Source organism: Acipenser ruthenus, chromosome 3, assembly GCF_902713425.1.
Source record: "Acipenser ruthenus chromosome 3, fAciRut3.2 maternal haplotype, whole genome shotgun sequence".
NCBI lineage: Eukaryota > Metazoa > Chordata > Actinopteri > Acipenseriformes > Acipenseridae > Acipenser > Acipenser ruthenus.
This window is the reverse complement of record NC_081191.1, coordinates 106,501,161-106,645,339: the sequence shown is the minus strand read 5'-3', so window position 1 is coordinate 106,645,339 and position 144,179 is coordinate 106,501,161. Positions and strand designations below refer to the sequence as shown.

Here is a 144,179-nt window from a genome sequence, read left to right as displayed (position 1 = left end):
TATTCAAAACACATACAACAGTTATAAAAACAGGTATGAATTAAAAAAATATATAGGAATATGAATATGCACCAATGTACAGCCACCTTTCTTTAAAAAGGTACCTTTGTGATATCCTGCTCTTTCATCCAGGATGGAAAGGGTATGCCATTGCTGAGCACCTGAAACAGTGTCGCTCTCAATGCACAGTAGTTGTCTCCACGAACTCTGCAAATGTACCTGATATTATGTACCCTGTAGATTTCTCCATAGGCCTGAAAACAGATCATGGAGACCACAATGATAAACAAATGACCATGCATCTAAAGCTGTATTAGAGGGGTTCAATACAACAACAAGAAGTTGAAGGAAATTCCCCAATGAAAATGTCATGAATTACATTAACATGCATACTAACTGCTATACTAAGATTACTTCCAAGCACATCTGAGAAAATGCTCAAATGTTTGGTGGGTTCTTGTATTTATCATCGACTCCCTCAGATACATTTATGGTAACAACACTGCACCCATTCGCCCATACTGACAACCTGATTCCAGTTTGGAATACAGGTGGTGGGTACCAAAGCCAGGTTGATATTGGGCTATTTTTTACTGTGGAAACTTAGGCTGACATCCCTGATTATTGACAAGAGACACGACTCATCTGAAGGATGTTCGTTACATTGTACTTGTTAAATAAACAAACTCCCGCATGAACGTTCATAGAGTGCTGTGTTTGTATTACTGAAGATGCCTGTAGACAACTAACTCACTCGGATAATTGGCCATCCACATTCATGGAATAACAACAGTGAACTTTTAGATAGTCATGTATTTAATGGGTTATAATTGAGTAGCATGGGGAGGATTCTGTAGGATTGTTTATACCTTCTTTATTTGATCAGCATGAGGTGTCATTCCTTTCCATTCCAGCTCACAGTATTCTAGTAGGTCCATTGCTGGGGTTACACTGAGATTTTCTGACACCAGAGGAGAGAAAAAAAACACTAAAGTGCTACACAGCATCAATGCAGACACAGATATACAATTCTGAATCATACATGAAAGAATTCTTACTTTTGGTCATCCCTGGGAAACATCCTTTGTAACTGAAATGAAAGAGGAAAGGCTAAGTCAGTATATCCCCATACTTTAAATTGTGGTGAGCAAAGATGTTCTGGGACTTGGGTGGTTCGGGATAACACATTTCCTGGAGGTTCAGGTCCCTGGCTTACTGTAAGATATGCTGTGAAGTGTCTTGTTTGGTTATAAATCATTGTGTGTTTCCTGCCCTTGGTGTCTATTGTTTGTAATGTTTTTTAATAGGATATGAACTATAGAAAGTACAGTGCCAACATGATAAAAGCAATCCCAGTAAATATTCCCAATTATGCACAAACAGCCATCAAAACCCAAAAGATCTATAAAAGGAATTCTGTTTTTTGAATGATGTCACTACAAGGTTTTGTTTTTATTCCTATATAATCCAGGATCTAAGAGGAATGGTCATGAAGTGGAATGTTGCAAGTAATAAAACACTGCTGTACATGTTCCGTTTTTAATTTACTGCACTGAAATACCAGTGTTGTCTGTGACACAGCTCCTGAGTGCCTTCTGACAGATCCTAGTAGCACACACATAAGACATGGAATTAAATCAAAAGGAAACTTGTTGTGTATTGATGATGTTGTCTGGCTATGCCTTAAGATAAGGATCTACTGTAAAATGGGGAATACATTATGAATATAAAATAAAGGTTTTAAATATTAATTAAATGGAATAAAGCGTTTCCTCATTTGCCCTTTGTCTACACAATTATCGAGTGCCAATAAATAACAAGTGGACAGTCTGATTTAATTTAGAAACTCAAACTAATCAAACTAACTAAAACCACTCATATGGTATTTTATACACGATCATTTTGATTTCATTTCCTGGTTTCCATAGAAATGTGTTATCTCTGCAGTGAATTGTGCGTTTGTGTCCTGGGCAAGATTTAACCTGTAACTAAACTCCACAAATAAATACCTCTCCCAGTATGCACAGCGGTAGATGATTCAGTAAAAGAGATATTCCAAAAACCAGGCAGGATATTCAAAAAACAGTGTTATTGCATTGAAATCGTGGTATAGTAACGAGAGCTTTAGTAGCAATGCTTTAGTGTTAATTAAATGAATCTGTTAATGCTTTGAAATTGAGTCGATGAGGTTGTTAGTTAACTTATTTCTCGTTAAAAAGCTTAATTGTCGCAGGCCAAATACATCACGTCCTGTCTCAACGACTAAATAAGGGGAACTCGTTAATCAAAATGCATGCTAACGAGATCAAGAAAAATGAATGGAAGCAGAATTTATGGAAACTACCAGCGAGACGGCTTTCTGACCAGCAGCAGCCAAATGGAAATGAAATAAAAAAATAATGTGAATATCTATTTTTTGTATAATTTGTAAACTTCATTTAAAATTGTGCATCGTGTCATGCAGAATGTACATTTATTTAGATAACTTCACATATAAAATGCTGATTTACGATTATCTGGCATGTGGGTAAAAATCGGAGGGCACGGATTTAAAAAAAAAAAAAAAACTTTTTGTATTTATTTTTTGTGGGGGGTGGGGGTAAGCCATCTATCTATATTGGTTGGAATTTATTTTCTTATGCTGACATCTACTTTTGTATGTATTTTAGTATGTACGATTGTAGGCTATAAATACATATATTTGAAGTGTCATTTGTGTTTGTAGTTGTTAGTTATTGTACATGTCTACCATGTGTGTAACACTTCATTATACATTTATTAAGCTTTTAAAATTAGGACCGAACACCCAAACCCAGTACATAATGTATTTACAGTTAATTGTTTGGTGAATTCCTCTAATCACGCATATTCTCATTACATTACAAATACGTTACGCAAAATCCATGTCAATGATCTCGATCACATTAGGTATTCCATGCATGTCCATGGCGATATCTTTTGAAAGCAAACCCCATATTGCACTTTTTAGCTATTAGCTGGGGGCAGTTCAAATCCTAACCAGAAGGGCGCTCTAACCCACTGTGGATCTTTGCATATCAGACAGTGAAATTCGGTCAAGCCCTTCAGATAACACCAAAAAAGTCTACACGAAACGATTCATTCTCTCCGAGGTGCATTTATTTATTTTACTAGTGTAATAAATGACGCAAACTTCGATTAATCGATTGCTATGACGTTTTGGAAAATGTGTGTGAAAATAACCTGTCTGAAGTCTAGACGCCCTGATAATAAGTGCAAATAACTATACCTTGTTTTCTTATTACATTTTTCATATTTAATTTATTTAAGTTTTCTTTTGTCGAACATTTCAACAACTGCTGGTGATTTGTTGACCAGTCGGGAGTTGGCAATTGGAACATACATTTAGTGATTTTTTTTTTTTTTTTTTTTTTTTTACTAGATACAACATTGGTATTTAAAACCCAAGCAATATTGAATCAAGAATTACAGCCTCTTGAACCACCATGAAAACAACCACGCAACCAGTTTTGACGCCAGCCATTGCTGAAAAGTCCAACAAGGATCCTACGTCGAATCAAATAAAATAAATGGAGGCTGTGTGGTCCAGTGGTTAAAGAAAAGGGCTTGTAACCAGGAGGTTCTCGATTCAAATCCCACCTCAGCCACCGACTCATTGTGTGACCCTAAGCAAGTCACTTAACCTCCTTGTGCTCCGTCTTTCGGATGAGACGTAATTGTAAGTGACTCTGCAGCTGATGCATAGTTCACACACCCTAGTCTCTATAAGTCGCCTTGGATAAAGGCATCTGCTAAATAAATATAGCCTAATATCACTACTAATTTCGGCGTTCTTTATAACTGTTAATCTATTTTAGTTAAAAATCTAGTATTATTTAAAATAGAACAAATGTACACCGAAACACAGATAGGTTTCTGATACGTATTGTTATATTTGAAAATAAATATTTTTAAATATGCACAATTGATTTTATTGGACTGTTTTCAGTAAAATATAAAATAAAATAACCCATATATATATAAACATCTGCATATTATTGAATAGACTTCAGGCGCCCCCTGTCCCCTAATTTGTGAACTGCAATATATTCTTTACCAATAGATTTATTGTACATCTTCCCACACCATTCAATTGTTATTGTGTTATGAATGTATTAAAATTGAATAGTTTTGCGTGCGAAACAATTATACTTACCTGTGTAAATGTGCTATAGTCCAAGTAACGGGAGAAGAATGCTGAGTCGACAAACAAACAAAAAAAAGTTGTTAAATGAAGACCCGGGAATGGATGTTTTTTTCATTGCCGACCTGATAGATTTTGTTTCTTGCTATTTCAGTTGTGATTTGAGGATAAAGCAGTTCAAAAATAATATCACAGTAACTGCTATTCAGAATACACAACAGCCGGAACAATTATCGGTACCTGTAGGCTACTCCTCAATACGAGCAAATAACAATACGCTGTGCTAGCTCTGCTGGCTGTGTTTCAGTGTGCAAGAGACTCTACACAGCTGAGAATATGTCAAATCGCTGGAAAGCATGCAAAGGTCATAAAAAGACGCTCTTATTCCGTTACAACCACCACGTATGTGCCAAGGCAGTCTTGTTTTCAAACCGTGTAAACAAACGTACAGCAGTTATTTCCAACTATATGGCGACCACGTGTTTGTGTCAAATTCACTATAAATGTATAGAAAAGGTAATAATGTATAGAAAAGGTAATATCGGTAATACTCTATCAATCGTATTGTGCCTGCCTCCTTTTCATTCCTTATGTAATTCTTTCACAGTCAGGGATGGGCAGTATTGAAAATACATGTAATTGAAACACGTATTTTCATTGCATTTGTATTTTTGTAATGTGTAATGCAAATGCTAATGTATAAGTCTTTTGTATTGAAAAATATACATGCCTGAGTATTTTGTAATTTCAAAATACTCAAAAATGACATTGCTGCTATGCCATCCGGAGCTAAGTTCAGTTCAGGATTTCCGATGCAAACAAACTTTTTGCTGTGAGAACACAACAACATAGAGTTTTGTAAACAACGTTTTCTATACAAAAATATGTATTTTTGTTTTTCTGAAAGGGAGTGTTTTGAACGTATGCTCGTTACACTCAGTGTGGTAGCAACATGTATTCAAAACACTAGTCTTTTATGCCGTGGAGTGTTTTGGGCGTCCTATGTTGTAGAGTTATTATGTAAACTACGCCACCTTGTGGCTTATTGTTCTACCACGTTACGCTATGCATGCTAGTTACTGTTTACCCGATCCGTATGAAGCCACTCCCTGGGGATAGGACTGGCCGCTGGAGGCTGGGTACCTGTGTACAGAGGGTTGGCCTCGCTCTTATCTGGTGGATGTAGAGGGTAACCTTTACCACCGTAATCGCGTGGATCTGCGAGTTGCAGAACAACCAGTTGCACAAGGCTATGGACTGCCTGCTCACGACCCAACGGAGGTGCTCACAAACCCCAGTATTGCTAGACCAAGTAAGGAAAGGGGAGAGTATGCAGCTGTTGTTCCAGAGGGCTACGAGGATGAGAACTTCAAGCAAGTTAGCACACCGGTTGGTGTTTCAGGGCCAAGCACACCAGCCAGAGGAGAGTGCAGCACCACACCTGGAGTGAAACAGCTCCCTGCGGACAAGATCCCTGTCTTCTCTCGCAGTGGAAGACAGTTAAAAACACCAGACAGACTCAATTTGTAACTGATCTAACAGCAAAATAATAGGTTACCTGTTTAGGACTTTACAGGAGGGTTCAGTTCAAGTTTGTTTGTGTTTTTTTTTCTCTCCTTCTTTCTTTTCCTTTTCTGCTCAGAAAGGCATGTTTTTAAAAAAAGTGTTTATGAATACTACTAATAGTAATCAAACCAAGTGTTATGTAATCGATTGGTCAATTCACTCTTGCTTGTGTCTCCCTTATAGGGTAATTAAGGAAAGTGGACCAATATAAAAAGGGAGATGTTGTAGAGTTATTATGTAAACTACGCCACCTTGTGGCTTATTGTTATACCACATTACGCTATGCATGCTAGTTACTGTTTTACCCTTGGCCTGTGCGTTGTCACGGGGTTCATCATGGTTCTATACACAAACAGCTTGTCGTGTCTTTATTACAACACGTGAAACATCCTACACCGGGGTTGTTACAATATTCATTTTACATTTTTAAATTACTACCAATGGATTACGAAGCACTCCAAGGAGATCAAGATGCCTTACCATTTAGTGAAACAACATTTGAGAAGATACAGTAACTGAGAGCATTCATAATTGCTTAATAATGTGTATCAAAAATATGTTACGGGTTATTGCCTTCGCTGTAAACTAATGGTGCAGTTGTCCACAATGTCGCTATTATTGATGGTTCGGTTGCATTTTGGTAATGCCTTAACTTTAAAGACATTGGGTTGTGCAGATCTACCATTAGGTGGCACTATAGTATGAAGCGCTGCGGGTGATTCGGATCAGTGAACCTGTTGGTGAAACACTGGTTCACGGCTGAAATAGTAAAACGGTATAAATTGCACGCTACTTAGCGCTACTGTATTATGTGTATTTATATTATTAAATACCGTTGTTGTAATCAAAACCCTCTGAAGATTAACCCAACACTCCTCGGCTTTGCCTCGGGAGGGGGCAAATGATAAACACGCTCCTATTTGTCAATAATTAAGATCATTCCAATAAACGGATTATTAAACTCAGGTGCTGCCGCCCCGATTGGTTGCAAGCTAATTCAGGCGGCTTTATAATCCTGTAACCAGTCCTACTCTAGCAAGCGAGTATATCGGTTTCTTTATTATAAATACACACGCTGCAGCTTGTGGGTTGGTGGCTGGCTTTGGCACGAAGGATGGGTATCATGGATTGTAAACTCCTTTTAGGGTGAGTTTGATGTGTTATAGTGTTTGGTTTGTTTATGTCTTTAATGGCTACGCGGTTTTAGATGCTTGCGTTACTGTATTTCATTTCGATATGTTTTGTTCTTGCGTTGCCGTGTAAAGGTATGCAGTGTCTTGAGTACACCCGAGTTTGTGTAGGATACAGCGTGTGTCTGAATAACACTTCTTGCATGTATTTTTTTTCATCCTCAGAGTTGTGCTGTGTATGCTGTTACCTTTGGATGCGAAGGCGCAAGCGCCACCAGGTAAGTGGCGTTTATTTAATTGTTCCGTGGTCTTTTGTAGCTGCCACTTGACCTGCTTAAACGGGAAGTTTGTCTGAAATGTTACAAGCTGTCTCTGCCCTAGCACGGTCTTGCTCTTAAAAGCGCACTGTATCTGCCGCATAACCAACGTTGTGTTCGTCATTAAAACCGGTTAGTTCTCTGAATAGTTATTGAACCACTGCAAGTGATAGTAAGTCTCTTGTCTCTTTGCCCGCAGGGACCTTTGTTAATGAGTGTCGGGACCGATACTTCTGGCTGACTACGAAAAGAAGCTTCCTAATTGGAGGGAACTTTCGTTTCGATATCATTGGTAAATATGATTTGATCGGTAACAGTAAATTGTATTTGCAGGATGCCTCAACATAAAATTAAGCCTTTTTTGTATTTAGGTAACGACGGCATTCACCCTCTGGACGATAGATACGCCGCATCCTGTGGCTTTGCCTACTCTGTTAATATCCCCGGCGACCTGATATTCAGGGCTTCTTTCTTTGCTTGTCACGTCTCCAGCAATGTGAGTCCTGTGCGGTCACACTTCACACGGCCAGCTCCGTATGTATGCCAGCATTATTACAAGCGACAGTGTCGCCTTGTAAACTAATGGCTTTTCTCTCTTTTTAGAGCGATTCGGAGTTTAGCTTGAGGTTCCGTTTCGTTCGCATCGACCAGTTCAGCAGAGAGACTTACTACCCGTTCTCTATGACGTGCAGTACTACCAAGCAGTGGTACCCCCGCGAAATCGTCTGTGAAGAGAACTACATGGAGGTAAGACCTCTCCAGTCCTGGGTTTGACCTGTACTCCCACTAGCTATAATACATTGCCCACAATAATGCCTCACCCTTTGGTCCATTATCCTTCTGCAGATTTATTTTCTCTTTTTAAACTACCTTTTTGTGGTACCAGTTTTAATAAAACAATACTCTAATTCAATCAATATTTCCCCATATTTTATTGTCAACATGTTGCAACTGAAACTGGTTTAGGACAGAATACCAAACACTAATTGAATTACAAGTATTGTAGAATTTATTTTGATTAGAAATCCAAATTGGTGTGCATTGCCTTTTTGCTTCCCATATTTGTGCATTTTATATTTACAGCATTAAACTGAAGGTGAATTATTGATTCTTTGTGCATTTGTTTGTTTCTCTAGTAACAATACACAATCTGGATGTGCAGTCCTCTACCAAACCCAGGCAACAACTGCAACCTGCCACTGTTGGTGTTGCTAAAATGCAGTGTCTGATTGTTTTACAGTTGTCCCTTGTACTCCTTCAGAAGCTTGTATCAAATTCTCAGTAGATTTCTTGCTGCATGGCTTAATTCTAGCTGGTTGTGACTTGAGCCCAGTACCTGTAACAGGGTTCCTCTTGGCTGATCTAGCCATCTACTTCTGTAAAGTGACGGGCTGCTAGATTGTCTTTAAGCTATAGGGAGGTCTGAACCTAAATGATTGTATAACGTTATCCCCTTGTCATCTTTAGATATCTGTAAGGAGAAATGTGCCAGTTATTGCTCAGGAGGGGATGGATACTGAAGACTGGCACGCTGCTCTCCCTGCAGTAAGTTTAAAAGCCACTCCTGTTTTGGTCTGAAGATGTTCATGCAGCATGGCAATTGTATAGGGTGCTTACAAGCTGCTATCCAGCTCGCAGTAGCATCTTGTTGGCTGCTGTGAGCAGGGCTATTGGCTTGTGTCTTTCTGCAACCTGTCCTATATTTCTAATTTAACAAAAGGTATAGCTCATCTTTTAATAACATGATGTCTGATGCTCATGCTGCCATATATATATATGAATGAGCATCAAATGTATCGCTCATATTGGGATAAAATGACATGTCTCTGTGCAGTGACTCTACTGTGCTGACCAACAATTGATATTTTACCATCTGAAGTTATGCTAGTCACAGGCTAGAATGTGTGGCCACTGTTGGAAGCAGTACGCATGCTTTGCACCAGGTTTCGGATGTTGTCTTGTGGAATCCTGGCCCATTCCTCTTGTCATGCCTGGATAAGCATCTGCCTGTTCAGTGGTCTCCCGAGCCCTAGAAGCCACATGCCGCCCAAGTTCATCGCACAAATGTTTAATTGGGCTTGGGTCTGGGGAATAAGGCATGACTCTCCCATTGTGCAAGAAAGCTGTTGTGACATAAGCAACATGTGGCCATTCCTGCAAGACCATGCACGTTGGCCTATTAGGATGGGCTTGCAAGAAGGGCACCAAGTGAGGCCTTGGGACTTGATCAACGTATTGCTGTGGAGTCCTGTTTCCATCAATCCCTCACTGGCAGCGGAGTTCTGTAGCAACTAGACCATCACACTTGGACCTCCCCACCGATTGGTCTCTCGTGCACAACCGTGTCCCTAATTAGGTGTATATTAAGTGCCTATGTTTCAGTCCTAGTTTGTCTTCTATGCAGGCTTGTGACTTGCTGCTACTCTATGCAAGTGTGAACTGTCTTAAGCTTCATAACTTGTCTAGCTAAAATCACTCCACACTTTCCCAGTCAACTTGGCTTCTTGCCTCCTACCCCAGTCCCATAAAACCAGACTAGCCCCTAGACCTTCTGACCAGCTGCTGTCTCTCCTGTGTTCCAGGCCCAGGAAGCTATCATGTCAGTGTGGCAGGTTGTGTTCCACAAGACCGGACAGCCAGCCAAATCCATGAATGCCTCCGTGGCCCAGTCTCGGGGCTACATGATCAACTCCACCTCCAGTAGGATCCTCTTCCGCTCGCCCTATAACATGCCGGAATCAGAAATGCTTACAGTAAGACCTCTCCAAAAGCACTATTAAAATATCGGGTTCTGTTTTTAGCAGAGTTCCATATTGCTCCATCGGTGTCTCCAAGCACACTTGTATTGCTTCTGTGCCTGAGTTCATGCTATGTTCTTCCAGGTTAATGGAATCCAAGTGGAAGCAATCCGGGCAACTGTCTTCTACAAGCAAAGGTGGATGCTGCTATTGGTGGACACTTCTGCTGCCTGTACCAAGAGTAAGATCTAAAGCTTGGCTATCTTGCCATGGTCCAGAGGCCATGTAAAACGACTGCCATGGTGTGGTCCTCTTTTTAACTGGACAATTACTAGTGCAGTTACTTCTACTAGGTTACAAAAGGAACATCTCTGCATGCTAGCACTACAGAATTCTACAAACAAGGGCCATGATCATGGCCATATTGATTGCCATCTGCTTGCACTTCCTTTTATACAGAAATTCCTAATGGATACAAGTTTTTAACTCCAACTGTCTTTTCCCTCCTAGATCTTGGCACTTTTGATGGTACACATTTGGCTTGGGTTGCACCCAGAGTCCTCACTCCACTGGTCCTGCATATAGAGAAGTTCCAGGACAAGGGTATTGCCATGGGTGTGGAGGGGAAGCTGCTTGACCTTGCCACTATCCGAAGACGGAACTATGAACTGAAAGTCAATGAGACTTTCATAGATATCTCTGTTCCTTATGGCGCGGAGGGTGGCTACCTGAAGGTAATGGGGGGGGGGGGGTTGGTTTAGCTCTGGCGTTCCTTCACTGACAACCAGGCAGGTTCTGGATGTGTTGCAGACTCTCTCTACCCCCTAGATTGCGTGCCCTTGGTGTTTCTCTAGATGAGCACTTTGACAGTACACCTGCTTCTGATATCCCAGACACCTGGGAAATGCTCCCGTGGCAGAGTGAAGTTTAGCTGACCCTGAGTAAATCCTGGTTTTAATCTACACGTTGGCCAATGACCCTTCCTTTCCAGCCTTGGTTCTGCATGCTTTTAATGGAGTCCACCTCCTGCTTTACTCTTGTGACCATGCCCTTCTGTCTCTTCAGAGTCGTGTTATAAATAACCAGTACAACCGGATCTACGCCATTGACCTGTACCTTGAGCACCAGTGGGCAGATGACCAGTGGGAAGCGACCCAGCACCGTTCTTTCAAGCCAGTCCGCACCCCCTCTATTGCTGAGACCCCCTTTGTTGTCAACAGTGAGTACGCTGCCTGCTTTCCAGCATGGCATTTAATGGCCTTGCTGTGGTGCCAATGTGTAATGCAGTGGGGGACGTCCTGGACTAAAACACTAGCCCTGGCTTTAAATCTGTAATGCAAACCCTCCTCCATCTTAACCTCCTAAATGCCTGCGTTTGTAGATACCATCCCAGCAGAAAAGGTCTTCACAGTGACCCTTGGCATCTTCAACCCTGATGTTGAGCTGAAGAACTTCACCATCAATGGGGTTCCTCTGACCCTTCCTGAGGCCATCAACCAAGGCATTGTGCTAACTGAGGTCCAGCACCCCAATGGCACAAAGTCTTTTGTCCTGAAGGTCCCCTTCACCCACCCACTCATCCCACAAAAGGTAGGGATGGAAGCATGCCTATATGTTGATGGAACTCAAAGCTTAAGACCCAAGCTGTACCGGTCTATTCTCCAGTACAGTTGCTGACTGTTACTGCTTCTTTACACCATTTGTTGTTCTCTGGCAGTATATTGGCAATGGTGTGAGGGAGTTCACCTTGAATATCAACTACACCTTGAACATCATCCCTGAGAATGCGCCTTATTTCCACCCTGCAACCATTGTGTGTCAGATTAAGGATGTCGGTAAGTATTGGGGCTGGGAAGTGTCCCTGAGCACTGATTGATTTAGACCACGGGTGTCAAACTCTGTTCCTGGCGGGCTACAGTGTTTTCTGGCTTTCGTTCCCCCTGAGCTCTCAATTATTTATTTCTTAGCAGATGCCCTTATCCAGGGCGACTTACAATCGTAAGCAAATACATTTCTTGTGTTACAGTACAAGTAATACAATAAGAGCAAATTACTTAATGGGTCTAATGATGATTAACCGGACACATTCAACACTTCTCTTCAGGCCTCAATGCTTCATAGGTAGTGTACCTTGACTCCAGTGCATTTCTAAAACCATCCACTGTAAAAGACCTTAATGTTTGATAATTCAACAAATTATCTCAATTGTTAATTGAGAGTTTTGGCATGAAAACCAGAAGACCCTGCGACCCTCGGGCTGGAGTTGACATCCCTGGACTAGACCAAGTCTCTCAACCAAAGGATTGGTGCACTGGTTGTGTGCCCACCCAGGGAATTCCATCATGAAGATGTCTCCCCTTTTTTCAATTGAGCTAGTTTGCAAGCTCTTGAAAGCCTCCTGAAAAATGTTTGCTGCTAGCATGCTGTCATCTTTCTTGGGATTTGCATACACCTCCCACACTAACAGACATGCACCCCTATTGGCACTTGCTGTTTGAGAGAAATGATGTTCATTAAAGCACTGCTGCCCAAAGAAGACTGCCAGCACTCTGCTGAAGCTTGAACTGTCGACGCCTGACCATTACTGAAGGTGTGGTTGGTAGTTTTTTTTATTGGCATACACTTCAGGCTCTTGACTCTTCTTTCCTCCCCAGTACTTCCTGTGATCAAGGGCTCTTGTACTGAAAAGAGCCTAGTCTTTGAAGTGACGCGTGGGAACATGGACCACCTCTGGGCCATGTACATTGAGAAACACCAGCTTACCTCTGAGCTGGCGGCTCAACGGGGCTACATCCTCACCAACCAGACCAAGTTTATTCTAGAGGTGCCGCTCTTCAGTATCGGCTGCATCTATGAGGTACACATTTCTGGGGGCCATTAGGAATGTACTTGGCAGAGTCTCCCTAGAGGCTGAACTGGGTGTTTTGTAGGATTACATTCTCGTTCTGGGTTTGAGACTTTTTCTTTTCCTTTGTTTAGGTGTGTGAGCAAACCTGAGCCTTGTTAAATCTGTAGTTCTCCCTGCATGACTAGGTTGGAAAGCCTGCCCCTCTGTTGGTGTGCCATCAAACTGGGATGTTTTTTTTCCCCTGTGTCGCTTGTCTCCCTCTTTTCCAGGATATCTCTCTCCGAGGCCTCTTTGTTCGAGTAGAACTGACCCTAATCGATATTGGGACACTCGTGGCAGTGCTGTCCGCTGTACAGCGCTGTCAATTTCCTACCAAGCAGCTGTTGGGTAAGTAGTTCCCCAAAGTGGGCTTGACTTTCTGTCTTGGTGCTCTGCACCTCCCTGCTTCCATGCCTTGCCATTTTCTACACGTGTTGACTAAGCAATCTCTAACATATGCTTTAGCCGTATACCTGACTCCTCCTTCTCCATTGCTATAGAGAGTATTCCACTGATCACATATTGCTTGCAACAATCCGTAGTGCCACTTGCCCAACTTCTAAATGGTCTACCTGGCCTCTTGGTCTGCGGTCAGGTCTCTATGCATATTGGTGAAGGCTTCTACCAGTACGTGCACCACAGTGTGATCCTTTAGTATTCGGCAGGCTTTGTTTGACCTGAAGCAAAATTAATTCTACAGGGTCCCGCAGCACTTTTGGCCATAGCTGTAGGTATCGTCTCGAGGCTACTTGGTACACGATTTGGTGTGGCAATCTTGAACTGGTTCATGCAGCAAGTTCTCATGGAATGCTTCAACTTCACCCCATTCTCTTCAGTGTGCATGCCTAATGGTGTGATGACGGTGGTGGCTGTCACCATGGAGCCCATACCAGTAGTGGAACCCAGCAAGACCACCCTGCTGGATAAGACCTGCAAACCCAAAGAGTTTGACTCAACCAGGGCTCTCTTCACCTTCACTGTCAACACGTGTGGGACCAGGAGCAAGGTGGGTTTCCCGCATGGTGCTGTAGACTCGTGCAATAGCCCTTCATACAGGTCTTGTATTGGTGGACTGTACTAGATGCAATACGTATCCCTAAAAGTGCTGTGGACTAGCCTTGCATGTCTGCCCTAGTAAAGACTACAAGATTGCTTCCCCTTGAACTGTTTTTAAAATTGCATGTTTGACAAGTGACAACTCCTGTTTGTGTGTCTTTTTTTTAAATGTGCTATTGGCATACAGATTTCTTTCAAATGGGGCTGCTATTCTAATTTCTAGTAGTGGGTGGGGGTGCTTTGTACTAATGGCTTGATCTGGCAATGTTTCAGATTGTGGAGAACTACCTGATCTATGAGAATGAGGTAGTGTATACCAGAGCTCTGTTCCCAGCCAATGCTCCAGTCATCACCAGGGACTCTGAATACAGGTGAGCATGAGGAGTCCTGCACTTCTAGAAGGCCTGAAATGGGCCTACACTGGCACCTCTCGATACTGACTTTTTAGACTTGGGGCATGCTGCCCAATAGATAATGGTATACTTCCTGTGAAGATTTGCCTCTGAAGGAACCATTTAACAAATTGCAAGTAGTGTACAGTAATGTGTTTCAACTGCATTTTAAAGACCTTGGTAGTCTTATCAAATACTACTGCAACGTGTCTCCCGTAGGCTGACCATCCGTTGCCGCTACCCCCTCAACGACACCATGAAATTGCTAGCTGAAAGGAAGGCTGTCCCTGCCCCCTACTCTAAAAAAAGTCTTGGATCCCTGGAGTTCTATCCTTACAGCTCTGAGCAGAGAGGTATGGCTTCTAGTGCCTAGTTTTAACTTGCCCAGTCCCGGGACAGTGTTGGTCAACTTTTATCCTGACTACCAGTATCCACCTACTACTATGACTCCATTTCTTGATTTCCCAGGCCCCAAAGCCAGAGATGTTCTGAATCTGAAGGCCCGTCTAGCAAGAGGTTGGTACCTGGTACACCCTTCATACCCACCTACCTTTAATGGCCAGGTTCTGTAGTCTTTCATCCATAACCCACCAGGAATGGTGGCTGTACACATAATGCGCTTTAAAAGCATAGCAGCGATGGGCGCTCAGTCAACCTTTCTCCTTCCTGCCAGATGTGACCTTCTCCCAGTTCTATCGGGAGTTCCCAGTGTCCAAGTCTGGGCTGGAGCCCTTGTTCCTGGAGGTTGTGCTCCTCCACCACCAGAACCTGGCTGACCACCTCATCCTGCGGGACTGCTGGGCCACAGAGACCCCTGAACTGGACGCCACCCCTCAATGGGACCTGGTCACTGACGGGTAAGGGGGTGGGGGTGACGAGAGTAAGCAGGCAGATGGTATTGAGCTGGAGTTTCATGGTCACTTATGCCAGCTTTTAGAATGTGTGCTTGGTAGAGGTCTAAACTTTACTTGCTACTCTTGCTATGCTGTAGACTTGCATTGCATGATAACCTGGATGCCTAGATAGACGTGACCTGGCAAAGGCCTTTTCAGCATTGCAATGGGCTTTGGCTTCATGTACTTCTGCAATGAGTTGCATTTGCCTTGATTGGTGTTCATCTATATATGGTAAACACACACACCATGGCAGTTTCCCTCTGGTGGGAAGTGCATGTAGAACACACTTGGAAGTCTTTTGGAGGCTTCCTAATGTGCTAGGATTCAGTCGTTTCCTAAAATGACTACCTTTGTCCTGTACTTCACCCCTCGAGCTCCATGCCACGAAACCCAGTGTGCGATTGCCTCCAATGTCGTCTCCTCCTTTTCTGCAGCTGCCTGGTCAGTGGCGACTCCTACAAGACCCGGTTCCACCCAGTGTCTGCCAGCGCTCTCACCAAGAGCCCCCACCACCTCAAGAGGCTTGAGGTCCAGGCTCAGTCTGTTGCAAACCATGCCCTGTGGCACCAGGTTGGTAACTTTTCAGTGAGCTCAACCCGAGCCTTTTGATCTGCATTCTCACCCTCGGGTTAATACACGGCCATCTACTCTAGGTTTGGGGTGGGGGAGGAAAGCTCCCATGTCAAACGATAGTTTAAACCTCCATCTAGACCCTGAAGTAGCTCCCTATTTGAACTGGTGTGGAATGACTCCAAGGTCAGAAATGGGCAGTCCTGCTCTAGAAATGGCTTTCTATAGGCTGACATATTGGTTGGCTGTGTATGAGGCTGAACTAGGGCTCTAACACTGTCGTCTGACCTTTTTTGTGTTTTGCAGATGTACTTCCACTGTCTAGCTGTGGTTTGTGCTTCTGAGAAGGCAGGTGTCTGCAATGAGACCTGTATCGCTGGAGACAAGAGATCAGGTAGGGAGTAGTGGTTAGGGCTCTGGACTTTTGACCGGAGGGTTGTGGGTTCAATCCCCAGTGGGGGACACTGTACCCTTGAGCAAGGTGCTTTACCTAGATTGCTCCAGTCAAAACCAACTGTAAAAAATGGGTAATTGTATGTGATATCTTGTAACAAGTGTAAGTTGCCCTGGATAAGGGCGTCTGCTAAGAAATAAATAGGCAGGGTGTATCTGACCTCTCCTGCAGTGGATATATGATACCCATTTGTATGTTCTATCGACTCCCAATTGCTCCTTTTTGGATCTAACTCTTTTGGGGTATGTCTTCCAGCCCGCAGTGTTGAGCTGGCTGACTCTGTCAAAGGCTATATTTCTGCTGGACCAGTCCAAATTGTACCCGAGGGGGAAGTTGCCAGTGTTCAAGCAGCCGGTAAGCAGTAAAGCACCAAGACACTAATCCCCTGCCTGCCCTGTAACTGTGTTCCTTTGCATGGTGATGAAGGTTAGGAAACTGCTGCCATTTTGGCTTTTGCATGGGAAGCTTTGTGTATTGCACCAAAGGGGAATCTGGCGCCAAAAGGGCACCTGCAGGGGCTGTAGTTTTTCTAGACCTCTTCTGTTGCAAGTTTTAGCCAAACAAATGCTTGTCCCAGGCACGCTACATAATGTAACCAGTAGCTGTGCTTTCAAATTAAGCCCTCCAGGCTAACTAGCTCTGCCTCTTCTACCCAACACTTGCATCTCTTCCCCCAGTGCACACATTGGGTATTGTGTAGCTTCCTCAGGGTCCTAATGCTTGCCATTGTCTACTTTTCAGGTGCGACTCCTCCTCTGGTCCCCTATATTCCAGTCTTGGGAGTTGCAGTGGGAGTCCTTCTACTTGCTGTTGTAGTGTTTGCTGCCAAAGCTATGAGATGTTGGGTTTCTATTTAATAAAAATCTTTGAATGTGAAATTGTCTCGTGTGTGTGGCTAGCTTTCACATTTGCATCGGTCAATGGATCTGAATTAACTGGGGTATTGGATGGCTAAAATGATGCCTGCAGTCTTCTTCAGCTAACCTTTGAATGTCCTTTTTCAATAACTCTTTCCCATGAGAGGATTCTGCTGTTGCCTCACTAAATGATGCTTTAAACCTTTTGGTTTTCAGCCATGAAGTGAAGAGGGTTTGCAGTAAAACTTGTGTGACCCAAGCATTGGTTGAGGGTGACGAGATCTCTATCGGTAACCTAGACCTTTTTTTACATGCCTGTACGCCTTTTGCCATTTCAAGGGAACGGTATCATAGTGTAATGATTTGGTCCAGTTTACCACAGTGTTCACAGGCAAGCCACGTTTTTGCAGTTTATAAATTGAATCAGTTTTTATTCCCCCCTCGCAATCCGTACTAACATGTACTCCTAGGAGGAAGCATTGCCTTCCTAGTTAGTGGAGAGGCAAGTTGTAACCTGTTTTTTAGAGCTAGCACTGACTGCTGTTGTGCAAATAAGATTCAATTCCATGACAATCCCCTAGAGCAGTGCTTCTCAACCCTGGTCCTGGTGTGTCTTGTTCCAACCGAGCTCTCAAGTACTTAATTGAACCCTTAAGAGCTCGGTTGGAACCAAAACGACCAGGGTTTAGAACCACTGCCCTAGAGAAAAGGAGGGGAGGAAAGCCAATGTGTCTTGGGAACCTGCTACTAGGACTGCTGTAATGGTTAATTATTAGTTCAAATCCAGGGAGGGGCTGTGTATTTTGTCTATCCATTCTACGAGGAACTACCGTTCCTCTCAAATGTACAAGTTAGAAAAACTTGTTTGAAACTACCAAGCATCTCTGTATAGCGCAAAGAGTTTAGCTGTTTTTGCCATGTAGCAGCGGCAAAACTAAATGATTTAGAATTCCCATCTGTACCAGTATCAAAAGTCTGAAACTTCCTTACAGCAAATGTGGGGGGAATAAAACCGTACATGCCTCTTGTACACAATGCGATAGAAGTCGTCAAACTAAGGTAACATTGTTATTCTTCCTCTTCTGTCTACTTCTTAAGGGTGTGTAGCGACTTTTTCAAACAGAAAAGCTAAATAACTGATTCCACATGTTGATCAACGTCAAAATAAACCACAGAATGCAAGCGCTTTGATATCCACACCATTTATATGAAACCATTTGTTTTAAAACGGCACATCGCAGAAAAAAATACGTGGTCTGAACTTGCAACATGACGTTCTTGACGAGCACACGACCTTGGCCCACTGCGCAGTTGTTGAAATGCGTTTTATTTTTTAAGCTTGCATCCGAGCCTGACCAGCTTTTGCTGAAAGTTCTGCGCGATTCTAGGAATGTTCGATTTCCTGTTTGAAAAATTCTAGTTTCCTGTTTGTTTGGTAGATACCACAGCATGGAATTGTACACGAGTGGTATGCAGCTTCCTTGTCTAAATCTCTGATAAATTGTAGTTCCTCGTTAAATTCAAGATAAAGGGATTTATTTGGTAGAAATAAACGATTTAAACAAATACATAGGAGGCATAAATACATTTAGAAATAATTTAAATAAATGTAGAAATGAATACATAAATGTATAAATAGCAAGCTAGAAAATTACGTCATATTAATTGATTTGGCTGATGCGTTTATCCATAGCAACTGACATTTATATACCTATATACAAAGTACATGTCTCATGTAAATATATATATATACAGTGTGTGTGTGTATATATATATATATATATATATATATATATATATATATATATATATATATAACATTTCTATTGTAAGTTGCCTAAAATTAATAGCGCATCAAAGAAAGTCACCAAGGTTGAAACATTTAATGGTAGCTACTGAGTCAACATTTACATTGTAACGTTTAAAACAGTCTTCTAAAATGTAACAAACAAGGGTCATTTAAATGTGTTGGCTGAAAAAAGTAACAAGCAGACAAAACTGATTAAAACAAAACAAGTTTGAATGACAAATTCGGCAACATTGTCGAGTTTTGTAAACATTTAAAACTTAGGCTGTGTTCATACAGTAATTATACGGACTGTGTTGCATAGCGTTACGCTGACTTTGAAAAACAAAATGGTAAAACCAGGGTTAAGTGCAAGTGACAAAACCGAAACTCTGTGTTTTTCTTTACACCCACTAAAGTACATATGACGTTTTAAACCACTTCGTGCTACTTAAAGTTTACAAACGAGAGGTGGTCATTTCAGCCCATCTTGCTCGTTTGGTTGTTAGTAGCTTAGTGAGCGAAACAACCTATACAAAATAATCTGAACAAGAAGAAAACATATGTGATATATATATTTTTTTTTAATCCGTCTAGCATGTTGTGCGCTCGCAAGCACGCTCACGCACAAAATGATCTGGCCCGTGAGCAGAAAAATTCCAGTTGAAACCAGTAGATCTTATCAATTGGTCTCAACTGGAATGAACTGGTCTGTACTACTCACCAGTAGACGTATCAATTGGTCTCAACTGGTATGAACTACTCACAAGTAGACATCAATGGGTCTCAACTGGTATGAACTGGTCTACACTACTCACCAGTAGATCTCTACTGGTCTATGGTATATTAGTCCATTTCATCAATGGGTCTCAACTGGTATGAACTGGTCTACACTACTCTCCAGTAGATCTCTACTGGTCTATGGTATATTAGTCCATTTCATCAATGGGTCCCAACTGGTATGAACTCTCCTGCACTACTCAGCAGTATCTCTACTGGTGAGTAGTGCAGCAGTAGATCTCTCAAATAAAGAGAACACTATGTAACACAATTTTTGTTCCTGGGTAGTAAGTGTTATTTCCTAATTGCTTATACCTCAAAAGTATAGAAAATGGCTATTATTCCCCACAAACTTTGCTTTTGTGACCAGGACAGTGATATTTTGAAATTTACCTATTTCCAATGAGAAAACGGGTGAATTTGTGTCTTTTCGTTCACATAAAGTCAGAAAAAAACAACATATGAATCCAAATTAACATGTATTTATACTAAAGTAATACAAAAATGACTACAAAAGATTTAGAAGTGAGTAGTTTTTCGAGATTTACGATTATACTGTAAATCACTTTCACGATTCAGCCCCCAAATATAGTCTCCCATCATGTTCTCGTTATACTGTCCTTCATTGACAGCTCATCCAGGAGCCTCAAAGCCGTGCTACTCCATAATGGTAACAAGTACCCGTCTCTTCCCCTGGCTCACTCGGTGCACCTCAAAGAGGATTACAACAGCATCAAGACCTTGCTGGACGCCTTGAAGTATCATGAGCATGGCTGGGACCCCCGGAAGGTGCTGATGCCACCACTGCACATCAAATTGGGCCTTATGAAACAATTTGTCAGAGCTCTAGATAAGGAGTTGGCAGCCTTCAAGTACCTTCAAGACTTCTTCCCTAAGCTGTCTGAGGCAAAGGTCAAAGCCGGTGTCTTCGTCAGACCACAGATAAAGAAGATCCTGGAGTGCAATGAATTCCCCAAGAAGCTCACTAGTAAGGAGAAAGCGGCTTGGAACAGCTTTGTCGCAGTGGTTCGGGGCTTCCTGGGCAATCACAAGGCCGAAAACTATGTGGAGCTGGTTGAGACTCTGGTGAAGAACTACGGCACAATGGGCTGTAGGATGTCCCTCAAAGTCCATATCCTTGATGCTCATCTTGATAAATTCAAGGAGAACATGGGAGCGTACTCGGAGGAGCAAGGCGAGCGCTTCCACCAGGATATACTGGACTTTGAACGCCGCTACCAAGGACAGTATAACGGGAACATGATGGGAGACTACATTTGGGGGCTGATTCGTGAAAGTGATTTACAGTATAATCGTAAATCTCGAAAAACTACTCACTTCTAAATCTTTTGTAGTCATTTTTGTATTACTTTAGTATAAATACATGTTAATTTGGATTCATATGTTGTTTTTTTCTGACTTTATGTGAACGAAAAGACACACATTCGCCCGTTTTCTCATTGGAAATAGGTAAGTTTCAGAATATCACTGTCCTGGTCACAAAAGCAAAGTTTGTGGGGAATAATAGCCGTTTTCTATACATTTGAGGCATCAGCTATTAGGAAATAACACTTACTACCCAGGAACCAAAAAAAAATAAATACATTTTGTTACACGGTGTAATTGCAAGCTACTGATAGTAGCTAATTATAGTAGTATGTGTCTGCATCCACAATAATAGGCTCCTATTTGAGTATATATATGTTACTCGTGTAAGCTTTTATTCAAAATTCTAAATTATAGCAAAATAATGTATTAGAAATGAATACAATGTCTTACCTTAGCTACCTCTTTTTCAATGGAAGTTTAAAAAGAAAAGGACACTTAATTTCTGATATTATATTTGTTTAATTATGTTAAGAACAATAAGAAAGTACAAAATCTAGTCATTCCATTAATATTTTATAAAAACTGGTCACAGTTATAAAATATGAAAAAACAAACAGTATATATTATTTTACAATTCATTTACAATGGACTGATGAACAGGTTGCAGAATTGCTGGGGTTTTTTTAACATATCACAATAACATTGCATAGAAAACATATTACAATTTAAAATGTACCTTTTCTCTTAGTCTATGAGAGGTTAAAATAACAAACAAGTAAAAAATATGTAAATAAAAAAATACCAAAACAAGGTTCTACCAAGGTTCTTTTTCTATCACAAAATGTAATGGTAACTAATGAAATCTTCAGTCTGGATACCTAAAGAAATAAATGACAGGGAGCGTCTTAATATATCAGGGTAAGTGTACCCCCACCAGCACTTATTATCAGAGCTGAGTGGTCCCATAACTTCACAGATATCTGTGAGCATCTAGTGGAATTGATTCCTTGACATTTCACAGCTGTATTCTCTAACACTGCACTATCTGTAAGTATTGAGACAGTGAAGTCAAAATTTGTATTTTTGCAGTATACTCAAGCAATTTGGATTTCAGATGAAAAGATGAATATGAGGCAAAAGTACAGAATGTCACCTTTTATTTCTGGGTATTTCTGTGCATATATGTTTTACCATTTTAGAATAATAACACTTAAAATAAAAGGTGACGTTCTGTACTTTTGCCTCATATTCATCTTTTCATTTCAAATCCAAATTGCTCCAGTATACAGAAAAAAATACCAATTCTGACTTCACTGTCCCAATACTTACGATGGGCACTGTATATATGGGCTTAATTGGAACACACATGGACGACATGTGTAAACTAGATTTGGTGGGCTTACAGAATACATTTACCCTACACTTTTTAGTCCCTCTCATATACATTTGGAAATTTGCAAATATATGCAGTCTGACCAAAACAAATGAAAATACATTTACATACAATATCCGTTGCACTCGGTACAAGAAGTCATGCTCGTTTGTATTCTGAACACATTGTAATATGATACCGGCAATGTCTTGTCTTTGCTCTATATCAAACATTTTTAAAAATATAATAATCTCGTTTTCAATGGTGGCATTGCTTCTAGCAATTTTTATTATTTCTCCCATTCTTTGCCCTGTTACTTTCATACTTTTGCCCATTTACAACCATTCTGCTGTAAACAACCAAAGTCGACGGTATCTCTTTACCAGCTTCTCTGAATAGTGTCTGCTCTTCCTGTCCTAAACTACTTTGTACATAGCCTGGACCCAGTAGTGTTATTCCATTGCTTGTATCAGAAGCCTGAAGTTCTGGATAATCTGTTAATTTTGTGCAGAACTCAGCAATGCTTGTTTTAATATTGTGGATCTCTTTAAATAATGGAATTGCTTTGTAAAGCAGAAATTTGTTAACGACTTGTTTAGCTACACCTTTTGTACCTTTCACTAATTGTAATAATTTACCATTACCAGACTCAAAAACAAATGCTGAATGTGCCCACAGTGGACCCCAGAGTTTCACACTTTTTGCCAAATGAAGCAAAAGATGGACATTTGATGTCATGTTAGCTTCACCACATAATGATTGCAGCTTTACTACAAATTCGAGCAGGAGAATATCAGCATTATTCACATCTTGAGGTAAAATCGGAGATTGTAACGGAAGATAAATTGCTTCAACAAGAAGTGCAAAGTGCTTCAGATACCTCTCTGGCAGTATTCCTTTCAGACAGGGCAAACTATAAAATAGTAACCAATTTCTCCATTCAGATGCTTTCCAGTACTTTCGGTCTTTTACTGATCTTGGTAATCGTGCCATATTCTGCGGTGGTTTAATGCTAAGTAGTCTTGAATCTATGACAGCTAGACATGATGGTGAGCCTATATAACATTCTTCATTTGCATACTGAAGCCACAGCTCTGTAAGTTGCCGTGTAACACCCAAGAGCACACAGTGCATGTAGTCTGGAGTAAAGCCCCAGACTATTCCAAAGTAGGGAAGATTAATTAAAGGAGAAGGACCTTTAACTCCGTTGTATATAATCCTTTCTCTTAATGCAGTTTTCATGTCATTCAGCATTCCCCTGTCTGTCCTATCTGCATACTCTACTTCTGAAACTGGGTATTTGACCTGCCCTGAAACCAACATACCAGGGTGATAGCACCAGCTGCAACCAAAGTATCCATTGTACTGTGTAGAATTTTGCATGGCAGGTCTTGCTACAGAATCTACACAGCAACAAATACCTACAATTTTACTTGTTACTATGGTCTTGTCCTTTTTCCTCCATTTTACACCTAATTCTGTAAGCATTTTGGCCTCTTCTACAAAATGCCCAAGAAATATATCCATATTTGGATGCCCCTTGCCAAACCACAAACCTGCTAAAATCAAATGTTTACCCCTTTCACTGGGAGGTAACATTCGCCATCATAAATGTCACATATAGACTCACGGTTAGTCATTTTTCTGGACATTCTATACGACAACACATCAGTACCCTCCAGCTTTTCTAGTAAACATTGAATCTGAGGAGCAAGTGGTACACTTATAAAGAAATTTCCTTCATCCAAGTTGTCTATGTTACAAACACTGTGACACTGGGGGCATTTTTTCTCTTTTTCATCAAAACCCTTACAGTAATTTCCTACATATGTTTGACAAAATGTACAATAAAAATGAAATTTTGTCAACTCACATGATTTACTAAAAACCTTACTGAAAAGATGTTTCGTATCTGGGACAACTTCTCTCTCAAACAATTTGTTAATTATTTGAAGGAGATCCACTACAGCAACACCAGTAAGGGAGTGCCTCATGGCAAATGTCATAACCATTAAAAGTGCCTCTGCTTTTGTTGTAGAAACAAAATCGCACAGATTGAAATTCAGGTCTGGATTTGACCCCAACATATGTAAGGGATCATTTGAGAAACCAGGACCAGGACTTTCCACATTACCGCTGTTCCAGATGACATGTGTTCTTGATCACTGTCTGGTTCATCAAACTCATCAGGAAGGTCTTGAATATTTACTTCATAAGCCAGTTCTCCACTGTTGTGGCTGTAAGTTATGTCTTCTGTTCCAGAGTGTATCTGTAAAATATGTATTTTAAAAGAGTAAAATTAAAGTGTTGGCTTTATAAAGAATAATTTTCACATAATAAGCGGCAGACCCAGACCCAGTTGCAGGTATGAGTCCCGGAGCAGCGGCAGCAGTTACCCCAGCTACACTATATTATGCATTACTGTTTGTTATATTCATGGTGTTTCTTACCGTAGAACAACTGCTGCCTGAGAGTCTGTCAGAATCTCCCACTAACTGTTCTATAGTTTCATCATTCTCAGTCTGTTAAATAAAGGCAGAATACATGTAATAACGTTATGTTTTGGGGTTTTTTTTGTTTTTTTTTGGGGGGGGGGGGGGAGAACAGGATGTTATCACTAGAAAACATTACAGACAACTTGCAATCAATTTTAAATGTGAAATAAACTGCTACTCCTGTTTTATAACTCATGCAAAACTAATGAATGGATACTTACCAAAGGCACCTCTGATAAAGCAATATGATGTTTTCTTTCATGCAGCCACTGTGTTGAGCGCGGCCTGTAATCTTCTACTCCAGGTTCTAAATATCTTTTATATTTTGAAGGCCTTTCCATTTTTTAATTCTGCTGAAACATATACAATATTTTTGTTTACTTTCACTTAACAATTATGAATAACAAGAGAAAAAAACCTATTAATTTATAATAAAAAATACTAAAAATATTACAAACAAAAGGGTATTAAGTTTTAATACACTATATACTTTGTTAAGTATTGTGATTCATTTTTGGTTTAACATACCTTTTGGAAGTTTCTCGAAACCGCTGGCTCCTCTTGTCTCTGTCGTCATTCCCCGTTGTCGGTTAATGGTTGTTACACGCGCGCTACTGATGCAGCTTTACAGTTGCAATAAAATTTGAACAGCTGCGCGAGAAGATTTGGAATTTTCAGACCGGTTCATCTTCGCTAAAGGCTAGAAGGTAAGTTATGTTACCTCTGTGTAATGGTATTTAAAAATAATGTAACTATTACTGTGAAAATTGTAATTTGACTTTTTTCTTGGTAATTTGGGGTGTTCGCTTTTGTCAGATACATTGAAGATGATGTACGTGCTGTCGTAGTCTTTTATTAGAGACTTCAATCCTGAAACGACTAAAGATTTTGACAGAAAGGAAATTTACCAGATTTACTGGACTGAAAGCCAACAAAAACTTCCAGAGGATAAGCATAAACTTAAGCAACATCTGGTTAGTTCTAATAACTATTATAAAGGACAAATTCTATTACTTGTCAGGTAAGGACGTTTTATCTTTTTTTATTTAGGGTGAATGGGACAACGAGGTTAAAAGTAAAAGTAGGCTAATAACATAATGACAAAATAAAAAATAACTAGGATACTTGTGAAAAGAAAACACGTTTGGACAATTATTTTGATAAAGGATATTAATACAATTTCGAATGAATAACTTTTTGCAAAGATGGCATTCTATGTAAGAACTAGGCCATATTGAATTGTCTCATAAACATTTCCAGATGACGAGAAGGATTTAAAGAAACACATTTCCAGTGGAAAACGAATCCATGTTCCCAAGGCTAACCATGATGAAGAAATCGAAGAAAATCAATGTTTTAAAAATCTGGATCTGGAAATCTCCGCAATGAAACATTCAATGGTAAGTATCTTAATATGTAAAAAAAATAAAAAATAAAAAAATAAAATAAAATAAATAATAATAGTAATTAGAAACCCATATATTTTTATTTGATCTGTAATGGTTTCTTGTATACTGTGCATTAGGTATTTATTATTTTATTTAATATGTATTTGATCTGTAATGGTTTCTTGTAGGCGACAGTGCGTTTGTAAAACGCTGTGGTCCACTATGAAAGGCGCTCTATAAAATAAAGATCGATTGATATATTTCTAAATACATTTTAGCAGGAACAAAAAAGAAAAACCTTTCAGGCACAGAAGCAAACAATGTCGAAAATATTAGAAATAAAAAAGAAGGCAAGGAAAAGAAATCCTCTATTCAGAGAAAAAGGATTATGTGGAGGAAATAGAATCCAGCAGCTCTGACGACTCGGACGTAGACCTTGTACCGTCCAAACTGTTTAAAGAAATGAAAGAAAAATATAATGCAACAGAAAAAAACTATGAAATCCTAAAAAAACAAAAGAGGAATATGGACGAAGAAATGTCAATGTTGAGAAAAGAAAATCAAACGCTAAATACTGAAAACAGAACCCTGAGGGACCTCAACATTAAGTTGCAGAGCAACTTGCTTAGCAGATTTCCAAGAGGTAAGAATTATATTTATGTTTACAGTTTAATTTATTTCATATAACCCTCCTATTTTGCTCAGAATTTAAGTACATCTGTTATGTTTTGGGTCATTGACATGATGTCATTGCAAAGTAGCTTATTTTATATAGTTGTTCAACATACTCTCTTCAGTTACCCACCAAAACGTTTTAATATGTACTCTTATTAGTCATACTTGAGCACATCAATAAAAAAAAATGTACTCTTTATACTGCTTGGCCTTCTTGTACTTATAAATGTGCTGGGGTGTATTTACATGTACTTGGCCCCAGGTTTGTTTTCTAGTAACATGTTTTGTTCATTGTTTTGTTTTTCCAGAGTCAGAGCCCACAACATCTGAAAAACCTATTGCTGTCCATGAATTTCCAGCTTCAAAGGAATCGCAATATATTCCTTTTGATTGCATTGATAGAAAAGTAAGCTAAGCTTTACACGATATCCAATTACATACAAGAAAGGACAAGCTTGTTTCTAAGATACTGAGGCAATACTATAATTCAAAATTAAACCCTGTACCAAGACTATTTGATGAAGTTGTTTATATTATGTAACAATCTATTAATATTTAAATGTTAAAACTGATGTTCTTTTACAAAATATTGTCCCTCTCTATAATTGTGTTGAAGGTGTGTATTGGAGAGGGCATTTGGTTGCCAGAAGAAAAATGGATATAGATTTCCAAGGCAAGCAAAGATTCCATTTTTTGCAAAGAGCTTGCTGTAGCAGTCTGGGGTTCAGAAGAGCTAAAGGACAGGAGCACAGAGGGCAAAATCTGCAACAGATTTAAACAAATGAGAGCAGTTGCAAAACGACAGCAAAACCTGTAGAGCTACTGGGAGAGCAGTACCAGTAGAGACCAGTAGAGCTTCTGGGAGACCAGTGCCACTACAGACCAGTAGAGGTACTGGGAGACCAGTACAGACCAGTAGAGGTACAGAAAAACCAGTAGAGCTACTGGGAGAGCAGAACAGACCAGTAGAGGTACAGAAAAACCAGTAGAGCTACTGGGAGACCAGTAGAGACCAGTAGAGCTACTGGGAGACCAGTGCAACTACAGACCAGTAGAGGTACTGGTAAACCAAAAGAGCTACTGGGAGACCAGTACCAGTACAGACCAGTAGTGGTACAGAAAAACCAGTAGAGCTACTGGGAGACCAGTATCAGTAGAAACCAGTAGAGCTACTGGGAGACCAGTGCAACTACAGACCAGTAGAGGTACTGGTAAACCAAAAGAGCTACTGGGAGACCAGTACCAGTACAGACCAGTAGAGCTACTGTTTCCAACCCAAACCAGTAGACCAGTTCAGTTGTCCAGAAACCCATTTGAAACCAGTTGCCACAGGTCACCAGTAGAAACCAGTTGAACATTTTCTGTTGGAATTTCCACTAGGGTTTGCTACTGAATCTCTGCTGGTAGTCTTACATTCTGTGTGTATGTTGTTACAGTAAAGTGAAATGACTGGCGTCGCTATATCTGAACTTAATTAATTTTTTTTAAGAATGACAGACGCAACACTCTGTGGAGCTTTTTATTGCCCTGCGTGACACGCTAACGGCCCCTGTTTGGGCCAGGACCACACCACCAAACAAGAAAGCCCACTATAAACCCTCGACCCTGTTCCGTATCCTTCTCTCGGTTCTTGTCTGTATCCTAATCCTTTTCACTAGCACCTTACTCTCAGGCAGTGTCCCTCAGCTACCCGATAGGTCTCCCACGATTGTCAGTCTCTCAGCACGTCTTTCTCCGTCACTCTCTTGCACAGCCCCCCCCTCCCCCACCCCAATCACTCCCTTCTCCCGATACAGACCACTATGCTGGCACCATCCCTGGTAATGGGCCAACCAATCCAGATGCAGTACCACGGTCTGGCCTCGGGGGAGGCGGTACACCACCTCACTCACTCGCTTGAGTACCTCGCAGGGCCCCACCCATTTGCTCTCCAACTTCGGACAGCGGACCCGAGTCCTCCGGGGGCAGTACACCCAGACCAGATGCCCCGCTGTGAAGTGTCGGCCTTTAGTGTGAGCGTGAATTCAAAGCGCAGCAGAGTGTTTTGAACGTATGCTCGTTACACTCAGTGTGTTAGCAATTTACATTCAAAACACTAGTCTTTTTGGAGTGTTTTGGGCGTCCTACACATTCATTTTACATTTTTAAATTACTACCAATGGATTACGAAGCACTCCAAAGAGATCAAGATGCCTTACCATTTAGTGAAACAACATTTCAAAAGATACAGTAACTGAGAGCATTAATAATTGCTTAATAATGTGTATCAAAAATATGTTACGGGTTATTGCCTTCGCTGTAAACTAATGGTGCAGTTGTCCACAATGTCGCTATTATTGATGGTTCGGTTGCATTTTGGTAATGCCTTAGCTTTAAAGACATTGGGTTGTGCAGATCTACCATTAGGTGGCACTATAGTATGAAGCGCTGCGGGTGATTCGGATCAATGAACCTTTTGGTGAAACACTGGTTCACGGCTGAAATAGTAAAACGGTATAAATTGCACGCTACTTAGCGCTACTGTATTATGTGTATTTATATTATTAAATACCGTTGTTGTAATCAAAACCCTCTGAAGATTAACCCAACACTCCTCGGCTTTGCCTCGGGAGGGGGCAAATGATAAACACGCTCCTATTTGTCAATAATTAAGATCATTCCAATAAACGGATTATTAAACTCAGGTGCTGCCGCCCCGATTGGTTGCAAGCTAATTCAGGCGGCTTTATAATCCTGTAACCAGTCCTACTCTAGCAAGCGAGTATATCGGTTTCTTTAGTATAAATATACACTGTGCAGCTTGTGGGTTGGTGGCTGGCTTTGGCACGAAGGATGGGTATCATGGATTGTAAACTCCTTTTAGGGTGAGTTTGATGTGTTCTAGTGTTTGGTTTGTTTATGTCTTTAATGGCTACGCGGTTTTAGATGCTTGCGTTATTACTATTATTTTATTATTATTATTATTATTATTATTATTATTATTTCTTACCAGACGCCCTTATCCATGGCGAATTACAATCATAAGCAAATACATTTCAAGTATCACAGTACAAGTAATAATACAATTAAGAGCAAGATAAATACAATGACTTTGCGTTGCTGTATTTCATTTCTATATGTTTTGTTCTTGCGTTGCCGTGTAAAGGTATGCAGTGTCTTGAGTACACCCGAGTTTGTGTAGGATACAGCGTGTGTCTGAATAACACTAGTTCTTGCATGTATTTTTTTCATCCTCAGAGTTGTATTGTGTATGCTGTTACCTTTGGATGCGAAGGCGCAAGCGCCACCAGGTAAGTGGCGTTTATTTAATTGTTCCGTGGTCTTTTGTAGCTGCCACTTGACCTGCTTAAACGGGAAGTTTTGTCTGAAATGTTACGAGTTGTCTCTGCCCTAGCACGGTCTTGCTCTTTTAAAAGCGCACTGTATCTGCCGCATAACCAACGTTGTGTTCGTCATTAAAACCGGTTAGTTCTCTGAATAGTTATTGAACCACTGCAAGTGAGAGTAAGTCTCTTGTCTCTTTGCCCGCAGGGACCTTTGTTAATGAGTGTCGGGACCGATACTTCTGGCTGACGACGAAAAGAAACTTCCTAATTGGAGGGAACTTTCGCTTCGATATCATTGGTAAATATGATTTGATCGGTAACAGGAACTTGTATTTGTAGGATGCCTCAACATACAATTAAGCCTTTTTTGTGTTTAGGTAACGACGGCATTCACCCTCTGGACGATAGATACGCCGCATCCTGTGGCTTTACCTACTCTGTTAATATCCCCGGCGACCTGATATTCAGGGCTTCTTTCTTTGCTTGTCACGTCTCCAGCAATGTGAGTCCTGTGCGGTCACACTTCACACGGCCAGCTCCGTATGTATGCCAGCATTATTACAAGCGACAGTGTCTCCTTGTAAACTAATGGCTTTTCTCTTTAGAGTGATTCGGAGTTTAGCTTGAGGTTCCGTTTCGTTCGCATCGACCAGTTCAGCAGAGAGACTTACTACCCGTTCTCTATGACGTGCAGTACTACCAAGCAGTGGTACCCCCGCGAAATCGTCTGTGAAGAGAACTACATGGAGGTAAGACCTCTCCAGTCCTGGGTTTGACCTGTACTCCCACTAGCTATAATACATTGCCCACAATAATGCCTCACCCTTTGGTCCATTATCCTTCTGCAGATTCTTTTCTTTTTAAACTACCTTTTTGTGCCACTGTGGTACCAGTTTTTAAAACAATACTCTAATTCAACCAATATTTCCCCATATCTTTTGTCAACATGTTGCAACTGAAACTGGTTTAGGACAGAATACCAAACACGAATTGAATTACAAGTATTGTAGAATTTATTTGGATTAGAAATCCAAATTGGTGTGCATTGCCTTTTTGCTTCCCATATTTGTGCATTTTATATTTACAGCATTAAACTGAAGGTGAATTATTGATTCTTTGTGCATTTGTTTGTTTCTCTAGTAACAATACACAATCTGGATGTGCAGTCCTCTACCAAACCCAGGCAACAACTGCAACCTGCCACTGTTGGTGTTGCTAAAATGCAGTGTCTGATTGTTTTACAGTTGTCCCTTGTACTCCTTCAGAAGCTTGTATCAAATTCTCAGTAGATTTCTTGCTGCATGGCTTAATTCTAGCTGGTTGTGACTTGAGCCCAGTACCTGTAACAGGGTTCCTCTTGGCTGATCTAGCCATCTACTTCTGTAAAGTGACGGGCTGCTAGATCGTCTTTAAGCTATAGGGAGGTCTGAACCTAAATGATTGTATAACGTTATCCCCTTGTCATCTTTAGATATCTGTAAGGAGAAATGTGCCAGTTATTGCTCAGGAGGGGATGGATACTGAAGACTGGCACGCTGCTCTCCCTGCAGTAAGTTTAAAAGCCACTCCTGTTTTGGTCTGAAGATGTTCATGCAGCATGGCAATTGTATAGGGTGCTTACAAGCTGCTATCCAGCTCGCAGTAGCATCTTGTTGGCTGCTGTGAGCAGGGCTATTGGCTTGTGTCTTTCTGCAACCTGTCCTATATTTCTAATTTAACAAAAGGTATAGCTCATCTTTTAATAACATGATGTCTGATGCTCATGCTGCCATATATATATATATATATATGAATGAGCATCAAATGTATCGCTCATATTGGGATAAAATGACATGTCTCTGTGCAGTGACTCTACTGTGCTGACCAACAATTGATATTTTACCATCTGAAGTTATGCTAGTCACAGGCTAGCGTGTGTGGCCACTGTTGGAAGCAGTACGCATGCTTTGCACCAGGTTTCGGATGTTGTCTTGTGGAATCCTGGCCCATTCCTCTTGTCATGCCTGGATAAGCATCTGCCTGTTCAGTGGTCTCCCGAGCCCTAGAAGCCACATGCCGCCCAAGTTCATCGCACAAATGTTTAATTGGGCTTGGGTCTGGGGAATAAGGCATGACTCTCCCATTGTGCAAGAAAGCTGTTGTGACATAAGCAACATGTGGCCATTCCTGCAAGACCATGCACGTTGGCCTATTAGGATGGGCTTGCAAGAAGGGCACCAAGTGAGGCCTTGGGACTTGATCAACGTATTGCTGTGGAGTCCTGTTTCCATCAATCCCTCACTAGCAGCGGAGTTCTGTAGCAACTAGACCATCACACTTGGACCTCCCCACCGATTGGTCTCTCGTGCACAACCGTGTCCCTAATTAGGTGTATATTAAGTGCCTATGTTTCAGTCCTAGTTTGTCTTCTATGCAGGCTTGTGACTTGCTGCTACTCTATGCAAGTGTGAACTGTCTTAAGCTTCATAACTTGTCTAGCTAAAATCACTCCACACTTTCCCAGTCAACTTGGCTTCTTGCCTCCTACCCCAGTCCCATAAAACCAGACTAGCCCCTAGACCTTCTGACCAGCTGCTGTCTCTCCTGTGTTCCAGGCCCAGGAAGCTATCATGTCAGTGTGGCAGGTTGTGTTCCACAAGACCGGACAGCCAGCCAAATCCATGAATGCCTCCGTGGCCCAGTCTCGGGGCTACATGATCAACTCCACCTCCAGTAGGATCCTCTTCCGCTCGCCCTATAACATGCCGGAATCAGAAATGCTTACAGTAAGACCTCTCCAAAAGCACTATTAAAATATCGGGTTCTGTTTTTAGCAGAGTTCCATATTGCTCCATCGGTGTCTCCAAGCACACTTGTATTGCTTCTGTGCCTGAGTTCATGCTATGTTCTTCCAGGTTAATGGAATCCAAGTGGAAGCAATCCGGGCAACTGTCTTCTACAAGCAAAGGTGGATGCTGCTATTGGTGGACACTTCTGCTGCCTGTACCAAGAGTAAGATCTAAAGCTTGGCTATCTTGCCATGGTCCAGAGGCCATGTAAAACGACTGCCATGGTGTGGTCCTCTTTTTAACTGGACAATTACTAGTGCAGTTACTTCTACTAGGTTACAAAAGGAACATCTCTGCATGCTAGCACTACAGAATTCTACAAACAAGGGCCATGATCATGGCCATATTGATTGCCATCTGCTTGCACTTCCTTTTATACAGAAATTCCTAATGGATACAAGTTTTTAAATCCAACTGTCTTTTCCCTCCTAGATCTTGGCACTTTTGATGGTACACATTTGGCTTGGGTTGCACCCAGAGTCCTCACTCCACTGGTCCTGCATATAGAGAAGTTCCAGGACAAGGGTATTGCCATGGGTGTGGAGGGGAAGCTGCTTGACCTTGCCACTATCCGAAGACGGAACTATGAACTGAAAGTCAATGAGACTTTCATAGATATCTCTGTTCCTTATGGCGCGGAGGGTGGCTACCTGAAGGTAATGGGGGGGGGGGGGGGGTTGGTTTAGCTCTGGCGTTCCTTCACTGACAACCAGGCAGGTTCTGGATGTGTTGCAGACTCTCTCTACCCCCTAGATTGCGTGCCCTTGGTGTTTCTCTAGATGAGCACTTTGACAGTACACCTGCTTCTGATATCCCAGACAAGTTTAGCTGACCCTGAGTAAATCCTGGTTTTAATCTACACGTTGGCCAATGACCCTTCCTTTCCAGCCTTGGTTCTGCATGCTTTTAATGGAGTCCACCTCCTGCTTTACTCTTGTGACCATGCCCTTCTGTCTCTTCAGAGTCGTGTTATAAATAACCAGTACAACCGGATCTACGCCATTGACCTGTACCTTGAGCACCAGTGGGCAGATGACCAGTGGGAAGCGACCCAGCACCGTTCTTTCAAGCCAGTCCGCACCCCCTCTATTGCTGAGACCCCCTTTGTTGTCAACAGTGAGTACGCTGCCTGCTTTCCAGCATGGCATTTAATGGCCTTGCTGTGGTGCCAATGTGTAATGCAGTGGGGGACGTCCTGGACTAAAACACTAGCCCTGGCTTTAAATCTGTAATGCAAACCCTCCTCCATCTTAACCTCCTAAATGCCTGCGTTTGTAGATACCATCCCAGCAGAAAAGGTCTTCACAGTGACCCTTGGCATCTTCAACCCTGATGTTGAGCTGAAGAACTTCACCATCAATGGGGTTCCTCTGACCCTTCCTGAGGCCATCAACCAAGGCATTGTGCTAACTGAGGTCCAGCACCCCAATGGCACCAAGTCTTTTGTCCTGAAGGTCCCCTTCACCCACCCACTCATCCCACAAAAGGTAGGGATGAAAGCATGCCTATATGTTGATGGAACTCAAAGCTTAAGACCCAAGCTGTACCGGTCTATTCTCCAGTACAGTTGCTGACTGTTACTGCTTCTTTACACCATTTGTTGTTCTCTGGCAGTATATTGGCAATGGTGTGAGGGAGTTCACCTTGAATATCAACTACACCTTGAACATCATCCCTGAGAATGCGCCTTATTTCCACCCTGCAACCATTGTGTGTCAGATTAAGGATGTCGGTAAGTATTGGGGCTGGGAAGTGTCCCTGAGCACTGATTGATTTAGACCACGGGTGTCAAACTCTGTTCCTGGCGGGCTACAGTGTTTTCTGGCTTTCGTTCCCCCTGAGCTCTCAATTATTTATTTCTTAGCAGATGCCCTTATCCAGGGCGACTTACAATCGTAAGCAAATACATTTCTTGTGTTGCAGTACAAGTAATACAATAAGAGCAAATTACTTAATGGGTCTAATGATGATTAACCGGACACATTCAACACTTCTCTTCAGGCCTCAATGCTTCATAGGTAGTGTACCTTGACTCCAGTGCATTTCTAAAACCATCCACTGTAAAAGACCTTAATGTTTGATAATTCAACAAATTATCTCAATTGTTAATTGAGAGTTTTGGCATGAAAACCAGAAGACCCTGCGACCCTCGGGCTGGAGTTGACATCCCTGGACTAGACCAAGTCTCTCAACCAAAGGATTGGTGCACTGGTTGTGTGCCCACCCAGGGAATTCCATCATGAAGATGTCTCCCCTTTTTTCAATTGAGCTAGTTTGCAAGCTCTTGAAAGCCTCCTGAAAAATGTTTGCTGCTAGCATGCTGTCATCTTTCTTGGGATTTGCATACACCTCCCACACTAACAGACATGCACCCCTATTGGCACTTGCTGTTTGAGAGAAATGATGTTCATTAAAGCACTGCTGCCCAAAGAAGACTGCCAGCACTCTGCTGAAGCTTGAACTGTCGACGCCTGACCATTACTGAAGGTGTGGTTGGTAGTTTTTTTTATTGGCATACACTTCAGGCTCTTGACTCTTCTTTCCTCCCCAGTACTTCCTGTGATCAAGGGCTCTTGTACTGAAAAGAGCCTAGTCTTTGAAGTGACGCGTGGGAACATGGACCACCTCTGGGCCATGTACATTGAGAAACACCAGCTTACCTCTGAGCTGGCGGCTCAACGGGGCTACATCCTCACCAACCAGACCAAGTTTATTCTAGAGGTGCCGCTCTTCAGTATCGGCTGCATCTATGAGGTACACATTTCTGGGGGCCATTAGGAATGTACTTGGCAGAGTCTCCCTAGAGGCTGAACTGGGTGTTTTGTAGGATTACATTCTCGTTCTGGGTTTGAGACTTTTTCTTTTCCTTTGTTTAGGTGTGTGAGCAAACCTGAGCCTTGTTAAATCTGTAGTTCTCCCTGCATGACTAGGTTGGAAAGCCTGCCCCTCTGTTGGTGTGCCATCAAACTGGGATGTTTTTTTCCCCTGTGTCGCTTGTCTCCCTCTTTTCCAGGATATCTCTCTCCGAGGCCTCTTTGTTCGAGTAGAACTGACCCTAATCGATATTGGGACACTCGTGGCAGTGCTGTCCGCTGTACAGCGCTGTCAATTTCCTACCAAGCAGCTGTTGGGTAAGTAGTTCCCCAAAGTGGGCTTGACTTTCTGTCTTGGTGCTCTGCACCTCCCTGCTTCCATGCCTTGCCATTTTCTACACGTGTTGACTAAGCAATCTCTAACATATGCTTTAGCCGTATACCTGACTCCTCCTTCTCCATTGCTATAGAGAGTATTCCACTGATCACATATTGCTTGCAACAATCCGTAGTGCCACTTGCCCAACTTCTAAATGGTCTACCTGGCCTCTTGGTCTGCGGTCAGGTCTCTATGCATATTGGTGAAGGCTTCTACCAGTACGTGCACCACAGTGTGATCCTTTAGTATTCGGCAGGCTTTGTTTGACCTGAAGCAAAATTAATTCTACAGGGTCCCGCAGCACTTTTGGCCATAGCTGTAGGTATCGTCTCGAGGCTACTTGGTACACGATTTGGTGTGGCAATCTTGAACTGGTTCATGCAGCAAGTTCTCATGGAATGCTTCAACTTCACCCCATTCTCTTCAGTGTGCATGCCTAATGGTGTGATGACGGTGGTGGCTGTCACCATGGAGCCCATACCAGTAGTGGTACCCAGCAAGACCACCCTGCTGGATAAGACCTGCAAACCCAAAGAGTTTGACTCAACCAGGGCTCTCTTCACCTTCACTGTCAACACGTGTGGGACCAGGAGCAAGGTGGGTTTCCCGCATGGTGCTGTAGACTCGTGCAATAGCCCTTCATACAGGTCTTGTATTGGTGGACTGTACTAGATGCAATACGTATCCCTAAAAGTGCTGTGGACTAGCCTTGCATGTCTGCCCTAGTAAAGACTACAAGATTGCTTCCCCTTGAACTGTTTTTAAAATTGCATGTTTGACAAGTGACAACTCCTGTTTGTGTGTCTTTTTTTTAAATGTGCTATTGGCATACAGATTTCTTTCAAATGGGGCTGCTATTCTAATTTCTAGTAGTGGGTGGGGGTGCTTTGTACTAATGGCTTGATCTGGCAATGTTTCAGATTGTGGAGAACTACCTGATCTATGAGAATGAGGTAGTGTATACCAGAGCTCTGTTCCCAGCCAATGCTCCAGTCATCACCAGGGACTCTGAATACAGGTGAGCATGAGGAGTCCTGCACTTCTAGAAGGCCTGAAATGGGCCTACACTGGCACCTCTCGATACTGACTTTTTAGACTTGGGGCATGCTGCCCAATAGATAATGGTATACTTCCTGTGAAGATTTGCCTCTGAAGGAACCATTTAACAAATTGCAAGTAGTGTACAGTAATGTGTTTCAACTGCATTTTAAAGACCTTGGTAGTCTTATCAAATACTACTGCAACGTGTCTCCCGTAGGCTGACCATCCGTTGCCGCTACCCCCTCAACGACACCATGAAATTGCTAGCTGAAAGGAAGGCTGTCCCTGCCCCCTACTCTAAAAAAAGTCTTGGATCCCTGGAGTTCTATCCTTACAGCTCTGAGCAGAGAGGTATGGCTTCTAGTGCCTAGTTTTAACTTGCCCAGTCCCGGGACAGTGTTGGTCAACTTTTATCCTGACTACCAGTATCCACCTACTACTATGACTCCATTTCTTGATTTCCCAGGCCCCAAAGCCAGAGATGTTCTGAATCTGAAGGCCCGTCTAGCAAGAGGTTGGTACCTGGTACACCCTTCATACCCACCTACCTTTAATGGCCAGGTTCTGTAGTCTTTCATCCATAACCCACCAGGAATGGTGGCTGTACACATAATGCGCTTTAAAAGCATAGCAGCGATGGGCGCTCAGTCAACCTTTCTCCTTCCTGCCAGATGTGACCTTCTCCCAGTTCTATCGGGAGTTCCCAGTGTCCAAGTCTGGGCTGGAGCCCTTGTTCCTGGAGGTTGTGCTCCTCCACCACCAGAACCTGGCTGACCACCTCATCCTGCGGGACTGCTGGGCCACAGAGACCCCTGAACTGGACGCCACCCCTCAATGGGACCTGGTCACTGACGGGTAAGGGGGTGGGGGTGACGAGAGTAAGCAGGCAGATGGTATTGAGCTGGAGTTTCATGGTCACTTATGCCAGCTTTTAGAATGTGTGCTTGGTAGAGGTCTAAACTTTACTTGCTACTCTTGCTATGCTGTAGACTTGCATTGCATGATAACCTGGATGCCTAGATAGACGTGACCTGGCAAAGGCCTTTTCAGCATTGCAATGGGCTTTGGCTTCATGTACTTCTGCAATGAGTTGCATTTGCCTTGATTGGTGTTCATCTATATATGGTAAACACACACACCATGGCAGTTTCCCTCTGGTGGGAAGTGCATGTAGAACACACTTGGAAGTCTTTTGGAGGCTTCCTAATGTGCTAGGATTCAGTCGTTTCCTAAAATGACTACCTTTGTCCTGTACTTCACCCCTCGAGCTCCATGCCACGAAACCCAGTGTGCGATTGCCTCCAATGTCGTCTCCTCCTTTTCTGCAGCTGCCTGGTCAGTGGCGACTCCTACAAGACCCGGTTCCACCCAGTGTCTGCCAGCGCTCTCACCAAGAGCCCCCACCACCTCAAGAGGCTTGAGGTCCAGGCTCAGTCTGTTGCAAACCATGCCCTGTGGCACCAGGTTGGTAACTTTTCAGTGAGCTCAACCCGAGCCTTTTGATCTGCATTCTCACCCTCGGGTTAATACACGGCCATCTACTCTAGGTTTGGGGTGGGGGAGGAAAGCTCCCATGTCAAACGATAGTTTAAACCTCCATCTAGACCCTGAAGTAGCTCCCTATTTGAACTGGTGTGGAATGACTCCAAGGTCAGAAATGGGCAGTCCTGCTCTAGAAATGGCTTTCTATAGGCTGACATATTGGTTGGCTGTGTATGAGGCTGAACTAGGGCTCTAACACTGTCGTCTGACCTTTTGTGTTTTGCAGATGTACTTCCACTGTCTAGCTGTGGTTTGTGCTTCTGAGAAGGCAGGTGTCTGCAATGAGACCTGTATCGCTGGAGACAAGAGATCAGGTAGGGAGTAGTGGTTAGGGCTCTGGACTTTTGACCGGAGGGTTGTGGGTTCAATCCCCAGTGGGGGACACTGCTATTGTACCCTTGAGCAAGGTGCTTTACCTAGATTGCTCCAGTCAAAACCAACTGTAAAAAATGGGTAATTGTATGTGATATCTTGTAACAAGTGTAAGTTGCCCTGGATAAGGGCGTCTGCTAAGAAATAAATGGGCAGGGTGTATCTGACCTCTCCTGCAGTGGATATATGATACCCATTTGTATGTTCTATCGACTCCCAATTGCTCCTTTTTGGATCTAACTCTTTTGGGGTATGTCTTCCAGCCCGCAGTGTTGAGCTGGCTGACTCTGTCAAAGGCTATATTTCTGCTGGACCAGTCCAAATTGTACCCGAGGGGGAAGTTGCCAGTGTTCAAGCAGCCGGTAAGCAGTAAAGCACCAAGACACTAATCCCCTGCCTGCCCTGTAACTGTGTTCCTTTGCATGGTGATGAAGGTTAGGAAACTGCTGCCATTTTGGCTTTTGCATGGGAAGCTTTGTGTATTGCACCAAAGGGGAATCTGGCGCCAAAAGGGCACCTGCAGGGGCTGTAGTTTTTCTAGACCTCTTCTGTTGCAAGTTTTAGCCAAACAAATGCTTGTCCCAGGCACGCTACATAATGTAACCAGTAGCTGTGCTTTCAAATTAAGCCCTCCAGGCTAACTAGCTCTGCCTCTTCTACCCAACACTTGCATCTCTTCCCCCCCCAGTGCACACATTGGGTATTGTGTAGCTTCCTCAGGGTCCTAATGCTTGCCATTGTCTACTTTTCAGGTGCGACTCCTCCTCTGGTCCCCTATATTCCAGTCTTGGGAGTTGCAGTGGGAGTCCTTCTACTTGCTGTTGTAGTGTTTGCTGCCAAAGCTATGAGATGTTGGGTTTCTATTTAATAAAAATCTTTGAATGTGAAATTGTCTCGTGTGTGTGGCTAGCTTCCACATTTGCATCGGTCAATGGATCTGAATTAACTGGGGTATTGGATGGCTAAAATGATGCCTGCAGTCTTCTTCAGCTAACCTTTGAATGTCCTTTTTCAATAACTCTTTCCCATGAGAGGATTCTGCTGTTGCCTCACTAAATGATGCTTTAAACCTTTTGGTTTTCAGCCATGAAGTGAAGAGGGTTTGCAGTAAAACTTGTGTGACCCAAGCATTGGTTGAGGGTGACGAGATCTCTATCGGTAACCTAGACCTTTTTTTACATGCCTGTACGCCTTTTGCCATTTCAAGGGAACGGTATCATAGTGTAATGATTTGGTCCAGTTTACCACAGTGTTCACAGGCAAGCCACGTTTTTGCAGTTTATAAATTGAATCAGTTTTTATTCCCCCCTCGCAATCCGTACTAACATGTACTCCTAGGAGGAAGCATTGCCTTCCTAGTTAGTGGAGAGGCAAGTTGTAACCTGTTTTTAGAGCTAGCACTGACTGCTGTTGTGCAAATAAGATTCAATTCCATGACAATCCCCTAGAGCAGTGCTTCTCAACCCTGGTCCTGGTGTGTCTTGTTCCAACCGAGCTCTCAAGTACTTAATTGAACCCTTAAGAGCTCGGTTGGAACCAAAACGACCAGGGTTTAGAACCACTGCCCTAGAGAAAAGGAGGGGAGGAAAGCCAATGTGTCTTGGGAACCTGCTACTAGGACTGCTGTAATGGTTAATTATTAGTTCAAATCCAGGGAGGGGCTGTGTATTTTGTCTATCCATTCTACGAGGAACTACCGTTCCTCTCAAATGTACAAGTTAGAAAAACTTGTTTGAAACTACCAAGCATCTCTGTATAGCGCAAAGAGTTTAGCTGTTTTTGCCATGTAGCAGCGGCAAAACTAAATGATTTAGAATTCCCATCTGTACCAGTATCAAAAGTCTGAAACTTCCTTACAGCAAATGTGGGGGGAATAAAACCGTACATGCCTCTTGTACACAATGCGATAGAAGTCGTCAAACTAAGGTAACATTGTTATTCTTCCTCTTCTGTCAAACATTGAAGCTAAACTGATTCCATATGTTGATCAACGTCAAAATAAACCAGAGAATGCAAGCGCTTTGATATCCACACCATTTATATGAAACCATTTGTTTTAAAACGGCACTTCGCAGAAAAAATACGTGGTCTGAACTTGCAACATGACGTTCTTGACGAGCACACGACCTTGGCCCACTGCGCAGTTGTTGAAATGCGTTTTATTTTTTAAGCTTGCATCCGAGCCTGACCAGCTTTTGCTGAAAGTTCTGCGCGATTCTAGGAATGTTCGATTTCCTGTTTGAAAATTTCTAGTTTCCGGTTTGTTTGGTAGATACCACAGCATGGAATTGTACACGAGTGGCATGTAGCTTCCTTGTCTAAATCTCTGATAAATTGTAGTTCCTCGTTAAATTAAAGATAAAGGGATTTATTTGGTAGAAATAAACAATTTAAACAAATACATAGGAGGCATAAATACATTTAGAAATAATTTAAATAAATTTAGAAATGAATACATAAATGTATAAATAGCAAGCTAGAAAATTACGTCATAAATTGATTTGGCTGATGCGTTTATCCATAGCAACTGACATTTATATACCTATATAAAAAGTACATGTTTCATGTAAAAATATATATGTCACGGGTGACAAAAGTGTATGTGATTTATTGAATTATATTGTGATTTTTAGAATGTTTGATTTATTTTTCCTTTTTTTTCACAATGTGTTGTTGGAATGATTAATTTAAGCACGTTATTGATGTACTGATTTATTTTGTTTTTACGTTTTCGTACACACGCTGTGTTACCTGTTCCTATGGCAACGTCACCGGTGTCTACCGCTTGAAATCACTGTTTGGATCGCAGGTGTGGACAATAATTTAATCAGCTGTGCACTATAAAGAGGGAGTAAAAAAGAGGATAGAGAGACGCAGTTCAGAAAATGAGGTCAGAAAACAAAGTGAGGAAACTAAGTTAGACCAAGGCGGAACGAAAAGAAAGGAAGAAACAAGATAGGGAGAAAGCAGAATGCGGGGATAGAGAAAAGAACAACACGAATATAAGACTAAAGAAAGCAAGGAGATCGGAGTGTTGCAGGTAGCGGCACGGGACCAGGATGTGAGGAATTTGGGGTGTTGTTGGCAGTAGTACGGGACACTTGGTGTACTGGGAACGAGACTGAAGAGAAATCGGGACGTGAGGAGTTGAAGACGACCAGCTGAGCGGCGTTGGTTGGAGAGAAGTGAAAAGCACGAGCACTTTGAGAGAGAGAGCTGCCCGAGACGCTGGATTGGGAGTTGTGGGTCGTCATCCATCAGCTAAGTGTTTTGTTGTGGTGCATTATGCTTGATCTGCAGTAGTCACACACCTTCTCATTGAGCTATTGTTACTTTTTATTATAACTTATCAGCGGAGTCTTTTCCCTGTTCCCTGCCTTATATTACAGCCAGAATTAAACTGATGCAGGGCTGTATTTTACTGCTACAAATGCTGGTAGATTATACTTGGCTGCTACACTAGACAATGCTGCTAAATTGTATCTGCTGCTAAAATTATATAACGCTGCTAGACTGTATCTGTTGCTAAACTACATAAAGCTGCTAGGTTGTATCTGTTACTAGATTATACTGTATTTATACATAGATCTAGATATATGTGTATTGATATATGGTTATAGATATGTGTTTGATTAATTTTAATTAGTAATTTGCTTAATAGTAATCTCTTTGGTTTTATTATACTATTTTAATTTGTTGTATAAATTAGCAGATGAATTGAAATGTCTTGAAGTGCACTGATCTTTTGCTTTATTTTTATCAGGAAACCTGTGTCGTGTGCAATATCTTATTTTAGATCGAGACTGGAGGCCCTGCTCTGTTGCAGATTGAAACGTTCTTTCTCCACTCAATTGACTCTGGGGAAGGCTTGATGTTATTAGTCTGTTGGCTTGGACTCAGTGGTGGAGTGGCGCCCCTGTTGGGGAAAGGGATAATTGAGCAGTTTTGAAATTTGGGATGGCAGGAGATTGGAACCACGTCCCCTACTGACAATCCAGCCAGGGCAAGTGCAATATTGAATAAGGACTGGTCATGCACATTATTTTACTGTATTTCGACTTTTCCTGTTAGTGACGAGGTGTGCTATATTAATGCCAAGTTTTGACTATTTCCTGTTTTTAATAAAGAATTGCATATTGCTACTCCTTTGTGTTCTTTGATGTGGGCTAGTTGCTGTCCCCCTTTGTTGATAATTCGAACTTGTGTCAATGAAAGTAGAAGGTAATTATAATAGAACAGAATTCCTTATTTTCTTTAAACATAAGGTGGCATAGTCTGGCTATATTTATTTCGGGGGCGCGACATATATACAGTGTGTGTGTGTGTGTATATATATATATATATATGTTTCTATTGTAAGTTAACTAAAATTAATAGCGCATCAAAGACAGTCACCAAGGTTGAAACATTTAATGGTAGCTACTGAGTCAACATTTACATTGTAACGTTTAAAACAGTCTTCTAAAATGTAACAAACAAGGGTCATTTAAATGTGTTGGCTGAAAAAAGTAACAAGCAGACAAAACTGATTAAAACAAGTTTGAATGACAAATTCAGCAACATTGTCGAGTTTTGTAAACATTTAAAACTTAGGCTGTGTTCATACAGTAATTATACGGACTGTGTTGCATAGCGTTACGCTGACTTTGAAAAACAAAATGGTAAAACCAGGGTTAAGTGTAAGTGACAAAACCAAAACTGTGTTTTTCTTTACACCCACTAAAGTACATATGACGTTTTAAACCACTTCGTGCTACTTAAAGTTTACAAACGAGAGGTGGTCATTTCAGCCCATCTTGCTCGTTTGGTTGTTAGTAGCTTAGTGAGCGAAACAACCTATACAAACTAATCTGAACAAGAAGAAAACATGTGATTTTTTTTTTTTTTTTTTTTAAATCAGTCTAGCATGTTATCCGTCTAGCGTGTTGTGCACTCGCAAGCACGCTCACGCACAAAATGATCTGGCCCGTGAGCAGAAAAATTCCAGTTGAAACCAGTAGATCTTATCAATTGGTCTCAACTGGAATGAACTGGTATGAACTGGTCTGTACTACTCACCAGTAGACGTATCAATTGGTCTCAACTGGTATGAACTGGTCTACACTACTCACCAGTAGATCTCTACTGGTCTATGGTATATTAGTCCATTTCATCAATGGGTCTCAACTGGTATGAACTGGTTTACACTACTCACCAGTAGATCTCTACTGGTCTATGGTATATTAGTCAATTTAATCAATGGGTCTCAACTGGTATGAACTCTCTTGCACTACTCAGCACTATCTCTACTGGTGAGTAGTGCAGCAGTAGATCTCTCAAATAAAGATAACACTATGTAACACAATTTTTGTTCCTGGGTAAGTAAGTGTTATTTCCTAATTGCTTATGCCTCAAAAGTATAGAAAATGGCTGTTATTCCCCACAAACTTTGCTTTTGTGACCAGGACAGTGATATTTTGAAATTTACCTATTTCCAATGAGAAAACGGGTGAATTTGTGTCTTTTCGTTCACATAAAGTCAGAAAAAAACAACATATGAATCCAAATTAACATATATTTATACTAAAGTAATACAAAAATGACTACAAAAGATTTAGAAGTGAGTAGTTTTTCGAGATTTACGATTATACTGTAAATCACTTTCACGAATCAGCCCCCAAATATAGTCTCCCATCATGTTTTCGTTATACTGTCCTTCATTGACAGCTCATCCAGGAGCCTCAAAGCCGTGCTACTCCATAATGGTAACAAGTACCCGTCTCTTCCCCTGGCTCACTCGGTGCACCTCAAAGAGGATTACAACAGCATCAATACCTTGCTGGACGCCTTGAAGTATGATGAGTATGGCTGGGACCCCCGGAAGGTGCTGATGCCACCACTGCACATCAAATTGGCCCTTATGAAACAATTTGTCAGAGCTCTAGATAAGGAGTCGGCAGCCTTCAAGTATCTTCAAGACTTCTTCCCTAAGCTGTCTGAGGCAAAGGTCAAAGCCGGTGTCTTCGTCAGACCACAGATAAAGAAGATCCTGGAGTGCAATGAATTCCCCAAGAAGCTCACTAGTAAGGAGAAAGCGGCTTGGAACAGCTTTGTCGCAGTGGTTCGGGGCTTCCTGGGCAATCACAAGGCCGAAAACTATGTGGAGCTGATTGAGACTCTGGTGAAGAACTACAGCACAATGGGCTGTAGGATGTCCCTCAAAGTCCATATCCTTGATGCTCATCTTGATAAATTCAAGGAGAACATGGGAGCATACTTGGAGGAGCAAGGCGAGCGCTTCCACGAGGATATACTGGACTTTGAACGCCGCTACCAAGGACAGAATAACGAGAACATGATGGGAGACTACATTTGGGGGCTGATTCGTGAAAGTGATTTACAGTATAATCGTAAATCTCGAAAAACTACTCACTTCTAAATCTTTTGTAGTCATTTTTGTATTACTTTAGTATAAATACATGTTAATTTGGATTCATATGTTGTTTTTTTCTGACTTTATGTGAACGAAAAGACACACATTCGCCCGTTTTCTCATTGGAAATAGGTAAATTTCAAGATATCACTGTCCTGGTCACAAAAGCAAAGTTTGTGGGGAATAATAGCCATTTTCTATACATTTGAGGCATAAGCTATTAGGAAATAACACTTACTACCCAGGAACCAAAAAAAAAAATAATAATTTTGTTACACGGTGTAATTGCAAGCTACTGATAGTAGCTAATTATAGTAGTATGTGTCTGCATCCACAATAATAGGCTCCTATTTGAGTATAAATATGTTACACGTGTAAGCTTTTATCCAAAATTCTAAATTATAGCAAAATAATGTATTAGAAATGAATACAATGTCTTACCTTAGCTACCTATTTTTCAATGGAAGTTTAAAAAGAAAGGACACTTAATTTCTGATATTATATTTGTTTAATTATGTTAAGAACAATAAGAAAGTACAAAATCTAGTCATTCCATTAATATTTTATAAAAACTGGTCAGTTATAAAATATGAAAAAACAAACGGTATATATTATTTTACAATTCATTTACAATGGACTGATGAACAGGTTGCAGAATTGCTGGGTTTTTTTAACATATCACAATAACATTGCATAGAAAACATATTACAATTTAAAATGTACCTTTTCTCTTAGTCTATGAGAGGTTAAAATAACAAACAAGTAAAAAATATGTAAATAAAAAATACCAAAACAAGGTTCTACCAAGGTTCTTTTTCTATCACAAAATGTAATGGTAACTAATGAAATCTTCAGTCTGGATACCTAAAGAAATAAATGACAGGGAGCGTCTTAATATATCAGGGTAAGTGTACCCCCACCAGCACTTATTATCAGAGCTGAGTGGTCCCATAACTTCACAGATATCTGTGAGCATCTAGAGGAACTGATTCCTTGACATTTCACAGCTGTATTCTCTAACACTGCACTATCTGTAAGTATTGAGACAGTGAAGTCAAAATTTGTATTTTTGCAGTATACTCAAGCAATTTGGATTTCAGATGAAAAGATGAATATGAGGCAAAAGTACAGAATGTCACCTTTTATTTCTGGGTATTTCTGTGCATATATGTTTTACCATTTTAGAATAATAACACTTAAAATAAAAGGTGACGTTCTGTACTTTTGCCTCATATTCATCTTTTCATTTCAAATCCAAATTGCTCCAGTATACAGAAAAAATATCAATTCTGACTCACTGTCCCAATACTTACGATGGGCACTGTATATATGGGCTTCATTGGAACACACATGGACGACATGTGTAAACTAGATTTGGTGGGCTTACAGAATACATTTACCCTACACTTTTTAGTCCCTCTCATATACATTTGGAAATTTGCAAATATATGCAGTCTGACCAAAACAAATGAAAATACATTTACATACAATATCCGTTGCACTCAGTACAAGAAGTCGTGCTCGTTTGTATTCTGAACACATTGTAATATGATACCGGCAATATCTTGTCTTTGCTCTATATCAAACATTTTTAAAAATATAATAATCTCGTTTTCAATGGTGGCATTGCTTCTAGCAATTTTTATTATTTCTCCCATTCTTTGCCCTGTTACTTTCATACTTTTGCCCATTTACAACCATTCTGCTGTAAACAACCAAAGTCGACGGTATCTCTTTACCAGCTTCTCTGAATAGTGTCTGCTCTTCCTGTCCTAAACTACTTTGTACATAGCCTGGACCCAGTAGTGTTATTCCATTGCTTGTATCAGAAGCCTGAAGTTCTGGATAATCTGTTAATTTTGTGCAGAACTCAGCAATGCTTGTTTTAATATTGTGGATCTCTTTAAATAATGGAATTGCTTTGTAAAGCAGAAATTTGTTAGCGACTTGTTTAGCTACACCTTTTGTACCTTTCACTAATTGTAATAATTTACCATTACCAGACTCAAAAACAAATGCTGAATGTGCCCACAGTGGACCCCAGAGTTTCACACTTTTTGCCAAATGAAGCAAAAGATGGACATTTGATGTCATGTTAGCTTCACCACATAATGATTGCAGCTTTACTACAAATTCGAGCAGGAGAATATCAGCATTATTCACATCTTGAGGTAAAATCGGAGATTGTAACGGAAGATAAATTGCTTCAACAAGAAGTGCAAAGTGCTTCAGATACCTCTCTGGCAGTATTCCTTTCAGACAGTGCAAACTATAAAATAGTAACCAATTTCTCCATTCAGATGCTTTCCAGTACTTTCAGTCTTTTACTGATCTTGGTAATCGTGCCATATTCTGCGGTGGTTTAATGCTAAGTAGTCTTGAATCTATGACAGCTAGACATGATGGTGAGCCTATATAACATTCTTCGTTTGCATACTGAAGCCACAGCTCTGTAAGTTGCCGTGTAACACCCAAGAGCACACAGTGCATGTAGTCTGGAGTAAAGCCCCAGACTATTCCAAAGTAGGGAAGATTAATTAAGGGAGAAGGACCTTTAACTCCGTTGTATATAATCCTTTCTCTTAATGCAGTTTTCATGTCATTCAGCATTCCCCTGTCTGTCCTATCTGCATACTCTACTTCTGAAACTGGGTATTTGACCTGCCCTGAAACCAACATACCAGGGTGATAGCACCAGCTGCAACCAAAGTATCCATTGTACTGTGTAGAATTTTGCATGGCAGGTCTTGCTACAGAATCTACACAGCAACAAATACCTACAATTTTACTTTTTACTATGGTCTTGTCCTTTTTCCTCCATTTTACACCTAATTCTGTAAGCATTTTGGCTTCTTCTACAAAATGCCCAAGAAATATATCCATATTTGGATGCCCCTTGCCAAACCACAAACCTGCTAAAATCAAATGTTTACCCCTTTCACTGGGAGGTAGTTCATTAATCATTATCTGAATAGGCCATATAGAGAAGGAAGATAAATTAAACACCAAACTACCATCACAATTGAAATTGTACGAAAAGTTTTCTGGTTTACTTAAAATTTTTCCAGGCTGTGATATCTGCCTATAACATTCGCCATCATAAATGTCACATATAGACTCACGGTTAGTCATTTTTCTGGACATTCTATACGACAACACATCAGTACCCTCCAGCTTTTCTAGTAAACATTGAATCTGAGGAGCAAGTGGTACACTTATAAAGAAATTTCCTTCATCCAAGTTGTCTAAGTTACAAACACTGTGACACTGGGGGCATTTTTTCTCTTTTCTTGAAATTCAGGTCTGGATTTGACCCCAACATATGTAAGGGATCATTTGAGAAACCAGGACCAGGACTTTCCACATTTACCGCTGTTCCAGATGACATGTGTTCTTGATCACTGTCTGGTTCATCAAACTCATCAGGAAGGTCTTGAATATTTACTTCATAAGCCAGTTCTTCACTGTTGTGGCTGTAAGTTATGTCTTCTGTTCCAGAGTGTATCTGTAAAATATGTATTTTAAAAGAGTAAAATTAAAGTGTTGGCTTTATAAAGAATAATTTAGTTTTCACATAATAAGCGGCAGACCCAGACCCAGTTGCAGGTATGAGTCCCGGAGCAGCAGCAGCAGTTACCCCAGCTACACTATATTATGCATTACTGTTTGTTATATTCATGGTGTTTCTTACCGTAGAACAACTGCTGCCTGAGAGTCTGTCAGAATCTCCCACTAACTGTTCTATAGTTTCATCATTCTCAGTCTGTTAAATAAAGGCAGAATACATGTAATAACGTTATGTTTTTGGATTTTTTTTTTTGGGGGGGGGGGGGGAGAACAGGATGTTATCACTAGAAAACATTACAGACAACTTGCAATCCATTTGAAATGTGAAATAAACTGCTACTCCTGTTTTATAACTCATGCAAAACTAATGAATGGATACTTACCAAAGGCACCTCTGATAAAGCAATATGATGTTTTCTTTCATGCAGCCACTGTGTTGAGCGCGGCCTGTAATCTTCTACTCCAGGTTCTAAATATATTTTATATTTTGAAGGCCTTTCCATTTTTTAATTCTGCTGAAACATATACAATATTTTTGTTTACTTTCATTTAACAATTATGAATAACAAGAGAAAAAAACTATTAATTTATAATAAAAAATACTAAAAATATTACAAACAAAAGGGTATTAAGTTTTAGTACACTATATACTTTGTTAAGTATTGTGATTAATTTTTGGTTTAACATACCTTTTGGAAGTTTCTCGAAACCGCTGGCTCCTCTTGTCTCTGTCGTCATTCCCCGTTGTCGGTTAATGGTTGTTACACGCGCGCTACTGATGCAGCTTTACAGTTGCAATAAAATTTGAAAAGCTGCGCGAGAAGATTTGGAATTTTCAGACCGGTTCATCTTCGCTAAAGGCTAGAAGGTAAGTTATGTTACCTCTGTGTAATGGTATTTAAAAATAATGTAACTATTATTGTGAAAATTGTAATTTGACTTTTTTCTTGGTAATTTGGGGTGTTCGCTTTTGTCAGATACATTGAAGATGATGTACGTGCTGTCGTAGTCTTTTATTAGAGACTTCAATCCTGAAACGACTAAAGATTTTGACAGAAAGGAAATTTACCAGATTTACTGGACTGAAAGCCAACAAAAGCTTCCAGAGGATAAGCATAAACTTAAGCAACATCTGGTTAGTTCTAATAACTATTATAAAGGACAAATTCTATTACTTGTCAGGTAAGGACGTTTTATCTTTTTTTATTTAGGGTGAATGGGACAACGAGGTTAAAAGTAAAAGTAGGCTAATAACATAATGACAACATAAAAAATAACTAGGATACTTGTGAAAAGAAAACACGTTTGGACAATTATTTTGATAAAGGATATTAATACAATTTCGAATGAATAACTTTTTGCAAAGATGGCATTCTATGTAAGAACTAGGCCATATTGAATTGTCTCATAAACATTTCCAGATGACGAGAAGGATTTAAAGAAACAAATTTCCAGTGGAAAACGAATCCATGTTTTCAAGGTTAACCATGATGAAGAAATCGAAGAAAATCAATGTTTTAAAAATCTGGATCTGGAAATCTCCGCAATGAAACATTCAATGGTAAGTATCTTAATATGTAAAAAAAAAAAAAAAAAAAAAAAAAAACATAAATAATAATAGTAATTAGAAACCCATATATTTATATTTGATCTGTAATGGTTTCTTGTATACTGTGCATTAGGTATTTATTATTTTATTTAATATGTGTTTTATCTGTAATGGTTTCTTGTAGGCGACAGTGCGTTTGTAAAACGCGGTGGTCCACTATGAAAGGCGCTCTATAAAATAAAGATCGATTGATATATTTCTAAATACATTTTAGCAGGAACAAAAAAGAAAAACCTTTCAGGCACAGAAGCAAACAATGTCGAAAATATTAGAAATAAAAAAGAAGGCAAGGAAAAGAAATCCTCTATTCAGAGAAAAAGGATTATGTGGAGGAAATAGAATCCAGCAGCTCTGACGACTCGGACGTAGACCTGGTACCGTCCAAACTGTTTAAAGAAATGAAAGAAAAATATAATGCAACAGAAAAAAACTATGAAATCCTAAAAAAACAAAAGAGGAATATGGACGAAGAAATGTCACTGTTGAGAAAAGAAAATCAAACGCTAAATACTGAAAACAGAACCCTGAGGGACCTCAACATTAAGTTGCAGAGCAACTTGCTTAGCAGATTTCCAAGAGGTAAGAGTTATATTTATGTTTACAGTTTAATTTATTTCATGTAACCCTCCTATTTTGCTCAGAATTTAAGTACATCTGTTATGTTTTGGGTCATTGACATGATGCCATTGCAAAGTAGCTTATTTTATATAGTTGTTCAACATACTCTCTCCAGTTACCCACCAAAACGTTTTAATATGTACTCTTATTAGTCATACTTGAGCACATCAATAAAAACAAAATGTACTCTTTATACTGCTTGGCCTTCTTGTACTTATAAATGTGCTGGGGTGTATTTACATGTACTTGGCCCCAGGTTTGTTTTCTAGTAACATGTTTTGTTCATTGTTTTGTTTTTCCAGAGTCAGAGCCCACAACATCTGAAAAACCTATTGCTGTCCATGAATTTCCAGCTTCAAAGGAATCGCAATATATTCCTTTTGATTGCATTGATAGAAAAGTAAGCTAAGCTTTACACGATATCCAATTACATAGAAGAAAGGACAAGCTTGTTTCTAAGATACTGAGGCAATACTATAATTCAAAATTAAACCCTGTACCAAGACTATTTGATGAAGTTGTTTATATTATGTAACAATCTATTAATATTTAAATGTTAAAACTGATGTTCTTTTACAAAATATTGTCCCTCTCTATAATTGTGTTGAAGGTGTGTATTGGAGAGGGCATTTGGTTGCCAGAAGAAAAATGGATATAGATTTCCAAGGCAAGCAAAGATTCCATTTTTTGCAAAGAGCTTGCTGTAGCAGTCTGGGGTTCAGAAGAGCTAAAGGACAGGAGCACAGAGGGCAAAATCTGCAACAGATTTAAACAAATGAGAGCAGTTGCAAAACGACAGCAAAACCTGTAGAGCTACTGGGAGACTAGTACCAGTAGAGACCAGTAGAGCTACTGGGAGACCAGTACAGACCAGTAGAGGTACAGAAAAACCAGTAGAGCTACTGGGAGACCAGAACAGACCAGTAGAGGTACAGAAAAACCAGTAGAGTTACTGGGAGACCAGTATCAGTAGAAACCAGTAGAGCTACTTGGAGACCAGTGCAACTACAGACCAGTAGAGGTACTGGTAAACCAGTAGAGCTACTGGGAGACCAGTACCAGTAGAGACCAGTAGAGCTACTGGGAGACCAGTGCAACTACAGACCAGTAGAGGTACTGGTAAACCAAAAGAGCTACTGGAAGACCAGTACCAGTAGAGACCAGTAGAGCTACTGTTTCCAACCCAAACCAGTAGACCAGTTCAGTTGTCCAGAAACCCATTTGAAACCAGTTGCCACAGGTCACCAGTAGAAACCAGTTGAACATTTTCTGTTGGAATTTCCACTAGGGTTTGCTACTGAATCTCTGCTGGTAGGCTTACATTCTGTGTGTATGTTGTTACAGTAAAGTGTAATGACTGGCGTCGCTATATCTGAACTTAATTAATTTTTTTTTTAAGAATGACAGACGCAACACTCTGTGGAGCTTTGTATTGCCCTGTGTGACACGCTAACGGCCACTGTTCGGGCCAGGACCACACCACCAAAACAAGAAAGCCCACTATAAACCCTCGACCCTGTTCCGTATCCTTCTCTCGGTTCTTGTCTGTATCCTAATCCTTTTCACTAGCACCTTACTCTCAGGCAGTGTCCCTCAGCTACCCGATAGGTCTCCCACGATTGTCAGTCTCTCAGCACGTCTTTCTCCGTCACTCTCTTGCACAGCACCCCTCCCCCCCCCCCCCCCCCCCCCCAATCACTCCCTTCTCCCGATACAGACCACTGTGCTGGCAATCGTCCGGCGGGGGATAGGGCTTCCGGATCGCCGGTGGGTGTAAAGGCGGGGGAATTACTCAAGGTCGCCGACGGGGTCCCCGGTGCAGCTGGGCCGGGTGCTGGTCTGGCCCATCCCTGGTAATGGGCCAACCAATCCAGATGCAGTACCACGGTCTGGCCTCGGGGGAGGCGGTACACCACCTCACTCACTCGCTTGAGTACCTCGCAGGGCCCCACCCATTTGCTCTCCAACTTCGGACAGCGGACCCGAGTCCTCCGGGGGCAGTACACCCAGACCAGATGCCCCGCTGTGAAGTGTCGGCCTTTAGTGTGAGCGTGAATTCAAAGCGCAGCAGAGTGTTTTGAACGTATGCTCGTTACACTCAGTGTGTTAGCCATTTACATTCAAAACAGTAGTCTTTTTGGAGTGTTTTGGGCGTCCTACACATTCATTTTACATTTTTAAATTACTACCAATGGATTACGAAGCACTCCAAAGAGATCAAGATGCCTTACCATTTAGTGAAACAACATTTCAAAAGATACAGTAACTGAGAGCATTAATAATTGCTTAATAATGTGTATCAAAAATATGTTACGGGTTATTGCCTTCGCTGTAAACTAATGGTGCAGTTGTCCACAATGTCGCTATTATTGATGGTTCGGTTGCATTTTGGTAATGCCTTAGCTTTAAAGACATTGGGTTGTGCAGATCTACCATTAGGTGGCACTATAGTATGAAGCGCTGCGGGTGATTCGGATCAGTGAACCTTTTGGTGAAACACTGGTTCACGGCTGAAATAGTAAAACGGTATAAATTGCACGCTACTTAGCGCTACTGTATTATGTGTATTTATATTATTAAATACCGTTGTTGTAACCAAAACCCTCTGAAGATTAACCCAACACTCCTCAGCTTTGCCTCGGGAGGGGGCAAATGATAAACACGCTCCTATTTGTCAATAATTAAGATCATTCCAATAAACGGATTATTAAACTCAGGTGCTGCCGCCCCGATTGGTTGCAAGCTAATTCAGGCGGCTTTATAATCCTGTAACCAGTCCTACTCTAGCAAGCGAGTATATCGGTTTCTTTAGTATAAATACACACTGTGCAGCTTGTGGGTTGGTGGCTGGCTTTGGCACGAAGGATGGGTATCATGGATTGTAAACTCCTTTTAGGGTGAGTTTGATGTGTTATAGTGTTTGGTTTGTTTATGTCTTTAATGGCTACGCGGTTTTAGATGCTTGCGTTATTATTATTATTATTTCTTACCAGACGCCCTTATCCATGGCGAATTACAATCATAAGCAAATACATTTCAAGTATCACAGTACAAGTAATAATACAATTAAGAGCAAGATAAATACAATGATTTTGCGTTACTGTATTTCATTTCGATATGTTTTGTTCTTGCGTTGCCGTGTAAAGGTATGCAGTGTCTTGAGTACACCCGAGTTTGTGTAGGATACAGCGTGTGTATGAATAACACTTCTTGCATGTATTTTTTTCATCCTCAGAGTTGTATTGTGTATGCTGTTACCTTCGGATGCGAAGGCGCAAGCGCCACCAGGTAAGTGGCGTTTATTTAATTGTTCCGTGGTCTTTTGTAGCTGCCACTTGACCTGCTTAAACGGGAAGTTTTGTCTGAAATGTTACGAGTTGTCTCTGCCCTAGCACGGTCTTGCTCTTTTAAAAGCGCACTGTATCTGCCGCATAACCAACGTTGTGTTCGTCATTAAAACCGGTTAGTTCTCTGAATAGTTATTGAACCACTGCAAGTGAGAGTAAGTCTCTTGTCTCTTTGCCCGCAGGGACCTTTGTTAATGAGTGTCGGGACCGATACTTCTGGCTGACGACGAAAAGAAACTTCCTAATTGGAGGGAACTTTCGCTTCGATATCATTGGTAAATATGATTTGATCGGTAACAGGAACTTGTATTTGTAGGATGCCTCAACATACAATTAAGCCTTTTTTGTGTTTAGGTAACGACGGCATTCACCCTCTGGACGATAGATACGCCGCATCCTGTGGCTTTACCTACTCTGTTAATATCCCCGGCGACCTGATATTCAGGGCTTCTTTCTTTGCTTGTCACGTCTCCAGCAATGTGAGTCCTGTGCGGTCACACTTCACACGGCCAGCTCCGTATGTATGCCAGCATTATTACAAGCGACAGTGTCGCCTTGTAAACTAATGGCTTTTCTCTCTTTAGAGTGATTCGGAGTTTAGCTTGAGGTTCCGTTTCGTTCGCATCGACCAGTTCAGCAGAGAGACTTACTACCCGTTCTCTATGACGTGCAGTACTACCAAGCAGTGGTACCCCCGCGAAATCGTCTGTGAAGAGAACTACATGGAGGTAAGACCTCTCCAGTCCTGGGTTTGACCTGTACTCCCACTAGCTATAATACATTGCCCACAATAATGCCTCACCCTTTGGTCCATTATCCTTCTGCAGATTCTTTTCTTTTTAAACTACCTTTTTGTGCCACTGTGGTACCAGTTAATAAAACAATACTCTAATTCAACCAATATTTCCCCATATCTTATTTTGTCAACATGTTGCAACTGAAACTGGTTTAGGACAGAATACCAAACACTAATTGAATTACAAGTATTGTAGAATTTATTTGGATTAGAAATCCAAATTGGTGTGCATTGCCTTTTTGCTTCCCATATTTGTGCATTTTATATTTACAGCATTAAACTGAAGGTGAATTATTGATTCTTTGTGCATTTGTTTGTTTCTCTAGTAACAATACACAATCGATGTGCAGTCCTCTACCAAACCCAGGCAACAACTGCAACCTGCCACTGTTGGTGTTGCTAAAATGCAGTGTCTGATTGTTTTACAGTTGTCCCTTGTACTCCTTCAGAAGCTTGTATCAAATTCTCAGTAGATTTCTTGCTGCATGGCTTAATTCTAGCTGGTTGTGACTTGAGCCCAGTACCTGTAACAGGGTTCCTCTTGGCTGATCTAGCCATCTACTTCTGTAAAGTGACGGGCTGCTAGATCGTCTTTAAGCTATAGGGAGGTCTGAACCTAAATGATTGTATAACGTTATCCCCTTGTCATCTTTAGATATCTGTAAGGAGAAATGTGCCAGTTATTGCTCAGGAGGGGATGGATACTGAAGACTGGCACGCTGCTCTCCCTGCAGTAAGTTTAAAAGCCACTCCTGTTTTGGTCTGAAGATGTTCATGCAGCATGGCAATTGTATAGGGTGCTTACAAGCTGCTATCCAGCTCGCAGTAGCATCTTGTTGGCTGCTGTGAGCAGGGCTATTGGCTTGTGTCTTTCTGCAACCTGTCCTATATTTCTAATTTAACAAAAGGTATAGCTCATCTTTTAATAACATGATGTCTGATGCTCATGCTGCCATATATATATATATATATGAATGAGCATCAAATGTATCGCTCATATTGGGATAAAATGACATGTCTCTGTGCAGTGACTCTACTGTGCTGACCAACAATTGATATTTTACCATCTGAAGTTATGCTAGTCACAGGCTAGCGTGTGTGGCCACTGTTGGAAGCAGTACGCATGCTTTGCACCAGGTTTCGGATGTTGTCTTGTGGAATCCTGGCCCATTCCTCTTGTCATGCCTGGATAAGCATCTGCCTGTTCAGTGGTCTCCCGAGCCCTAGAAGCCACATGCCGCCCAAGTTCATCGCACAAATGTTTAATTGGGCTTGGGTCTGGGGAATAAGGCATGACTCTCCCATTGTGCAAGAAAGCTGTTGTGACATAAGCAACATGTGGCCATTCCTGCAAGACCATGCACGTTGGCCTATTAGGATGGGCTTGCAAGAAGGGCACCAAGTGAGGCCTTGGGACTTGATCAACGTATTGCTGTGGAGTCCTGTTTCCATCAATCCCTCACTAGCAGCGGAGTTCTGTAGCAACTAGACCATCACACTTGGACCTCCCCACCGATTGGTCTCTCGTGCACAACAGTGTCCCTAATTAGGTGTATATTAAGTGCCTATGTTTCAGTCCTAGTTTGTCTTCTATGCAGGCTTGTGACTTGCTGCTACTCTATGCAAGTGTGAACTGTCTTAAGCTTCATAACATGTCTAGCTAAAATCACTCCACACTTTCCCAGTCAACTTGGCTTCTTGCCTCCTACCCCAGTCCCATAAAACCAGACTAGCCCCTAGACCTTCTGACCAGCTGCTGTCTCTCCTGTGTTCCAGGCCCAGGAAGCTATCATGTCAGTGTGGCAGGTTGTGTTCCACAAGACCGGACAGCCAGCCAAATCCATGAATGCCTCCGTGGCCCAGTCTCGGGGCTACATGATCAACTCCACCTCCAGTAGGATCCTCTTCCGCTCGCCCTATAACATGCCGGAATCAAATGCTTACAGTAAGACCTCTCCAAAAGCACTATTAAAATATCGGGTTCTGTTTTTAGCAGAGTTCCATATTGCTCCATCGGTGTCTCCAAGCACACTTGTATTGCTTCTGTGCCTGAGTTCATGCTATGTTCTTCCAGGTTAATGGAATCCAAGTGGAAGCAATCCGGGCAACTGTCTTCTACAAGCAAAGGTGGATGCTGCTATTGGTGGACACTTCTGCTGCCTGTACCAAGAGTAAGATCTAAAGCTTGGCTATCTTGCCATGGTCCAGAGGCCATGTAAAACGACTGCCATGGTGTGGTCCTCTTTTTAACTGGACAATTACTAGTGCAGTTACTTCTACTAGGTTACAAAAGGAACATCTCTGCATGCTAGCACTACAGAATTCTACAAACAAGGGCCATGATCATGGCCATATTGATTGCCATCTGCTTGCACTTCCTTTTATACAGAAATTCCTAATGGATACAAGTTTTTAAATCCAACTGTCTTTTCCCTCCTAGATCTTGGCACTTTTGATGGTACACATTTGGCTTGGGTTGCACCCAGAGTCCTCACTCCACTGGTCCTGCATATAGAGAAGTTCCAGGACAAGGGTATTGCCATGGGTGTGGAGGGGAAGCTGCTTGACCTTGCCACTATCCGAAGACGGAACTATGAACTGAAAGTCAATGAGACTTTCATAGATATCTCTGTTCCTTATGGCGCGGAGGGTGGCTACCTGAAGGTAATGGGGGGGGGGGGGGGTTTAGCTCTGGCGTTCCTTCACTGACAACCAGGCAGGTTCTGGATGTGTTGCAGACTCTCTCTACCCCCTAGATTGCGTGCCCTTGGTGTTTCTCTAGATGAGCACTTTGACAGTACACCTGCTTCTGATATCCCGTACACCTGCTTCTGATATCCCAGACACCTGGGAAATGCTCCCGTGGCAGAGTGAAGTTTAGCTGACCCTGAGTAAATCCTGGTTTTAATCTACACGTTGGCCAGTGACCCTTCCTTTCCAGCCTTGGTTCTGCATGCTTTTAATGGAGTCCACCTCCTGCTTTACTCTTGTGACCATGCCCTTCTGTCTCTTCAGAGTCGTGTTATAAATAACCAGTACAACCGGATCTACGCCATTGACCTGTACCTTGAGCACCAGTGGGCAGATGACCAGTGGGAAGCGACCCAGCACCGTTCTTTCAAGCCAGTCCGCACCCCCTCTATTGCTGAGACCCCCTTTGTTGTCAACAGTGAGTACGCTGCCTGCTTTCCAGCATGGCATTTAATGGCCTTGCTGTGGTGCCAATGTGTAATGCAGTGGGGGACGTCCTGGACTAAAACACTAGCCCTGGCTTTAAATCTGTAATGCAAACCCTCCTCCATCTTAACCTCCTAAATGCCTGCGTTTGTAGATACCATCCCAGCAGAAAAGGTCTTCACAGTGACCCTTGGCATCTTCAACCCTGATGTTGAGCTGAAGAACTTCACCATCAATGGGGTTCCTCTGACCCTTCCTGAGGCCATCAACCAAGGCATTGTGCTAACTGAGGTCCAGCACCCCAATGGCACCAAGTCTTTTGTCCTGAAGGTCCCCTTCACCCACCCACTCATCCCACAAAAGGTAGGGATGAAAGCATGCCTATATGTTGATGGAACTCAAAGCTTAAGACCCAAGCTGTACCGGTCTATTCTCCAGTACAGTTGCTGACTGTTACTGCTTCTTTACACCATTTGTTGTTCTCTGGCAGTATATTGGCAATGGTGTGAGGGAGTTCACCTTGAATATCAACTACACCTTGAACATCATCCCTGAGAATGCGCCTTATTTCCACCCTGCAACCATTGTGTGTCAGATTAAGGATGTCGGTAAGTATTGGGGCTGGGAAGTGTCCCTGAGCACTGATTGATTTAGACCACGGGTGTCAAACTCTGTTCCTGGCGGGCTACAGTGTTTTCTGGCTTTCGTTCCCCCTGAGCTCTCAATTATTTATTTCTTAGCAGATGCCCTTATCCAGGGCGACTTACAATCGTAAGCAAATACATTTCTTGTGTTGCAGTACAAGTAATACAATAAGAGCAAATTACTTAATGGGTCTAATGATGATTAACCGGACACATTCAACACTTCTCTTCAGGCCTCAATGCTTCATAGGTAGTGTACCTTGACTCCAGTGCATTTCTAAAACCATCCACTGTAAAAGACCTTAATGTTTGATAATTCAACAAATTATCTCAATTGTTAATTGAGAGTTTTGGCATGAAAACCAGAAGACCCTGCGACCCTCGGGCTGGAGTTGACATCCCTGGACTAGACCAAGTCTCTCAACCAAAGGATTGGTGCACTGGTTGTGTGCCCACCCAGGGAATTCCATCATGAAGATGTCTCCCCTTTTTTCAATTGAGCTAGTTTGCAAGCTCTTGAAAGCCTCCTGAAAAATGTTTGCTGCTAGCATGCTGTCATCTTTCTTGGGATTTGCATACACCTCCCACACTAACAGCCATGCACCCCTATTGGCGCTTGCTGATTTGAGAGAAATGATGTTACTGCACTGCTGCCCAAAGAAGACTGTCTGTCTGAACTGTTGACGCTTGACTGCATTACTGAAGGTGTGGCTGGCTTTTCTATTGGCATACACTTCAGGCTCTTGACTCTTCTTTCCTCCCCAGTACTTCCTGTGATCAAGGGCTCTTGTACTGAAAAGAGCCTAGTCTTTGAAGTGACGCGTGGGAACATGGACCACCTCTGGGCCATGTACATTGAGAAACACCAGCTTACCTCTGAGCTGGCGGCTCAACGGGGCTACATCCTCACCAACCAGACCAAGTTTATTCTAGAGGTGCCGCTCTTCAGTATCGGCTGCATCTATGAGGTACACATTTCTGGGGGCCATTAGGAATGTACTTGGCAGAGTCTCCCTAGAGGCTGAACTGGGTGTTTTGTAGGATTACATTCTCGTTCTGGGTTTGAGACTTTTTCTTTTCCTTTGTTTAGGTGTGTGAGCAAACCTGAGCCTTGTTAAATCTGTAGTTCTCCCTGCATGACTAGGTTGGAAAGCCTGCCCCTCTGTTGGTGTGCCATCAAACTGGGATGTTTTTTTTCCCCGTGTCGCTTGTCTCCCTCTTTTCCAGGATATCTCTCTCCGAGGCCTCTTTGTTCGAGTAGAACTGACCCTAATCGATATTGGGACACTCGTGGCAGTGCTGTCCGCTGTACAGCGCTGTCAATTTCCTACCAAGCAGCTGTTGGGTAAGTAGTTCCCCAAAGTGGGCTTGACTTTCTGTCTTGGTGCTCTGCACCTCCCTGCTTCCATGCCTTGCCATTTTCTACACGTGTTGACTAAGCAATCTCTAACATATGCTTTAGCCGTATACCTGACTCCTCCTTCTCCATTGCTATAGAGAGTATTCCACTGATCACATATTGCTTGCAACAATCCGTAGTGCCACTTGCCCAACTTCTAAATGGTCTACCTGGCCTCTTGGTCTGCGGTCAGGTCTCTATGCATATTGGTGAAGGCTTCTACCAGTACGTGCACCACAGTGTGATCCTTTAGTATTCGGCAGGCTTTGTTTGACCTGAAGCAAAATTAATTCTACAGGGTCCCGCAGCACTTTTGGCCATAGCTGTAGGTATCGTCTCGAGGCTACTTGGTACACGATTTGGTGTGGCAATCTTGAACTGGTTCATGCAGCAAGTTCTCATGGAATGCTTCAACTTCACCCCATTCTCTTCAGTGTGCATGCCTAATGGTGTGATGACGGTGGTGGCTGTCACCATGGAGCCCATACCAGTAGTGGAACCCAGCAAGACCACCCTGCTGGATAAGACCTGCAAACCCAAAGAGTTTGACTCAACCAGGGCTCTCTTCACCTTCACTGTCAACACGTGTGGGACCAGGAGCAAGGTGGGTTTCCTGCATGGTGCTGTAGACTCGTGCAATAGCCCTTCATACAGGTCTTGTATTGGTGGACTGTACTAGATGCAATACGTATCCCTAAAAGTGCTGTGGACTAGCCTTGCATGTCTGCTCTAGTGAAGACTACAAGATTGCTTCCCCTTGAACTGTTTTTAAAATTGCATGTTTGACAAGTGACAACTCCTGTTTGTGTGTCTTTTTTTTAAATGTGCTATTGGCATACAGATTTCTTTCAAATGGGGCTGCTATTCTAATTTCTAGTAGTGGGTGGGGGTGCTTTGTACTAATGGCTTGATCTGGCAATGTTTCAGATTGTGGAGAACTACCTGATCTATGAGAATGAGGTAGTGTATACCAGAGCTCTGTTCCCAGCCAATGCTCCAGTCATCACCAGGGACTCTGAATACAGGTGAGCATGAGGAGTCCTGCACTTCTAGAAGGCCTGAAATGGGCCTACACTGGCACCTCTCGATACTGACTTTTTAGACTTGGGGCATGCTGCCCAATAGATAATGGTATACTTCCTGTGAAGATTTGCCTCTGAAGGAACCATTTAACAAATTGCAAGTAGTGTACAGTAATGTGTTTCAACTGCATTTTAAAGACCTTGGTAGTCTTATCAAATACTACTGCAACGTGTCTCCCGTAGGCTGACCATCCGTTGCCGCTACCCCCTCAACGACACCATGAAATTGCTAGCTGAAAGGAAGGCTGTCCCTGCCCCCTACTCTAAAAAAAAGTCTTGGATCCCTGGAGTTCTATCCTTACAGCTCTGAGCAGAGAGGTATGGCTTCTAGTGCCTAGTTTTAACTTGCCCAGTCCCGGGACAGTGTTGGTCAACTTTTATCCTGACTACCAGTATCCACCTACTACTATGACTCCATTTCTTGATTTCCCAGGCCCCAAAGCCAGAGATGTTCTGAATCTGAAGGCCCGTCTAGCAAGAGGTTGGTACCTGGTACACCCTTCATACCCACCTACCTTTAATGGCCAGGTTCTGTAGTCTTTCATCCATAACCCACCAGGAATGGTGGCTGTACACATAATGCGCTTTAAAAGCATAGCAGCGATGGGCGCTCAGTCAACCTTTCTCCTTCCTGCCAGATGTGACCTTCTCCCAGTTCTATCGGGAGTTCCCAGTGTCCAAGTCTGGGCTGGAGCCCTTGTTCCTGGAGGTTGTGCTCCTCCACCACCAGAACCTGGCTGACCACCTCATCCTGCGGGACTGCTGGGCCACAGAGACCCCTGAACTGGACGCCACCCCTCAATGGGACCTGGTCACTGACGGGTAAGGGGGTGGGGGTGACGAGAGTAAGCAGGCAGATGGTATTGAGCTGGAGTTTCATGGTCACTTATGCCAGCTTTTAGAATGTGTGCTTGGTAGAGGTCTAAACTTTACTTGCTACTCTTGCTATGCTGTAGACTTGCATTGCATGATAACCTGGATGCCTAGATAGACGTGACCTGGCAAAGGCCTTTTCAGCATTGCAATGGGCTTTGGCTTCATGTACTTCTGCAATGAGTTGCATTTGCCTTGATTGGTGTTCATCTATATATGGTAAACACACACACCATGGCAGTTTCCCTCTGGTGGGAAGTGCATGTAGAACACACTTGGAAGTCTTTTGGAGGCTTCCTAATGTGCTAGGATTCAGTCGTTTCCTAAAATGAATACCTTTGTCCTGTACTTCACCCCTCGAGCTCCATGCCACGAAACCCAGTGTGCGATTGCCTCCAATGTCGTCTCCTCCTTTTCTGCAGCTGCCTGGTCAGTGGCGACTCCTACAAGACCCGGTTCCACCCAGTGTCTGCCAGCGCTCTCACCAAGAGCCCCCACCACCTCAAGAGGCTTGAGGTCCAGGCTCAGTCTGTTGCAAACCATGCCCTGTGGCACCAGGTTGGTAACCTTTCAGTGAGCTCAACCCGAGCCTTTTGATCTGCATTCTCACCCTCGGGTTAATACACGGCCATCTACTCTAGGTTTGGGGTGGGGGAGGAAAGCTCCCATGTCAAACGATAGTTTAAACCTCCATCTAGACCCTGAAGTAGCTCCCTATTTGAACTGGTGTGGAATGACTCCAAGGTCAGAAATGGGCAGTCCTGCTCTAGAAATGGCTTTCTATAGGCTGACGTATTGGTTGGCTGTGTATGAGGCTGAACTAGGGCTCTAACACTGTCGTCTGACCTTTTTTGTGTTTTGCAGATGTACTTCCACTGTCTAGCTGTGGTTTGTGCTTCTGAGAAGGCAGGTGTCTGCAATGAGACCTGTATCGCTGGAGACAAGAGATCAGGTAGGGAGTAGTGGTTAGGGCTCTGGACTTTTGACCGGAGGGTTGTGGGTTCAATCCCCAGTGGGGGACACTGCTATTGTACCCTTGAGCAAGGTACTTTACCTAGATTGCTCCAGTAAAAACCAACTGTAAAAAATGGGTAATTGTATGTGATATCTTGTAACAATTGTAAGTTGCCCTGGATAAGGACGTCTGCTAAGAAATAAATAGGCAGGGTGTATCTGACCTCTCCTGCAGTGGATATATGATACCCATTTGTATGTTCTATCGACTCCCAATTGCTCCTTTTTGGATCTAACTCTTTTGGGGTATGTCTTCCAGCCCGCAGTGTTGAGCTGGCTGACTCTGTCAAAGGCTATATTTCTGCTGGACCAGTCCAAATTGTACCCGAGGGGGAAGTTGCCAGTGTTCAAGCAGCCGGTAAGCAGTAAAGCACCAAGACGCTAATCCCCTGCCTGCCCTGTAACTGTGTTCCTTTGCATGGTGATGAAGGTTAGGAAACTGCTGCCATTTTGGCTTTTGCATGGGAAGCTTTGTGTATTGCACCAAAGGGGAATCTGGCGCCAAAAGGGCACCTGCAGGGGCTGTAGTTTTTCTAGACTTCTTCTGTTGCAAGTTTTAGCCAAACAAATGCTTGTCCCAGGCACGCTACATAATGTAACCAGTAGCTGTGCTTTCAAATTAAGCCCTCCAGGCTAACTAGCTCTGCCTCTTCTACCCAACACTTGCATCTCTTCCCCCCCAGTGCACACATTGGGTATTGTGTAGCTTCCTCAGGGTCCTAATGCTTGCCATTGTCTACTTTTCAGGTGCGACTCCTCCTCTGGTCCCCTATATTCCAGTCTTGGGAGTTGCAGTGGGAGTCCTTCTACTTGCTGTTGTAGTGTTTGCTGCCAAAGCTATGAGATGTTGGGTTTCTATTTAATAAAAATCTTTGAATGTGAAATTGTCTCGTGTGTGTGGCTAGCTTTCACATTTGCATCGGTCAATGGATCTGAATTAACTGGGGTATTGGATGGCTAAAATGATGCCTGCAGTCTTATTCAGCTAACCTTTGAATGTCCTTTTTCAATAACTCTTTCCCATGAGAGGATTCTGCTGTTGCATCACTAAATGATGCTTTAAACCTTTTGGTTTTCAGCCATGAAGTGAAGAGGGTTTGCAGTAAAACTTGTGTGACCCAAGCATTGGTTGAGGGTGACGAGATCTCTATCGGTAACCTAGACCTTTTTTTACATGCCTGTACGCCTTTTGCCATTTCAAGGGAACGGTATCATAGTGTAATGATTTGGTCCAGTTTACCACAGTGTTCACAGGCAAGCCACGTTTTTGCAGTTTATAAATTGAATCAGTTTTTATTCCCCCCTCGCAATCCGTACTAACATGTACTCCTAGGAGGAAGCATTGCCTTCCTAGTTAGTGGAGAGGCAAGTTGTAACCTGTTTTTAGAGCTAGCACTGACTGCTGTTGTGCAAATAAGATTCAATTCCATGACAATCCCCTAGAGCAGTGCTTCTCAACCCTGGTCCTGGTGTGTCTTGTTCCAACCGAGCTCTCAAGTACTTAATTGAACCCTTAAGAGCTCGGTTGGAACCAAAACGACCAGGGTTTAGAACCACTGCCCTAGAGAAAAGGAGGGGAGGAAAGCCAATGTGTCTTGGGAACCTGCTACTAGGACTGCTGTAATGGTTAATTATTAGTTCAAATCCAGGGAGGGGCTGTGTATTTTGTCTATCCATTCTACGAGGAACTACCGTTCCTCTCAAATGTACAAGTTAGAAAAACTTGTTTGAAACTACCAAGCATCTCTGTATAGCGCAAAGAGTTTAGCTGTTTTTGCCATGTAGCAGCGGCAAAACTAAATGATTTAGAATTCCCATCTGTACCAGTATCAAAAGTCTGAAACTTCCTTACAGCAAATGTGGGGGGAATAAAACCGTACATGCCTCTTGTACACAATGCGATAGAAGTCGTCAAACTAAGGTAACATTGTTATTCTTCCTCTTCTGTCAAACATTGAAGCTAAACTGATTCCATATGTTGATCAACGTCAAAATAAACCAGAGAATGCAAGCGCTTTGATATCCACACCATTTATATGAAACCATTTGTTTTAAAACGGCACTTCGCAGAAAAAATACGTGGTCTGAACTTGCAACATGACGTTCTTGACGAGCACACGACCTTGGCCCACTGCGCAGTTGTTGAAATGCGTTTTATTTTTTAAGCTTGCATCCGAGCCTGACCAGCTTTTGCTGAAAGTTCTGCGCGATTCTAGGAATGTTCGATTTCCTGTTTGAAAATTTCTAGTTTCCGGTTTGTTTGGTAGATACCACAGCATGGAATTGTACACGAGTGGCATGTAGCTTCCTTGTCTAAATCTCTGATAAATTGTAGTTCCTCGTTAAATTAAAGATAAAGGGATTTATTTGGTAGAAATAAACGATTTAAACAAATACATAGGAGGCATAAATACATTTAGGAATAATTTAAATAAATGTAGAAATGAATACATAAATGTATAAATAGCAAGCTAGAAAATTACGTCATATTAATTGATTTGGCTGATGCGTTTATCCATAGCAACTGACATTTATATACCTATATACAAAGTACATGTCTCATGTAAATATATATATATAATATATATATATATACAGTGTGTGTGTGTGTGTGTATATATATATATAACATTTCTATTGTAAGTTGCCTAAAATTAATAGCGCATCAAAGAAAGTCACCAAGGTTGAAACATTTAATGGTAGCTACTGAGTCAACATTTACATTGTAACGTTTAAAACAGTCTTCTAAAATGTAACAAACAAGGGTCATTTAAATGTGTTGGCTGAAAAAAGTAACAAGCAGACAAAACTGATTAAAACAAAACAAGTTTGAATGACAAATTCGGCAACATTGTCGAGTTTTGTAAACATTTAAAACTTAGGCTGTGTTCATACAGTAATTATACGGACTGTGTTGCATAGCGTTACGCTGACTTTGAAAAACAAAATGGTAAAACCAGGGTTAAGTGCAAGTGACAAAACCGAAACTCTGTGTTTTTCTTTACACCCACTAAATTACATATGACGTTTTAAACCACTTCGTGCTACTTAAAGTTTACAAACGAGAGGTGGTCATTTCAGCCCATCTTGCTCGTTTGGTTGTTAGTAGCTTAGTGAGCGAAACAACCTATACAAACTAATCTGAACAAGAAGAAAACATATGTGATTTTTTTTTTTTTTAATCCGTCTAGCATGTTGTGCGCTCGCAAGCACGCTCACGCACAAAATGATCTGGCCCGTGAGCAGAAAAATTCCAGTTGAAACCAGTAGATCTTATCAATGGTCTCAACTGGAATGAACTGGTCTGTACTACTCACCAGTAAACGTATCAATTGGTCTCAACTGGTATGAACTACTCACAAGTAGACCTTATCAATGGGTCTCAACTGGTATGAACTGGTCTACACTACTCTCCAGTAGATCTCTACTGGTCTATGGTATATTAGTCCATTTCATCAATGGGTCCCAACTGGTATGAACTCTCCTGCACTACTCAGCAGTATCTCTACTGGTGAGTAGTGCAGCAGTAGATCTCTCAAATAAAGATAACACTATGTAACACAATTTTTGTTCCTGGGTAGTAAGTGTTATTTCCTAATTGCTTATACCTCAAAAGTATAGAAAATGGCTATTATTCCCCACAAACTTTGCTTTTGTGACCAGGACAGTGATATTTTGAAATTTACCTATTTCCAATGAGAAAACGGGTGAATTTGTGTCTTTTCGTTCACATAAAGTCAGAAAAAAACAACATATGAATCCAAATTAACATGTATTTATACTAAAGTAATACAAAAATGACTACAAAAGATTTAGAAGTGAGTAGTTTTTCGAGATTTACGATTATACTGTAAATCACTTTCACGATTCAGCCCCCAAATATAGTCTCCCATCATGTTCTCGTTATACTGTCCTTCATTGACAGCTCATCCAGGAGCCTCAAAGCCGTGCTACTCCATAATGGTAACAAGTACCCGTCTCTTCCCCTGGCTCACTCGGTGCACCTCAAAGAGGATTACAACAGCATCAAGACCTTGCTGGACGCCTTGAAGTATCATGAGCATGGCTGGGACCCCCGGAAGGTGCTGATGCCACCACTGCACATCAAATTGGGCCTTATGAAACAATTTGTCAGAGCTCTAGATAAGGAGTTGGCAGCCTTCAAGTACCTTCAAGACTTCTTCCCTAAGCTGTCTGAGGCAAAGGTCAAAGCCGGTGTCTTCGTCAGACCACAGATAAAGAAGATCCTGGAGTGCAATGAATTCCCCAAGAAGCTCACTAGTAAGGAGAAAGCGGCTTGGAACAGCTTTGTCGCAGTGGTTCGGGGCTTCCTGGGCAATCACAAGGCCGAAAACTATGTGGAGCTGGTTGAGACTCTGGTGAAGAACTACGGCACAATGGGCTGTAGGATGTCCCTCAAAGTCCATATCCTTGATGCTCATCTTGATAAATTCAAGGAGAACATGGGAGCGTACTCGGAGGAGCAAGGCGAGCGCTTCCACCAGGATATACTGGACTTTGAACGCCGCTACCAAGGACAGTATAACGGGAACATGATGGGAGACTACATTTGGGGGCTGATTCGTGAAAGTGATTTACAGTATAATCGTAAATCTCGAAAAACTACTCACTTCTAAATCTTTTGTAGTCATTTTTGTATTACTTTAGTATAAATACATGTTAATTTGGATTCATATGTTGTTTTTTTCTGACTTTATGTGAACGAAAAGACACACATTCGCCCGTTTTCTCATTGGAAATAGGTAAGTTTCAGAATATCACTGTCCTGGTCACAAAAGCAAAGTTTGTGGGGAATAATAGCCGTTTTCTATACATTTGAGGCATCAGCTATTAGGAAATAACACTTACTACCCAGGAACCAAAAAAAAATAAATACATTTTGTTACACGGTGTAATTGCAAGCTACTGATAGTAGCTAATTATAGTAGTATGTGTCTGCATCCACAATAATAGGCTCCTATTTGAGTATATATATATGTTACTCGTGTAAGCTTTTATTCAAAATTCTAAATTATAGCAAAATAATGTATTAGAAATGAATACAATGTCTTACCTTAGCTACCTCTTTTTCAATGGAAGTTTAAAAAGAAAAGGACACTTAATTTCTGATATTATATTTGTTTAATTATGTTAAGAACAATAAGAAAGTACAAAATCTAGTCATTCCATTAATATTTTATAAAAACTGGTCACAGTTATAAAATATGAAAAAACAAACAGTATATATTATTTTACAATTCATTTACAATGGACTGATGAACAGGTTGCAGAATTGCTGTTTGTTTTTTTTAACATATCACAATAACATTGCATAGAAAACATATTACAATTTAAAATGTACCTTTTCTCTTAGTCTATGAGAGGTTAAAATAACAAACAAGTAAAAAAATATGTAAATAAAAAAATACCAAAACAAGGTTCTACCAAGGTTCTTTTTCTATCACAAAATGTAATGGTAACTAATGAAATCTTCAGTCTGGATACCTAAAGAAATAAATGACAGGGAGCGTCTTAATATATCAGGGTAAGTGTACCCCCACCAGCACTTATTATCAGAGCTGAGTGGTCCCATAACTTCACAGATATCTGTGAGCATCTAGTGGAATTGATTCCTTGACATTTCACAGCTGTATTCTCTAACACTGCACGATCTGTAAGTATTGAGACAGTGAAGTCAAAATTTGTATTTTTGCAGTATACTCAAGCAATTTGGATTTCAGATGAAAAGATGAATATGAGGCAAAAGTACAGAATGTCACCTTTTATTTCTGGGTATTTCTGTGCATATATGTTTTACCATTTTAGAATAATAACACTTAAAATAAAAGGTGACGTTCTGTACTTTTGCCTCATATTCATCTTTTCATTTCAAATCCAAATTGCTCCAGTATACAGAAAAAAATACCAATTCTGACTTCACTGTCCCAATACTTACGATGGGCACTGTATATATGGGCTTAATTGGAACACACATGGACGACATGTGTAAACTAGATTTGGTGGGCTTACAGAATACATTTACCCTACACTTTTTAGTCCCTCTCATATACATTTGGAAATTTGCAAATATATGCAGTCTGACCAAAACAAATGAAAATACATTTACATACAATATCCGTTGCACTCGGTACAAGAAGTCGTGCTCGTTTGTATTCTGAACACATTGTTATATGATACCGGCAATGTCTTGTCTTTGCTCTATATCAAACATTTTTAAAAATATAATAATCTCGTTTTCAATGGTGGCATTGCTTCTAGCAATTTTTATTATTTCTCCCATTCTTTGCCCTGTTACTTTCATACTTTTGCCCATTTACAACCATTCTGCTGTAAACAACCAAAGTCGACGGTATCTCTTTACCAGCTTCTCTGAATAGTGTCTGCTCTTCCTGTCCTAAACTACTTTGTACATAGCCTGGACCCAGTAGTGTTATTCCATTGCTTGTATCAGAAGCCTGAAGTTCTGGATAATCTGTTAATTTTGTGAAGAACTCAGCAATGCTTGTTTTAATATTGTGGATCTCTTTAAATAATGGAATTGCTTTGTAAAGCAGAAATTTGTTAACGACTTGTTTAGCTACACCTTTTGTACCTTTCACTAATTGTAATAATTTACCATTACCAGACTCAAAAACAAATGCTGAATGTGCCCACAGTGGACCCCAGAGTTTCACACTTTTTGCCAAATGAAGCAAAAGATGGACATTTGATGTCATGTTAGCTTCACCACATAATGATTGCAGCTTTACTACAAATTCGAGCAGGAGAATATCAGCATTATTCACATCTTGAGGTAAAATCGGAGATTGTAACGGAAGATAAATTGCTTCAACAAGAAGTGCAAAGTGCTTCAGATACCTCTCTGGCAGTATTCCTTTCAGACAGGGCAAACTATAGAATAGTAACCAATTTCTCCATTCAGATGCTTTCCAGTACTTTCGGTCTTTTACTGATCTTGGTAATCGTGCCATATTCTGCGGTGGTTTAATGCTAAGTAGTCTTGAATCTATGACAGCTAGACATGATGGTGAGCCTATATAACATTCTTCATTTGCATACTGAAGCCACAGCTCTGTAAGTTGCCGTGTAACACCCAAGAGCACACAGTGCATGTAGTCTGGAGTAAAGCCCCAGACTATTCCAAAGTAGGGAAGATTAATTAAAGGAGAAGGACCTTTAACTCCGTTGTATATAATCCTTTCTCTTAATGCAGTTTTCATGTCATTCAGCATTCCCCTGTCTGTCCTATCTGCATACTCTACTTCTGAAACTGGGTATTTGACCTGCCCTGAAACCAACATACCAGGGTGATAGCACCAGCTGCAACCAAAGTATCCATTGTACTGTGTAGAATTTTGCATGGCAGGTCTTGCTACAGAATCTACACAGCAACAAATACCTACAATTTTACTTGTTACTATGGTCTTGTCCATTTTCCCCCATTTTACACCTAATTCTGTAAGCATTTTGGCTTCTTCTACAAAATGCCCAAGAAATATATCCATATTTGGATGCCCCTTGCCAAACCACAAACCTGCTAAAATCAAATGTTTACCCCTTTCACTGGGAGGTAGTTCATTAATCATTATCTGAATAGGCCATATAGAGAAGGAAGATGAATTAAACACCGAACTGCCATCACAATTGAAATTGTACGAAAAGTTTTCTGGTTTACTTAAAATTTTTCCAGGCTGTGATATCTGCCTATAACATTCGCCATCATAAATGTCACATATAGACTCACGGTTAGTCATTTTTCTGGACATTCTATACGACAACACATCAGTACCCTCCAGCTTTTCTAGTAAACATTGAATCTGAGGAGCAAGTGGTACACTTATAAAGAAATTTCCTTCATCCAAGTTGTCTAAGTTACAAACACTGTGACACTGGGGGCATTTTTTCTCTTTTTCATCAAAACCCTTACAGTAATTTCCTACATATGTTTGACAAAATGTACAATAAAAATGAAATTTTGTCAACTCACATGATTTACTAAAAACCTTACTGAAAAGATGTTTCGTATCTGGGACAACTTCTCTCTCAAACAATTTGTTAATTATTTGAAGGAGATCCACTACAGCAACACCAGTAAGGGAGTGCCTCATGGCAAATGTCATAACCATTAAAAGTGCCTCTGCTTTTGTTGTAGAAACAAAATCGCACAGATTGAAATTCAGGTCTGGATTTGACCCCAACATATGTAAGGGATCATTTGAGAAACCAGGACCAGGACTTTCCACGTTTACCGCTGTTCCAGATGACATGTGTTCTTGATCACTGTCTGGTTCATCAAACTCATCAGGAAGGTCTTGAATATTTACTTCATAAGCCAGTTCTTCACTGTTGTGGCTGTAAGTTATGTCTTCTGTTCCAGAGTGTATCTGTAAAATATGTATTTTAAAAGAGTAAAATTAAAGTGTTTGCTTTATAAAGAATAATTTAGTTTTCACATAATAAGCGGCAGACCCAGACCCAGTTGCAGGTATGAGTCCTGGAGCAGCGGCAGCAGTTACCCCAGCTACACTATATTATGCATTACTGTTTGTTATATTCATGGTGTTTCTTACCGTAGAACAACTGCTGCCTGAGAGTCTGTCAGAATCTCCCACTAACTGTTCTATAGTTTCATCATTCTCAGTCTGTTAAATAAAGGCAGAATACATGTAATAACGTTATGTTTTTGGATTTTTTTTGGTTTTTTTTGGGGGGGGGGGGGGGGAGAACAGGATGTTATCACTAGAAAACATTACAGACAACTTGCAATCAATTTTAAATGTGAAATAAACTGCTACTCCTGTTTTATAACTCATGCAAAACTAATGAATGGATACTTACCAAAGGCACCTCTGATAAAGCAATATGATGTTTTCTTTCATGCAGCCACTGTGTTGAGCGCGGCCTGTAATCTTCTACTCCAGGTTCTAAATATCTTTTATATTTTGAAGGCCTTTCCATTTTTTATTTCTGCTGAAACATATACAATATTTTTGTTTACTTTCACTTAACAATTATGAATAACAAGAGAAAAAAACCTATTAATTTATAATAAAAAATACTAAAAATATTACAAACAAAAGGGTATTAAGTTTTAATACACTATATACTTTGTTAAGTATTGTGATTAATTTTTGGTTTAACATACCTTTTGGAAGTTTCTCGAAACCGCTGGCTCCTCTTGTCTCTGTCGTCATTCCCCGTTGTCGGTTAATGGTTGTTACACGCGCGCTACTGATGCAGCTTTAGTTGCAATAAAATTTGAACAGCTGCGCGAGAAGATTTGGAATTTTCAGACCGGTTCATCTTCGCTAAAGGCTAGAAGGTAAGTTATGTTACCTCTGTGTAATGGTATTTAAAAATAATGTAACTATTACTGTGAAAATTGTAATTTGACTTTTTTCTTGGTAATTTGGGGTGTTCGCTTTTGTCAGATACATTGAAGATGATGTACGTGCTGTCGTAGTCTTTTATTAGAGACTTCAATCCTGAAACGACTAAAGATTTTGACAGAAAGGAAATTTACCAGATTTACTGGACTGAAAGCCAACAAAAACTTCCAGAGGATAAGCATAAACTTAAGCAACATCTGGTTAGTTCTAATAACTATTATAAAGGACAAATTCTATTACTTGTCAGGTAAGGACGTTTTATCTTTTTTTATTTAGGGTGAATTGGACAACGAGGTTAAAAGTAAAAGTAGGCTAATAACATAATGACAACATAAAAAATAACTAGGATACTTGTGAAAAGAAAACACGTTTGGACAATTATTTTGATAAAGGATATTAATACAATTTCGAATGAATAACTTTTTGCAAAGATGGCATTCTATGTAAGAACTAGGCCATATTGAATTGTCTCATAAACATTTCCAGATGACGAGAAGGATTTAAAGAAACAAATTTCCAGTGGAAAACGAATCCATGTTCCCAAGGCTAACCATGATGAAGAAATCGAAGAAAATCAATGTTTTAAAAATCTGGATCTGGAAATCTCCGCAATGAAACATTCAATGGTAAGTATCTTAATATGTAAAAAAAAAAAAAAAAAAAAAACATAAATAATAATAGTAATTAGAAACCCATATATTTATATTTGATCTGTAATGGTTTCTTGTATACTGTGCATTAGGTATTTATTATTTTATTTAATATGTGTTTTATCTGTAATGGTTTCTTGTAGGCGACAGTGCGTTTGTAAAACGCGGTGGTCCACTATGAAAGGCGCTCTATAAAATAAAGATCGATTGATATATTTCTAAATACATTTTAGCAGGAACAAAAAAGAAAAACCTTTCAGGCACAGAAGCAAACAATGTCGAAAATATTAGAAATAAAAAAGAAGACAAGGAAAAGAAATCCTCTATTCAGAGAAAAAGGATTATGTGGAGGAAATAGAATCCAGCAGCTCTGACGACTCGGACGTAGACCTTGTACCGTCCAAACTGTTTAAAGAAATGAAAGAAAAATATAATGCAACAGAAAAAAACTATGAAATCCTAAAAAAACAAAAGAGGAATATGAACGAAGAAATGTCACTGTTGAGAAAAGAAAATCAAACGCTAAATACTGAAAACAGAACCCTGAGGGACCTCAACATTAAGTTGCAGAGCAACTTGCTTAGCAGATTTCCAAGAGGTAAGAATTATATTTATGTTTACAGTTTAATTTATTTCATGTAACCCTCCCATTTTGCTCAGAATTTAAGTACATCTGTTATGTTTTGGGTCATTGACATGATGCCATTACAAAGTAGCTTATTTTATATAGTTGTTCAACATACTCTCTCCAGTTACCCACCAAAACGTTTTAATATGTACTCTTATTAGTCATACTCGAGCACATCAATAAAAAAAAAAGTACTCTTTATACTGCTTGGCCTTCTTGTACTTATAAATGTGCTGGGGTGTATTTACATGTACTTGGCCCCAGGTTTGTTTTCTAGTAACATGTTTTGTTCATTGTTTTGTTTTTCCAGAGTCAGAGCCCACAACATCTGAAAAACCTATTGCTGTCCATGAATGTCCAGCTTCAAAGGAATCGCAATATATTCCTTTTGATTGCTTGATGGAAATGTAAGCTAAGCTTTACACGATATCCAATTATATAGAAGAAAGGACAAGCTTGTTTCTAAGATACTGAGGCAATACTATAATTCAAAATTAAACCCTGTACCAAGACTATTTGATGAAGTTGTTTATATTATGCAACAATCTATTAATATTTAAATGTTAAAACTGATGTTCTGTTACAAAATATTGTCCCTCTCTATAATTGTGTTGAAGGTGTGTATTGGAGAGGGCATTTGGTTGCCAGAAGAAAAATGGATATGGATTTCCAAGGCAAGCAAAGATTCCATTTTTTGCAAAGAGCTTGCTGTAGCAGTCTGGGGTTCAGAAGTGCTAAAGGACAGGAGCACATAGGGCAAAATCTGCAACAGATTTAAACAAATGAGAGCAGTTGCAAAACGACAGAAAAACCTGTAGAGCTACTGGGAGACCAGTACCAGTAGAGACCAGTAGAGCTACTGGGAGACCAGTGCCACTACAGACCAGTAGAGGTACTGGGAGACCAGTACAGACCAGTAGAGGTACAGAAAAACCAGTAGAGCTACTGGGAGACCAGTACAGACCAGTAGAGGTACAGAAAAACCAGTAGAGCTACTGGGAGACCAGTACCACTACAGACCAGTAGAGGTACTGGGAGACCAGTACAGACCAGTAGAGGTACAGAAAAACCAGTAGAGCTACTGGGAGACCAGTACCACTACAGACCAGTAGAGGTACTGGGAGACCAGTACAGACAAGTAGAGGTACAGAAAAACCAGTAGAGCTACTGGGAGACCAGTAGAGACCAGTAGAGCTACTGGGAGACCAGTGCAACTACAGACCAGTAGAGGTACTGGTAAACCAAAAGAGCTACTGGGAGACCAGTACCAGTAGAGACCAGTAGAGCTACTGTTTCCAACCCAAACCAGTAGACCAGTTCAGTTGTCCAGAAACCCATTTGAAACCAGTTGCCACTGGTCACCAGTAGAAACCAGTTGAACATTTTCTGTTGGAATTTCCACTAGGGTTTGCTACTGAATCTCTGCTGGTAGTCTTACATTCTGTGTGTATGTTGTTACAGTAAAGTGTAATGACTGGCGTCGCTATATCTGAACTTAATTAATATTTTTTTTAAGAATGACAGACGCAACACTCTGTGGAGCTTTGTATTGGCCTGCGTGACACGCTAACGGCCCCTGTTCGGGCCAGGACCACACCACCAAAACAAGAAAGCCCACTATAAACCCTCGACCCTGTTCCGTATCCTTCTCTCGGTTCTTGTCTGTATCCGAATCCTTTTCACTAGCACCTTACTCTCAGGCAGTGTCCCTCAGCTACCCGATAGGTCTCCCACGATTGTCAGTTTCTCAGCACGTCTTTCTCCGTCACTCTCATAATGTGTATCAAAAATATGTTACGGGTTATTGCCTTCGCTGTAAACTAATGGTGCAGTTGTCCACAATGTCACTATTATTGATGGTTCGGTTGCATTTTGATAATGCCTTAGCTTTAAAGACATTGGGTTGTGCAGATCTACCATTAGGTGGCACTAAAGTATGAAGCGCTGCGGGTGATTCGGATCAGTGAACCTTTTGGTAAAACACTGGTTCACGGCTGAATTAGTATTATTATTATTTATTTCTTAGCAGACGCCCTTATCCAGGGCGACTTACAATCGTAAGCAAAAACATTTCAAGCGTTACAATACAAGTAATACAATAAGAGCAAGAAATACAATAACTTTTATTCAAGTAAAGTACAAGTTTGACAAACCACAATTCAATAATACAGCAGGTAATAGTGATAGTTACATCAGGATATGATTAAATAGTGATAGTTACATCAGGATGTGATTAAATACAAAGTACTACAGGTTAAAAACTTGGCAGATTACAGTATTCTGAAGTACAGGATTAAATGCAGTAAAATAGGGGCTGATAAGCGCAAAATAAAGCACATTTACATGAAGGGTGATAGTGTCCCAGGATACAAACAGAGGAGTTCTACCGGTGCTCTTTGAAGAGGTGAGTCTTAAGGAGGCGCCGGAATGTGGTCAGGGACTGGGCAGTCCTGACATCTGTAGGAAGGTCATTCCACCACTGCGGAGCAAGGGTGGAGAAGGAGCGGGCTTTGGAGGCAGGGGAGCGTAGCGGTGGTAGAGCTAGTCTTCTAGTGCAGGCGGAGCGGAGCGGTCGAGTGGGGGTGTAGGGAGAGATGAGGGTCTGGAGGTAGCTGGGTGCAGACTGGTCAAGGCATCTGTAGGCTAGTACAAGAGTCTTGAACTGGATGCGAGCGGTGATCGGGAGCCAGTGGAGCGAGCGGAGTAGTGGAGTAGCGTGGGCGAAGCGAGGCAGAGAGAACACTAGGCGGGCAGCAGAGTTCTGGATGAGCTGGAGCGGACGGGTGGCGGACGCAGGGAGGCCAGCCAGGAGGGAGTTGCAGTAGTCTAGGCGGGGTTGCAGTAGTCTAGTCTAGGCTAGACATTGTAAAACGGTATAAATTGCACGCTACTTAGCGCTACTGTATTATGTGTATTTATATTATTAAATACCGTTGTTGTAATCAAAACCCTCTGAAGATTAACCCAACACTCCTCGGCTTTGCCTCGGGAGGGGGCAAATGATAAACACGCTCCTATTTGTCAATAATTAAGATCATTCCAATAAACGGATTATTAAACTCAGGTGCTGCCGCCCCGATTGGATGCAAGCTAATTCAGGCGACTTTATAATCCTGTAACCAGTCCTACTCTAGCAAGCGAGTATATCGGTTTCTTTATTATAAATACACGCTGTGCAGCTTGTGGGTTGGTTGCTGGCTTTGGCACGAAGGACGGGTTTAATGGATTGTAAACTCCTTTTAGGGTGAGTTTGATGTGTTATAGTGTTTGGTTTGTTTATGTCTTTAATGGCTACGCGGTTTTAGATGCTTGCGTTATTACTATTATTATTATTATTATTATTATTATTATTATTATTATTATTATTATTATTTCTTACCAGACGCCCTTATCCATGGCGAATTACAATCATAAGCAAATACATTTCAAGTATCACAGTACAAGTAATAATACAATTAAGAGCAAGATAAATACAATGATTTTGCGTTACTGTATTTCATTTCGATATGTTTTGTTCTTGCGTTGCCGTGTAAAGGTATGCAGTGTCTTGAGTACACCCGAGTTTGTGTAGGATACAGCGTGTGTCTGAATAACACTTCTTGCATGCATTTTTTTCATCCTCAGAGTTGTGCTGTGTATGCAGTTACCTTTGGATGCGAAGGCGCAAGCGCCACCAGGTAAGTGGCGTTTATTTAATAATGTGGTCTTTTGTAGCTGCCACTTGACCTGCTTAAACGGGAAGTTTGTCTGAAATGTTACAAGCTGTCTCTGCCCTAGCACGGTCTTGCTCTTAAAAGCGCACTGTATTTGCCGTATAATCAACGTTGTTTTCGTTATTAAAACCGGTTAGTTCTCTGAATTAGTTATTGAACCACTGCAAGTGAGAGTAAGTCTCTCGCCTCTTTGCCCGCAGGGACCTTTGTTAATGAGTGTCGGGACCGATACTTCTGGCTGACGACGAAAAGAAGCTTCCTAATTGGAGGGAACTTTCGCTTCGATATCATTGGTAAATATGATTTGATCGGTAACTTGTATTTGCAGGATGCCTCAACATCCAATTAAGCCTTTTTTGTGTTTAGGTAACGACGGCATTCACTCTCTGGACGATAGATACGCCGCATCCTGTGGCTTTACCTACTCTGTTAATATCCCCGGCGACCTGATATTCAGGGCTTCTTTCTTTGCTTGTCACGTCTCCAGCAATGTGAGTCCTGTGCGGTCGCACTTCACACGGCCAGCTCCGTATGTATGGCAACATTATTACAAGCGACAGTGTCGCCTTGTAAACTGATGGCTTTTCTCTCTTTTTTTACAGTGATTCGGAGTTTAGCTTGAGGTTCCGTTTCGTTCGCATCGACCAGTTCAGCAGAGAGACTTACTACCCGTTCTCTATGACGTGCAGTACTACCAAGCAGTGGTACCCCCGCGAAATCGTCTGTGAAGAGAACTACATGGAGGTAAGACCTCTCCAGTCCTGGGTTTGACCTGTACTCCCACTAGCTATAATACATTGCCCACAATAATGCCTCACCCTTTGGTCCATTATCCTTCTGCAGATTCTTTTCTTTTTAAACTACCTTTCTGTGCCACTGTGGTACCAGTTAATAAAACAATACTTTAATTCAACCAATATTTCCCCATATCTTATTTTGTCAACATGTTGCAACTGAAACTGGTTTAGGACAGAATACCAAACAATAATTGAATTACAAGTATTGTAGAATCTCTTTGGAAACCTATGTGTGCTTTATTTGGATTACAAATCCAAATTGGTGTGCATTGCCTCTTTGCTTCCCATATTTGTGCCTTTTATTTACAGCATTAAACTGAAGGTTTTTCACTAGTAACAATACACAGTATCTGGATGCGTAGTCCTCTACCAAACCCAGTAAACAAATGCAACCTGCCACTGTTGGTGTTGCTAAACTGCAGTGTCCATGATTGTTTACAGTTGTCCCTTGTACTCCTTCAGAAGCTTGTATCAAATTCTCAGCAGTCTTCTTGCTGCATGGCTTAATTCTATCTGGTTGTGACTTCAGAGCCCAATACCTCTATCGGGGTTCCTCTTGGCTGATCTAGCCATGTTCTTCTCAGAAGTGACGGGCTGCTAGATCATCTTTAAGCTATAGGGAGGTCTGAACCTAAATGATTGTATAACGTTATCCCCTTGTCATCTTTAGATATCTGTAAGGAGAAATGTGCCAGTTATTGCTCAGGAGGGGATGGATACTGAAGACTGGCAAGCTGCTCTCCCTGCAGTAAGTTAAGACACACTGTTTGTTTACAAGCTGCTATCCAGCTCACAGTAGCATCTTGCTGTGAGCAGGACTATTGGCTTGTCTTTCTGCAACCTGTCCTAGATTTCCAACTTAACAAAAGGTTTAGTTCATGTTAATATAAAATGATTGCTGTTTGATGCAAATGCTCATTCATTTATATATATATATATATATGGCAGCATGAGCATCAAATGTGTCTCTCATATTTGGATAAAATGCACTATATCTATTTGAAAAAGGACTTTGTCTCGCTGCAGTGACTCTACTGTGCTGACCAACAATTGATATTTTAGCATCTGATGTTATGGGGGGGGGGGGGGGGGGACAGGGGATACTGCAAGTCACAGGCTAGCATGTGTGGCCACTGTTGGAAGCAGTATGCATGCTTTGCACCAGGTTTCGGATGTTGTCTTGTGGAATCCTGGCCCATTCCTCTTGTCATGCCTGGATAAGCATCTGCCTGTTCAGTGGTCTCCGAGCCCTAGAAGCCACAGGCCGCCCAAGTTCATCGCACAAATGTTTAATTGGGCTTGGGTCTGGGGAATAAGGCATCCATGGCATGACTCTCCCATTGTGCAAGAAAGCTGTCGTGACACGAGCAACATGTGGCCATTCCTGCAAGACCATGCACGTTGGCCTATTAGGATGGGCTTGCAAGAAGGGCACCAAGTGAGGCCTTGGGACTTGATCAACGTATTGCTGTGGAGTCCTGTTTCCATCAATCCCTCACTGGCAGCGGAGTTCTGTAGCAACTAGACCATCACACTTGGACCTCCCCACCAATTGGTCTCTCGTGCACAACCGTGTCCCTAATTGGGTGTATATGAAGTGCCTATGTTTCAGTCCTAGTTTGTCTTCTATGCAGGCTTGTGACTTGCTGCTAATCTATGCAAGTGTGAAATGTCTTTTTAAGCTTCATAACTTGTCTAGCTAAAATCACTCCACACTTTCCCAGTCAACTTGGCTTCTTGCCTCCTACCCCAGTCCCATAAAACCAGACTAGCCCCTAGACCTTCTGACCAGCTGCTGTCTCTCCTGTGTTCCAGGCCCAGGAAGCTATCCTGTCAGTGTGGCAGGTTGTGTTCCACAAGACCGGACAGCCAGCCAAATCCATGAATGCCTCCGTGGCCCAGTCTCGGGGCTACATGATCAACTCCACCTCCAGTAGGATCCTCTTCCGCTCGCCCTATAACATGCCGGAATCAGAAATGCTTACAGTAAGACCTCTCCAAAAGCACTATTAAAATATCGGGTTCTGTTTTTAGCAGAGGTCCATATTGCTCCATCAGTGTCTCCAAGCACACTTGTATTGCTTCTGTGCCTGTGAGTTCATGCCATGTTCTTCCAGGTTAATGGAATCCAAGTGGAAGCAATCCGGGCAACTGTCTTCTACAAGCAAAGGTGGATGCTGCTATTGGTGGACACTTCTGCTGCCTGTACCAAGAGTAAGATCTAAAGCTTGGGTATCTTGCCGTGGTCCAGAGGCCATGTAAAACGACTGCCATGGTGTGGTCCTCTTTTTTAACTGGACAATTACTAGTGCAGTTACTTCTACTAGGTTACAAAAGGAACATCTCTGCATGCTAGCACTACAGAATTCTACAAACAAGGGCCATGATCATGGCCATATTGATTGCCATCTGCTTGCACTTCCTTTTATACAGAAATTCCTAATGGATACAAGTTTTTAAATCCAACTGTCTTTTCCCTCCTAGATCTTGGCACTTTTGATGGTACACATTTGGCTTGGGTTGCACCCAGAGTCCTCACTCCACTGGTCCTGCATATAGAGAAGTTCCAGGACAAGGGTATTGCCATGGGTGTGGAGGGGGAGCTGCTTGACCTTGCCACTATCCAGAGACGGCACTATGAACTGAAAGTCAATGAGACCTTCATAGGAATCTCTGTTCCTTATGGCGCAGAGGGTGGCTACCTGAAGGTAACGGGCGGGGGGGGGGCAGGGGGGGAGTTTAGCTCTGGCGTTCCTTCACTGACAACCAGGCAGGTTCTGGATGTGTTGCAGACTCTCTCTACCCCCTAGATTGCGTGCCCTTGGTGTTTCTCTAGATAAGCACTTTGACAGTACACCTGCTTCCGATATCCCAGACACCTGGGAAATGCTCCCGTGGCCGAGTGAAGTTTAGCTGACCCTGAGTAAATCCTGGTTTTAATCTACACGTTGGCCAGTGACCCTTCCTTTCCAGCCTTGGTTCTGCATGCTTTTAATGGAGTCCACCTCCTGCTTTACTCTTGTGACCATGCCCTTCTGTCTCTTCAGAGTCGTGTTATAAATAACCAGTACAACCGGATCTACGCCATTGACCTGTACCTTGAGCACCAGTGGGCAGATGACCTGTGGGAAGCGACCCAGCACCGTTCTTTCAAGCCAGTCCGCACCCCCTCTATTGCCGAGACCCCCTTTGTCGTCAACAGTGAGTACGCTGCCTGCTTTCCAGCATGGCATTTAATGGCCTTGCTGTGGTGCCAATGTGTAATGCAGTGGGGGACGCCCTGGACTAAAACACTAGCCCTGGCTTTAAATCTGTAATGCAAACCCTCCTCCATCTTAACCTCCTAAATGCCTGTGTTTGTAGATACCATCCCAGCAGAAAAGGTCTTCACAGTGACCCTTGGCATCTTCAACCCTGATGTTGAGCTGAAGAACTTCACCATCAATGGGGTTCCTCTGACCCTTCCTGAGGCCATCAACCAAGGCATTGTGCTAACTGAGGTCCAGCACCCCAATGGCACCAAGTCTTTTGTCCTGAAGGTCCCCTTCACCCACCCCCTCATCCCACAAAAGGTAGGGATGAAAGCATGCCTATATGTTGATGGATCGAAAAGCTTAAGACCCAAGCTGTACCGGTCTATTCTCCAGTAACAGTCAGCAACTGTACTGCTTCTTTACACCATTTGTTGTTCTCTGGCAGTATATTGGCAATGGTGTGAGGGAGTTCACCTTGAATATCAACTACACCTTGAACATCATCCCTGAGAATGCGCCTTATTTCCACCCTGCAACCATTGTGTGTCAGATTAAGGATGTCGGTAAGTATTGGGGCTGGGAAGTGTCCCTGAGCACTGACTGATTAGACCAGGGGTGTCAAACTGTTCCTGGCGGGCTACAGTGTTTTCTGGCTTTCGTTCCCCCTGAGCTCTCAATTATTTTATTTCTTGGCAGATGCCCTTATCCAGGGCGACTTCCAATCGTAAGCAAATACATTTCTTGTGTTGCAGTACAAGTAATACAATAAGAGCAAATTACTTAATGGGTCTAATGATGATTAACTGGACACATTCAACACTTCTCTTCAGGCCTCAATGCTTCATAGGTAGTGTACCTTGAATCCAGAGCATTTCTAAAACCCTCAACTGTAAAAGACCTTAATGTTTGATAATTTAACAATTTACATCAATTGTTAATTGAGAGTTTTGGCATGACGACCCTCGGGCTGGAGTTGACATCCCTGGACTAGACCAAGTCTCTCAACCAAAGGATTGGTGCACTGGTTGTGTGCCCACCCAGGGAATTCCATCATGAAGGTGTCTCCCCTTTTTTCAATTGAGCTAGTTTGCAAGCTCTTGAAAGCCTCCCGGAAATGCTTGCTGCTAGCATGCTGTCACCTTTCTTGGGATTTGCATACACCTCCCACACTAACAAATATGCACCCCTATTGGCACTTGCTGTTTGAGAGAAATGATGTTCATTAAAGCACTGCTGCCCAAAGAAGACTGCCAGCACTCTGCTGAAGCTTGAACTGTTGACGCCTGACCATTACTGAAGGTGTGGTTGGTAGTTTATTGGCATACACTTCAGGCTCTTGACTGTTCTCTTGCCTCCAGTACTTCCTGTGATCAAGGGCTCTTGTACTGAAAAGAGCCTAGTCTTTGAAGTGACGCGTGGGAACATGGACCACCTCTGGGCCGTGTACATTGAGAAACACCAGCTTACCTCTGAGCTGGCGGCTCAACGGGGCTACATCCTCACCAACCAGACCAAGTTTATTCTAGAGGTGCCGCTCTTCAGTATCGACTGCATCTATGAGGTACACATTTCTGGGGGCCATTAGGAATGTACTTGGCAGAGCCTCCCTAGAGGCTGAACTGGGTGTTTTGTAGGATTACATTCTCGTTCTGCGTTTGAGGTGTTTTTTTTTCCTTTGTTTAGCTGTGTGTGAGCAAACCTGAGCCTTGTTAAATCTGTAGTTCTCCCTGCATGACTAGGTTGGAAAGCCTGCCCCTCTGTTGGTGTGCCATCAAACTGGGATGTTTTTTCCAGTGTCGCTTGTCTCCCTCTTTTCCAGGATATCTCTCTCCGAGGCCTCTTTGTTCGAGTAGAACTGACCCTAATCAATATTGGGACACTCTCGGCAGTGCTGTCAGCTGTACAGCGCTGTCAGTTTCCTACCAAGCAGCTGCTAGGTAAGTAGCTCCACAAAGTGGGCTTGACTTTCTGTCTTGGTGCTCTGCACCTCCCTGCTTCCATGCCTTGCCATTTTCTACACGTGTTGACTAAACAATTTCTAACATATGCTTTAGTCGTATTCCTGACTCCTTCTCCATTGCTGTAGAGAGTATTCCACTTGATCGCATATTGCTTGCAACAATCCGTAGTGCCACTTGCCCAACTTCTAAATGGTCTACCTGGCCTCTTGGTCTGCGGTCAGGTCTCTATGCATATTGGTGAAGGCTTCTAACAGTACCTGCACCACAGTGTGATCCTTTAGTATTCGGCAGGCTTTGTTTGACCTGAAGCAAAATTAATTCTACAGGGTCCCGCAGCACTTCTGGCCATAGCTGTAGGTATCGTCTCGAGGCCACTTGGTACACGATTTGGTGTGGCAATCTTGAACTGGTTCATGCAGCAAGTTCTCATGGAATGCTTCAACTTCACCCCATTCTCTTCAGTGTGCATGCCTAATGGTGTGATGACGGTGGTGGCTGTCACCATGGAGCCCATACCAGTAGTGGAACCCAGCAAGACCACCCTGCTGGATAAGACCTGCAAACCCAAAGAGTTTGACTCGACCAGGGCTCTCTTTACCTTCAGTGTCAACACGTGTGGGACCAGGAGCAAGGTATGTTTCCTGCATGGTGCTGTAGACTCGTGCAATAGCCCTTTATACAGGTCTTGTATTGGTGGACTGTACTAGATGCAATACATATCCCTAAAAGTGCTGTGGACTAGCCTGGCATGTCTGCCCTAGTAAAGACTACTACAAGATTGCTTCCCCTTGAACTGTTTTTAAAATTGCATGTTTGACAAGTGACAACTCCTGTTGGTGTGTCTTTTTTTAAATGTGCTATTGGCATACAGATTTCTTTCAAATGGGGCTACTATTCTAATTTCTAGTAGTGGGTGGGGGTGCTTTGTACTAATGGCTTGATATGGCAATGTTTCAGATTGTGGAGAACTACCTGATCTATGAGAATGAGGTGGTGTATACCAGAGCGCTGTTCCCAGCCAATGCTCCAGTCATCACCAGGGACTCTGAATACAGGTGAGCATGAGGAGTCCTGCACTTCTAGAAGGCCTGAAATGGGCCTACACTGGCACCTCTCTACTGACTTTTTAGACTTGGGGCATGCTGCCCAATAGATAATGGTATACTTCCTGTGAAGATTTAACTCTGAAGGAACCATTTTCCAAATTGGAAGTAATGTGTTTCAACTGCATTTTAAAGACCTTGGTAGACTTATCCAATACTAATCCAATGAAGTGGTTCTGTGCAACGTGTCTCCTGTAGGCTGACCATCCGTTGCCGCTACCCCCTCAATGACACCATGAAATTGCTAGCTGAAAGGAAGGCTGTCCCTGCCCCCTACTCTAAAAAAAGTCTTGGATCCCTGGAGTTCTATCCTTACAGCTCTGAGCAGAGAGGTATGGCTTCTAGTGCCTAGTTTTAACTTGCCCAGTCCCGGGACAGTGTTGGTCAACTTTTATCCTGACTACCAGTATCCACCTACTACTATGACTCCATTTCTTGATTTTCCCAGGCCACAAAGCCAGAGACGTTCTGAATCTGAAGGCCCGTCTAGCAAGAGGTTGGTACCTGGTACACCCCTTCATACCCACCTACCTTTAATGGCCAGGTTCTGTAGTCTTTCATCCATAACCCACCAGGAATGGTGTTTATACACGTGAAGTGCTTTAAAAGCATAGCAGTGATGGGTGCTCCGTCAACCTTTCTCCTTCCCGCCAGATGTGACCTTCTCCCAGTTCTATCGGGAGTTCCCTGTGTCCAAGTCTGGGCTGGAGCCCTTGTTCCTGGAGGTTGTGCTCCTCCACCACCAGAACCTGGCTGACCACCTCATCCTGCGGGACTGCTGGGTCACAGAGACCCCTGAACTGGACGCCACCCCTCAATGGGACCTGGTCACTGACGGGTAAGGGGGTGGGGGTGACGAGAGTAAGCAGGCAGATGGTGTTGCGCTGGAGTTTTATTGTCATTTATGCTAGCTTTTAGGATGTGCATGTGGGAACTGCATGTTTAATACACTAGGAAGTCTCTTTTGGAGGCTTCCAAATGTGCTAGGATGCAGTAGTTTCCTAAAATGAATACCTCTGTCCTGTACTTCATGCCACGAAACCCAGTGTGCGATTGCCTCCAATGTCGTCTCCTCCTTTCTGCAGCTGTCTGGTCAGTGGTGACTCCTACAAGACCCGGTTCCACCCAGTGTCTGCCAGCCCTCTCACAAAGAGGCTTGAGGTCCAGGCTCGGTCTGTTGCAAACCATGCCCTGTGGCAACAGGTTGGTAACTTTTCAGTGAGCTCAACCCGAACCTTTTGATCTGCATTCTTGCCCTCGGGTTAATGCATGTCCATCTACTCCATGTCAAACGATAGTTTAAACCTCCATCCAGACCCTGAAGTGGCTCCCTAGTTAAACTGGTGTGGAATGACTCCAAGGTTAGAAATGGGCAGTCCTGCTCTAGAAATGGCTTTCTATTGGCTGGCTGTGTATTTGACTGAACTAGGGCTCTAACACTGTCTGACCTTCGTGTTTTGCAGATGTACTTCCACTGTCTAGCTCTTGTTTGTGCTTCTGGGAAGGCAGGTGTCTGCAATCAGACCTGTATCGCTGGAGACAAGAGATCAGGTAGGCAGGGTGTAGGACCTCTCTTGCAGTGGATGATACCCATTTGTATGTTCTATCGACTCCCAATTGCTCCTTTTTGGATCCAACTCTTTTGGGGTATGTCTTCCAGCCCGCAGTGTTGAGCTGGCTGACTCTGTCAAAGGCTATATTTCTGCTGGACCAGTCCAAATTGTACCAGAGGGGGAAGTTGCCAGTGTTCAAGCAGCCGGTAAGCAGTAAAGCACCAAGACACTAATCCCCTGCCTGCCCTGTAATTGCGTTCCTTTGCATGGTGACGGAGAAGGTTAGGAAACTGCTGCCATTTTGGCTCCTGCATAGTAAGCTTTGTGTATTGCACCAAAGGGGAATCTGGAGCCAATATGGCACCTGCAGGGGCTGTGGTTTTTCTAGACCTCTTCTGTTGCAAGTTTTAGCCAAACAAATGCTTGTCCCAGGCACGCTACATAATGTAACCAGTAGCTGTGCTTTCAAACTAAGCCCTCCAGGCTAACTAGCTCTGCCTCTTGTACCCAACACTTGCATCTCTTCCCCAGTGCACACATTGGGTATTGTGTAGCTTCCTCAGGGTCCTAATGCTTGCCATTGTCTGCTTTCAGGTGCGACTCCTCCTCTGGTCCCCTATATTCCAGTCTTGGGTGTTGCAGTGGGAGTCCTTCTACTTGCTGTTGTAGTGTTTGCTGCCAAAGCTATGAGATGTTGGGTTTCTATTTAATAAAAATCTTTGACTGATTGTTTCGTGCCGTTTAGCTTTCACATTTTCATCTATCAATGGATCTGAATTAACTGGGGTATTGGATGGCTAAAATGATGCCTGCAGCCTTATTCAGCTAACATTTGAATGTCCTTTTTCAGTAGCTTGCTTTACCATGAGAGGATTCTGCTGTTGGTTCACTAAATGATGCTTTTAAACCTTTTGGTTTTCAGCCATGAAGTGAAGAGGGTTTGCAGTGAAACTTGTGTGACTCTCGAGCATGGGTTGAGGGTGACGAGATCTCTAACGATCAACTAGACCTTTTTTACATGCGCTGTACACCTTTTGCCCCTTTCAAGTGAACGGTATCAAAGAATGATTTGGTCCAGTTTCTACCACAGTGTTCATAGGCAAGCCCCATTTTTACGGTTTAAACATCTGGGATGTTTATAAATTGAATGTTTTTATTCACCCTCCAATCCATTTTACAAATAGTTTTCAAAAGATCCGGAATAACTTTTCAGAATTAATAGGTGTCATGGACTTCAATAAATTCAAAACTTCACCTTTGTTTCAACTCTTATGATCTCATTTCTTTGCTTTCCTCAGAGCCCCTCCTTTATCTGAAACGTTAAGTGAACCAAGGTTCCCAGGATCTTGGTTTATAGTATAATATAAAAACACTACTGCATGCAAAACACTAATTTTATGTGTTATGAGAGATGTTCTTAATATGTTACATCATCTTCTAAGTGATTATATTATGCTAAATTAAAGGTATGTGTTTCTTTTAACTTCATATTGTTTCATCATTTTGTTAATGAGTCAGTTTTGATTCCATACACCATTGTCTAACAGTGTATTTGACAAAAGTTTGTCTCATACAATATTCAAGTCATTTAGTTTCACTAAGTTTAAGTGGTAATAGTTTTCATTACAATTATTTATCCACTAAGATGCACTGACCAGGCTCTGACCTGTACCTCTCTGGGAATATGTTACTGCTAGCAGTTTCCACAGTCTCTTGTTTTTTTCCAAGGTCAGAGTCTATGCAAAGCACTTTATTAGATATATGACCTGTCCATTAAGCCATGATTTGTGCATATTAGTTCAAGACATTTACTTATCAGTACTAAACCACTAACTCCATAAACCTTCACACTCCCTCTCTATGAGGCTTGCAGCTCTGCTGAAGTGGAACCCAAGGACATTCCTTCTTTCTAGATAAGAAGAGAGGCCCTGGTTTCACTGTAGCAGTTTCAAATCACCACATTATAAGGAATCCATCTAACATCATTAGACAATAGTATAGTGGATTAATAACAAGGTACATTATAGTATATTACAAACTTAACACAAAAACATAACACAACACCTTTTAACTTCTATACTTCAATGGATATCATAATGTCTAGAAGTCTTATTGTTCAAAGGAAAGAAGAATAAACTTGTACCATTTTCCCATTTAAGTAAATCGAATACTGCTCCAGGTTTTAATCTTCTTATCACTACAGCAAAGTCGTGAACAAGCAATAATACTTGTCAGTTTTAAATAATATGTTTTCTCATTATAGCAAATACTTAAAACATATTATTAATCTTATGAAATAACTGTTATGAACTATAAACAGTTTCAATCAGCACTGAACCTGTTTCATTATAAGATAATCTTTCAATTAATTTACCTCTGTTTATCAATTGCTATAATATTATTTTGGTGAATCCCTTTTAGGATTTAAATCCAAATATATGCCAGTATAACTGCATTCAACTAGGCGTGACCCTTTGTTCATAAAAAAATCCAGCCGAGACAGGATTTTTTTCTCAAGACCTCTGGCTTGTTAGTTAATCTTTTGGTCACAAAGAGTCTCTTCTTATCTTGTGTTTTTAGGACATAAATGTGTAGATTAACGTTCACTTTTAGCCGGAATGGTGCTTTTTATCAAGCGTCATGCTTTCTGAAGATAAGATATACTTGTGGTAAATCGTTCATTATATATATTTTCTTAGGGATTCTCAGACCACTAAGTACTTAATTGAATACATGTGTAATTCCAAACAAGAGAGGACTGACCTATTTCATGGAGCAAGAGAGCCACCTACTAGTGGTACAAGGATACTCTTTCTTTATCCTTCCTAATATCTTTGACACTTCATTTTATAATACATTCCATATTTGAAATTGCCTAGTACATATTCAGCATATCCATATGTTCTCAGCAGGATTCAGCTTCTGTACCAGGTTTCGCTCTTAGTTGTTTCCACAAGAAGTCCCTTGATCCAATGTTTCTCCATCACAGGTGTGGATTTCCATGGCCTGACTTCATTCCTATAAGATACTTGGACACGTTTAGCTGTAAATATTATTTCTATATATTTCCTTTTGTTCGCACAGAGTCACTTTGCGAGGTACGCCTTCCATCCAAAACACTGAAGGAGGCCAAAACTCACTGTTATTCATATTTTCTGGTATCCAATTACTGTTCTGCCTCGCATCATCAGTTGGTAGACACAATACAACATACAATTGATGAACCAACAGCTGTAGCTACTGAGATCCTCCATGCAAAAGGTGTCATTGTTTTACTGACCAGCCTAGCTGATTCAGCGTCACTTGCGACAACCACTATCAGCTGCACGGGCGGCTGGATTAAATCCAGTGGTCGTAAAAAAGTGGTTTATGGAGTATGAAAGCCTGTTGTCCAAGCTTGGCATTGAAAATCTTCCTTCACACATCTGGAATTGTGATGAAACAGGGCTCCAAGATGACTTTGTGTCAATAAAAGTTGTCGGAGATGTTAGACAACCAAGCTTTGAGAAAGGGGAAACAACCACAGTACTTGTTTCCTTCAATGCAGTGGGCAGTTATGGTCCACTCATGATCATTTTTAAAAAATGATAACAAAGCCTACAAGCAACAAAATACATTATTATTAATAATAATAATAATAATAATAATACATACAGGTAGTGAACAAAAAGATGGAAACACCTGGGTAAATGAGGGACACCAAGATGAGGAGACCTCAGTGACTTTGAAAGAGGGGTGATTGTTGGGGCGCTTTTGGCAGGCGCTTCAATGACCAAGACAGCTCAACTTGCTGATGTTTCACGAGCAACAGTGTCTAAGGTGATGTCGACATGGAACTCCGAAGGAAAGACATCATCAGCAAAGGGCAACAGTGGGTGGAAGCGCATACTCCAGGATCGTGATATCCATGCATTAATTCGAAGTGCAAGGCAAAACAGACGAGCAACTGCAGATCAATTGACTGCAAATTTCAACCTGGGGTGCGAGCAGCCAGTTTCTTCAACAACGGTCTGCCGAGAACTCCACAGAGCGGATACATAAGAACGTAAGAAAGTTTACAAACGAGAGGAGGCCATTCAGCCCATCTTGCTCGTTTGGTTGTTAGTAGCTTATTGATCCCAGAATATCATCAAGCAGCTTCTTGAAGGATCCCAGGGTGTCAGCTTCAACAACATTCCTGAGGAGTTGGTTCCAGACCCTCACAATTCTCTGTGTATAAAAGTGCCTCCTATTTTCTGTTCTGAATGCCCCTTTATCTAATCTCCATTTGTGACCCCTGGGTCGACATTGTCTATACCTTTTAGGATTTTGAATGTTTGAATCAGCTCGCAGCGTAGTCTTCTTTGTTCAAGACTGAATATATTCAATTCTTTTAGCCTGTCTGCATATGACATGCCTTTTAAACCTGGGATAATTCTGGTTGCTCTTCTTTGCACTCTTTCTAGAGCAGCAATATCCTTTTTGTAACGCGGTGACCAGAACTGAACACAATATTCTAGGTGAGGTCTTACTAATGCATTGTAAACTTTTAACATTACTTCCCTTGATTTAAATTCAACACTTCTCACAATATATCGGGGCACCTTGTTGGCCTTTTTTATAGCTTCCCCACATTGTCTAGATGAAGACATTTCTGAGTCAACATAAACTCCTAGGTCTTTATCATAGTTCCCTTCTTCAATTTCAGTATCTCCCATATGATATTTATAATTCACATTTGTATTGCCTGTATGCAATACTTTACACTTTTCTCTATTAAATGTCATTTGCCACGTGTCTGCCCTGTTCTGAATGCTGTCTAGATCATTTTGAATGACCTTTGCTGCTGCAACACTTAATAGGGCGTTATTGCCCAACGCCCTATTAAGTGATTTTACATTGGTGTTTCCATTTTTTGTTCTCTACCTGTATATTGAATTCTGATATTTTTGTGATAAATCTGAAATGGTGTGCATAATGGTGTGCATCAGAAAGTTTGTAAGCAACTGTGGCAAATTGGTTGATTGTGTACAGGCGCAGGAGTGATGCAGTAGATCTCCGGCCCCAGTGGGCAACCTTGCCTCCTCTTCATGGAGGTCAAGGTTGGCCCCCAGCAGGGGTGGAGCTGCTACCCCGGCCCCTTTGCCATACCAGCAACGGGACAGACAAATAACCAATGTTCCCTCCTTCCCTCCTATCTGTTTTAGATGTAACCAACAGGGACACCAGGCCAGGTCATGCCCATCAGCAATGGAGGGTGACGTGGCGACGTGCAATTGGACATCTGAAGCGGGTAAGAATTATTGCAGATTATGGCTAGAGTAGGGCTCCCCAAGGAAATCCTGACTAATCATGGAACTAACTTTCTGTCTAACACGTTACAGCAAGTTTATAAAATACTAAAAATACATCCCATCAGGACATCTCTTTGTCATACACAGACGGATGGTTTGGTGGAACGTTTCAATCAGACCTTAAAGCAGATGCTGAGACGATTGGTGAACCAAGAGCAAAAGCATTGGGCATCACTTCTCCCCTACTTCCTTTTTGCAGTGAGAGAGGTGCCGCAGAGTTCGGCAGGGTTTTCCCCCTTTGAGCTCTTGTACGGCTGACAGCCTCGCGGAACCCTCGATCTGTTGAGAGAGGGGTGGGAGGAGCACAAAGGCTCGTCCAAAAATGTAGTGCAGCATGTGCTTCTACTGAGAGATTGCCTGGATTTGGTTGGTCGTTTGGTCCAGGACAACCTCAAATCGGCTCAGCACCGGCAACAGCTGCATTACAAGAAAAATGCATAAATTCGAACCTTTCGACCAGCAGACAAAGTAATGCTGCTGCTTCCCTCCTCAGAATCGAAATGATGTGCTAAATGGCAGGGGCCATATGAAGTGATTCGGGCTGTAGGAAAGGTGAGGATGATTTAGGCCCTGGTCTAGAGACCTCTAGCACAAAAGACATTTCGATGGGGGAACAGTTACTCCCTGATCAGCAATGAGAGCTGCGTAGGTTAATTGAGGAGTTCAATGATGTTTTTTCTGATGTGCCCGGTAGAACTAACCTTATTGAATATACCATTATCTCTCCCCCAGGTGTCATGGCGATGCTCGAACTTGGGGTGATTGAGCGCTCCAGGAGCGAGTGGTGCAGTCCAATTGTGATAGTGGTCAAAAAGGACGGCACCAACCGCTTCTGCGTTGATTTCCGTATGATAAACGCTATTGCCAAGTTCGATGTGTACCCCATGCCTCGGGTCGACGAGCTTCTAGATAGACTGGGAACTGCTAGGTTTATCTCCACTCTGGACCTGGAAAAGAAAACTGGACTAATTTTTTAGTGCAATTGGAAGATCATTCTAAGATTGCTGCTCTGTGAGAAAGAGTACCCAGTCTAGATTTATTCTATCGAAAACCCATAGCTGTTTATTTATTGGTAATTATTTGTAGAAATACTAGTTTCATTCAAATACGAACTTTCGACAAGTATTTAGGTACATCCCAAAAGGGGTTGCCATTGCATTTGTTTAATGTATTTTAGTATGTCGAAATGTATTATTTGTGTAAACCCACCTGTTATACTCATATTCACAGCCCATCTTGTTTGATTCGGCGAGATGGTGCTACATTTCAAAATTTTACAAATGAAACATACTACAGAATCTCTGCTGGTAGTCTTACATTCTAAGTGTATGTTTTTACAGTATAGTGCAATGACTGGGGTCGCTATATCTGAACTTAATCCTTTGAGTAGTACGAAAGTACCGGTACATTTGCTGCTCTCTGGTCCCCAAGGAGTACGAACCTGCCGGTACGTTCTGCAACTCTTAACTTGAATTACTGAGCCTACAAAGCTCCTGATCGCATAATGTTGTAACACTAGGTTTCTGTAACACCTTTTATTGGTCTCTTGCACCCTCTGCCAGATATTGACTGAATTACATATAATTATCCCAGTCACAAAAATGTCAACAGTGTTTGTAAACTGGAGAAAATCAGTGAGAAAGAAGTATTAGTAATAATACTGAATTCAGATTCGGATTTAAATTCAAATACTCACAATTCTTCCACTGAATCGGATGTCAGCGAGTGTGTCAGTGAAGACATAAGCGAAGAATATTTACCATCAACATCAAATGACAGCGAAGAGGCGACGCCAAGCTCTGTGCGTTGCTCCATGCTTCAAGGAGTATCATATGCTGAAGCATTAGACACTCTCACTCCCTCCACCCCCACAACCTGTTTACCCGGATATGATTTATTCATATCTCTCTCTCTCTCTCTCTCTCTCTCTCTCTCTCTCTCTCTCTCTCTCTCTCTCTCTCTCTCTCTCTCTCTCTCTCTCTCTCTCTCTCTCTCTCTCTCTCTCTCTCTCTCTCTCTCTCTCTCTCTCTCTCTCTCTCTCTCTCTCTCTCTCTTGCCCTTTTTTTTTGTTAGGACGTGTTGTTGTGGTTGTTCCAACCCGTTGGTTTTTGTTTATTGCCTACAGGTTATTTTTTAGTCAAAAACTTTCCCTGTGACTAAATAATAAAATATATTTATTTGTTTTATTTATTTATGGTAAAAATGATGTGGATGTATTTCATTAGTGTTCACTACATACATACAAACATATAGCTTTCAGCTTGTTTGTAAGCTGTACTCGTAATAATCAAGCGCATGCAGAAGACAGAAAAAAAAAAAAACTCACTCCCATAGGACCGGCAGTGCATTTTAGAACTCACTACTCAACAGTGGCGTGCCGTCAGGACCTTCAAGGTATTCTCTGCTGAGCAGACAGTGCCAAGTAAACCGTCAGTCAAATGACATTACATTGCCTCACTCACTTGCGTACAGTGTGCTTGCTTATACTATGAAACATACTACTCTAATTATTATATATGTTCATTTGTCTGATGCCTTTATCCAAGATGACTTACAGGGTTTACTAGAGGTTTTTTTAAGAGTCTAGGGGTTTCCTGAAGGGGATGTGATCAGCCAATAAGAGATCTGCATTTCCCCCGCATAAGTCTAAAACAACGACCAAATGCTAGAAAAAAAAAACAGTTGAGGGTATTCTCCGTTTCAATTGAAGGTCTTGAGTGAGTTTAACCAATAGGCGAGAATGTCCTCTTATTTTATTTTTTTTTATTTTTTTTTTAGACAGGTGACCAATCAGGAGTGAGCAGAGGTGGGTCATAAATCTCCCAGGGTATTCTCTGCCTCACTTGAAAGGCCTGCTTTTGCAACCAATGGGAAAGTCAAAGCTCTGACAGCTGACCAATCATTAGTGAGCAACCCCAAAACATGAATCTTCCTTGGTTAGCACTGCAGTTAGGAGGATAGCTGGGTTTGCACGATATTGCTTATAAATATACAGTGATAAATCCAAATACCTTTACAACATCTAATTATTTCAAATTTTATTTTACACTAAAATAAAAATAATTGAAAAAACGGAGACATCATAGTCGATTTGGTTACGAATTATTTTTCAAGGAGAACTTTCTCTGAAAAATTGGAGGGGGGGTCGACGACTCTGCTACCCCAGTCCATTTTTTTTTATATATAATTTAGTCGTTGCCAATTAGTTTTTATTATTTTCTCCCCAATTTGAAATGCCCAATTATTTTTTAGGCTCAGCTCACCGCTACCACCCCTGCGCTGTTTCGGGAGGGGCGAAGATGAACACACGCTGTCCTCCGAAGCGTGTGCCGTCAGCCGCCCGCTTCTTTACACACTGCGAACTCACTGTGCAGCCGCCTCAGAGCTACAGCGTCGGAGAACAACGCAGCGCTGGGCAGCTTACAGGCAAGCCCACAGGCGCCCGGCCAGACTACAGGGGTCGCTGCTGCTATCACATTATACTGCATCACAGCAGACCTTCTGACCAAAGGATCATTCCCATTAGCGATGCTTTTGTGACACTCAGTTGTAGTTATTAGATTCAAAAGAGTTACAATCAGATTGGATACTATTAATTTAGTATTACTACCCTTAACTCAAGTGCATCACCTGTGCTTTATTTAAAATATTTAACATAAGTTTTTTACACTCTCCTTTCCAAATATATACATTATAACTTCATAGTCCTATGAAGATTTGTCAAAAAAAGATTCATACATTATGTGGTTGCTACTGTACCTAGCAGGAAGTGCTGTCCACAAGGAAATGTTTATAGAACCAGAATATTAAACAACTCAAAAAAACAAATCGGGCTGTGACCCACTCCGTCATGACTCAATATTGATTATCACCAGCACCCAACATGATTTACTCAGAGGCTCTTGTGGTTTCATCCTCTACCTATTGGTGGGTAACAGGTATGTTATAATGTCTGTCGTCCTCTGTCAGGAGGGTGATCTTGTGCCAGTCCCTCCCACATACATCAGTGAAACTAACTTCAAATTCCTCTGTGTCATACTTGTACAGTCTGAAGGTTTGCATTTGCAGCTGTAATGTGTATCCAGGAAGAAACATCTCAATCTGTAACAACAAAAAAAAAGCCAGATCCTATTCGTAACTTTAAACATTACATTAACAGATTTAAACATTGACATGTTTTTCAAGGAGTTTTTTTGTACTTTATAAAGACAGTGATTTGGGTGGGCGGGGGCAGGGGCGGGATGGAAATGGGTACAGTCAACCTGTCTCTAAGCTGCAAGGGTTAATGCTCTATACTGAGATTTCAATTGAAAGGGCTGGAAACTTTTTCATGATTTCATCGTAATAAAGTACACAAATAGCCGTGCATTTCAAACAAGTGGAAGCAGTTTCCAATTTCACTGATGTTACCTTTCCAGGGATTGTGTAAACACTAGAGCCAGGTTTTAACTAAGCACATTCTAAACAGGTCCTATCATGTTTACATCGACAGAATGCAAAACAACTACTGTACGCCAAGTCACTCAATCACTTTGGAACTGTGAATAGATTTTCTGCTTTATTTCAAGGCTTAGTTTACCTGCTCAAGGCCACCAGAGTCACCAATGGTGTTCAGGTGATTTAGCATGAAGCTAAAAGGGTCTAAAGATGTGTCCCTTGAGAAAAGGATTGCACAGAAATTGGGGACATCTTGCCCGTGTCTCATGCCCTCAAACATCTCAATGGCCAGGTAGAGCATGAGGAATTTCACTGCCTCGTACATCTTGTACTCGCTTGATTCATCCATGAACAGGAGCTTGCAGGCCTTTTCACGTGCCTTCTTATCCTTGAGTCCATGAATATCACCCCACTATGGAAAGATTAAAACATTACAACAATCCCATGAAAACTCAGGGGAAACCCAGCTACTTACAGGTTGTAACCCTTTCTTTGGATCTGAATCCCCCTTACAGGAAAATGTCCAACTTACAGAATTTTTAAATGGGTGTTATTTCCCACTAATACAAAACAAAGCTGTATTTAGTAATATATTATATATAGTTAAAATGGTAAAATAAAACAAAAAACACACAACAATGCATGCATTGACTTCAACTTGCTGAAATGCAAATATGCTGATAAGACAAGTACACTTCTACAGTATGCATGTGCATTTCTGTGGAAGTGTCCAAAGCTGCAGCAACATGTGAATCTATCTACAATGTAGTGTACATTTTACAAATAAAGTGCCTTAATTATCACAACTTATTATTATTATTAGTTTATTTAGCAGACGCCTTTATCCAAGGCGACTTACAGAGACTAGGGTGTGTGAACTATGCATCAGCTGCAGAGTCACTTACAATTACGTCTCACCCGAAAGACGGAGCACAAGGAGGTTAAGTGACTTGCTCAGGGTCACACAATGAGTCAGTGGCTGAGGTGGGATTTGAACCGGGGACCTTCAGGTTACAAGCCCGTTTCTTTAACCACTGGACCACACAGCCTCCCACAACTGCATAGGAAGTGTGAAGTTACTTGCTACACTTTAAGTGACTGTTTAGAACAACCGCTCAGTGTTTCTCAAACTGGTTTCTCTCGGGGAATTTCTCTTGAGGAAACATTGAAAAAGTCGGAGTGTGTTAAACATATCACGTCTGTATATGCACATGAATGGAGAATGCCACTTGCCCTGCACTGAGAAAAGTGTTTCTATAAGACCCCTGCTAAGTCTGGTCTGAACTAAGAGGTAAATTGTTTATCCCTCTATGACTGCATTATCAAACAAAATAAAGACTGATAGACTGATACCCTATTCACACTACCTACAGTACTGGACATAACTTCAATTCAAAATGTAAGGATTGTGCATTGTTTGACATAAAATGGACAAACCTTTTAGGATTTGTCACAAAATAAACAATTATTTGTAGATTTAACCATTTACTTCTAAAACAACAACAATGGTGATAGAGGGCTTGGTGACTGCCATGTCTTCCAGACCAGGGATTCTCAAACTGGGGCCTGGGGATCAGCAAACATTACCCAGGGGGTTCCCGCAAGATTCTGGAAACTGCTACTTTTGTACAAGAATATACAAATGCTCTTTCACTGTAGTCGTGAAAGACCAGCCTTGGGATTTTATGCAGAATCTACTGTACATAATACACAGACTTGAATTTTGTCAATTTCTTGGCTTTATTCTACAGTGATCTGACTGTTGTGGTGGTGAGAGAGGCTTCTCAGGGAGCTACACAGCACCAATAAAACATGAGAAAAGAAAAAAAGTTATCCTCTAGAACACTACAGTAAAAAAAGGAATACTTCATGCTATCTACATTTTCATTAATGTCTCAGAAAATAATTCCAAAAACTAAAGTTTGGTTTTAGTTGAAAAATGACATTAGTTCGTAAGACCAGGACAAAAAAAAAATCAAACGAGAAACTGCTGTCCAAAATTATTCAAAACACATATAATAGTTATAAAAACAGGTATGAATTAAAAAAATATATATAGGAATATGAATATGTACCAATATACAGCCACCTTTCTTTAAAAAGGTACCTTTGTGATATCCTGCTCTTTCATCCAGGATGGAAAGGGTATGCCATTGCTGAGCACCTGAAACAGTGTCGCTCTCAATGCACAGTAGTTGTCTCCACGAACTCTGCAAATGTACCTGATATTATGTACCCTGTAGATTTCTCCATAGGCCTGAAAACAGATCATGGAGACCACAATGATAAACAAATGACCATGCATCTAAAGCTGTATTAGAGGTTTTCAATACAACAACAAGAAGTTGAAGGAAATTCCCCAATGAAAATGTCATGAATTACATTAACATGCATACTAACTGCTATACTAAGATTACTTCCAAGCACATCTGAGAAAATGCTCAAATGTTTGGTGGGTTCTTGTATTTATCATCGACTCCCTCAGATACATTTATGGTAACAACACTGCACCCATTCGCCCCTACTGACAACCTGATTCCAGTTTGGAATACAGGTGGTGGGTACTAAAGCCAGGTTGATATTGGACTATTTTTTACTGTGGAAACTTAGGTTGACATCCCTGATAATTGACAAGAGACACGACTCATCTGAAGGATGTTCGTTACATTGTACTTGTTAAATAAACAAACTCCCGCATGAATGTTCATAGAGTGCTGTGTTTGTATTACTGAAGATGCCTGTAGACAACTAACTCACTCGGATAATTGGCCATCCACATTCATGGAATAACAACAGTGAACTTTTAGATAGTCATGTATTTAATGGGTTATAATTGAGTAGCATGGGGAGGATTCTGTAGGATTGTTTATACCTTCCTTATTTGATCAGCATGAGGTGTCATTCCTTTCCATTCCAGTTCACAGTATTCTAGTAGGTCCATTGCTGGGGTTACACTGAGACTTTCTGACACCAGAGGAGAGAAAAAAACACTAAAGTGCTACACAGCATCAATGCAGACACAGATATACAATTCTGAATCATACATGAAATAATTCTTACTTTTGGTCATCCCTGGGAAACATCCTTTGTAACTGAAATGAAAGAGGAAAGGCTAAGTCAGTATATCCCCATACTTTAAATTGTGGTGAGCAAAGATGTTCTGGGACTTGGGTGGTTCGGGATAACACATTTCCTGGGGGTTCAGGTCCCTGGCTTACTGTAAGATATGCTGTGAAGTGTCTTGTTTGGTTATAAATCATTGTGTGTTTCCTGCCCTTGGTGTCTATTGTTTGTAATGTTTTTTAATAGGATATGAACTATAGAAAGTACAGTGCCAACATGATAAAAGCAATCCCAGTAAATATTCCCAATTATGCACAAACAGCCATCAAAACCCAAAAGGTCTATAAAAGGAATTTTGTTTTTTGAATGATGTCACTACAAGGTTTTGTTTTTATTCATATATAATCCAGGATCTAAGAGGAATGGTCATGAAGTGGAATGTTGCAAGTAATAAAACACTGCTGTACATGTTCCGTTTTTAATTTACTGCACTGAAATACCAGTGTTGTCTGTGACACAGCTCCTGAGTGCCTTCTGACAGATCCTAGTAGTACACACATAAGACATGGAATTAAATCAAAAGGAAACTTGTTGTGTATTGATGATGTTGTCTGGCTATGCCTTAAGATAAGGATCTACTGTAATATGGGGAATACATTATGAATATAAAATAAAGGTTTTAAATATTAATTAAATGGAATAAAGCGTTTCCTCATTTGCCCTTTGTCTACACAATTATCGAGTGCCAATAAATAACAAGTGGACAGTCTGATTTAATTTAGAAACTCAAACTAATCAAACTAACTAAAACCACTCATATAGTATTTTATACACGATCATTTTGATTTCATTTCCTGGTTTCCATAGAAATGTGTTATCTCTGCAGTGAATTGTGCGTTTGTGTCCTGGGCAAGATTTAACCTGTAACTAAACTCCACAAATAAATACCTCTCCCAGTATGCACAGCGGTAGATGATTCAGTAAAAGAGATATTCCAAAAACCAGGCAGGATATTCAAAAACCAGTGTTATTGCATTGAAATCGTGGTATAGTAACGAGAGCTTTAGTAGCAATGCTTTAGTGTTAATTAAATGAATCTGTTAATGCTTTGAAATTGAGTCGATGAGGTCGTTAATTAACTTATTTCTCGTTAAAAAGCTTAATTGTCGCAGGCCAAATACATCACGTCCTGTCTCAACGACTAAATAAGGGGAACTCGTTAATCAAAATGCATGCTAACGAGATCAAGAAAAATGAATGGAAGCATAATTTATGGAAACTACCAGCGAGACGGCTTTCTGACCAGCAGCAGCCAAATGGAAATGAAATAAAAAAATAATGTGAATATCTATTTTTTGTATAATTTGTAAACTTCATTTAAAATTGTGCATTGTGTCATGCAGAATGTACATTTATTTAGATAACTTCACATATAAAATGCTGATTTACGATTATCTGGCATGTGGGTAAAAATCGGAGGGCACGGATTTAAAAAAAAAAAAAAAACTTTTTGTATTTATTTTTTGTGGGGGGTGGGGGTAAGCCATCTATCTATATTGGTTGGAATTTATTTTCTTATGCTGACATCTACTTTTGTATGTATTTTAGTATGTACGATTGTAGGCTATAAATACATATATTTGAAGTGTCATTTGTGTTTGTAGTTGTTAGTTATTGTACATGTCTACCATGTGTGTAACACTTCATTATACATTTATTAAGCTTTTAAAATTAGGACCGAACACCCAAACCCAGTACATAATGTATTTACAGTTAATTGTTTGGTGAATTCCTCTAATCACGCATATTCTCATTACATTACAAATACGTTACGCAAAATCCATGTCAATGATCTCGATCACATTAGGTATTCCATGCATGTCCATGGCGATATCTTTTGAAAGCAAACCCCATATTGCACTTTTTAGCTATTAGCTGGGGGCAGTTCAAATCCTAACCAGAAGGGCGCTCTAACCCACTGTGGATCTTTGCATATCAGACAGTGAAATTCGGTCAAGCCCTTCAGATAACACCAAAAAAGTCTACACGAAACGATTCATTCTCACCGAGGTGCATTTATTTATTTTACTAGTGTAATAAATGACGCAAACTTCGATTAATCGATTGCTATGACGTTTTGGAAAATGTGTGTGAAAATAACCTGTCTGAAGTCTAGACGCCCTGATAATAAGTGCAAATAACTATACCTTGTTTTCTTATTACATTTTTCATATTTAATTTATTTAAGTTTTTTTTTGTCGAACATTTCAACAACTGCTGGTGATTTGTTGACCAGTCGGGAGTTGGCAATTGGAACATACATTTAGTGATTTTTTTTTTTTTTTTTTTTTTTTTTTTTACTAGATACAACATTGGTATTTAAAACCCAAGCAATATTGAATCAAGAATTACAGCCTCTTGAACCACCATGAAAACAACCACGCAACAAGTTTCGACCGCCAGCCATTGCTGAAAAGTCCAACAAGGATCCTACGTCGAATCAAATAAAATAAATGGAGGCTGTGTGGTCCAGTGGTTAAAGAAAAGGGCTTGTAACCGGGAGGTTCTCGATTCAAATCCCACCTCAGCCACCGACTCATTGTGTGACCCTAAGCAAGTTACTTAACCTCCTTGTGCTCCTCCTTGTTTATATATATATATAAACAACTGCATATTATTGAATAGACTTCAGGCGCCCCCTGTCCCCTAATTTGTGAACTGCAATATATTTTTTACCAATAGATTTATTGTACATCTTCCCACACCACTCAATTGTTATTGTGTTATGAATGTATTAAAATTGAATAGTTTTGCGTGCGAAACAATTATACTTACCTGTGTAAATGTGCTATAGTCCAAGTAACGGGAGAAGAATGCTGAGTCGACAAACAAACAAAAAAAAGTTGTTAAATGAAGACCCGGGAATGGATGTTTTTTCATTGCCGACCTGATAGATTTTGTTTCTTGCTATTTCAGTTGTGATTTGAGGATAAAGCAGTTCAAAAATTATATCACAGTAACTGCTATTCAGAATACACAACAGCCGGAACAATTATCGGTACCTGTAGGCTACTCCTCAATACGAGCAAATAACAATACGCTGTGCTAGCTCTGCTGGCTGTGTTTCAGTGTGCAAGAGACTCTACACAGCTGAGGATATGTCAAATCGCTGGAAAGCATGCAAAGGTCATAAAAAGACTCTCTTATTCCGTTACAACCACCACGTATGTGCCAAGGCAGTCTTGTTTTCAAACCGTGTAAACAAACGTACAGCAGTTATTTCCAACTATATGGCGACCACGTGTTTGTGTCAAATTCACTATAAATGTATAGAAAAGGTAATAATGTATAGAAAAGTTAATATCGGTAATACTCTATCAATCGTATTGTGCCTGCCTCCTTTTCATTCCTTATGTAATTCTTTCACAGTCAGGGATGGGCAGTATTGAAAATACATGTAATTGAAACACGTATTTTCATTGCATTTGTATTTTTGTAATGTGTAATGCAAATGCTAATGTATAAGTCTTTTGTATTGAAAAATATACATGCCTGAGTATTTTGTAATTTCAAAATACTCAAAAATGACATTGCTGCTATGCCATCCGGAGCTAAGTTCAGTTCAGGATTTCCGATGCAAACAAACTTTTTGCTGTGAGAACACAACAACATAGAGTTTTGTAAACAACGTTTTCTATACAAAAATATGTATTTTTGTTTTTCTGAAAGGGAGTGTTTTGAACGTATGCTCGTTACACTCAGTGTGTTAGCAACATGTATTCAAAACACTAGTCTTTTATGCCGTGGAGTGTTTTGGGCGTCCTATGTTGTAGAGTTATTATGTAAACTACGCCACCTTGTGGCTTATTGTTCTACCACATTACGCTATGCATGCTAGTTACTGTTTACCCGATCCGTATGAAGCCACTCCCTGGGGATAGGACTGGCCGCTGGAGGCTGGGTACCTGTGTACAGAGGGTTGCGCCTCGCTCTTATCTGGTGGATGTAGAGGGTAACCTGTACCACCGTAATCGCGTGGATCTGCGAGTTGCAGAACAACCAGTTGCACAAGGCTATGGACTGCCTGCTCACGACCCAACGGAGGTGCTCACAAACCCCAGTATTGCTAGACCAAGTAAGGAAAGGGGAGAGTATGCAGCTGTTGTTCCAGAGGGCTACGAGGATGAGAACTTCAAGCAAGTTAGCACACCGGTTGGTGTTTCAGGGCCAAGCACACCAGCCAGAGGAGAGTGCAGCACCACACCTGGAGTGAAACAGCTCCCTGCGGACAAGATCCCTGTCTTCTCTCGCAGTGGAAGACAGTTAAGAACACCAGACAGACTCAATTTGTAACTGATCTAACAGCAAAATAATAGGTTACCTGTTTAGGACTTTACAGGAGGGTTCAGTTCAAGTTTGTTTGTGTTTTTTTTTCTCTCCTTCTTTCTTTTCCTTTTCTGCTCAGAAAGGCATGTTTTAAAAAAAAGTGTTTATGAATACTACTAATAGTAATCAAACCAAGTGTTATGTAATCGATTGGTCAATTCACTCTTGCTTGTGTCTCCCTTATAGGGTAATTAAGGAAAGTGGACCAATATAAAAAGGGAGATGTTGTAGAGTTATTATGTAAACTACGCCACCTTGTGGCTTATTGTTATACCACATTACGCTATGCATGCTAGTTACTGTTTTACCCTTGGCCTGTGCGTTGTCACGGGGTTCATCATGGTTCTATACACAAACAGCTTGTCGTGTCTTTATTACAACACGTGAAACATCCTACACCGGGGTTGTTACAATATTCATTTTACATTTTTAAATTACTACCAATGGATTACGAAGCACTCCAAGGAGATCAAGATGCCTTACCATTTAGTGAAACAACATTTGAGAAGATACAGTAACTGAGAGCATTAATAATTGCTTAATAATGTGTATCAAAAATATGTTACGGGTTATTGCCTTCGCTGTAAACTAATGGTGCAGTTGTCCACAATGTCGCTATTATTGATGGTTCGGTTGCATTTTGGTAATGCCTTAACTTTAAAGACATTGGGTTGTGCAGATCTACCATTAGGTGGCACTATAGTATGAAGCGCTGCGGGTGATTCGGATCAGTGAACCTTTTGGTGAAACACTGGTTCACGGCTGAAATAGTAAAACGGTATAAATTGCACGCTACTTAGCGCTACTGTATTATGTGTATTTATATTATTAAATACCGTTGTTGTAATCAAAACCCTCTGAAGATTAACCCAACACTCCTCGGCTTTGCCTCGGGAGGGGGCAAATGATAAACACCCTCCTATTTGTCAATAATTAAGATCATTCCAATAAACGGATTATTAAACTCAGGTGCTGCCGCCCCGATTGGTTGCAAGCTAATTCAGGCGGCTTTATAATCCTGTAACCAGTCCTACTCTAGCAAGCGAGTATATCGGTTTCTTTATTATAAATACACGCTGTGCTGCTTGTGGGTTGGTTGCTGGCTTTGGCACGAAGGATGGGTATCATGGATTGTAAACTCCTTTTAGGGTGAGTTTGATGTGTTATAGTGTTTGGTTTGTTTATGTCTTTGATGGCTACGCGGTTTTAGATGCTTGCGTTACTGTATTTCATTTCTATATGTTTTGTTCTTGCGTTGCCGTGTAAAGGTATGCAGTGTCTTGAGTACACCCGAGTTTGTGTAGGATACAGCGTGTGTCTGAATAACACTTCTTGCATGCATTTCTAATTTTTTTCCCTCCTCAGAGTTGTGTTGTGTATGCTGTTACCTTTGGATGCGAAGGCGCAAGCGCCACCAGGTAAGTGGCGTTTATTTAATTGTTACATTGTCTTTTGTAGCTGCCACTTGACCTGCTTAAACGGGAAGTTTGTCTGAAATGTTACAAGCTGTCTCTGCCCTAGCACGGTCTTGCTCTTAAAAGCGCACTGTATCTGCCGCATAACCAACGTTGTGTTCGTCATTAAAACCGGTTAGTTCTCTGAATAGTTATTGAACCACTGCAAGTGAGAGTAAGTCTCTCGCCTCTTTGCCCGCAGGAACCTTTGTTAATGAGTGTCGCGACCGATACTTCTGGCTGACTACGAAAAGGAGCTTCCTAATTGGAGGGAACTTTCGCTTCGATATCATTGGTAAATATGATTTGATCGGTAACAGTAAATTGTATTTGCAGGATGCCTCAACATACAAAAGCTTTTTTTGTGTTTAGGTAACGACGGCATTCACCCTCTGGACAATAGATACGCCGCATCCTGTGGCTTTACCTACTCTATTAATATCCCCGGCGACCTGATATTCAGGGCTTCTTTCTTTGCTTGTCACGTCTCCAGCAATGTGAGTCCTGTGCGGTCACACTTCACACGGCCAGCTCCGTATGTATGGCAACATTATTACAAGCGACAGTGTCTCCTTGTAAACTAATGGCTTTTCTCTCTTTAGAGTGATTCGGAGTTTAGCTTGAGGTTCCGTTTCGTTCGCATCGACCAGTTCAGCAGAGAGACTTACTACCCGTTCTCTATGACGTGCAGTACTACCAAGCAGTGGTACCCCCGCGAAATCGTCTGTGAAGAGAACTACATGGAGGTAAGACCTCTCCAGTCCTGGGTTTGACCTGTACTCCCACTAGCTATAATACATTGCCCACAATAATGCCTCACCCTTTGGTCCATTATCCTTCTGCAGATTCTTTTCTTTTTAAACTACCTTTTTGTGCCACTGTGGTACCAGTTTTAATAAAACAATACTCTAATTCAACCAATATTTCCCCATATTTTATTTTGTCAACATGTTGCAACTGAAACTGGTTTAGGACAGAATACCAAACACTAATTGAATTACAAGTATTGTAGAATCTCTTTGGAAACCTTTGTCTGCTTTTATTACAAATCCAAATTGGTGTGCATTGCCTTTTTGCTTCCCATATTTGCACAATTGTGCATTTTATATTGTTTACAGCATTAAACTGAAGGTGAATTATTGATTCTCTCTTCCCCCCCCCCCCCCCCCCCCCCCCAGTCAACATAATATCCAAAAAGTTAATTTAACTTTCATGGCTTGGCACTTTCTACAGACTCTTGTAGTGGTTCTGTTTCATTGCAAGTGTGGGGTGCATTTGTTTCTTTCTCTAGCACCAATACACAGAATCTGGTTGCGTAGTCTTCTACCAAACCCAGGCAACAAATGCAACCTGCCACTGTTGGTGTTGCTAAAATGCAGTGTCCATGATTGTTTACAGTTATACCTTGTACTCCTTCAGAAGCTTGTATCAAATTCTCAGCAGACTTCTTGCTGCATGGCTTAATTCTATCTGGTTGTGACTTCAGAGCCCAGTACCTGTAACAGGGTTCCTCTTGGCTGATCTAGCCATCTACTTCTGTAAAGTGACGGGCTGCTAGATCGTCTTTAAGCTATAGGGAGGTCTGAACCTAAATGATTGTATAACGTTATCCCCTTGTCATCTTTAGATATCTGTAAGGAGAAATGTGCCAGTTATTGCTCAGGAGGGGATGGATACTGAAGACTGGCAAGCTGCTCTCCCTGCAGTAAGTTAAAAACCACTCCTGTTTGCTTACAAGCTGCTATCCAGCTCACAGTAGCATCTTGCTGTGAGCAGTACTATTAGCTTGTCTTTCTGCAACCTGTCCTATATTTCTAATTTAACAAAAGGTATGGCTCATGTTAATATAACATGATTGCTGTTTGCTGCAAATGCTCATGCTGCCATATATATATGAATGAGCATCAAATGTATCTCATATTTGGATAAAATGCACTAGATCTATTTGAAAAAGGACTTTGTCTCGCTGCAGTGACTCTACTGTGCTGACCAACAATTGATATTTTACCATCTGATGTAATGGGGGGGGGGGGGGGGACTGTAAGTCACAGGCTAGCATGTGTGGCCACTGTTGGAAGCAGTACGCATGCTTTGCACCAGGTTTCTGGATGTTGTCTTTTGGAATCCTGGCCCATTCCTCTCGTCATGCGTGGATAAGCATCTGCCTGTTCAGTGGTCTCCGAGCCCTAGAAGCCACATGCCGCCCAAGTTCATCCCACAGATGTTCAATTGGGCTTGGGTCTGGGGAATAAGGCATCCATGGCATGACTCTCGCCTTTCTGCAAGAAAGCTGTCGTGACACGAGCAACATGTAACCATTCCTGCAAGACCATGCACGTTGGCCTATTAGGATGGGCTTGCAAGAAGGGCACCAAGTGAGGCCTTGGGACTTGATCAACATATTGCTGTGGAGTCCTGTTTCCATCAATCCCTCACTGGCAGCGGAGTTCTGTAGCAACTAGACCATCACACTTGGACCTCCCCACCGATTGGTCTCTCGTACACAACCGTATCACTAATTGGGTGTATATTAAGTGCCTATGTTTCAGTCCTAGTTTATATTCTATGCAGGCTTGTGACTTGCTGCTAATCTATGCAAGTGTGAACTCTCAAGCTTCATAACTTGTCTAGCTAAAATCACTCCACACTTTCCCAGTCAACTTGGCTTCTTGCCTCCTTCCCCAGTCCCATAAAACTAGACTAGCCCCTAGACCTTCTGACCAGCTGCTGTCTCTCCTGTGTTCCAGGCCCAGGAAGCTATCATGTCAGTGTGGCAGGTTGTGTTCCACAAGACCGGACAGCCAGCAAAATCCATGAATGCCTCCGTGGCCCAGTCTCGGGGCTACATGATCAACTCCACCTCCAGTAGGATCCTCTTCCGCTCGCCCTATAACATGCCGGAATCAGAAATGCTTACAGTAAGACCTCTCCAAAAGCACTATTAAAATATCGGGTTCTGTTTTTAGCAGAGGTCCATATTGCTCCATCAGTGTCTCCAAGCACACTTGTATTGCTTCTGTGCCTGTGAGTTCATGCCATGTTCTTCCAGGTTAATGGAATCCAAGTGGAAGCAATCCGGGCAACTGTCTTCTACAAGCAAAGGTGGATGCTGCTATTGGTGGACACTTCTGCTGCCTGTACCAAGAGTAAGATCTAAAGCTTGGCTATCTTGCCATGGTCCAGAGGCCATGTAAAACGACTGCCATGGTGTGGTCCTTTTTTTAACTGGACAATTACTAGTACAGTTACTACTACTAGGTTACAAAAGGAACATCTCTGCATGCTAGCACTACAGAATTCTACAAACAAGGGCCATGATCATGGCCATATTGCTTGCCATCTGCTTGCACTTCCTTTTATACAGAAATCCCTAATGGATACAAGTTTTTAAAGCAAACTGTCTTTTCCCTCCTAGATCTTGGCACTTTTGATGGTACACATTTGGCTTGGGTTGCACCCAGAGTGCTCACTCCACTGGTCCTGCATATAGAGAAGTTCCAGGACAAGGGTATTGCCATGGGTGTGGAGGGGAAGCTGCTTGACCTTGCCACTATCCGTAGACGGAACTATGAACTGAAAGTGAATGAGACCTTCATAGAAATCTCCGTTCCTTATGGCGCGGAGGGTGGCTACCTGAAGGTAACGGGGGTTTTACAGGAGAGGGGGTGGAGGGTTTGGCTCTGGCGTTCCTTCACTGACAACCAGGCAGGTTCTGGATGTGTTGCAGACTCTATATACCCCTAGATTGTGTGCCCTTGGTGTTTCTCTAGATGAGCACTTTGACAGTCCACCTGCTTCCGATATCCCAGACACCTGGGAAATGCTCCCGTGGCCGAGTGAAGTTTTAACTGACCAGGATTTACTCGGGTTTTAATCTACATGTTGGGAGCTGTGACTTGCATAGTGTGTACTGGCCAAATTAACCTTCCCTTCCAGCCTTGATTCTGCATGCTTTTTTAATGGAGTCCACCTCCTGCTTCAGTCTCGTGACCATGCCCTTCTGTCTCTTCAGAGTCGTGTCATAAATAACCAGTACAACCGGATCTACGCCATTGACCTGTACCTTGAGCACCAGTGGGCAGATGACCTGTGGGAAGCGACCCAGCACCGTTCCTTCAAGCCAGTCCGCACCCCCTCTATTGCTGAGACCCCCTTTGTCGTCAACAGTGAGTACGCTGCCTGCTTTCCAGCATGGAATTAATGGCCTTGCTCTGGTGCCAATGTGTAATGCAGCCTAAAGCATGATGTCCCTTTTTTAGGCCTGCTTTGGTTCTTGCCCCTGGGAGGGACAGTGGGGGATGTCCTGGACTAAAACACTAGCCCTGGCTTTAAATCTGTAATGCAAATCCTTCTCCATCTTGTTAACCTCCTAAATGCCTGCGTTCGTAGATACCATCCCAGCAGAAAAGGTCTTCACAGTGACCCTTGGCATCTTCAACCCTGATGTTGAGCTGAAGAACTTCACCATCAATGGGGTTCCTCTGACCCTTCCTGAGGCCATCAACCAAGGCATTGTGCTAACTGAGGTCCAGCACCCCAATGGCACCAAGTCTTTTGTCCTGAAGGTCCCCTTCACCCACCCACTCATCCCACAAAAGGTAGAGATGAAAGCATGCCTATATGTTGATGGATCGAAAAGCTTAAGACCCAAGCTGTACCGGTCTATTCTCCAGTAACAGTCAGCAACTGTACTGCTTTACACCATTTGTTGTTCTCTGGCAGTATATTGGCAATGGTGTGAGGGAGTTCACCTTGAATATCAACTACACCTTGAACATCATCCCTGAGAATGCGCCTTATTTCCACCCTGCAACCATTGTGTGTCAGATTAAGGATGTCGGTGAGTATTAAGGCTGGGAAGTGTCCCTGAGCACTGACTAGACCAGGGGTGTCAAACTCGGTTCCTGGCGGGCTACAGTGTGTTCTGGCTTTCGTTCCCCTTGAGCTCTCAATTACTTAATGGGTCTAATTATTTGATTTAACTGGACACATTCAACACTTCTCTTCAGGCCTCAATGTGTTGGGTAGTGTACCTTGAATCCAGTGCATTTCTAAAACCATCAACTGTAAGAGACCTTAATGTTTGAGTCAAAATCAACAAATTAGATCAATTGTTAATTGAGAGCTTTGTTGGCATGAAGACCCTCTGGCTGGACCAAGTCTCTCAACCTAAGGATTGGTGCACTGGTTGTGTGCCCACCCAGGGAATTCCCTCATGAAGGTGTCTGTCTCCACGTTTTTCAGTTGAGCTAGCTTGAAAGCCTCCAGAAAATGTTTGCTGCTAGCATGTGGTTGCCTTTTTTCTTGGGGATTTGCATACACCTCCCACACTAACAGCCATGCACCCCTATTGGCGCTTGCTGTTTTGAGAGAAATGATGTTAATGCACTGCTGCCCAAAGAAGACTGTCTGTCTGAACTGTTGACGCTTGACTGCATTACTGAAGGTGTGGCTGGCTTTTCTATTGGCATACACTTCAGGCTCTTGACTGTTCTCTTGCCTCCCCAGTACTTCCTGTGATCAAGGGCTCTTGTACTGAAAAGAGCCTAGTCTTTGAAGTGACGCGTGGGAACATGGACCACCTCTGGGCCGTGTACATTGGGAAACACCAGCTTACCTCTGGGCTGGCGGCTCAACGGGGCTACATCCTCACCAACCAGACCAAGTTTATTCTAGAGGTGCCGCTCTTCAGTATCGGCTGCATCTATGAGGTACACATTTCTGGGGGCCATTAGGAATGTACTTGGCAGAGCCTCCCTAGAGGCTCAACTGGGTGTTTTGTAGGATTACTTTCTCGAGTTCTGGGTTTGAGACTTTTTCCTTTGTTTAGGTGTGTGTGAGCAAACCTGAGCCTTGTAAATCTGTAGTTCTCCCTGCATGACTAGGTTGGAAAGCCTGCCCCTCTGTTGGTGTGCCATCAAACTGGGATGGTTTTAAGGGTTTTTCCAGTGTCGCTTGTCTCCCTCTTTCCAGGATATCTCTCTCCGAGGCCTCTTTGTTCGAGTAGAACTGACCCTAATTGATATTAGGACACTCGCGGCAGTGCTATCCGCTGTACAGCGCTGTCAATTTCCTGCCAAGCAGCTGCTAGGTAAGTAGCTCCCCAAAGTGGGCTTGACTTTGTCTTGGTGCTCTACACCTCCCTGCTTCCATGCCTTGCCATTTTCTACACGTGTTGACTAAACAATCTCTAACATATGCTTTAGCCATATACCCGACTCCTCCTTCTCCAGTGCTATAGAGAATATTCCACTGATTTACATATTGCTTAATCCGTAATGCCATTTGCCCAACTTCTAAATGGTCTACCTGGCCTCTTGGTCTGCGGTCATGTTTCTACCCATATTGGTGAAGGCATCTACCAGTAAACCTGCACCACGGCATGATCCTTTAGTATTCGGCAGGCTTTGTTTGACCTGAAGCAATTAATTCTACAGGGTCCCACAGGACATTTGGCCATAGCTGTAGGTATTGTCTCAAGGCCACTTGGTACACGATTTGGTGTGGCAATCTTGAACTGGTTCATGCAGCAAGTTCTCATGGAATGCTTCAACTTCACCCCATTCTCTTCAGTGTGTATGCCTAATGGTGTGATGACAGTGGTGGCTGTGACCATGGAGCCCATACCAGTAGTGGAACCCAGCAAGACCACCCTGCTGGATAAGACCTGCAAACCCAAAGAGTTTGACTCAACCAGGGCTCTCTTCACCTTCACTGTCAACACGTGTGGGACCAGGAGCAAGGTGGGTTTCCTGCATGGTGCTGTAGACTCGTGCAATAGCCCTTCATACAGGTCTTGTATTGGTGGACTGTACAAGATGCAATACATATCCCTAAAAGTGCTGTGGACTAGCCTGGCATGTCTGCCCTCGTAAACACTACTCCAAGATTGCTTCCCCTTGAACTGCTTTTAATTGCATATTTGACAAACCCAAGTGGCAACTCCTGTTGGTGTGTCTTTTTAAAATTTGCTATTGGAATACAGATTTTTTCAAATGGGGCTGCTATTCTAATTTAGTATTGGGTGGGGGCGCTTTGTACTAATGGCTTGATATGGCAATGTTTCAGATTGTGGAGAACTACCTGATCTATGAGAATGAGGTGGTGTATACCAGAGCGCTGTTCCCAGCCAATGCTCCAGTCATAACCAGGGACTCTGAATACAGGTGAGCATGAGGAGTCCTGCACTTCTAGAAGGCCTGAAATGGGCACTGCTAACTACACTGGCACCTCTCGATGCTGACTTTTTAGACTTGGGGGCACGCTGTCCAATAGATAACGGTATACTTCCTGTGAAGATTTACCTCTGAAGGAACCATTTAATAAATTGGAAATGGTGTACAGTAATGTGTTTCAACTGCATTTTAAAGACCTTGGTAGTCTTATCAAATACTACTCCAATGAAGTGGTTTCTGTGCAACGTGTTTCCCGTAGGCTGACCATCCGTTGCCGCTACCCCCTCAACGACACCATGAAATTGCTAGCTGAAAGGAAGGCTGTCCCTGCCCCCTACTCTGGATCCCTGGAGTTCTATCCTTACAGCTCTGAGCAGAGAGGTATGGCTTCTAGTGCCTAGTTTTAACTTGCCCAGTCCCGGGACAGTGTTGGTCAACTTTTATCCTGACTACCAGTATCCACCTACTACTATGACTCCATTTCTTGATTTCCCAGGCCCCAAAGCTAGAGACGTTCTGAATCTGAAGGCCCGTCTAGCAAGAGGTTGGTACCTGGTACACCCTTCATACCCACCTACCTTTAATGGCCAGGTTCTGTAGTCTTTCATCCATAACCCACCAGGAATGGTGTTTATACACGTAAAGCGCTTTAAAAGCATAGCAGTGATGGGTGCTCCGTCAACATTTCTCCTTCCTGCCAGATGTGACCTTCTCCAGGTTCTATCAGGAGTTCCCAGTGTCCAAGTCTGGGCTGGAGCCCTTGTTCCTGGAGGTTGTGCTCCTCCACCACCAGAACCTGGCTGACCACCTCATCCTGCGGGACTGCTGGGCCACAGAGACCCCTGAACTGGACGCCACCCCTCAATGGGACCTGGTCACTGACGGGTAAGGGGGTGGGGGTGACGAGAGTAAGCAGGCAGATGGTATTGAGCTGGAGTTTCATTGTCATTTATGCTAGCTTTTAAAATGTGTGCTTGGTAGAGGTCTAAACTTTACTTGCTACTCTTACTATGCTGTAGACTTGCAGTAACTTGCATTGCATGATAACCTGGATGCATAGATGGGTATGACTTGTAATCTTGTCGGCGTGACCTGGCAAAGGCCTTTTTCAGCATTGCAATGGGCTTTGGTTTCATGTACTTCTGAAATGAGTTGCATTTGCCTTGATTGGTGTTCACCTACATATGGTAGAAAACACACCATGACAGTTTCCCTCTGGTGGGAACTGCATGTATAATACACTAGGAAGTCTTTTCTGGAGGCTTCCAAATGTGCTAGGATGCAGTAGTTTCCTAAAATGAATACCTCTGTCCTGTACTTCATGCCACGAAAACCAGTGTGCGATTGCCTCCAATGTTGTCATCTCCTCCTTTCTGCAGCTGTCTGGTCAGTGGTGACTCCTACAAGACCCGGTTCCACCCAGTGTCTGCCAGCCCTCTCACCAAGAGGCTTGAGGTCCAGGCTCAGTCTGTTGCAAACCATGCCCTGTGGCAACAGGTTGGTAACTTTTCAGTGAGCTCAACCCGAACCTTTTGATCTGCATTCTCGCCCTCGGGTTAATGCATGTCCATCTACTCCATGTCAAACGATAGTTTAAACCTCCATCCAGACCCTGAAGTGGCTCCCTAGTTAAACTGGTGTGGAATGACTCCAAGGTCAGAAATGGGCAGTCCTGCTCTAGAAATGGCTTTCTATTGGCTGGCTGTGTATTTGACTGAACTAGGGCTCTAACACTGTCTGACCTTTGTGTTTTGTAGATGTACTTCCACTGTCTAGCTCTTGTTTGTGCTTCTGGGAAGGCAGGTGTCTGCAATCAGACCTGTATCGCTGGAGACAAGAGATCAGGTAGGCAGGGTGTAGGACCTCTCCTGCAGTGGATGATACCCATTTGTATGCTCTATCGACTCCCAATTGCTCCTTTTTGGATCCAACTCTTTTGGGGTATGTCTTCCAGCCCGCAGTGTTGAGCTGGCTGACTCTGTCAAAGGCTATATTTCTGCTGGACCGGTCCAAATTGCACCCGAGGGGGAAGTTGCCAGTGTTCAAGCAGCCGGTAAGCAGTAAAGCACCAAGACACTAATCCCCTGCCTGCCCTGTAATTGCGTTCCTTTGCATGGTGACGGAGAAGGTTAGGAAACTGCTGCCATTTTGGCTCCTGCATGATAAGCTTTGTGTATTACACCAAAGGGGAATCTGGAGCCAATATGGCACCTGCAGGGGCTGTGGTTTTTCTAGACCTCCTTCTGTTGCAAGTTTTAGCCAAACAAATGCTTGTCCCAGGCACGCTACATAATGTAACCAGTAGCTGTGCTTTCAAACTAAGCCCTCCAGGCTAACTAGCTCTGCCTCTTGTACCCAACACTTGCATCTCTTCCCCCAGTGCACACATTGGGTATTGTGTAGCTTCCTCAGGGTCCTAATGCTTGCCATTGTCTGCTTTTCAGGTGTGGCGACTCCTCTGGTCCCCTATATTCTAGTCTTGGGAGTTGCAGTGGGAGTCCTTCTACTTGCTGTTGTAGTGTTTGCTGCCAAAGCTATGCGATGTTGGGTTTCTATTTAATAAAAATCTTTGCCTGAAATTGTCTCGTGCCGTTTAGCTTTCACATTTTCATCTATCAATGGGTCTGAATTAACTGGGTATTGGATGGCTAAAATGATGCCTGCAGCCTTATTCAGCTAACATTTGAATGTCCTTTTTCAGTAGCTTGCTTTACCATGAGAGGATTCTGCTGTTGGCTCACTAAATGATGCTTTTAAAACTTTTGGTTTTCAGCCATGAAATGAAGAGGGTTTGCAGTAAAACTTGTGTGACTCTCAAGCATGGGTTGAGGGTGACGAGATCTCTAACAATCAACTAGACCTTTTTTACATGCCTGTACACCTTTTGCCCTTTTGAAGGGAACGGTATCAAAGAATGATTTGGTCCAGTTTCTACCACAGTGTTCATAGGCAAGCCACATTTTTACAGTTTATAAATTGAATATGTTTTTATTCACCCTCCCCTCGCAATCGGTACCAACATGTACTCCTAGGAGGAAACATTGCCTTCCTAGTTAGTGGAGGGGTAAGTTGTAACCTGTTTTTAGAGCTAGCACTGCTGTTGTGCAAATAGGATTCAATTCCATGAAAATCCCCTAGAGCAGTGCTTCTCAACCCTGGTCCTGGGCACCCACTGTCCTGGTGTGTCTTGTTCCGACTGAGCTCTCAAGTACTTGAATGAGAAATTTGCCTTTTTTTTTTAAATTGATTAACTTAACTGTTGGAGAAATCAAGTTCTGTTTTATATCATTTTATATTTAATTTTAATCTCCAACTCATTTTAAAAGTAAAAAGCTTGGTTCCATGAAGGGTAAGTAATTGAGAGCTCGGTTGGAACAAAAACAACCAGGGTTGAGAACCACTGCCCTAGAGAAGGAGGGGAGGAAAGCCAATGTGTATTGGGAACCTGCTACTAAGACTGCTGTAATGGTTAAGTATTAGTTCAAATCCAGCCATGGGCTGTGTATTTTATACATCAATTGCACATTTAATTATACCTTGGATTGTGCAGCTCTACCATTAGATGACACTGAAGAGCATGTGTCATCTGCTCCGTGAACCACCTTGTAAATCAGTGGCTCAAGGCTGATTTCCAGGTGTTCACTTTTCCTATCGCTGATTAGTGGATTCTGACTCCAGTGATATACACACATATCCTGGGACTGTTTATGTACTTTGCATAGTGTAAAAGTTGTGCTTTTGCTCATCTGTGTATAATTGTGAGTTGCACAAATCAATTGATTCCACGTTCTCATGTGTAACCCTCACACACACACACCCACACACACCAATTATGAGCAGGTATAGGGGACATTTTCTAAGTGCAACTTTAACTGAACCACCATCTTTAAAAACAGTGTATCCAAACCTCTTCCTGCCTCTGCGTTCTCAAACTTCTATACGCATGTGTTTAGGTGCTTACTGCTTTGCAAAGAACAGTTTCTTGGAATCTTCAGGAGCACAACAGTGCTCATAAACTCGGTTGTTGGGTAATGCCAGAGAGATACCGCAGACGCAGGTAGGTTCAAAAGCTTTTTATTACAATTGGGCAAATACCACCCAACAGAGTGGTTTCAGTAGCATTCGGACCTTCCCAGCAATCGATCGCTTGAACTAAACTTTGGAGGGAACAGAATAATTAAATAAAGCAGTAATGAACAGCAATACAGAAGAATTATACTGGCCCCTGGAGTTTGAGGATACCAGTGAATTGCTGCTTTGGAAAATGGTTCTTTCTTAAATGTACAAGTCAACAACACAATCTGCTCACTTGCAGCTTTTCTTGTCATTGAAAGGGGAGATTGAGCTACAGCCTCCCCTTTACGCTATGCGTTACTTGTGAAAAGAGGATCGATATTGTAAAACGTTTTTGTACTATTTTGCATGTTCCTCATAACATTATTATTAGCTTACCTATACTTACTTGACCACATAATGAGCCCAACTTTGAAATAAAGAATACGCATTGTTACCTAACCTGCATGTGTAACTGACTTTTGTGAATCGACTATTCTAAAAGGTTACAGCAGAAGATGTCATCTTCTGCAGGGTGAAGGTGAGCTGGCAAGTCTTGTAAAGACTTTAGCCCAGTGAGTGTTTCCTCTGAGTAAGCAGGAAGTCCAGAGCCTGGCTTTTCAATTTGCAAAGGGCAAAGGCATATTCTCAGAAAGCAAAAAGGCGGCAGGATTCTATTAGTTTCAGGATTTCATGAACTGTAATCCTTCCCTCAACATCTGAAAACCTGAACCATGTCACGAAATACGCGTGGTCAGATTTCTTTACGTACTCTTATGAACTGCTCACCATACACTCTTATCTCAGGGGAGACGTTAGGAGGACAGAGATGTTATTACTCCTAGTGGGATATAGTTTGTGCTCTGGACCCGCAGTATATCCAGATGACTAATATAGAACTCAAGAAATTGACAGACTCATGTATTTAAAGTTTTTTACGAATCGGAGTATGATCAGTACTCGCTCGGTTTATTAACGGTTAAATATTGGATAGAGTAGCTACAGGCTACGTCGTATACCCAGCTGAAAGACACACTGGGCAGTCCAGTGTCTTAACAGATATCAACGTTAACACTTTAATACATGTATATATGTGTTAATCAAGGCCGACAAGCAGGCCAAGAACATGTCACCTAAAGTACCCAATGGTCTATTTCAGCACATTCAACAAAACTCTCTCTTATTTCTAAAACATAGCGTGAGTCCCTTATGGTAATACATGTGAGATAAATAATAATAATAATTGCTTAATGCTTACCCTTTAATATAAATCGTAAAAGGATATGGCTGTCTTCACCAGGCAAATGAAACTGAATTCAATCAGCTCAATTGTGTAGGTTTGCAAAAGATGGACCACCTTGCCCTGTCTGGGATGAGTGTGGTACTCCATTGAAATTACTCTGGAGTTTTATAGGTTTTTCGTCTCATTGGAATACATGGGACGCCTCAATTAAATCCAATCATTACGCAGGTGGGACAGTTCTTATCCATTTTACAAATAATAGTTTTCAAAAGATCCGGACTAACTTTTCAGAATTAATAGGTGTCATGGACTTCAATAAATTCAAAACTTCACATTTGTTTCAACTCTTATGATCTCATTTCTTTGCTTTCCTCCGAGCCCCTCCTTTATCTGAAACGTTAAGTGAACCAAGGTTCCCAGGATCTTGGTTTATAATATAATATAAAAACACTACTGCATGCAAAACACTAATTTTATATGTGTTATATATGAGAGATGTTCTTAATATGTGACATCATCTTCTAAGTGATTATATTATGCTAAATTAAAGGTATGTGTTTCTTTTAACTTCATATTGTTTCATCATTTTGTTAATGAGTCAGTTTTGATTCCATACACCATTGTCTAACAGAGTATTTGACAAAAGTTTGTCTCATACAATATTCAAGTCATTTAGTTTCACTAAGTTTAAGTGGTAATAGTTTTCATTACAATTATTTATCCACTAAGAGATGCACTGACCAGGCTCTGACCTGTACCTCTCTGGGAATATGTTACTGCTAGCAGTTTCCACAGTCTCTTGTTTTTTTCCAAGGTCAGAGTCTGTGCAAAGCACTTTATTAGATATATGACCTGTCCATTAAGCCATGATTTGTGCATATTAGTTCAAGACATTTACTTATCAGTACTAAACCACTAACTCCATAAACCTTCACACTCCCTCTCTATGAGGCGTGCAGCTCTGCTGAAGTGGAACCCAAGGACATTCCTTCTTTCTAGATAAGAAGAGAGGCCCTGGTTTCACTGTAGCAGTTTCAAATCACCACATTATAAGGAATCCATCTAACATCATTAGACAATAGTATAGTGGATTAATAACAAGGTACATTATAGTATATTATTACAAACTTAACACAAAAACATAACACAACACCTTTTAACTTCTATACTTCAATGGATATCATAATGTCTAGAAGTCTTATTGTTCAAAGGAAAGAAGAATAAACTTGTACCATTTTCCCATTTAAGTAAATCGAATACTGCTCCAGGTTTTAATCTTCTTATCACTACAGCAAAGTCGTGAACAAGCAATAATACTTGTCAGTTTTAAATAATATGTTTTCTCATTATAGCAAATACTTAAAACATATTATTAATCTTATGAAATAACTGTTATGAACTATAAACAGTTTCAATTAGCACTGAACCTGTTTCATTATAAGATAATCTTTCAATTAATTTACCTCTGTTTATCAATTGCTATAATATTATTTTTGTGAATCCCTTTTAGGATTTAAATCCAAATATATGCCAGTATAACTGCATTCAACTAGGCGTGACCCTTTGTTCATAAAAAATCCAGCAGAGACAGGATTTTTTTCTCAAGACCTCTGGCTTGTTAGTTAATCTTTTGGTCACAAAGAGTCTCTTCTTATCTTGTGTTTTTAGGACATAAATGTGTAGATTAACGTTCACTTTTAGCCGGAATGGTGCTTTTTATCAAGCGTCATGCTTTATGAAGATAAGATATACTTGTGGTAAATCGTTCATTATATATATTTTCTTAGGGATTCTCAGACCACTAAGTACTTAATTGAATACATGTGTACTTCCAAACAAGAGAGGACTGACCTATTTCATGGAGCAAGAGAGCCACCTACTAGTGGTACAAGGATACTCTTTCTTTATCCTTCCTAATATCTTTGACACTTCATTTTATAATACATTCCATATTTGAAATTGCCTAGTACATATTCAGCATATCCATATGTTCTCAGCAGGATTCAGCTTCTGTACCAGGTTTCGCTCTTAGTTGTTTCCACAAGAAGTCCCTTGATCCAATGTTTCTCCATCACAGGTGTGGATTTCCATGGCCTGACTTCATTCCTATAAGATACTTGGACACGTTTAGCTGTAAATATTATTTCTATATATTTCCTTTTGTTCGCACAGAGTCACTTTGCGAGGTACGCCTTCCATCCAGAACACTGAAGGAGGCCAAAACTCACTGTTATTCATATTTTCTGGTATCCAATTACTGTTCTGCCTCACATCATCAGTTGGTAGACACAATACAACTGAATCTGATTCAATTGATGAACCAACAGCTGTAGCTACTGAGATCCTCCATGCAAAAGGTGTCATTGTTTTACTGACCAGCCTAGCTGATTCAGCGTCACTTGCGACAACCACTATCAGCTGCACGGGCGGCTGGATTAAATCCAGTGGTCGTAAAAAAGTGGTTTATGGAGTATGAAAGCCTGTTGTCCAAGCTTGGCATTGAAAATCGTCCTTCACACATCTGGAATTGTGATGAAACAGGGCTCCAAGATGACTTTGTGTCAATAAAAGTTGTCGGAGATGTTAGACAACCAAGCTTTGGGAAAGGGGAAACAACCACAGTACTTGTTTCCTTCAATGCAGTGGGCAGTTATGGTCCACTCATGATCATTTTTAAAAAATGATAACAAAGCCTACAAGCAACAAAATACATTGTTATTAATAATAATAATAATAATAATAATACATACAGGTAGTGAACAAAAAGATGGAAACACCTGGGTAAATGAGGGACACCAAGATGAGGAGACCTCAGTGACTTTGAAAGAGGGGTGATTGTTGGGGCGCGTTTGGCAGGCGCTTCAATGACCAAGACAGCTCAACTTGCTGATGTTTCACGAGCAATGGTGTCTCAGGTGATGTCGACATGGAACTCCGAAGGAAAGACATCATCAGCAAAGGGCAACAGTGGGTGGAAGCGCATACTCCAGGATCGTGATATCCATGCATTAATTCGAAGTGCAAGGCAAAACAGATGAGCAACTGCAGATCAATTGACTGCAAATTTCAACCTGGGGTGCGAGCAGCCAGTTTCTTCAACAACGGTCTGCCGAGAACTCCACAGAGCGGATACATAAGAACGTAAGAAAGTTTACAAACGAGAGGAGGCCATTCAGCCCATCTTGCTCGTTTGGTTGTTAGTAGCTTATTGATCCCAGAATCTCATCAAGCAGCTTCTTGAAGGATCCCAGGGTGTCAGCTTCAACAACATTCCTGGGGAGTTGGTTCCAGACCCTCACAATTCTCTGTGTAAAAAAGTGCCTCCTATTTTCTGTTCTGAATGCCCCTTTATCTAATCTCCATTTGTGACCCCTGGTCCTCGTTTCTTTTTTCAGGTCAAAAAAGTCCCCTGGGTCGACATTGTCTATACCTTTTAGGATTTTGAAAGTTTGAATCAGCTCGCCGCGTAGTCTTCTTTGTTCAAGACTGAATATATTCAATTCTTTTAGCCTGTCTGCATATGACATGCCTTTTAAACCTGGGATAATTCTGGTTGCTCTTCTTTGCACTCTTTCTAGAGCAGCAATATCCTTTTTGTAACGCGGTGACCAGAACTGAACACAATATTCTAGGTGAGGTCTTACTAATGCATTGTAAACTTTTAACATTACTTCCCTTGATTTAAATTCAACACTTCTCACAATATATCGGGGCACCTTGTTGGCCTTTTTTATAGCTTCCCCACATTGTCTAGATGAAGACATTTCTGAGTCAACATAAACTCCTAGTTCTTTATCATAGTTCCCTTCTTCAATTTCAGTATCTCCCATATGATATTTATAATTCACATTTGTATTGCCTGTATGCAATACTTTACACTTTTCTCTGTTAAATGTCATTTGCCATGTGTCTGCCCTGTTCTGAATGCTGTCTAGATCATTTTGAATGACCTTTGCTGCTGCAACACTTAATAGGGCGTTATTGCCCAACGCCCTATTAAGTGATTTTACATTGGTGTTTCCATTTTTTGTTCACTACCTGTATATTGAATTCTGATATTTTTGTGATAAATCTGAAATGGTGTGCATAATGGTGTGCATCAGAAAGTTTGTAAGCAACTGTGGCAAATTGGTTGATTGTGTACGGGCGCAGGAGTGATGCAGTAGATCTCCGGCCCCAGTGGGCAACCTTGCCTCCTCTTCATGGAGGTCAAGGTTGGCCCCCAGCGGGGGTGGAGCTGCTACCCCGGCCCCTTTGCCATACCAGCAACGGGACAGACAAATAACCAATGTTCCCTCCTTCCCTCCTATCTGTTTTAGATGTAACCAAGCAATGGAGGGTGACGTGGCGACGTGCAATTGGACATCTGAAGCGGGTAAGAATTATTGCAGATTATGGCTAGAGTAGGGCTCCCCAAGGAAATCCTGACTAATCATGGAACTAACTTTCTGTCTAACACGTTACAGCAAGTTTATAAAATACTAAAAATACATCCCATCAGGAAATCTCTTTGTCATACACAGACGGATGGTTTGGTGGAACGTTTCAATCAGACCTTAAAGCAGATGCTGAGACGATTGGTGAACCAAGAGCAAAAGCATTGGGCATCACTTCTCCCCTACTTCCTTTTTGCAGTGAGAGAGGTGCCGCAGAGTTCGGCAGGGTTTTCCCCCTTTGAGCGCTTGTACGGCTGACAGCCTCGCGGAACCCTCGATCTGTTGAGGGAGGGGTGGGAGGAGCACAAAGGCTCGTCCAAAAATGTAGTGCAGCATGTGCTTCTACTGAGAGATTGCCTGGATTTGGTCGGTCGTTTGGTCCAGGACAACCTCAAATCGGCTCAGCACCGGCAACAGCTGCATTACAAGAAAAATGCACAAATTCGAACCTTTCGACCAGCAGACAAAGTAATGCTGCTGCTTCCCTCCTCAGAATCGAAATGATGTGCTAAATGGCAGGGGCCATATGAAGTGATTCGGGCTGTAGGAAAGGTGAGGATGATTTAGGCCCTGGTCTAGAGACCTCTAGCACAAAAGACATTTCGATGGGGGAACAGTTACTCCCTGATCAGCAATGAGAGCTGCGTAGGTTAATTGAGGAGTTCAATGATGTTTTTTCTGACGTGCCCGGTAGAACTAACCTTATTGAATATACCATTATCTCTCCCCCAGGTGTCATGGCGATGCTCGAACTTGGGGTGATTGAGCGCTCCAGGAGCGAGTGGTGCAGTCCAATTGTGATAGTGGTCAAAAAGGACGGCACCAACCGCTTCTGCGTTGATTTCCGTATGATAAACGCTATTGCCAAGTTCGATGTGTACCCCATGCCTTGGGTCGACGAGCTTCTAGATAGACTGGGAACTGCTAGGTTTATCTCCACTCTGGACCTGGAAAAGAAAACTGGACTAATTTTTTAGTGCAATTGGAAGATCATTCTAAGATTGCTGCTCTGTGAGAAAGAGTACCCAGTCTAGATTTATTCTATCGAAAACCCATAGCTGTTTATTTATTGGTAATTATTTGTAGAAATACTAGTTTCATTCAAATACGAACTTTCGACAAGTATTTAGGTACATCCCAAAAGGGGTTGCCATTGCATTTGTTTAATGTATTTTAGTATGTCGAAATGTATTATTTGTGTAAACCCACCTGTTATACTCGTATTCACAGCCCATCTTGTTTGATTCGGCGAGATGGTGCTACATTTCAAAATTTTACAAATGAAACATACTACAGAATCTCTGCTGGTAGTCTTACATTCTAAGTGTATGTTTTTACAGTATAGTGCAATGACTGGGGTCGCTATATCTGAACTTAACCCTTTGAGTAGTACGAAAGTACCGGTACATTCGCTGCTCTCTGGTCCCCAAGGAGTACGAACCTGCCGGTACGTTCTGCAACTCTTAACTTGAATTACTGAGCCTACAAAGCTCCTGATCGCATAATGTTGTAACACTAGGTTTCTGTAACACCTTTTATTGGTCTCTTGCACCCTCTGCCAGATATTGACTGAATTACATATAATTATCCCAGTCACAAAAATGTCAACAGTGTTTGTAAACTGGAGAAAATCAGTGAGAAAGAAGTATTAGTAATAATACTGAATTCAGATTCGGATTTAAATTCAAATACTCACAATTCTTCGACTGAATCGGATGTCAGCGAGTGTGTCAGTGAAGACATAAGCGAAGAATATTTACCATCAACATCAAATGACAGCAAAGAGGCGACGCCAAGCTCTGTGCGTTGCTCCATGCTTCAAGGAGTATCATATGCTGAAGCATTAGACACTCTCACTCCCTCCACCCCCACAACCTGTTTACCTGGATATGATTTATTCATCTCTCTCTCTCTCTCTCTCTCTCTCTCTCTCTCTCTCTCTCTCTCTCTCTCTCTCTCTCTCTCTCTCTCTCTCGCCCTTTTTTTTGTTAGGACGTGTTGTTGTGGTTGTTCCACCCCGTTGGTTTTTGTTTATTGCCTACAGGTTATTTTTTAGTCAAAAACTTTCCCTGTGACTAAATAATAAAATATATTTATTTGTTTTATTTATTTATGGTAAAAATGATGTGGATGTATTTCATTAGTGTTCACTACATACATACAAACATATAGCTTTCAGCTTGTTTGTAAGCTGTACTCGTAATAATCAAGCGCATGCAGAAGACAGAAAAAAAAACCTCACTCCCATAGGACCGGCAGTGCATTTTAGAACTCACTACTCAACAGTGGCGTGCCGTCAGGACCTTCAAGGTATTCTCTGCTGACCAGACAGTGCCAAGTAAACCGTCAGTCAAATGACATTACGTTGCCTCACTCACTTGCGTACAGTGTGCTTGCTTATACTATGAAACATACTACTCTAATTATTATATATGTTCATTTGTCTGATGCCTTTATCCAAGATGACTTACAGGGTTTACTAGAGTTTTTTTTAAGAGTCTAGGGGTTTCCTGAAGGGGATGTGATCAGCCAATAAGAGATCTGCATTTCCCCCGCATAAGTCTAAAACAACGACCAAATGCTAGAAAAAAAACAGTTGAGGGTATTCTCCGTTTCAATTGAAGGTCTTGAGTGAGTTTAACCAATAGGCGAGAATGTCCTCTTTTTTTTTTTTTTTTTTTTTTTTTAGACAGGCGACCAATCAGGAGTGAGCAGAGGTGGGTCATAAATCTCCCAGGGCAGAGGTTCCCAAACTGTGGTACGCGAGACGTGTTTAGGGGGGTACGCGTGACAAATTGTGTAATGGCGAACATTTTTGTTTTGTTTTGTTTTGTTGGTTTTTTTTGCATTTTCATAAGATTTGTCATACTCACACAAAACTTTAAAACGCATTGGAAATTCATTTTAATTTCTGCCGTGAAATGGAGAAACAAACAGAGCCATGCAAGACAATCTCGCAGCAGCGGGACACTTGGGATCAACGCTGTGGTGTGCTCGTTTATTGCAAACCTCCAAGAGGTAACAATGAGAACAAGGATACACAGGGACAGTGACGTACAGAACTCTCACCACCAATAACTGTATGTTTTTAGTTTTTTATTAATTACATTTTTTTTTTGGTGCTTATGAGCTATTTTCGATTTTTATGTAAATCATTTTTTCAGAGCTTTCGATTTTTATGTACTGTATGAAATTATTGTTTTCTGTTACTATACTTTACAAAATGCTTGTTTTTTTCTGTCACAAAGTAGTAACTGTACAGTACCACACTTTGTACCTTCTTTGCTTTGTTGTCTTCCACAACGAAATCCCTGTGGTCACGGACACATTCTTCTGGGTTTTTTGTGTTTAGGCATTTTTTTTACATTTCGCCACAATTTGCAATTCTGTTTTAAATCCTACGTATCTTAACTGTAATATAGCTTTAAATCCCGCGAACAAGCCTCCAGTCGAGAAAGTATTCAGAACTAATCAATACAAGTTAGGGAAAGGTAGTTTGTTTTGTTTTTTTATGTATTAGGTTTTTGAGTTATGAGAATTGAGTATATTCCCAGTGTTTTTCTGTTGTTCATTATACACTTTTTTTTTTTTTTTTTTTTGTATCAGGGGTGTTTTATCGGTTAAACCCTAAAATCAGACGCGTAATTATATTATTAAAGTCATTTATATTGTAAGTATATTATTGTGTATGTGTATAAATCTGTGTATTATGAAAGCATATATTAAAAACAACATGAAAATATAAATCTGTATGCTAGGGGTACGCAGACAGTTGATAGGTTTGGAACGGGGTACGCGGCAATCAAAAGTTTGGGAACCTCTGTCCCGGGGTATTCTCTGCCTCACTTGAAGGGCCTGCTTTTGCAACCAATGGGAAAGTCAAAGCTCTGACAGCTGACCAATCATTAGTGAGCAACCCCAAAACATGAATATTCCTTGGTTAGCACTGCAGTTAGGAGGATAGCTGGGTTTGCACGATATTGCTTATAAATATACATTGATAAATACAAATACCTTTACAACATCTAATTATTTCAAATTTTATTTTACACTAAAATAAAAATAATTGAAAAAACGGAGACATCATAGTCGATTTGGTTACGAATTATTTTTCAAGGAGAACTTTCTCTGAAAAATTGGAGGGGGGGTCGACGACTCTGCTACCCCAGTCCATTTTTTTTTTTTTTATATAATTTAGTCGTTGCCAATTAGTTTTTATTATTTTCTCCCCAATTTGAAATGCCCAATTATTTTTTAGGCTCAGCTCACCGCTACCACCCCTGCGCTGTCTCGGGAGGGGCGAAGATGAACACACGCTGTCCTCCGAAGCGTGAGCCGTCAGCCGCCCGCTTCTTTTACACACTGCGAACTCACTGTGCAGCCGCCTCAGAGCTACAGCGTCGGAGAACAACGCAGCGCTGGGCAGCTTACAGGCAAGCCCACAGGCGCCCGGCCAGACTACAGGGGTCGCTGCTGCTATCACATTATACTGCATCACAGCAGACCTTCTGACCAAAGGATCATTCCCATTAGCGATGCTTTTGTGACACTCAGTTGTAGTTATTAGATTCAAAAGAGTTACAATCAGATTGGATACTATTAATTTAGTATTACTACCCTTAACTCAAGTGCATCACCTGTGCTTTATTTAAAATATTTAACATAAGTTTTTTACACTCTCCTTTCCAAATATATACATTATAACTTCATAGTCCTATGAAGATTTGTCAAAAAAAGATTCATACATTATGTGGTTGCTACTGTACCTAGCAGGAAGTGCTGTCCACAAGGAAATGTTTATAGAACCAGAATATTAAACAACTCAAAAAAACAAATCGGGCTGTGACCCACTCCGTCATGACTCAATATTGATTATCACCAGCACCCAACATGATTTACTCAGAGGCTCTTGTGGTTTCATCCTCTACCTATTGGTGGGTAACAGGTATGTTATAATGTCTGTCGTCCTCTGTCAGGAGGGTGATCTTGTGCCAGTCCCTTCCACATACATCAGTGAAACTAACTTCAAATTCCTCTGTGCCATACTTGTACAGTCTGAAGGTTTGCATTTGCAGCTGTAATGTGTATCCAAGAAGAAACATCTCAATCTGTAACAACAAAAAAAGCCAGATCCTATTCGTAACTTTAAACATTACATTAACAGATTTAAACATTGACATGTTTTTCAAGGAGTTTTTTTGTACTTTATAAAGACAGTGATTTGGGTGGGCGGGGGCGGGATGGAAATGGGTACAGTCCACCTGTCTCTAAGCTGCAAGGGTTAATGCTCTATACTGAGATTTCAATTGAAAGGGCTGGAAACTTTTTCATGATTTCATCGTAATAAAGTACACAAATAGCCGTGCATTTCAAACAAGTGGAAGCAGTTTCCAATTTCACTGATGTTACCTTTCCAGGGATTGTGTAAACACTAGAGCCAGGTTTTAACTAAGCACATTCTAAACAGGTCCTATCATGTTTACATCGACAGAATGCAAAACAACTACTGTACGCCAAGTCACTCAATCACTTTGGAACTGTGAATAGATTTTCTGCTTTATTTCAAGGCTTAGTTTACCTGCTCAAGGCCACCAGAGTCACCAATGGTGTTCAGGTGATTTAGCATGAAGCTAAAAGGGTCTAAAGATGTGTCCCTTGAGAAAAGGATTGCACAGAAATTGGGGACATCTTGCCCGTGTCTCATGCCCTCAAACATCTCAATGGCCAGGTAGAGCATGAGGAATTTCACTGCCTCGTACATCTTGTACTCGCTTGATTCATCCATGAACAGGAGCTTGCAGGCCTTTTCACGTGGAAAGATTAAACATTACAACAATCCCATGAAAACTCAGGGGAAACCCAGCTACTTACAGGTTGTAACCCTTTCTTTGGATCTGAATCCCCCTTACAGGAAAATGTCCAACTTACAGAATTTTTAAATGGGTGTTATTTCCCACTGTGACAGAGATCGAATGAGTCTTAGTGTTAGATCTCCCTCTCGACCTGTGAGAGCACGGTATACGAGGAACAGAGTACCCTTAATGAAATGGCACGACAATTTATTCCGTAGGGTAGATGGAAGTCGGTCAGTTCGGAAGGGGGCGGAGCCATGGCACCCGAGCTCAGTGACCCAGACGGTAAGCGGCGTGGCATCCGAGGACTGGAGGAGCGGATGCGCTCGTTAACCTCGGGGTCATGGGCGAGGGTATAAATAGGGGGCATGGCTTGAGTGATCTGTTCCTTTGCATATGGTTAAGTTAAATAACCGAGAAGGAGCCCGTACCGTGAATAAGCCGTGAGTGTTCTGTGTCTGTGTATTAACACTGTGTGTCTTGTGTGTTATTTGTCACAGAAGATTACTGAGCACGATCCGGAGCTGCAGCCGCAGGCCAGCGAAAAACCCGGACTTCACCACTCACCTTTCACTACCAACTGTCTTTGTGTTTGCACATTTTAGCACTTGAATCACGCACTGTCTTTTGTGTTCGTGTTTAGTGTGGGTGTCGGAACGGGACTTTGGGGTTGCGGGTCAAACCCGCGGGATTATAAATTAGAAGTGATACACGCCGCTGTATCACTTCCAGCACTATTATTATTTACAGGTTTTGCCTTGAGGCTCTGGACATTTACTAAAATAAATAAACACCCTTGCACCTGTACCAACGTCTGTCTGTGTAATTATTCTGCACTGCACTCACCTGCACGTCATTACCACTTTGCCACACCACTAATACAAAACAAAGCTGTATTTAGTAATATATTATATATAGTTAAAATGGTAAAATAAAACAAAAAACACACAACAATGCATGCATTGACTTCAACTTGCTGAAATGCAAATATGCTGATAAGACAAGAACACTTCTACAGTATGCATGTGCATTTCTGTGGAAGTGTCCAAAGCTGCAGCAACATGTGACTCTATCTACAATGTAGTGTACATTTTACAAATAAAGTGCCTTAATTATCACAACTTATTATTATTATTAGTTTATTTAGCAGACGCCTTTATCCAAGGCGACTTACAGAGACTAGGGTGTGTGAACTATGCATCAGCTGCAGAGTCACTTACAATTACGTCTCACCCGAAAGACGGAGCACAAGGAGGTTAAGTGACTTGCTCAGGGTCACACAATGAGTCAGTGGCTGAGGTGGGATTTGAACCGGGGACCTTCAGGTTACAAGCCCGTTTCTTTAACCACTGGACCACACAGCCTCCCACAACTGCATAGGAAGTGTGAAGTTACTTGCTACACTTTAAGTGACTGTTTAGAACAACCGCTCAGTGTTTCTCAAACTGGTTTCTCTGGGGGAATTTCTCTTGAGGAAACATTGAAAAAGTCGGAGTGTGTTAAACATATCACGTCTGTGTATGCACATGAATGGAGAATGCCACTTGCCCTGCACTGAGAAAAGTGTTTCTATAAGACCCCTGCTAAGTCTGGTCTGAACTAAGAGGTAAATTGTTTATCCCTCTATGACTGCATTATCAAACAAAATAAAGACTGATAGACTGATACCCTATTCACACTACCTACAGTACTGGACATAACTTCAATTCAAAATGTAAGGATTGTGCATTGTTTGACATAAAATGGACAAACCTTTTAGGATTTGTCACAAAATAAACAATTATTTGTAGATTTAACCATTTACTTCTAAAACAACAACAATGGTGATAGAGGGCTTGGTGACTGCCATGTCTTCCAGACCAGGGATTCTCAAACTGGGGCCTGGGGATCAGCAAACATTACCCAGGGGGTTCCCGCAAGATTCTGGAAACTGCTACTTTTGTACAAGAATATACAAATGCTCTTTCACTGTAGTCGTGAAAGACCAGCCTTGGGATTTTATGCAGAATCTACTGTACATAATACACAGACTTGAATTTTGTCAATTTCTTGGCTTTATTCTACAGTGATCTGACTGTTGTGGTGGTGAGAGAGGCTTCTCAGGGAGCTACACAGCACCAATAAAACATGAGAAAAGAAAAAAAGTTATCCTCTAGAACACTACAGTAAAAAAAGGAATACTTCATGCTATCTACATTTTCATTAATGTCTCAGAAAATAATTCCAAAAACTAAAGTTTGGTTGTAGTTGAAAAATGACATTAGTTCGTAAGACCAGGACAAAAAAAAAATCAAACGAGAAACTGCTGTCCAAAATTATTCAAAACACATATGACAGTTATAAAAACAGGTATGAATTAAAAAAAAATATATAGGAATATGAATATGCACCAATGTACAGCCACCTTTCTTTAAAAAGGTACCTTTGTGATATCCTGCTCTTTCATCCAGGATGGAAAGGGTATGCCATTGCTGAGCACCTGAAACAGTGTCGCTCTCAATGCACAGTAGTTGTCTCCACGAAATGTACCTGATATTATGTACCCTGTAGATTTCTCCATAGGCCTGAAAACAGATCATGGAGACCACAATGATAAACAAATGGCCATGCATCTAAAGCTGTATTAGAGGTTTTCAATACAACAACAAGAAGTTGAAGGAAATTCCCCAATGAAAATGTCATGAATTACATTAACATGCATACTAACTGCTATACTAAGATTACTTCCAAGCACATCTGAGAAAATGCTCAAATGTTTGGTGGGTTCTTGTATTTATCATCGACTCCCTCAGATACATTTATGGTAACAACACTGCACCCATTCGCCCATACTGACAACCTGATTCCAGTTTGGAATACAGGTGGTGGGTACTAAAGCCAGGTTGATATTGGACTATTTTTTACTGTGGAAACTTAGGTTGACATCCCTGATAATTGACAAGAGACACGACTCATCTGAAGGATGTTCGTTACATTGTACTTGTTAAATAAACAAACTCCCGCATGAACGTTCATAGAGTGCTGTGTTTGTATTACTGAAGATGCCTGTAGACAACTAACTCACTCGGTTAATTGGCCATCCACATTCATGGAATAACAACAGTGAACTTTTAGATAGTCATGTATTTAATGGGTTATAATTGAGTAGCATGGGGAGGATTCTGTAGGATTGTTTATACCTTCCTTATTTGATCAGCATGAGGTGTCATTCCTTTCCATTCCAGTTCACAGTATTCTAGTAGGTCCATTGCTGGGGTTACACTGAGACTTTCTGACACCAGAGGAGAGAAAAAACACTAAAGTGCTACACAGCATCAATGCAGACACAGATATACAATTCTGAATCATACATGAAAGAATTCTTACTTTTGGTCATCCCTGGGAAACATCCTTTGTAACTGAAATGAAAGAGGAAAGGCTAAGTCAGTATATCCCCATACTTTAAATTGTGGTGAGCAAAGATGTTCTGGGACTTGGGTGGTTCGGGATAACACATTTCCTGGAGGTTCAGGTCCCTGGCTTACTGTAAGATATGCTGTGAAGTGTCTTGTTTGGTTGTAAATCATTGTGTGTTTCCTGCCCTTGGTGTCTATTGTTTGTAATGTTTTTTAATAGGATATGAACTATAGAAAGTACAGTGCCAACATGATAAAAGCAATCCCAGTAAATATTCCCAATTATGCACAAACAGCCATCAAAACCCAAAAGGTCTATAAAAGGAATTTTGTTTTTTTAATGATGTCACTACAAGGTTTTGTTTTTATTCCTATATAATCCAGGATCTAAGAGGAATGGTCATGAAGTGGAATGTTGCAAGTAATAAAACACTGCTGTACATGTTCCGTTTTTAATTTACTGCACTGAAATACCAGTGTTGTCTGTGACACAGCTCCTGAGTGCCTTCTGACAGATCCTAGTAGCACACACATAAGACATGGAATTAAATCAAAAGGAAACTTGTTGTGTATTGATGATGTTGTCTGGCTATGCCTTAAGATAAGGATCTACTGTAACATGGGGAATACATTATGAATATAAAATAAAGGTTTTAAATATTAATTAAATGGAATAAAGCGTTTCCTCATTTGCCCTTTGTCTACACAATTATCGAGTGAAAATAAATAACAAGTGGACAGTCTGATTTAATTTAGAAACTCAAACTAATCAAACTAACTAAAACCACTCATATGGTATTTTATACACGATCATTTTGATTTCATTTCCTGGTTTCCATAGAAATGTGTTATCTCTGCAGTGAATTGTGCGTTTGTGTCCTGGGCAAGATTTAACCTGTAACTAAACTCCACAAATAAATACCTCTCCCAGTATGCACAGCGGTAGATGATTCAGTAAAAGAGATATTCCAAAAACCAGGCAGGATATTCAAAAACCAGTGTTATTGCATTGAAATCGTGGTATAGTAACGAGAGCTTTGGTAGCAATGCTTTAGTGTTAATTAAATGAATCTGTTAATGCTTTGAAATTGAGTCGATGAGGTTGTTAGTTAACTTATTTCTCGTTAAAAAGCTTAATTGTCGCAGGCCAAATACATCACGTCCTGTCTCAACGACTAAATAAGGGGAACTCGTTAATCAAAATGCATGCTAACGAGATCAAGAAAAATGAATGGAAGCATAATTTATGGAAACTACCAGCGAGACGGCTTTCTGACCAGCAGCAGCCAAATGGAAATGAAATAAAAAAATAATGTGAATATCTATTTTTTGTATAATTTGTAAACTTCATTTAAAATTGTGCATTGTGTCATGCAGAATGTACATTTATTTAGATAACTTCACATATAAAATGCTGATTTACGATTACCTGGCATGTGGGTAAAAATCGGAGGGCACGGATTTAAAAAAAAAAGAAAAAAACTTTTTGTATTTATTTTTTGTGGGGGTGGGGGTAAGCCATCTATCTATATTGGTTGGAATTTATTTTCTTATGCTGACATCTACTTTTGTATGTATTTTAGTATGTACGATTGTAGGCTATAAATACATATATTTGAAGTGTCATTTGTGTTTGTAGTTGTTAGTTATTGTACATGTCTACCATGTGTGTAACACTTCATTGTACATTTATTAAGCTTTTAAAATTAGGACCGAACACCCAAACCCAGTACATGTATTTACAGTTAATTGTTTGGTGAATTCCTCTAATCACGCATATTCTCATTACATTACAAATACGTTACGCAAAATCCATGTCAATGATCTCGATCACATTAGGTATTCCATGCATGTCCATGGCGATATCTTTTGAAAGCAAACCCCATATTGCACTTTTTAGCTATTAGCTGGGGGCAGTTCAAATCCTAACCAGAAGGGCGCTCTAACCCACTGTGGATCTTTGCATATCAGACAGTGAAATTCGGTCAAGCCCTTCAGATAACACCAAAAAAGTCTACACGAAACGATTCATTCTCACCGAGGTGCATTTATTTATTTTACTAGTGTAATAAATGACGCAAACTTCGATTAATCGATTGCTATGACGTTTTGGAAAATGTGTGTGAAAATAACCTGTCTGAAGTCTAGACGCCCTGATAATAAGTGCAAATAACTATACCTTGTTTTCTTATTACATTTTTCATATTTAATTTATTTAAGTTTTCTTTTGTCGAACATTTCAACAACTGCTGGTGATTTGTTGACCAGTCGGGAGTTGGCAATTGGAACATACATTTAGTGATTTTTTTTTTTTTTTTTTTTTTTTTTTTTTTTACTAGATACAACATTGGTATTTAAAACCCAAGCAATATTGAATCAAGAATTACAGCCTCTTGAACCACCATGAAAACAACCACGCAACCAGTTTCGACCGCCAGCCATTGCTGAAAAGTCCAACAAGGATCCTACGTCGAATCAAATAAAATAAATGGAGGCTGTGTGGTCCAGTGGTTAAAGAAAAGGGCTTGTAACCGGGAGGTTCTCGATTCAAATCCCACCTCAGCCACCGACTCATTGTGTGACCCTAAGCAAGTCACTTAACCTCCTTGTGCTCCGTCTTTCGGGTGAGACGTAATTGTAAGTGACTCTGCAGCTGATGCATAGTTCACACACCCTAGTCTCTATAAGTCGCCTTGGATAAAGGCATCTGCTAAATAAATATAGCCTAATATCACTACTTATTTCGACGTTCTTTATAACTGTTAATCTATTTTAGTTAAAAATCTAGTATTATTTAAAATAGAACAAATGTACACCGAAACACAGATAGGTTTCTGATACGTATTGTTATATTTGAAAATAAATATTTTTAAATATGCACAATTGATTTTATTGGACTGTTTTCAGTAAAATATAAAATAAAATAACCCATATATATATGCATATTATTGAATAGACTTCAGGCGCCCCCTGTCCCCTAATTTGTGAACTGCAATATATTCTTTACCAATAGATTTATTGTACATCTTCCCACACCATTCAATTGTTGTTATTGTGTTATGAATGTATTAAAATTGAATAGTTTTGCGTGCGAAACAATTATACTTACCTGTGTAAATGTGCTATAGTCCAAGTAACGGGAGAAGAATGCTGAGTCGACAAACAAACAAAAAAAAGTTGTTAAATGAAGACCCGGGAATGGATGTTTTTTCATTGCCGACCTGATAGATTTTGTTTCTTGCTATTTAAGTTGTGATTTGAGGATAAAGCAGTTCAAAAATAATATCACAGTAACTGCTATTCAGAATACACAACAGCCGGAACAATTATCGGTACCTGTAGGCTACTCCTCAATACGAGCAAATAACAATACGCTGTGCTAGCTCTGCTGGCTGTGTTTCAGTGTGCAAGAGACTCTACACAGCTGAGAATATGTCAAATCGCTGGAAAGCATGCAAAGGTCATAAAAAGACTCTCTTATTCCGTTACAACCACCACGTATGTGCCAAGGCAGTCTTGTTTTCAAACCGTGTAAACAAACATACAGCAGTTATTTCCAACTATATGGCGACCACGTGTTTGTGTCAAATTCACTATAAATGTATCGAAAAGGTAATAATGTATAGAAAAGGTAATATCGGTAATACTCTATCAATCGTATTGTGCCTGCCTCCTTTTCATTCCTTATGTAATTCTTTCACAGTCAGGGATGGGCAGTATTGAAAATACATGTAATTGAAACACGTATTTTCATTGCATTTGTATTTTTGTAATGTGTAATGCAAATGCTAATGTATAAGTCTTTTGTATTGAAAAATATACATGCCTGAGTATTTTGTAATTTCAAAATACTCAAAAATGACATTGCTGCTATGCCATCCGGAGCTAAGTTCAGTTCAGGATTTCCGATGCAAACAAACATTTTGCTGTGAGAACACAACAACATAGAGTTTTGTAAACAACGTTTTCTATACAAAAATATGTATTTTTGTTTTTCTGAAAGGGAGTGTTTTGAACGTATGCTCGTTACACTCAGTGTGGTAGCAACATGTATTCAAAACACTAGTCTTTTATGCCGTGGAGTGTTTTGGGCGTCCTATGTTGTAGAGTTATTATGTAAACTACGCCACCTTGTGGCTTATTGTTCTACCACATTACGCTATGCATGCTAGTTACTGTTTACCCGATCCGTATGAAGCCACTCCCTGGGGATAGGACTGGCCGCTGCAGGCTGGGTACCTGTGTACAGAGGGTTGGCCTCGCTCTTATCTGGTGGATGTAGAGGGTAACCTTTACCACCGTAATCGCGTGGATCTGCGAGTTGCAGAACAACCAGTTGCACAAGGCTATGGACTGCCTGCTCACGACCCAACGGAGGTGCTCACAAACCCCAGTATTGCTAGACCAAGTAAGGAAAGGGGAGAGTATGCAGCTGTTGTTCCAGAGGGCTACGAGGATGAGAACTTCAAGCAAGTTAGCACACCGGTTGGTGTTTCAGGGCCAAGCACACCAGCCAGAGGTAGGTGCAGCACCACACCTGGAGTGAAACAGCTCCCTGCGGACAAGATCCCTGTCTTCTCTCGCAGTGGAAGACAGTTAAAAAAACACCAGACAGACTCAATTTGTAACTGATCTAACAGCAAAATAATAGGTTACCTGTTTAGGACTTTACAGGAGGGTTCAGTTCAAGTTTGTTTGTGTTTTTTTTTTCTCTCCTTCTTTCTTTTCCTTTTTTGCTCAGAAAGGCATGTTTAAAAAAAGTGTTTATGAATACTACTAATAGTAATCAAACCAAGTGTTATGTAATCGATTGGTCAATTCACTCTTGCTTGTGTCTCCCTTATAGGGTAATTAAGGAAAGTGGACCAATATAAAAAGGGAGATGTTGTAGAGTTATTATGTAAACTACGCCACCTTGTGGCTTATTGTTATACCACATTACGCTATGCATGCTAGTTACTGTTTTACCCTTGGCCTGTGCGTTGTCACGGGGTTCATCATGGTTCTATACACAAACAGCTTGTCGTGTCTTTATTACAACACGTGAAACATCCTACACCGGGGTTGTTACAATATTCATTTTACATTTTTAAATTACTACCAATGGATTACGAAGCACTCCAAGGAGATCAAGATGCCTTACCATTTAGTGAAACAACATTTGAGAAGATACAGTAACTGAGAGCATTCATAATTGCTTAATAATGTGTATCAAAAATATGTTACGGGTTATTGCCTTCGCTGTAAACTAATGGTGCAGTTGTCCACAATGTCACTATTATTGATGGTTCGGTTGCATTTTGGTAATGCCTTAGCTTTAAAGACATTGGGTTGCGCAGATCTACCATTAGGTGGCACTATAGTATGAAGCGCTGCGGGTGATTCGGATCAGTGAACCTGTTGGTGAAACACTGGTTCACGGCTGAAATAGTAAAACGGTATAAATTGCACGCTACTTAGCGCTACTGTATTATGTGTATTTATATTATTAAATACCGTTGTTGTAATCAAAACCCTCTGAAGATTAACCCAACACTCCTCGGCTTTGCCTCGGGAGGGGGCAAATGATAAACACGCTCCTATTTGTCAATAATTAAGATCATTCCAATAAACGGATTATTAAACTCAGGTGCTGCCGCCCCGATTGGTTGCAAGCTAATTCAGGCGGCTTTATAATCCTGTAACCAGTCCTACTCTAGCAAGCGAGTATATCGGTTTCTTTATTATAAATACACACTGTGCAGCTTGTGGGTTGGTTGCTGGCTTTGGCACGAAGGATGGGTATCATGGATTGTAAACTCATTTTAGGGTGAGTTTGATGTGTTATAGTGTTTGGTTTGTTTATGTCTTTAATGGCTACGCGGTTTTAGATGCTTGCGTTATTACTATTATTTTATTATTATTATTATTATTATTATTATTATTATTATTATTATTTCTTACCAGACGCCCTTATCCATGGCGAATTACAATCATAAGCAAATACATTTCAAGTATCACAGTACAAGTAATAATACAATTAAGAGCAAGATAAGTACAATGATTTTGCGTTGCTGTATTTCATTTCTATATGTTTTGTTCTTGCGTTGCCGTGTAAAGGTATGCAGTGTCTTGAGTACACCCGAGTTTGTGTAGGATACAGCGTGTGTCTGAATAACACTTCTTGCATGTATGTTTTCCCTCCTCAGAGTTGTATTGTGTATGCTGTTACCTTTGGATGCGAAGGCGCAAGCGCCACCAGGTAAGTGGCGTTTATTTAATTGTTACATTGTCTTTTGTAGCTGCCACTTGACCTGCTTAAACGGGAAGTTTGTCTGAAATGTTACAAGCTGTCTCTGCCCTAGCACGGTCTTGCTCTTTTAAAAGCGCACTGTATCTGCCGTATATCCAACGTTGTGTTCGGCATTAAAACCGGTTAGTTCTCTGAATAGTTATTGAACCACTGCAAGTGAGAGTAAGTCTCTCGCCTCTTTGCCCGCAGGAACCTTTGTTAATGAGTGTCGGGACCGATACTTCTGGCTGACTACGAAAAGAAGCTTCCTAATTGGAGGGAACTTTCGTTTCGATATCATTGGTAAATATGATTTGATCGGTAACAGTAAATTGTATTTGCAGGATGCCTCAACATACAAATAAGCCTTTTTTGTGTTTAGGTAACGACGGCATTCACCCTCTGGACGATAGATACGCCGCATCCTGTGGCTTTACCTACTCTATTAATATCCCCGGCGACCTGATATTCAGGGCTTCTTTCTTTGCTTGTCACGTCTCCAGCAATGTGAGTCCTGTGCGGTCACACTTCACACGGCCAGCTCCGTATGTATGGCAACATTATTACAAGCGACAGTATCGCCTTGTAAACTAATGGCTTTTCTCTCTTTAGAGTGATTCGGAGTTTAGCTTGAGGTTCCGTTTCGTTCGCATCGACCAGTTCAGCAGAGAGACTTACTACCCGTTCTCTATGACGTGCAGTACTACCAAGCAGTGGTACCCCCGCGAAATCGTCTGTGAAGAGAACTACATGGAGGTAAGACCTCTCCAGTCCTGGGTTTGACCTGTACTCCCACTAGCTATAATACATTGCCCACAATAATGCCTCACCCTTTGGTCCATTATCCTTCTGCAGATTCTTTTCTTTTTAAACTACCTTTTTGCGCCACTGTGGTACCAGTTTTAATAAAACAATACTCTAATTCAACCAATATTTCCCCATATTTTATTTTGTCAACATGTTGCAACTGAAACTGGTTTAGGACAGAATACCAAACACTAATTGAATTACAAGTATTGTAGAATCTCTTTGGAAACCTTTGTCTGATTTATTTGGATTACAAATCCAAATTGGTGTGCATTGCCTTTTTGCTTCCCATATTTGCACAATTGTGCATTTTATATTGTTTACAGCATTAAACTGAAGGTGAATGATTGATTCTCTCTCTCTCTCTCCCCCCCCCCCCCCCCCCCCCCCAGTCAACATAATATCCAAAAAGTTAATTTAACTTTCATGGCTTGGCACTTTCTACAGACTCTTGTAGTGGTTCTGTTTCATTGCAAGTGTGGGGTGCATTTGTTTCTTTCTCTAGCACCAATACACAGTATCTGGTTGCGTAGTCTTCTACCAAACCCAGGCAACAAATGCAACCTGCCACTGTTGGTGTTGCTAAAATGCAGTGTCCATGATTGTTTACAGTTGTACCTTGTACTCCTTCAGAAGCTTGTATCAAATTCTCAGCAGACTTCTTGCTGCATGGCTTAATTCTGGCTGGTTGTGACTTCAGAGCCCAGTACCTGTAACAGGGTTCCTCTTGGCTGATCTAGCCATCTACTTCTGTAAAGTGACGGGCTGCTAGATCGTCCTTAAGCTATAGGGAGGTCTGAACCTAAATGCTTGTATAACGTTATCCCCTTGTCATCTTTAGATATCTGTAAGGAGAAATGTGCCAGTTATTGCTCAGGAGGGGATGGATACTGAAGACTGGCAAGCTGCTCTCCCTGCAGTAAGTTAAAAGCCACTCCTGTTTGTTTGTTTACAAGCTGCTATCCAGCTCACAGTAGCATCTTGCTGTGAGCAGTACTATTAGCTTGTCTTTCAGCAACCTGTCCTATATTTCTAATTTAACAAAAGGTATGGCTCATGTTAATATAACATGATTGCTGTTTGCTGCAAATGCTCATGCTGCCATATATGAATGAGCATCAAATGTATCTCATATTTGGATAAAATGCACTAGATCTATTTGAAAAAGGACTTTGTCTCGCTGCAGTGACTCTACTGTGCTGACCAACAATTGATATTTTACCATCTGATGTAATGGGGGGGGGGGACAGGGGATACTGTAAGTCACAGGCTAGCATGTGTGGCCACTGTTGGAAGCAGTATGCATGCTTTGCACCAGGTTTCTGGATGTTGTCTTGTGGAATCCTGGCCCATTCCTCTCGTCATGCGTGGATAAGCATCTGCCTGTTCAGTGGTCTCCGAGCCCTAGAAGCCACATGCTGCCCAAGTTCATCCCACAGATGTTCAATTGGGCTTGGGTCTGGGGAATAAGGCATCCATGGCATGACTCTCGCCTTTCTGCAAGAAAGCTGTCGTGACACGAGCAACATGTAACCATTCCTGCAAGACCATGCACGTTGGCCTATTAGGATGGGCTTGCAAGAAGGGCACCAAGTGAGGCCTTGGAACTTGATCAACGTATTGCTGTGGAGTCCTGTTTCCATCAATCCCTCACTGGCAGCGGAGTTCTGTAGCAACTAGACCATCACACTTGGACCTCCCCACCGATTGGTCTCTCGTACACAACCGTATCCCTAATTGGGTGTATATTAAGTGCATATGTTTCAGTCCTAGTTTATATTCTATGCAGGCTTGTGACTTGCTGCTAATCTATGCAAGTGTGAACTCTCAAGCTTCATAACTTGTCTAGTTAAAATCACTCCACACTTTCCCAGTCAACTTAGCTTCTTGCCTCCTACCCCAGTCCCATAAAACTAGACTAGCCCCTAGACCTTCTGACCAGCTGCTGTCTCTCCTGTGTTCCAGGCCCAGGAAGCTATCCTGTCAGTGTGGCAGGTTGTGTTCCACAAGACCGGACAGCCAGCAAAATCCATGAATGCCTCCGTGGCCCAGTCTCGGGGCTACATGATCAACTCCACCTCCAGTAGGATCCTCTTCCGCTCGCCCTATAACATGCCGGAATCAGAAATGCTTACAGTAAGACCTCTCCAAAAGCACTATTAAAATATCGGGTTCTGTTTTTAGCAGAGGTCCATATTGCTCCATCAGTGTCTCCAAGCACACTTGTATTGCTTCTGTGCCTGTGAGTTCATGCCATGTTCTTCCAGGTTAATGGAATCCAAGTGGAAGCAATCCGGGCAACTGTCTTCTACAAGCAAAGGTGGATGCTGCTATTGGTGGACACTTCTGCTGCCTGTACCAAGAGTAAGATCTAAAGCTTGGGTATCTTGCCATGGTCCAGAGGCCATGTAAAACGACTGCCATGGTGTGGTCCTTTTTTTAACTGGACAATTACTAGTACAGTTACTACTACTAGGTTACAAAAGGAACATCTCTGCATGCTAGCACTACAGAATTCTACAAACAAGGGCCATGATCATGGCCATATTGCTTGCCATCTGCTTGCACTTCCTTTTATACAGAAATCCCTAATGGATACAAGTTTTTAAAGCAAACTGTCTTTTCCCTCCTAGATCTTGGCACTTTTGATGGTACACATTTGGCTTGGGTTGCACCCAGAGTGCTCACTCCACTGGTCCTGCATATAGAGAAGTTCCAGGACAAGGGTATTGCCATGGGTGTGGAGGGGAAGCTGCTTGACCTTGCCACTATCCGTAGACGGAACTATGAACTGAAAGTGAATGAGACCTTCATAGAAATCTCCGTTCCTTATGGCGCGGAGGGTGGCTACCTGAAGGTAACGGGGGTTTTTCAGGAGAGGGGGTGGAGGGTTTGGCTCTGGCGTTCCTTCACTGACAACCAGGCAGGTTCTGGATGTGTTGCAGACTCTATATACCCCTAGATTGTGTGCCCTTGGTGTTTCTCTAGATGAGCACTTTGACAGTCCACCTGCTTCCGATATCCCAGACACCTGGGAAATGCTCCCGTGGCCGAGAAGTTTTAACTGACCAGGATTTACTCAGGGTTTTAATCTACATGTTGGGAGCTGTGACTTGCATAGTGTGTACTGGCCAAATTAACCTTCCCTTCCAGCCTTGATTCTGCATGCTTTTTTAATGGAGTCCACCTCCTGCTTCAGTCTCGTGACCATGCCCTTCTGTCTCTTCAGAGTCGTGTCATAAATAACCAGTACAACCGGATCTACGCCATTGACCTGTACCTTGAGCACCAGTGGGCAGATGACCTGTGGGAAGCGACCCAGCACCGTTCCTTCAAGCCAGTCCGCACCCCCTCTATTGCTGAGACCCCCTTTGTCGTCAACAGTGAGTACGCTGCCTGCTTTCCAGCATGGAATTTTAATGGCCTTGCTCTGGTGCCAATGTGTAATGCAGCCTAAAGCATGATGTCCCTTTTTTAGGCCTGCTTTGGTTCTTGCCCCTGGGAGGGACAGTGGGGGATGTCCTGGACTAAAACACTAGCCCTGGCTTTAAATCTGTAATGCAAATCCTTCTCCATCTTGTTAACCTCCTAAATGCCTGCGTTCGTAGATACCATCCCAGCAGAAAAGGTCTTCACAGTGACCCTTGGCATCTTCAACCCTGATGTTGAGCTGAAGAACTTCACCATCAATGGGGTTCCTCTGACCCTTCCTGAGGCCATCAACCAAGGCATTGTGCTAACTGAGGTCCAGCACCCCAATGGCACCAAGTCTTTTGTCCTGAAGGTCCCCTTCACCCACCCCCTCATCCCACAAAAGGTAGAGATGAAAGCATGCCTATATGTTGATGGATCGAAAAGCTTAAGACCCAAGCTGTACCGGTCTATTCTCCAGTAACAGTCAGCAACTGTACTGCTTCTTTACACCATTTGTTGTTCTCTGGCAGTATATTGGCAATGGTGTGAGGGAGTTCACCTTGAATATCAACTACACCTTGAACATCATCCCTGAGAATGCGCCTTATTTCCACCCTGCAACCATTGTGTGTCAGATTAAGGATGTCGGTGAGTATTAAGGCTGGGAAGTGTCCCTGAGCACTGACTAGACCAGGGGTGTCAAACTCGGTTCCTGGCGGGCTACAGTGTGTTCTGGCTTTCGTTCCCCTTGAGCTCTCAATTACTTAATGGGTCTAATTATTTGATTTAACTGGACACATTCAACACTTCTCTTCAGGCCTCAATGTGTTGGGTAGTGTACCTTGAATCCAGTGCATTTCTAAAACCATCAACTGTAAGAGACCTTAATGTTTGAGTCAAAATCAACAAATTAGATCAATTGTTAATTGAGAGCTTTGTTGGCATGAAGACCCTCTGGCTGGACCAAGTCTCTCAACCTAAGGATTGGTGCACTGGTTGTGTGCCCACCCAGGGAATTCCCTCATGAAGGTGTCTGTCTCCACGTTTTTCAGTTGAGCTAGCTTGAAAGCCTCCAGAAAATGTTTGCTGCTAGCATGTGGTTGCCTTTTTTCTTGGGGATTTGCATACACCTCCCACACTAACAGCCATGCACCCCTATTGGCGCTTGCTGTTTTGAGAGAAATGATGTTACTGCACTGCTGCCCAAAGAAGACTGTCTGTCTGAACTGTTGACGCTTGACTGCATTACTGAAGGTGTGGCTGGCTTTTCTATTGGCATACACTTCAGGCTCTTGACTGTTCTCTTGCCTCCCCAGTACTTCCTGTGATCAAGGGCTCTTGTACTGAAAAGAGCCTAGTCTTTGAAGTGACGCGTGGGAACATGGACCACCTCTGGGCCGTGTACATTGGGAAACACCAGCTTACCTCTGGGCTGGCGGCTCAACGGGGCTACATCCTCACCAACCAGACCAAGTTTATTCTAGAGGTGCCGCTCTTCAGTATCGGCTGCATCTATGAGGTACACATTTCTGGGGGCCATTAGGAATGTACTTGGCAGAGCCTCCCTAGAGGCTCAACTGGGTGTTTTGTAGGATTACTTTCTCGAGTTCTGGGTTTGAGACTTTTTCCTTTGTTTAGGTGTGTGTGAGCAAACCTGAGCCTTGTAAATCTGTAGTTCTCCCTGCATGACTAGGTTGGAAAGCCTGCCCCTCTGTTGGTGTGCCATCAAACTGGGATGGTTTTAAGGGTTTTTCCAGTGTCGCTTGTCTCCCTCTTTCCAGGATATCTCTCTCCGAGGCCTCTTTGTTCAAGTAGAACTGACCCTAATTGATATTAGGACACTCGCGGCAGTGCTATCTGCTGTACAGCGCTGTCAATTTCCTACCAAGCAGCTGCTAGGTAAGTAGCTCCCCAAAGTGGGCTTGACTTTGTCTTGGTGCTCTACACCTCCCTGCTTCCATGCCTTGCCATTTTCTACACGTGTTGACTAAATCTCTAACATATGCTTTAGCCATATACCCGACTCCTCCTTCTCCAGTGCTATAGAGAATATTCCACTGATTTACATATTGCTTAATTCG

At 41.6% G+C, this 144,179-nt stretch overlaps 5 protein-coding genes, 2 long non-coding RNA genes and 1 pseudogene across 8 annotated transcripts; 5 read left to right on the top strand and 3 right to left on the bottom strand.

Moving 5' to 3' along the window:
- Window positions 1-96: 96 nt before the first annotated feature.
- Window positions 97-2,086, bottom strand: LOC131730702 (uncharacterized). Its single transcript, XR_009324234.1, has 4 exons — window positions 2,010-2,086; window positions 1,059-1,090; window positions 870-961; window positions 97-254 (listed from the first exon to the last, which is right to left on the bottom strand). It is a non-coding gene; the product is annotated as an uncharacterized LOC131730702 (long non-coding RNA).
- A 4,702-nt stretch (window positions 2,087-6,788) lies between these two features.
- LOC117394638 (uncharacterized) lies at window positions 6,789-17,067 on the top strand. Its single transcript, XM_059020735.1, has 23 exons — window positions 6,789-6,895; window positions 7,105-7,157; window positions 7,396-7,488; window positions 7,568-7,692; window positions 7,800-7,943; window positions 8,664-8,741; window positions 9,779-9,949; window positions 10,079-10,175; window positions 10,445-10,668; window positions 11,000-11,153; window positions 11,316-11,524; window positions 11,652-11,769; window positions 12,589-12,791; window positions 13,052-13,169; window positions 13,658-13,827; window positions 14,151-14,248; window positions 14,489-14,622; window positions 14,738-14,785; window positions 14,943-15,126; window positions 15,600-15,735; window positions 16,042-16,129; window positions 16,445-16,543; window positions 16,931-17,067. The coding sequence occupies exons 1-23, from the start codon at window positions 6,864-6,866 to the stop codon at window positions 17,044-17,046; spliced, it is 2,892 nt and encodes a 963-aa protein (XP_058876718.1). The 5' UTR covers window positions 6,789-6,863; the 3' UTR covers window positions 17,047-17,067.
- Window positions 17,068-29,609: 12,542 nt separating this feature from the next.
- LOC131696834 (uncharacterized) lies at window positions 29,610-40,061 on the top strand. Its single transcript, XM_059020734.1, has 23 exons — window positions 29,610-29,735; window positions 30,109-30,161; window positions 30,403-30,495; window positions 30,575-30,699; window positions 30,803-30,946; window positions 31,669-31,746; window positions 32,792-32,962; window positions 33,092-33,188; window positions 33,458-33,681; window positions 33,988-34,141; window positions 34,304-34,512; window positions 34,640-34,757; window positions 35,577-35,779; window positions 36,039-36,156; window positions 36,645-36,814; window positions 37,138-37,235; window positions 37,476-37,609; window positions 37,725-37,772; window positions 37,930-38,113; window positions 38,587-38,722; window positions 39,027-39,114; window positions 39,436-39,534; window positions 39,925-40,061. The coding sequence occupies exons 1-23, from the start codon at window positions 29,704-29,706 to the stop codon at window positions 40,038-40,040; spliced, it is 2,892 nt and encodes a 963-aa protein (XP_058876717.1). The 5' UTR covers window positions 29,610-29,703; the 3' UTR covers window positions 40,041-40,061.
- A 14,129-nt stretch (window positions 40,062-54,190) lies between these two features.
- Window positions 54,191-115,206, top strand: LOC117969757 (uncharacterized). 2 transcript variants are annotated; one of them, XM_059020729.1, is made up of 23 exons: window positions 54,191-54,275; window positions 78,023-78,075; window positions 78,312-78,404; window positions 105,825-105,949; window positions 106,055-106,198; window positions 107,080-107,157; window positions 108,200-108,370; window positions 108,502-108,598; window positions 108,868-109,091; window positions 109,465-109,618; window positions 109,842-110,050; window positions 110,175-110,292; window positions 110,961-111,163; window positions 111,426-111,543; window positions 112,026-112,195; window positions 112,521-112,618; window positions 112,887-113,008; window positions 113,124-113,171; window positions 113,329-113,512; window positions 114,007-114,124; window positions 114,385-114,472; window positions 114,582-114,680; window positions 115,072-115,206. In XM_059020729.1, exons 1-23 carry the CDS (start codon window positions 54,244-54,246, stop codon window positions 115,185-115,187), a joined length of 2,862 nt encoding a protein of 953 aa, XP_058876712.1. In that variant the 5' UTR covers window positions 54,191-54,243; the 3' UTR covers window positions 115,188-115,206. The 2 variants fall into 2 exon arrangements, with proteins under 2 accessions (XP_058876712.1, XP_058876707.1); XM_059020724.1 differs by lacking the exons at window positions 54,191-54,275; window positions 78,023-78,075; window positions 78,312-78,404 and adding exons at window positions 105,042-105,147; window positions 105,364-105,416; window positions 105,655-105,747.
- LOC117394972 (zona pellucida sperm-binding protein 2-like) lies at window positions 57,569-64,594 on the top strand (annotated as a pseudogene).
- LOC117969796 (zona pellucida sperm-binding protein 2-like) lies at window positions 78,715-87,507 on the top strand. Its single transcript, XM_059020732.1, has 19 exons — window positions 78,715-78,855; window positions 79,579-79,656; window positions 80,724-80,894; window positions 81,026-81,122; window positions 81,393-81,616; window positions 81,956-82,109; window positions 82,272-82,480; window positions 82,608-82,725; window positions 83,521-83,723; window positions 83,982-84,099; window positions 84,586-84,755; window positions 85,081-85,178; window positions 85,425-85,558; window positions 85,675-85,722; window positions 85,881-86,064; window positions 86,312-86,429; window positions 86,690-86,777; window positions 86,887-86,985; window positions 87,374-87,507. The coding sequence occupies exons 1-19, from the start codon at window positions 78,790-78,792 to the stop codon at window positions 87,487-87,489; spliced, it is 2,493 nt and encodes an 830-aa protein (XP_058876715.1). The 5' UTR covers window positions 78,715-78,789; the 3' UTR covers window positions 87,490-87,507.
- LOC117435669 (inactive ubiquitin thioesterase OTULINL-like) lies at window positions 95,623-100,696 on the bottom strand. Its single transcript, XM_059020731.1, has 6 exons — window positions 100,561-100,696; window positions 99,610-99,641; window positions 99,422-99,513; window positions 98,657-98,806; window positions 96,692-96,961; window positions 95,623-96,213 (listed from the first exon to the last, which is right to left on the bottom strand). Exons 2-6 carry the CDS (start codon window positions 99,617-99,619, stop codon window positions 96,034-96,036), a joined length of 702 nt encoding a protein of 233 aa, XP_058876714.1. The 5' UTR covers window positions 99,620-99,641; window positions 100,561-100,696; the 3' UTR covers window positions 95,623-96,033.
- A 15,517-nt stretch (window positions 115,207-130,723) lies between the features above and the next one.
- Window positions 130,724-132,607, bottom strand: LOC131730645 (uncharacterized). Its single transcript, XR_009324178.1, has 4 exons — window positions 132,529-132,607; window positions 131,578-131,609; window positions 131,391-131,482; window positions 130,724-130,775 (listed from the first exon to the last, which is right to left on the bottom strand). It is a non-coding gene; the product is annotated as an uncharacterized LOC131730645 (long non-coding RNA).
- Window positions 132,608-144,179: the final 11,572 nt, after the last annotated feature.

Excerpts from the sequence above, each read along its gene's own strand:
- LOC117394638 (XM_059020735.1), top strand. The coding sequence starts at position 6,864 with ATGGGTATCATGGATTGTAAACTCCTTTTAGG. Across the intron at positions 7,944-8,663 it reads GTGAAGAGAACTACATGGAG|ATATCTGTAAGGAGAAATGT; the intron begins GTAAGACCTCTC and ends TGTCATCTTTAG. Across the intron at positions 16,130-16,444 it reads CGCTGGAGACAAGAGATCAG|CCCGCAGTGTTGAGCTGGCT; the intron begins GTAGGGAGTAGT and ends TATGTCTTCCAG.
- LOC131696834 (XM_059020734.1), top strand. The coding sequence starts at position 29,704 with ATGGGTATCATGGATTGTAAACTCCTTTTAGG. Across the intron at positions 33,682-33,987 it reads CGGAGGGTGGCTACCTGAAG|AGTCGTGTTATAAATAACCA; the intron begins GTAATGGGGGGG and ends CTGTCTCTTCAG. Across the intron at positions 36,815-37,137 it reads CGTGTGGGACCAGGAGCAAG|ATTGTGGAGAACTACCTGAT; the intron begins GTGGGTTTCCCG and ends GCAATGTTTCAG.
- LOC117969757 (XM_059020729.1), top strand. The coding sequence starts at position 54,244 with ATGGGTATCATGGATTGTAAACTCCTTTTAGG. Across the intron at positions 78,405-105,824 it reads CTTTCGCTTCGATATCATTG|GTAACGACGGCATTCACCCT; the intron begins GTAAATATGATT and ends TTTTGTGTTTAG. Across the intron at positions 113,009-113,123 it reads TTACAGCTCTGAGCAGAGAG|GCCCCAAAGCTAGAGACGTT; the intron begins GTATGGCTTCTA and ends TTGATTTCCCAG.
- LOC117969796 (XM_059020732.1), top strand. The coding sequence starts at position 78,790 with ATGACGTGCAGTACTACCAAGCAGTGGTACCCCCGCGAAATCGTCTGT. Across the intron at positions 78,856-79,578 it reads GTGAAGAGAACTACATGGAG|ATATCTGTAAGGAGAAATGT; the intron begins GTAAGACCTCTC and ends TGTCATCTTTAG. Across the intron at positions 84,756-85,080 it reads CGTGTGGGACCAGGAGCAAG|ATTGTGGAGAACTACCTGAT; the intron begins GTATGTTTCCTG and ends GCAATGTTTCAG.
- LOC117435669 (XM_059020731.1), bottom strand. Across the intron at positions 98,807-99,421 it reads ATGCTGATCAAATAAGGAAG|GCCTATGGAGAAATCTACAG; the intron begins GTATAAACAATC and ends ATCTGTTTTCAG. Across the intron at positions 96,214-96,691 it reads ACTCTGGTGGCCTTGAGCAG|ATTGAGATGTTTCTTCCTGG; the intron begins GTAAACTAAGCC and ends TTGTTGTTACAG.